This window comes from Panthera leo, chromosome C1, assembly GCF_018350215.1.
Source record: "Panthera leo isolate Ple1 chromosome C1, P.leo_Ple1_pat1.1, whole genome shotgun sequence".
NCBI classification, from domain to species: Eukaryota; Metazoa; Chordata; class Mammalia; order Carnivora; family Felidae; genus Panthera; species Panthera leo.
The window spans coordinates 149672288-149816466 of NC_056686.1; the positions used below are offsets into that span (position 1 = coordinate 149672288).

The 144179-nt window shown below is 36.7% G+C and overlaps 1 protein-coding gene and 1 pseudogene across 9 annotated transcripts; one reads left to right on the forward strand and one right to left on the reverse strand.

The window, feature by feature from the left end:
- The first annotated feature begins 919 nt into the window (after positions 1-919).
- Positions 920-101095, forward strand: TANK (TRAF family member associated NFKB activator). Of its 9 annotated transcripts, none has more exons than XM_042948952.1 (9): positions 22305-22439; positions 29195-29951; positions 41806-41953; positions 67189-67297; positions 68311-68429; positions 90032-90108; positions 90551-90666; positions 96288-96868; positions 100309-101095. In XM_042948952.1, the coding sequence occupies exons 3-9, from the start codon at positions 41855-41857 to the stop codon at positions 100486-100488; spliced, it is 1281 nt and encodes a 426-aa protein (XP_042804886.1). In that variant the 5' UTR covers positions 22305-22439; positions 29195-29951; positions 41806-41854; the 3' UTR covers positions 100489-101095. The 9 variants fall into 9 exon arrangements, with proteins under 9 accessions (XP_042804888.1, XP_042804886.1, XP_042804883.1 ...); XM_042948953.1 differs by lacking the exon at positions 22305-22439 and having other exon boundaries at positions 28013-29305; positions 29719-29951; XM_042948954.1 differs by lacking the exons at positions 22305-22439; positions 29195-29951 and adding an exon at positions 920-1121.
- LOC122227863 lies at positions 77913-80107 on the reverse strand (annotated as a pseudogene).
- Positions 101096-144179: the final 43084 nt, after the last annotated feature.

The following is a 144179-nucleotide window of genomic DNA, read 5'->3' on the forward strand; positions in this document are numbered from 1 at the left end:
TCATTTTCCCGCTCAATAACTTGCTGTGCTGAGAGCATAGTACAGTAAAGAAAAAAAAAAAAAAAAAAAAGTGCACTTGGATTCAAAGCCTCAGATGCCTCTAACTTTCTTTGTGACTTTGAGGATTTACCCTCTCCTGTTTCCTCATCTGTAATAAAAAGGAAATGGAACATATGGTGTCTCAGGACATTTCCAGCTCTAAAATTTTATAACAAAGAAAAATGTCTGTGGTGCCTATGCTGCCTTCCATTTGCATGTAAAACTCGATGTTTTGCTCCAAGTGGCCTGAGAAGAATACATGCATTTGTGGAGCATTTCCCCAGTGTGCTAGAACATGCACTCATCCATATGAACAGGGCACCTCAGCTCCCAAGGAGAAAGCTGTCTTAAGAGCCTTTTTTGCTTCACCTTTTTCATTAGTCCCTGAGATGATGCTCTGGCATCCAGCATAAACTTTATTATTACCAGGCTTCATCCATGTGACCTCTGAAGGCCTTGAAGCAAAGACAACCACCTTCAAGTCTAGTCATTACCTGCTGTTTATAAATATGCCGCTTAGGTTGAAAAATGCCTTCTTAAAAGCCAAAAAAAAAAAAAAAAAAGCGCCATTTATCAAATGAACTTTAAAATTCTCTTGCATGAAAATGTGTTTCATACAAAAATATTTTTGTGTTTACAATTTCCGGATTTTTGTTAAAATGCCCTAACTATTCAAGAAAAAGTATCTTTGATTCAGAAGGAAGTCAGGGCTATAGTCATGGGTGGTTTACAGAACATTTTCTGGTAGTCTTTACTTCATTTCAATATCTTGCCACGATTGGCTGTTGAGAGCTACAAATAAGGAAGTCTTCAATTTAGGGGATTTCTCAGTGGAAGTTCCCAGTTCAACACAAGGGAGAGCTCAGGACAGTTTGGGCGGCATTGCTAGAGTCTGCAGATAAAGTTTCCAGACTCTGTAACTGCCTACGTCTTTCAAGAGCACTACTCTGTGAAGGAAGACTTCTAACTTGGAAAAGAGATAAGCCAAACTTGGGTTGTTCCTACCAATTCTCAACTAGCAAGGTGGACTGGATGTCTTAGACTGAAGCGTTGCAGATTTGTTCCGCTCTTGCTTCTGCAAAGTGAGTAATTTATGACATGATTCGATAATGCCTTGTATTCATTGTCATAACTGGAAATTTGGCCTTTAAAAAATAGGGCCCCTAGCTGAGACCAAAGAAAATTTTTGAAAATACTGTGCTCTTTTTACATTCCTCTCAACTCTTAAGAGCAAATGTATGTCTCTACTTGAAATAATTTTTTTTAAGTTTATATCTGGAATATAGACCTTCTCCAATGAGTTGTTTTTATAACATAATGTAAGACTTGAAAGATATGTATTTGGCATATGTTAAGGTATAATTAGCTTACTAGATTTAAAAGTAAAATAATACTGTATATATTTGTACTTCTGGGGAGCTAAATTCTTAAAGATCACTTCTGGCCTGATCCAGTGTGTCCATTCAAAAATTAACTCAAGTTTAGTATTTTTTCATCTCCTAAGAAACATATGCTAATGAATTTTTTTTTACAGTAAAATATTAACCTTATAGACAACTTTGCATTTCCTATCTTAAAACATTTAAGAGTTCACCATTACGGTAATCCAGGGTTATTTGATTACCAATTGGCTGTTATATTCGTTATCAAAAATGAATATTTAAGGATTGTGTACTATTTCTTTAAGTTTTTTCTTAAGGATAGTCCTAGGAAAAGTTGATAGTTTGGACAGATTAAACATCAGAAATCATTATTAGCATCAATAGCTGCCATTTATTGAATGTCTGCTAGAGAAAAAGTTACAGGATCTTCCAGCTAGTAAGTGGCAGACCCAGGGCTCAAACCTGAGCCCTGAGGTTCAGGGCTGAACCTGACTGAGGTTCCTGCAAGCAGCTAGTAGGGCCCTACGGCCAACATCCAATTATTTCCTTAAACACTTGTGACAGCGAAAGACATGGCCAAGTGGAAATTTTTAAATACATTCGTTAAATTCTGCCAAGAAAAGACAGTTCTAGCTGGAATTTCATGGAACTTAGGCACTAATTGAAGGAAAAGATCATCCTTACAATACAGAACCTTCCTGTCTGCACACATTATTTTTCTTTCCGTATATTAAGGCCTTGGGAAACATATAGGTTCTTTGTTTATTATCAAATGTATTCCAATATATTTTATCTTTTTTGTGTGTAGAGTTAGGGACGCTATTGGAGAGGGATGTTCTTTCTGCTGTATTTTCTAACTAATTACTGCTATTATTTAGGAGAGTTCTTTATTTCGTATTTTTATCTTGTATCCAGCTATTATATTGTTCTTCTATTTGTTCTAAATTAGTTAGGTAATTCATAGGAGATGCCTGTTTAGGAAAAATATAATTTTTTCTCCTCTTTTTTTTTTTTACTTCTCTCCAAAACTTCTAGAACAGTGTTTAATAACAGAGGAGATAACAGCTAACCATGTCTTGTTCTGATCTCAGTGGGAATTTCCCTAGTGGTTAACATTAAGAATGACGATGGCTGTTGGTTTGAGATAAATACATTTATCATGAAAACCAAGTAACTACCAAATCTACTTCTCATTCTATTTTAGTAAAGGTGTATCAGTACTTCATGTTAAACAAATTCAACGTAATTTTGGTATTATTATAGACAACTCTATAGTTTGTCTACTTTAAAGTATATAGTGCTCTGCTGTTACACAATACGGTAATTGCATTATTTAAAATTTCTATGTTATCAGGGCACCTGGGTGGCGCAGTCAGTCAAGCTTCTGATTCTTGATTTCAGCTCAGGTTGTGATCTCATGGTTCGTGAGTTCAAGCCCCACATCAGGCTCTGTGCTGACAGTGTGAATCCCTGCTTGAGATTCTCTCTCTCTCCCTCTCTCCCTGCCCCTCCCCTGCTTGCACTCTGTCTCTCAAAATGAATAAATAAACTTAAAAAAATATATTATAAAAAATCATGCCTCCATCATAAAGGTAGATTTATAATATAAAGCATATTTAGTTATTGCTTTAGTTAAAATAATAAATTAGTTGATCAAAATGAACCAAACCAAACCTACACATTTTCTCATTTTCTCTTTATCCACATGCTTAGATGCCTCTCCTCTATTATTTTGGCTTCACAATTTAGTTCGCAGCTCAAATTAACAGAAAAGAATGAAAACAATGTAGCATAGCCAAGGAACCCTATCCAGGCAGAGTAACCAGATACTCAAACAAAGCAGCTGTTCCTACAGCTTTGTGCAAAAAAGCTTTCTCCTTATTATGACTGTGCTAGTTGTAAGCCACAACTCTGTTATAACCAACAGTGGTGTGCAAAGTATGTGTCCAAATTAATTAATTTTATGACTGCTTTGGATTCTGTGTCTCCCTCTCTCTCTGTTTCTCCCCCACTCATGCTCTGTCTCTCTCAAAATAAATAAATGTTAAAAAAATCAAATTAATTTTATGCCAATTTATATTAAGAAAATGTATGCCAAAAGAGAATTATCTGGGGGCGCCTGGGTGGCTCAGTTGGTTAAGTGTCTGCTTTGGCTTAGGTCATGATCTCGTGGTTCATGGGCTCGAGCCCCACATAGGGCTCTATGTTAACAGCTCAGAGCTTGGAGACTGCTTTGAATTCTGTGTCTCCCTCTCTCTGCCCTTCCCCAACTCGTGCTCTGTTTCTCTCTCTTAAAAACTAAGCATAAAAAAATTTTTTAATAGAAATTAAAAAAAAAGAAATATCTGTAATTTACTGAGAACTTTTGCTTTCATTTTCACAAGTGAAATGAATCTGTATTTTTATTTTCTGATAAAAATACCAAAGTTTTCTATGTTCTAAAAAGGTTTAATGAGAGTTTTCTGTTCCTTGAAATATTTAAAGAGCAAATCTTCACACTGTTTATCTTTGGCACCCACTTTTGGATGTAGTTCTTTAAAAGCTTTCTGATATTTTCTATTGTTATTGATATTGTTGGATTTTATGCTGTTTTTTTCACGCAGTTTAGGTTGCTTATAAATGATCCTTGTCATCAAATTTTTCAAAGGTATTACCATACACAGTATTCTCGTACTTTTTTATAATCTCCATAATCATGTAGATAACCCTTTTTCATTACCAATTTTGTTTATTTATGATTTCAAAGGTTTTTTTTTTAATGTTTATTTAAGAGAGAGAATACATGGGCATGAGCGGGAGAGGGACAGAGAGGGAGACAGAGGATCCAAAGCAGGCTCCGAGCTGACAGCAGAGAGCCTGATGCATGGCTCAAACTCATAAACTGTGAGATCATTACTTAAGCCGAAGTCAGATGCTTAAATGACTGAGCCACCCAGGCCCCTCGTTATTTTAAGTTTTCAAAATAAGTTTGCAGTTTTGTTTCCTCTTTGATCCAAGAATTATTTAGGACAACGAAGTCTTTTTTCAGTTAATAGATTTTGTTTGTTTAGAACAGTTTTCGATTTAGAGAAATGTTGAGCAAACAAAGCAGTTTCCATACACCGCCCCATCACCCGGTGTCCCCTATTATTAACATCTTACATTAGTATGGTACATTAAGGAACCAGTAGTCTTACATTTTTCTTAACTCAATGCATAGTTTATTCAGATTTTCTTATTTTCTCCCTTTTTAAAAAATTGAGGTAAAAGCCACATAAAATTAAATTTTTTACAAAGTGAAAAATTCAGTGGCATTGACTACATTCACAAGGTTGTGCAACCAACCACTTCTATCCAGTGTTAAAACATTTTTATTACCCCAAAAGAAAACTCTGTTGTCCATTAAGCAGTGCTCTGCTTTTCTTGCTCCTCTCAACCTCTGGCAACCCATGTTCTGTCTCTATGGATGGACCTGTTCTGGATATTTCGTGTGAGTGAAATCATGTAACATGTGACTTTTTCTGACTGGCTTCTTTCATTTAACATGTTTTCAAGATTCATCCATGCTGTAGCATGTGTCAGTACTTCATTCCTTTTATGGCCAAGCAATATTCTATCATATGTATATACCTCAATTTGTTTATCCATTCGTGTATTGTTGAGTAGGATAGTAGGGCTACTTTCACTTTATGGCTATTGTAAATAGTGCTGCTATGACCATGCATTTACATGTATATGTTTGAGTACCTGTTTTCAATTCTTCCTGGGTATATACCAAGCAGTGAAATTGTGCGGTCATATGGTAACTCTCTTTAACTTTTTTTTTTTTTTTTAAGCAAACTTTCTTTCTTTTTTTAATTTTTTTTTCAACGTTTTTTATTTATTTTTGGGACAGAGAGAGACAGAGCATGAACGGGGGAGGGGCAGAGAGAGAGGGAGACACAGAATCGGAAACAGGCTCCAGGCTCCGAGCCATCAGCCCAGAGCCTGACGCGGGGCTCGAACTCACGGACCGCGAGATCGTGACCTGGCTGAAGTCGGACGCTTAACCGACTGCGCCACCCAGGCGCCCCATCTCTTTAACTTTTTAAGGAGCAACCAAACTCACTTATTAGCTCTAGTAGCTTTCTTGTGGATTCCTCAGGATATTTTCTGTATATAAAATAATGCCATCTGTAAATATAAATATTTTTACTTCTTTCTAATTTACGTGCCTTTTATTTCTTTTTCTCGTTTAATCCCTCTAGCTGAAACTTTCAGGACAATGTTGAATAGTAGTGGTGAAAGAAAACATCCTTGTCTTTTCCTGATCTCAGGGGGAAAACTTCTGGTCTTTCATCATTGAGTATGATGTTAGCTATGGGTTTTCATAAATTCTCTTTTTTGTGTTGTAGAAGTTCCCTTCTATTCCTAGTTTTCTAAGTGTTTTTTTTTTTTTATTCATGAAAGGATGTTAGTTTTGTTAAATGCCTTTTCTGCATCAGTAGAGAGCATCATGTGGGTGTTTTTCCTTTATTCGATAATGTAGTGTATTTCATTGATTTTTTTTTCTTTAACCGTCTTTGCATTCCAGGGAAAAATCACATTTTGTCATGATGCATAATCTATTTAATATGCTATTAAATTCAGTTTACTAGCATTTTGTGGAATCTTAAATCTTTATTCATAAATCATGTTGGTTTTTAGTTTTCTCTTTTTCTGGTGTTTTTGTCTGACTTTGATATCACAGTAATGCTGGCTTCATAAAATGAGTTGGGAAGCATTCCCTCCTCTTATATTTTTTTAAAGCATTTAAGAAAGATAGATGCTAATTCTTTTTAAAGTGTTTGATAGACTTCTCCAGTGAAGCCATCTGGTTCTGGACTTTTTTTTTGTTGGGAGGTTTTTGATTACTGATTCAATCTCTTTGTTATAGGTCTGTTCAGGTTTTCTGTTTCTTGTAGATTTAGTTTTCATTGTTTGTGTGTTTCTAGGAATTTCTACATTTCAGCTAGATCATCTTATTTGTTAACAGATAGTTGTTTATAGTATTGTCTTATAATCCTTGTTATTTCTATTTGGTTGGTAACAACGTCTCCACTTCCATATCTGATTTTAGTTACTTATTATTCTCTGAAAAAGTTTTGTCAATTTTGCGGTCTTTTCAAAGAACTGACTTAGCCTTCATTGATTCTTTTGTTTTTCTATTCTCTATTTCATTTATCTCTGCTCTAATCTTTATTCTTTCTTCCCTTCTGCTAGCTTTGGGTTCAGTTTGCTTCTTTTTCTAGTTCCTTGAAGTGTGAAGTTAGGTTATTGATTACAGATCTGTCTTCTCTTCTATTGTAGATGTTTACTACTATTAATTTCTCTCTGAGCACTGCTTTCACTCATTCCATAAGTTTTGGTATAGTACAATTTTGTTTTCATTAATCTCTAAGTAAATCTCATTTCCTTTGTGATTTCCTCTTTTGATTGGTTGTTTAAGAATGTGCTGCTTACTTTGCACATATTTGAATTTTCCAGTTTTCCTTCTGTTAATTGGCATCTAGCTTCATTTCGTTCTGGTTAGAAAAGATACTTTGTATGGCTTAATCTTTTTAAATATATTGAGGCTTTTGTGTGTGTGTGTGTGGCCTACCATTTGATTTATCCTGAAGAAGTTTCCATCGAGAGTAATGTGTCTTTTGCTGTTGTCGGGTAGAGTGATCTATATATGTCTGTTAAGTCTAGTTGATTTTTTTTTTTTTTTTAATATATGAAATTTACTGTCAAATTGGTTTCCATACAACACCCAGTGCTCATCCCAAAAGGTGCCCTCCTCAATACCCATCACCCACCCTGTCCTCCCTCCCATCCTGCCCTCCCTCCCACCCCCCATCAACCCTCAGTTTGTTCTCAGTTTTTTAACAGTCTCTAATGCTTTGGCTCTCTCCCACTCTAACCTCTTTTTTTTTTTTTTTTTTTTTTTCCTTCCCCTCCCCCATGGGTTTCTGTTATGTTTCTCAGGATCCACATAAGAGTGAAACCATATGGTATCTGTCTTTCTCTGTATGGCTTATTTCACTTAGCATCACACTCTCCAGTTCCATCCATGTTGCTACAAAAGGCCATATTTCATTTTTTCTCATTGCCACGTAGTATTCCATTGTGTATATAAACCACAGTTTCTTTATCCATTCATCAGTTGATGGACATTTAGGCTCTTTCCATAATTTGGCTATTGTTGAGAGTGCCGCTATAAACATTGGGGTACAGGTGCCCCTATGCATCAGTACTCCTGTATCCCTTGGATAAATTCCTAGCAGTGCTATTGCTGGGTCATAGGGTAGGTCTATTTTTAATTTTCTGAGGAACCTCCACACTGCTTTCCAGAGCGGCTGCACCAATTTGCATTCCCACCAACAGTGCAAGAGGGTTCCTGTTTCTCCACATCCTCTCCAGCATCTATAGTCTCCTGATTTCTTCATTTTGGCCACTCTGACTGGCGTGAGGTGGTATCTGAGTGTGGTTTTGATTTGTATTTCCCTGATAAGGAGCGACGTTGAACATCTTTTCATGTGCCTGTTGGCCATCCGGATGTCTTCTTTAGAGAAGTGTCTATTCATGTTTTCTGCCCATTTCTTCACTGGGTTATTTGTTTTTCGGGTGTGGAGTTTGATGAGCTCTTTATAGATTTTGGATACTAGCCCTTTGTCCGATGTGTCATTTGCAAATATCTTTTCCCATTCCGTTGGTTGCCTTTTAGTTTTGTTGGTTGTTTCCTTTGCTGTGCAGAAGCTTTTTATCTTCATAAGGTCCCAGTAATTCACTTTTGCTTTTAATTCCCTTGCCTTTGGGGATGTGCCGAGTAAGAGATTGCTACGGCTGAGGTCAGAGAGGTCTTTTCCTGCTTTCTCCTCTAAGGTTTTGATGGTTTCCTGTCTCACATTCAGGTCCTTTATCCATTTTGAGTTTATTTTTGTGAATGGTGTGAGAAAGTGGTCTAGTTTCAACCTTCTGCATGTTGCTGTCCAGTTCTCCCAGCACCATTTGTTAAAGAGACTGTCTTTTTTCCATTGGATGTTCTTTCCTGCTTTGTCAAAGATGAGTTGGCCATACGTTTGTGGGTCTAGTTCTGGGGTTTCTATTCTATTCCATTGGTCTATGTGTCTGTTTTTATGCCAATACCATGCTGTCTTGATGATGACAGCTTTGTAGTAGAGGCTAAAGTCTGGGATTGTGATGCCTCCTGCTTTGGTCTTCTTCTTCAAAATTACTTTGGCTATTCGGGGCCTTTTGTGGTTCCATATGAATTTTAGGATTGCTTGTTCTAGTTTCGAGAAGAATGCTGGTGCAATTTTGATTGGGATTGCATTGAATGTGTAGATAGCTTTGGGTAGTATTGACATTTTGACAATATTTATTCTTCCAATCCATGAGCAGGGAATGTCTTTCCATTTCTTTATATCTTCTTCAATTACCTGCATAAGCTTTCTATAGTTTTCAGCATACAGATCTTTTACATCTTTGGTTAGATTTATCCCTAGGTATTTTATGCTTCTTGGTGCAATTGTGAATGGGATCAGTTTCTTCATTTGTCTTTCTGTTGCTTCATTGTTAGTGTATAAGAATGCAACTGATTTCTGCACATTGATTTTGTATCCTGCAACTTTGCTGAATTCATGTATCAGTTCTAGCAGACTTTTGGTGGAGTCTATCGGATTTTCCATGTATAATATCATGTCATCTGCAAAAAGCGAAAGCTTGACTTCATCTTTGCCAATTTGGATGCCTTTGATTTCCTTTTGTTGTCTGATTGCTGATGCTAGAACTTCCAGCACTATATTAAACAGCAGCGGTGACAGTGGGCATCCCTGTCGTGTTCCTGATCTCAGGGAAAAAGCTCTCAGTTTTTCCCCGTTGAGGATGATGTTAGCTGTGGGCTTTTCATAAATGGCCTTTATGATCTTTAAGTATGTTCCTTCTATCCCGACTTTCTCAAGGGTTTTTATTAAGAAAGGGTGCTGGATTTTGTCAAAGGCCTTTTCTGCATCGATTGACAGGATCATATGGTTCTTGTCTTTTTTTTTGTTAATGTGATGTATCACGTTGATCGATTTGCGAATGTTGAACCAGCCCTGCATCCCAGGAATGAATCCCACTTGATCATGGTGAATAATTCTTTTTATATGCTGTTGAATTCGATTTGCTAGTATCTTATTAAGAATTTTTGCATCCATATTCATCAGGGATATTGGCCTGTAGTTCTCTTTTTTTACTGGGTCTCTGTCTGGTTTAGGAATCAAAGTAATACTGGCTTCATAGAATGAGTCTGGAAGTTTTCCTTCCCTTTCTATTTCTTGGAATAGCTTGAGAAGGATAGGTATTATCTCTGCTTTAAATGTCTGGTAGAACTCCCCTGGGAAGCCATCTGGTCCTGGACTCTTATTTGTTGGGAGATTTTTGATAACCGATTCAATTTCTTCGCTGGTTATGGGTCTGTTCAAGCTTTCTATTTCCTCCTGATTGAGTTTTGGAAGAGTGTGGGTATTTAGAAATTTGTCCATTTCTTCCAGGTTGTCCAATTTGCTGGCATATAATTTTTCATAGTATTCCCTGATAATTGTTTGTATCTCTGAGGGATTGGTTGTAATCATTCCATTTTCATTCATGATTTTATCTATTTGGGTCATCTCCCTTTTCTTTTTGAGAAGCCTGGCTAGAGGTTTGTCAATTTTGTTTATTTTTTCAAAAAACCAACTCTTGGTTTCGTTGATCTGCTCTACAGTTTTTTTAGATTCTATATTGTTTATTTCTGCTCTGATCTTTATGATTTCTCTTCTTCTGCTGGGTTTAGGCTGCCTTTGCTGTTCTGCTTCTATTTCCTTTAGGTGTGCTGTTAGATTTTGTATTTGGGATTTTTCTTGTTTCTTGAGATAGGCCTGGATTGCAATGTATTTTCCTCTCAGGACTGCCTTCGCTGCATCCCAAAGCGTTTGGATTGTTGTATTTTCATTTTCGTTTGTTTCCATATATGTTTTAATTTCTTCTCTAATTGCCTGGTTGACCCACTCATTCGTTAGTAGGGTGTTCTTTAATCTCCATGCTTTTGGAGGTTTTCCAGACTTTTTCCTGTGGTTGATTTCAAGCTTCATAGCATTGTGGTCTGAAAGTATGCATGGTATAATTTCAATTCTTGTAAACTTATGAAGGGCTGTTTTGTGACCCAGTATATGATCTATCTTGGAGAATGTTCCATGTGCACTCGAGAAGAAAGTATATTCTGTTGCTTTGGGATGCAGAGTTCTAAATATATCTGTCAAGTCCATCTGATCCAATGTATCATTCAGGGCCCTTGTTTCTTTATTGACTGTGTGCCTAGATGATCTATCCATTTCTGTAAGTGGGGTGTTAAAGTCCCCTGCAATGACCACATTCTTATCAATAAGGTTGCTTATGTTTATGAGTAATTGTTTTATATATCTGGGGGCTCGGGTATTTGGTGCATAGACATTTATAATAGTTAGCTCTTCCTGGTGGATAGACCCTGTGATTATTATATAATGCCCTTCTTCATCTCTTGTTACAGCCTTTAATTTAAAGTCTCGTTTGTCTGATATAAGTATGGCTACTCCAGCTTTCTTTTGGCTTCCAGGAGCATGATAAATAGTTCTCCATCCCCTCACTCTCAATCTAAAGGTGTCCTCAGATCTAAAATGAGTCTCTTGTAGACAGCAAATAGATGGGTCTTGTTTTTTTATCCATTCTGATACCCTATGTCTTTTAGTTGGCGCATTTAATCCATTTACATTCAGTGTTATTATAGAAAGATATGGGTTTAGAGTCATTGTGATGTCTGTATGTTTTATGCTTGTAGTGATGTCTCTGGTACTTTGTCTCACAGGATCCCCCTTAGGATCTCTTGTAGGGCTGGTTTCGTGGTGACAAATTCCTTCAGTTTTTGTTTGTTTGGGAAGACCTTTATCTCTCCTTCTATTCTAAATGACAGACTTGCTGGATAAAGGATTCTCGGCTGCATATTTTTTCTGTTTAGCACACTGTAGATATCGTGCCAAGCCTTTCTGGCCTGCCAAGTTTCAAAGGAGAGATCAGTCACGAGTCTTATAGGTCTCCCTTTATATGTGAGGGCACGTTTATCCCTTGCTGCTTTCAGAATTTTCTCTTTATCCTTGTATTTTGCCAGTTTCACTATGATATGTCGTGCAGAAGATCGATTCAAGTTACGTCTGAAGGGAGTTCTCTGTGCCTCTTGGATTTCAATGCCTTTTTCCTTCCCCAGTTCAGGGAAGTTCTCAGCTATAATTTGTTCAAGTACCCCTTCAGCACCCTTCCCTCTCTCTTCCTCCTCTGGGATCCCAATTATGCGTATATTATTTCTTTTTAGTGTATCACTTAGTTCTCTAATTTTCCCCTCATACTCCTGGATTTTTTTATCTCTCTTTCTCTCAGCTTCCTCTTTTTCCATAACTTTATCTTCTAGTTCACCTATTCTCTCCTCTGCCTCTTCAAGCCGAGCCATCGTGGATTCCATTTTGTTTTGCAATTCGTTTAAAGCGTTTTTCAACTCCTCGTGACTGTTCCTTAGTCCCTCGATCTTTGTGGCAAGAGATTCTCTGCTGTCCTGTATACTGTTTTCAAGCCCAGCGATTAATTTTATGACTATTATTCTAAATTCACTTTCTGTTATATTATTTAAATCCTTTTTGATCAGTTCATTAGCTGTTGTTATTTCCTGGAGATTCTTCTGAGGGGAATTCTTCCGTTTGGTCATTTTGGAGAGTCCCTGGCGTGATGAGGACCTGCAGTGCACTTCCCCTGTGCTGTGGTGTATAACTGGAGTTAGTGGGCGGGGCCGCAGTCCGACCCGATGTCTGCCCCCAGCCCACTGCTGGGGCCACAGTCAGACTGGTGTGTGCCTTCTCTTCCCCTCTCCTAGGGGCGGGATTCACTGTGAGGTGGCGTGTCCCGTCTGGGCTACTTGCACACTGCCAGGCTTGTGTTGCTGGGGATCTGGCGTATTAGCTGGGGTGGGTAGGCAAGGTGCACGGGGGCTGGAGGGGCAGGCTTAGCTCACTTCTCCTTAGGTGATCCGCTTCAGGAGGAGCCCTGTGGCAGCGGGAGGGAGTCAGATCCGCTGCCGGAGGTTTGGCTCCGCAGAAGCACAGAGTTGGGTGTTTGCGCGGAGCGAGCAAGTTCCCTGGCAGGAACTGGTTCCCTTTGGGATTTTGGCTGGGGGATGGGCGGGGGAGATGGCGCTGGCGCCTTTGTTCCCCGCCAAGCTGAGCTCTGCCGTCCGGGGTCTCAGCAGCTCTCCCTCCCTTTGTCCTCCAGCCTTCCCGCTTTCCGAGCAGAGCTGTTAACTTATGACCTCCCAGACGCTAAGTCGCGCTTGCTGTCGGAACACAGTCTGTCCGGCCCCTCCGCTTTTGCCAGCCAGACTCGGGGGCTCTGCTTGGCCGGCGAGCCGCCCCTCCGCCCCGGCTCCCTCCCGCCAGTCCGTGGAGCGCGCACCGCCTCGCCGCCCTTCCTACCCTCTTCCGTGGGCCTCTAGTCTGCGCTTGGCTCCAGAGACTCCGTTCTGCTAATCCTCTGGCGGTTTTCTGGGTTCTTTAGGCAGGTGTAGGTGGAATCTAAGCGATCGGCAGGACGCGCTGTGAGCCCCGCGTCCTCCTACGCCGCCATCTTCCGGAACCCTCAAGTCTAGTTGATTAATACTATTATTCAAGTTCTCTCTTTTTTCATCTTCTGTTTTCTACCCATCATTAAAAGTGGTAAAATAAAAAAAAGCGGTAAGTAGTAAAGTCTCCAACTGTTATTGTAGTACTGTCTGTTTCTCCCTTCAATTCTATCAATATTTGCTTCATACATTTGGGGGATCTATTGTTTGGTGTGTATATGTGCATAATTGCTGTATCTTTTTGATTAACGGCCCTTTTGTCAGTGTATAATGTCCTTCTTTGTCTCTTGTAACAGTTTTTGATTTGAAAGCCATTTTGTCTGATGTTAATATAACCACCCCCATCTTTCTTTTGGTTACTGTTTGCATGGAAAATCTTTTTTCCATCATTTTACTTTCAACTTATGTCTTTGGATCTAAAGTAAGTCTCTGGTAGGAACCATATCATTTGATCATGTTACATTATCCATTCTGCTAAGTTTTGCCTTTGGATTAGAAAGGTTAATTCATTCATATGTAAAGAAATCACTGATAAGGAAGAACTTATTTCTGCCATTTTGCTATTTGATTTCTGTATGCTTTATACCATTTTTCTGTTCCTCACTTCTTACGTTAATGTCTTCTTTTGTGTTTAATCGGTTCTTGGCTTTGTACCACCTTATTCCTTCTCATTTTATTTTATGTATTTTTTTCAATGTTGTCTTAGTGCTTACCATAAGGATTACAATTAGCAACTTAATTTGTAACTATCCAATTTGAATTAATACCAACTTAACTTCAATAATATACAAAAGCTTTACTCCTATACAGCTTAGCTTCTCTCTTATGTTGTTGTAATAACAGATTTTTATCTTTATACACTATGTACACATTAATATAGATTTATGATTTTTAAAAGCATTCGTCTTTTTTAAATCATGTAGGAAATAAAAAGAGGAGTTATAATCATGCTGGCTTTCATATTCACCAATGTAATTGCCTCTGTCAAAGTTTATTTTTTGTAATGCTTTGAATTATTGTCTAGTAGCCTTTTATCTGAGCCTTCAAGACTCCCTTTATCTACTAGCACTGAACTCCTTCAGCTTTTGATTATCTCAGAACATCTTAAATTTTCCTTCATTTTTGAAGAATAGTTTTTCTAGATAGAGAATTCTTGGTTGACATCTATTTTTTTTTAGCACTTTAAATATGTCATCCCACTGCCTTCTGAATTCCATGATTTCAAAGTGAAATTGGCTGTTAATCTTACTGAGGCTCCCTTGTGCATAATGAGTCACTTCTGTCTTACTATTTTCAAGATTCTTTCATCTGTGGCTCTCAATGGTTTGCTTATAATATGCTTTGGTATAGATCTCTTTGAGTTTATCCTTCTGGAGTTCACTGAGTATAACATTCAGAGTTTGACAAAGAGAAAGGGAGGCGAACCATTAGGAGGCTAGTATGATACATTAGAATTGATGGTGTCTTGAACAGAGAGTGGCAATAGAGACAGAAAATGGCTATGAAGACAGTGTTTAACAATGAGGACAGAAAGTATATGCATGCAAGAAATGTTGCAGAGGAGTACTCATATGAGTTACCTTATTGGGGGACTGATTAAATGTCAGGAAGTAAGAGTTTTATATCTGTGTTATATGGGCAATGTTTGCTTTTCATTCTTCCTCTCTTAATGTGAAAAAATAACCATAAAAATTTGAATTCTACTTATAGCTACTTACCTTCACATTAAAAAAGAACTTAAAACAATATATGTTCAATTATTATTGTTAAAAGGACATCCTATTTATTATTTCTTATTCCTACATGTAGAAGATAAGAAAATTAATAAATTAGAACATTTTACTTCCTGCCACTTCTCTTCCACCCACTTGAGTTTTTGTTTCTATAAACAAGAATTTTAGAATACATTCTTATTAAGCTATTTATTTATACTTGCACCTTATGTCTTCAAAGTTACTTTTAATAGCCTCATTATATTTGCTACAGATTTTTACTCAATCCAATAATTATTTCCAATATTTAGAAATATTTCTTTTATCTCAGAATTTTACCTTTCCTTCTTTTGAAAAGTTTGATTCCCTTCTTGACCAACACAAGTGTATCTTCAACTATTTCAGGAAATGGGTGGTATATTTGTGAGCCTTGAAGTATCAAAGAATATCTTTGTTTTCATTTCCTATGTGAATGACAACTTGGGTGGGTATAGACTTTGAAAGTTAAACCTTTCCCATGCAATTATAGATGTTATTCTGTTCAGCTTCTGAAGCTTAATGTTGAGGATAGTCTATTTTTTTCTATTTTTCTTTCTTTGCAAGTAATTTATTTTTTTTCTTCCTGTATTCTTGGTGAATTTTTGCCATACTTTAGATATAAGAAAACTTCCCTCACCTCTCAAGCCTGAACTCAAGCCTCTCCAGTGTGTTTTCAAAGTACCCTATACTTAACCCGTATTGTAATATTGTAATACCACATTGTGGAGCAATTGCCTGCTTCTTCTATGTGTGTTACCCACAACAGACAGGAAGTTCTTTTAAAGTAGGACTGTGTCTTAGTCATCTTTGTAGCCCCAACTTTTAGCACATAGCGAGCACTCACAAAATATTTGCTGAATAAATAAATAAATTGATAGATCATTTAATATCAAAATTTTATCAGGATATGTCCAAGTGTTTGGTCTCATTCCATTAATTATGTTTCAAAACTTAGAGTCCTTTTCATCTCCAATTGCTTTGGACACATCTTCTGATGTATCTATAGTTGGTATTTCTGTTCCATTTACTCTGATCTTTTCTCCAGGAAGAAGGTAGAGAACTATCTTTCCACTATTTCATCTCATGGTTTTCTTCTGTTTGACCTTTCCATTGACATTTGAGAGAGTTTTTCAAGCTTTTACTCTAATCATTGATTAATATTCTGTAGTATTGATTCCATCCTTGATTATGTTCAAATAATATCTGAATTTTGCCATTGCATGTTTCTATAACCTTAACTTATCCAACTTTGTTGTTATTTCTCCCTGCCTCTTAGCTAGGTCCTTCCTTTTCTTCATCTAATATCCTGTCTAATATGACATCTCTTTTTTCATAGAAAATGCAAAGCAGATTTTTTCCATTTACTTATGCTTCTGGTACACCATTTTCCAAAGTGTTCATTTTCTTTGCATTTTGAGAACTCTATTTTCTTCCTTTATACAGCATAATCTTTCAAAATGGATGCTTTGTCTTGTATTTTCTCATTCCCAGCATTCTATAGCCCTTACTAACCAGATGTATGGATTTTCCTTGGTTCTTCTCATTATCTGCTCGATTTCTATTAGTTCCTCAGTACAGATACAGAGCTGAGATACAAGTAGACATGCACAGGTCACAGCTACACTTTTGCCTGAAGCTGACATTTATCAATTTTGTCACTATAGGTATTTACCTGAGCCAAAATCCCTTACCCTTATTGCCTAGTTATTTCACTATGAAGAGGAGAATTCCTGGTTAATCAGCAGCAATCACTGGTCTTTTCCTTGATAGGAACCATAGATTAAAAATCGAAGTCTCGGGGCGCCTGGGTGGCTCAGTCGGTTAAGCGTCCGACTTCAGCTCAGGTCACGATCTCACGGTCCGTGAGTTCGAGCCCCGCGTCAGGCTCTGGGCTGATGGCTCAGAGCCTGGAGCCTGCTTCCGATTCTGTGTCTCCTTCTCTCTCTGCCCCTCACCCGTTCATGCTCTGTCTCTCTCTGTCTCAAAAATAAATGAACGTTAAAAAAAAAAAATCAAAAAAAAATCGAAGTCTCAGAGAGAGCCCAACACACAGCTCTGTCTGCTCATCCCTTTTCATTATTGGCTTCACATACCCTTAAATATGGAACATTTGTCCACTCTCATTGGGATCATGTTGGTATACTCCAAACCACAGCTCCAAAATGGACAACAGAGAGAAGTATTATTGGGTGATATTTGGGCAAAGAATTGTCAAATACTATGTGCAGGTCCCACATAGTAGCGGGGTTATTGCTTAATTGACTAGTAGGTGCCATGAGGCAGATAGTTTTATTACTATTCTTCAGGCCAATTATAACCATTACTATTCTTTATCTTCAAGCAACAAAGGTTATGTCCATTTCAATCCCATGGGTCTTGCAAATGATTGGAAATCCTGTCACATTTTGTTACTAGGATGCTTGTCAACAGGGTTACAGTTTCTCTTTTGACATCTTTTTCTGACTTAGAAAAAGGCACCCCTTTGGGGTATACTCAAGCCCAAGGGGGCAAGGTTTGGCAAGTGACCACCTCTGTCAGCTGGGTGCTCTGTACAGGGGAGAGCCTGCTCAGCCATCCATACATGCTGGATCTGGCCACCAGTTCTTCCTTTCAAAACTATTATGAGTTTTCATATTTCTCTAATTTTTCTTTAGTAATTTAATTTAGAGTCTAAGGCACAAACAGCTAGTCCAGGTGTCATCCTAAATCAGAAGTCAACCAGATTCTATTAATAGTGATATTTCACATCAAAGATTTGGCTGAGATCATTGATGCATACCTGGCATTCCAAGTTGTAGTAGGTGTTTATACTGGCAGCTTTCCTTTTCCCTAGATTTATATTCAGAACTCTCAATAAAATATTAAGCAGTTTGAAAATAGAACCTAAAATATATTCAATGAGTATGCAGTTCCCATTTTCTTTTTTTTTTATTTTATTTACTTATTTTTGAGAGAGAGAGAGAGAGAGAGAGAGCAGGAGAGGGGCAGAGAGAGAGGGAGACAGAGGGCAGAGAGTGGGACTCAAACTCATGAACCATGACATCATGACCTGAGCTGATATCAAGAGTCAGGTCCTTACCCTGCTGAGCCACCCAGGTGCCCCCCTTTTTTTCAGTTCTCATTTTCATCCCACTCCACCTCAAAGTCCTGCTTGCTAACCTAAGGTATATAAATATAATATGAATAAAGGAAAATTGTAGGGAAATTATGTCAACCTTTTAAAGGATTAATCCTCAAATAAATGTCTCAACTCAAGTCTTAACCTCAGTAAAACATACTGTATGTCAATTCTAAAAAATTAATCATCATTATAGAAAAAGGAAAATGTTTGAAACTGTTTTAGCATGAAATTCCTCTATCTATCCCAGCATGCATGCATGTTTCACACACTGGAGAAATATGTAGCCATTTCTCTTTATGACTACAATATCATGGAATTGAAAAGAGAAGAAAAAGTATATTTAAGAAATGTGTATGTTTAATTTTTTCTTCCTTATTCAAATTTTTTAGCATCTCCACGTTCAAAATGCTTATGCATTCTAGGTGTATTATTACATTCCACGATTTCAATTAGAAGTCACCAAGCAGCTCTTTCAATTTACTAAAAAGTTGGATGAGTTGGACTTCATTAAAATTAAAAATTTCTGCTCTGCAAAAGATAATGTGAAGAGAATAAAAACACAAGCCACAGACTAGGAGAAAATGTTTGCAAAAGATACAGCTGATAAAGGACTGTTAGACAAAATACACAAAGAACTCTTTAAGTTCAACAACAAGAAAACTAAAAACCCAAATTTTATTTTATTTTATTTTACTTTTATTTTTTCAATATATGAAATTTATTGTCAAATTGGTTTCCATACAACACCCAGTGCTCATCCCAAAAGGTGCCCTCCTCAATACCCATCACCCACCCTCCCCTCCCTCCCACCCCCCCCATCAACCCTCAGTTTGTTCTCAGTTTTTAAGAGTCTCTTATGCTTTGGCTCTCTCCCACTCTAACCTCTTTTTTTTTTTCCTTCCCCTCCCCCATGGGTTTCTGTTAAGTTTCTCATGATCCACATAAGAGTGAAAACATATGGTATCTGTCTTTCTCTGTATGGCTTATAAAAACCCAAATTTTAAATGGGTCAAAGACCCTAACAGATATCTCACCAGAGAAGATGTATGTATGGATGGCAAATAAGCATTTGAAAAGATGCTCCACATCATATGTCATCAAGGAAGTGAAAATTAAAACACAGTGAGATATACTACATGCTTGTTAGAATGGCTGAAATCCAGAACACTGACAACACAAAATGCTGACAGGGATGTGGAGCAACAGGAACTCTCATTCATTGCTGGCGGGCATACATTGCTGGTGGTCCAGTCACTTTGGAACATAGTTTGATAGCTTCCAACAAAACTAAACATACTAAGGGTGCCTGGGTGGCTCAGTTGGTCAAGCGTCCTACTCTTGGTTTCAGCTGAGGTCATGATCTCATGGCTCTTGAGACCGAGCCACTGGTTGGGCTCTGTGCTGACAGCATGGAGTCTGCTTGGGATTCTCTCTCTCCCTCTCTCTCTGCCCCCCCCCCCCATAAGTAAGTAAACATTTTTTAAAAAACATACTAAAAATATATATGATCCAGCAATTCCACTCCTTTGTATTTACCTAAAGGCGTTGAAAACTTATGTCCACACAAAAACCTGCACACTTATGTTACAGCAGCTTTATTTGTAATCACCAAAAATTGAAAGCAACCAAGATGTCCTTCAGTAGGTTATTGGATAAACAAACTGGCACGCCCAAGCAATGTAATACTATTCAGTGCTAAAAAGAAATAAACTGCCAAGCCATGAAAAGACATGGAAGAAACTGAAATGTTTATTACTAAGTGAAAGGAGTCCATCTGAAAAGGATGGACTTTTTTATTCCAACCATATGACATTATAGAAAAGGCAAAACTATGGAGACAGTAAAAAGATTAGTGGTTGCCTGGGACTGGGGGTGGAATGGATGAATAGGTGGAGCACAGAGGATTTTTAGGGCAGTGAAACTACTCTACTATAGTATGATACTATTATGATGGATACATGCCATTATCTATCTGTCCAAACTCATAGAATGTACAACATGAAGACTGACCCCTAAAATAAACTATGGACTTTGGATGATAATATTACGTTGATGTAGATTCATCAGTTGTGACAAATGTACCACTTGGTGGGAGATGTTGATAATGGAAGAGGCTTATGCATATATTGTACTTTCCACTCAATTTTGCTATAAACCCAAAACTGCCATAAAAAATAAATTCTTTAAAAAAACAGTGTTTTACTGTCATGTTTAACTCAATTACTACTTACTACAGAAACTTTTCAACTGATCACAATGTTATATACAAGATGTTTCTGTTTGTTTAAATGTTTTTTGCAATATATTTTGGCTTTGACTTTTAAAAGTAAGCTCAATATTTAAAAATGCACTGCAACTTGGCAGGCTTTTAAACCCTTGGACTTGCAGGCTTAAGGAAAGTAATGCAAATAACCATGGCTCAGAAGTGTAAGAAGAAAGTGAGGCAACCAGAACCTGATCCTCCTGCTCTAACAAAGAAAAACTACAATCCCAGGGAGCAAGATGCTGAGTTCCCATGAGAAGATACCACCTTCTAAGTTATATGGGACCATGTGACCAGAAAAAAGGGAGCTCAAGAATTCCAGGGCTGGGCTTGAATCTTCAGAATGAAGAAAGAATCACTGACTGAAGACCTGTTCAGGCATGGCTTGGCCAAGATCCCTAGGACAAGAAAGTTCTCAATTGCAGAAGATTTTGCCAAGTCTATGGATAGAGAACATATGTTCTAGAGCAGGCTGTACCTGATAACAGCCTATAGTATTCACAGTCATTTTATTTATTTATTTATTTATTTGTTTGTTTTTAATTTTTATTTATTTATTTTGAGAGAGAGAGAAAGAGTGTGAGCGGGGGGGGGGGGGGGTAGAGAGAGAGAGAGAGAGAGAGAGAATCTCAAGCAGGCTTTACATTGTCAGCACAGAGCCCAATGCAGGGCCCTATCCCACGACCCTGGGATCATGACCTGAGCTGAAATCTAGAGTAAGATGCTCATCCCACCGAGCCACTCCTGCTCATTTTAATCCTGTCTATCAAACTGTTATTTCAATGTCCTTAGTATGCTTGTGCTTGGTGATGAGGTCTTTTTCAAACAGCATCAACCCATGTAAGATATGTACAAAAGCAGTGAGAGTTCTAAAAATATTTTTAGGGACACCTGGATGGCTCAGTGGATTAAGCACCCAACTTTGGCTCAGGTCATGATCTTTCAGTTCGTGGGTTCGAGCCCTGTGTCGGGCTGTGTACTGATAGGAGCCTGGAGCCTGCTTCAGATTCTGTTGTCTCCCTCTCTCTCTGCCCCTCCCCGGCTCATGCTCTGTCTCTGTCTATCTCTCTGTCTCAAAAATAAATATTTATATAATAAAAATATTTTTTAAATTAAATAAATAAATAGGTAATTAATATAGAAGCTTCTGAGAGTGCTATATGCATTCAGTCAGATGCAATTATGCTCCAGTCAATGTGGAAAGTCCTAGACTTCAATGCTGTCAGGAAGCTTCCACATATGCAGTAGTTTCATGCAAAGAATCCCAGGGAAAACCTTGATGGTGGCAAGAAGCCAGCCTGACATGAAGCTGGCAGGACAGTATCTTTAATTTGCAGAACATTCTAAAATTTACCATGTGCTTTTGCTTACATTATTGGATTGACCATTCATCCAGTGAAGTAAGTTATCACTGTCTCCATTTGTCAGATGAGAAATTAAGGTTCATTAGGTTAAGCAACTTGCCTGAACCAGTAGGTATCAGAGCTAAAACTGGGAGTTCCAACATTTCTAGATGTAATGTCTAAAATTTCTATCTTGGAGATTATTCAGGCATGCCGAGGAAATGGAATAATGGGGAAGTCTTAATTCATGAGAATTTTCTATGAAGTTCTGCTTGTATTTACCAACTATCCAACTTTAGCAAGTGTATTTAGTGAAAGGTGTTACAGTTGGGAAAAAGCCAAATGGGTGTGTGTGTGTGTGTGTGTGTGTGTGTGTGTGTGTAGTGCTTCTCAGTGTGGACCTTAACCACCTTAATCACATTCACATGAGGATTCGACAAAAATGCAGGTTCCAGGCTTCCGCCCACAACCCAGTTTGCTCTGAACTATAAGATCTCTAGGGGTGAATTGATAAATCTACGTCTTTAACAAGTCTGTCAGATGATTCTTGTGTATGCTAACCCACTTACAGGGTGATGTTAAACCTGGTTATTTTCTCTTTAGGAAAAATTCTAACCAAGGCCGGCAGGTGACCTTTAACCTTGACATTGATGGTTTTTGGCTGCCGTCCTTTTTCCTTTCCCGGGTGAGACGGGACGGGGCGGGGCTTGGACGGGCGGGGCTTGGACGGGCGGGGCGAGTGTGGGTGGGGCGAGAGGGGTCTGGTTTGGCCTGGCCGGGTGGAGGGTGAAGGGTTAAAAGCTCCGCGCGCAGGCGCTGCCCTCTGAACAGGAACGGAAAGCAACTTCCGGTCGATTCACTCGGCCGGGCGCCGCGGATCCCGGGCGCGGAATCCCTGAACTGTGAGTAAGAAACTTCGCGAGCGAGTTCGTCTTTCGGAACCCGTCGAACACAATGGCGGGGAACTTGTGTGTGTGAGCGAGGGCGGTGCGCTGGTAGTACTGGTGCCGCAGTGAAAGAAGCCGAAGAGCTGCGGAGACAACCACCTCTCAAGAGTGGAGAGGGACGTTGTGCGAGAGAAACCACCCGGGTGTACGTCCCAGAGCGGACCCGGGAGGGGTTTTCCGGGCCCGCGACGTCAGCGCTGCAACGCTGTCCCCGCCGTGACGCTCCGTGGGGAGGGATCCTGCCCAACTCCGCGTCCAGCGCTCGCGCCGACTTGACCTATTCGCCGGGAGACAGGGGAGGCAGGGCTTGCGATGTCTGGGTGAGCAGTGGGTCCCGGCACGAGTTTCCCAGACTCCCTTCGGGGCAAGGGTTGTCTTCCGGAAGCAGTATTATCGTGGTTATTCTTTCGAAAACTTTTAAATAGGTCTTTCTGTTCTTCCCAAGGTTGTTGCATAATTCCGCTCTCTGCTTTCCTGTGGGGTGTCATCATAGCCGTGTCAATGAGAAGTGGGGTAACTTCCCCGAGGGTGACGGAGAGAATGGGTGGGCGAGGCGGAAAAAGCAAAAGCATACCCTACCCGCAGTGGGAACCAGGCGTTACTTAGGGTCTGCACTCTCGTGTGAACAGAAACAACGAGTTACAGGTGTAAAAAGCTGTGCTTGTCAAGCGAAGAACGTAGGGGGAAGATACTCAAACCAAGGAGTGGGTGTGTCCCTTGTTATACTGTAACAAGCAAAAGTAGAGCTGCCTTGCTATGTAAGGTGTCATTTATCTCACCGATGCTTTTGACAAGTTATCCTAAGGGAAAAAGGGTAGTAACAGAAGTGAAGTGATATGAAAATGTAGGAAAATAAAATGATCTTCTTGCTTACCATGGTTGGAATACACATTTCAAATGTAGCAGAGAAGCAAGTACTGTATTCTGTTGAAAAATTATATTCTCATCATTTGGAAGGGGTGGAAAACCCCAAAATGATACAACCGTGTATAAAGCCAACAATTTATAAAGAAAATGAAACGTTCTCAGGCCTTTCTCCAGTCGTAGGTACTCCAAGACCGTCTACATCTCTCTTACATGCACAAAACATGTTATTTCGTTCTCTTGTGAAAGTGAGATTGTATAAACATACTATTCTGTTTTCTGAGTTTTCAGACCAAAAAATATATGGTGCAAGTCTTGCCATGCATAGCTCTATTTTATCTTAATGTCAGCATGGTATTCCTCTATCAGCATGTACCATAACATAGTTAACCATCTCTTAATGTGGCTTGTCCCTATATTTTGCCCATTATTATTCAAAATTATTTATCTGTACTTGATTAGAGTACAGATATATTAATCCTTAATGAAATATATGGCAGATATTTTCAAGAACTGTCAGTCTTTTGGTTTAAAATGCCCAGGTTTTGTTTTTGTTTTTTATCACTTAAGGCAGTTCCTACTCAAAAATTATTAAAATATTTTCCTATATTGCCTGTTAATTATTTTATAGTTTTTTATGCTCTACTCTTTAAAACATCTGAAAATTATTTTTGTACATTATATAAGATAGGGATTTAGCCATTTTTTTCTGAACTCATTTGTTAAAATCAATTCTTCCTGACTAGAAATACTACCTTAGTATAATAAATTTACATGGGTCTTTTATTATTATTATTATTATTATTATTATTCTGTCGCTTTGTTCTATTTGTCTCTCCCTATACAAAAACCAATCTCTTTGATTCTGGCATTTTTAAAGTAATTCCTACAGCAAGTCCTTCTTCATTTATCTTTTTCAAATTTTCTTGAATATTATTGCACTCATTTTGACATAAAATTTAAAGTAAACTGTTTATGTTTCATTAAAATAATCCTTTGGTCTGTTTTAGCTATTATATTCACTAATACTTTGTGGCTGGTATGTAGATGAGTGATTATACATCTGGCCGATTTTCTAAATTTATTAGTTTTAATAAATTGTCCCCCTTGAATTTTCTAGGAAAACAATCATTTAAACATAGTCTTATCTTTCTTTATACTTTTTTTCTTTCTTTGGTTTAATGAATTGCTAGTTTCTCCAGCCTAGTGATATGTAATCCAGCCTAGTGATATGTAATAACAGTGATTCTGGCCATCCTTTTCTTATTTCTTAGTTTTTGGATACTTTTACCATGTCATCATTAAATATGGCATTTACTATTAATTTCCAATAAGTTCTGTTTATCAAGGAAGTGTCTTTAATATTTCTAGCTTACTAGGATTTTTCGAAAGAGTGGATTTTGGACCAAGGTGTGTGTGTGTGTGTGTGTGTGTGTGTGTGTGTGTGTGTGTGTGTTTACATTGGCTAGCATATTGCGAGCAATTTTGAATAATAGATGTTGAGTGTTCATTTGGTCTGTATATTTCTTGTTGTTAAGATGATGCCTTCTCATTACTACTTAACTAAACATTTTTATCAGGAGTGAAAGTTGAGTTTTGTCATATGGCTTTTAGGCATCTGTTGTGACCTATTGTGTGCTTTTCTTTGACCTATTAGGATGATGGGTTATTTTAGTTGATTTCCAGTTTGTGAACCAACCTTACAGTTGATCATGGTGTAATATTTAAGCATATAGGTTCCTTTTTGGTAACATTTTTACTTAAAATCAGTAATTGGGTGTCATCTATAGTCCTCTTCTTCTGTATTATCTTTGCTAGAGTTTGATATCAGGGTTATGATGGTTTCCTAAAAAGAACTGAGAAGAGTTCCTTCTTTCTCTGCTCTAGTTTAAAGAGCATAAGAGCTCTCTATTCTTTGAAGATCTGAAAGAATTAACTCATGAAACCATCTTGGCCTGAAAGTACTATTGTTCTTAAAATAGCAACATCCACAGAAAAAGGCTCAGAACTTAAAAAAGCTAACAATCAGAAACTCCTCAGAGTAAATCCAAATAAATTAAAGAGTCTAAAATACCCGTATGTTGAGAACAAAGAAGAATTCTGTGTTTATCCTAGTCCTTTCTCTCCCCCACCTCTTTTTTTTTTTTTTCATGGTCAGAGAAAATGCTGTAGGTAGGCTGAGGCTGATAATAAAAGGTATTGCTGTCCTTTCCTCTATTCCAGTTATACTATAAAGAAAGTAAAGGGTGTTGCTTCTACATGGGCAAGTTCTTCTATGCCTTGAAGGAAACCAGGAGTGACACTCAACTGGGAAAGCATCAGTTTCACTTTGTTGTCATTAGCTTCCCAATTTTGTTGGGAAATTTCTTTCTTCAGAGGTAATAACCAAGCTTACATGCTACTGTAGCCAAATCCCATAAGAGGGTTTCAAAATGAGTTGGTGAAAAAAATATACAAGCTCATCATGCCTGTACTTATTTAATATGAAGTGAAAATTATTAACACAGTCCAGATACGTGTGTGACACGTGCACACACATAGAACAGGGATGGCTTTTAACAAGTACAAACCACCAAAGGCCACCTTTTTTCTAGACTAATAGTTTACTGTTTATATGTGGATAATAGTGTATTTTGTACTCTTTGGTAGAGTTATTACTTTTTTTTTTTTTTAAGTAGGCTTCACGCCCAGTGCAGAATCCAACGCGAGGCTTGAACTCCTGCCCCTATAATTAAGACCTGAGCTCAGATCAAGAGTCTGACACTCAACCAACTGAGCCACCAGGCGCCCCGAGTTATTACCTTTTATAAATGATTATTCCAGACGCTTTCTGATCACTGTCAAGAATATGACCTTAGGCGGGTAATGTCATATAACAGTATACATCTGTAAACTGTGGAGGACTTTAAGACACTCATAAGTGCTGTTTACAGAGAGATGCAGTCATTATCTGAATGCTTGCATATTTGAGTATTTTAACTGACTTTGTATCAATCTAGAAAAAAATAATTATTGACATGATTTGGGAGTGTGCCTTATAACAACGAAAGACTTTGCATGCTTTTTAAAATTGTGCTCATTATCTAAAAGTAAATGGTAAATAAAAATAGATAGCCTGTGATATAAAACTTCACTATTCTAACTGTTCTGATGTGATGCATTAACTGATTAGCTGTTAACTACTGTTTGGTTTTTTGTTTTCTAACACTTTATAAACATCTGTATTACTGTTTAATTTCACCTAGTTTGTGTTTCATTATATCAAGACAAGTTTGGGTTTCTGGTTCCTGTAGGATTTATGTTGTGGCTGCCATTCCCTTTTACTCCTGTCCCCCCCCCACCCCCCCACCCCCCCAATCCCCCAATCTTCTATGCTTGCTGCTGTGGTTTTCAGTCATGGGTAGAGGGAAAGAGGAGGCTATTATCTAGAATAGGTAACAAAAATCTCTTTATAGTCTGGGACCAAGATTCTGAGTCATCTTCAAAAAAGGCTAGCAGAGAATGTAAAATGAACTGCCTTGTGGGTGGATGGCTAATTAGTTTACAGTCTTTTGAACTAGGTGCAATATTTGACACTGTTCAAAAAAATTGAGAAGGACTGGAACTAGGTTCTTTGAAACTGAAAACAAGCCTTTGAGACCTGTGTAATACATATGTCATAGTTTTTCAATCCCCAGTCGTAAAAAACATTTTTTTAAATTATGGTAAGATACATATTACATGAAATTACCATCATAACTATTTTTAAGTACAGTTTGGTAGGGTTTAATGCATTTGCATTGTTGTGCAACCAAGAAAAACATTTAAGGGACTTACTCTTTTAAGAAAAAGAGTCTGGGAAGTAAATAATGATAATCATTTATCTCACAAGGGAGATGTCCTGTATAGTAACTTGATAGTAACCTGAGTTTTCTTCCTTTTACGCAGGGATACTCTCTTTGATAGTAATTATCAATACTAAATTATGAGAGTAAACTGAGCAGTGGTAATCTGAAGTTGCTTTCACTTACTACCAACAGTTTTGCTTTGCAAAAAAAAAAAAAAAAAGTGTTGAAAGTAGGTTGTGAACACAAGGTCTATCTTTTCAAGTCATTTCAGTAAGGCACTAACTGGGAATTGAGTGGACTAAGAAAAATAATGTAAGTTCCATTTTGATTGTTACTCAAGAAGTTGAAGTTATAAGAATCTTTGAAACATTTGCGTAGAATGAGTTATAAACATTATTCTCTGGAACAGCAGAACAAACACAACTAGGTAATTTGCTAGGGAGAGTGACTTGTTAAAAAGACAGAAATCAGGGACTCAGATCTGTTTAAGAAAATATTTCAAATTGCTTGAATAAAATCAACTATTGTGGGATATTTAAATGCATTTACTGGGGCGCCTGGGTGGCTCAGTCGGTTGAGCTTCCGACTTCGGCTCAGGTCACGATCTCACGGTTCGTGGGTTCGAGCCCCGCGTCGGGCTCTGTGATGACAGCTCAGAGCCTGGAGCTTGTTTCAGATTCTGTGTCTCCCTCTCTCTCTGACCCTCCCCTGCTCATGCTCTGTCTCTGTCTCAAAAATAAATAAACATTAAAAAAAAATTTAAAAAAAAATAAATAAATAAATAAAAAAAATAAAAAAAAAAAAAAATAAATGCATTTACTGTTCATGGCCGTTTGTTATGTAGCATTTACTATAATATAATTTCATGATTTCATATATTTGCTGTCTCTAAACTAGAAATGTCTTTCCATTGATATTGATGTTTCTTGGTTTTTAGAATCCTTATCTCCTTTTTGATTAACGTTTAAATCTCACAGATCCTAGGACATTTCATATTTGCTCCTCTTTCCCACACAGTCTTCTTTCTCTTGTAGTTCCCCCATCCAAGAATATTCTGCAGAGCACTGCTTTATATGACTTAAGAAAACAGATTTTTAATATTAAACAGTCATTTTAAACTGCATAAACTTCACCCCCACCCACCATTTCCAGATTTTAACATGGCCCTAATGCAGGAGAGGATACCCCTTAGGAAGCTGAGCAAGCTAACTGAGCAGTGCCATGTTTCTGTTCACATCGGGGTAGAATACCACATGTCATGTCCGGTTTTCTTTTGGTGTTACACTGATTGTACACTTCAACTCAAAAAATTTGATAAACAGTCTGAGAGAAAGAAGTACTACTGGAGGAAAAAAGGAAGTAAGGCAAAGCTGAAATACATGGGTGTGGTCTTTGGCTGTGAAATCTTTCAACTCTTAAAAGATAGCACAAAAAGTTTCACCAAGTTTTAACATCCAGCAAAATGGAAACCTGGTCTGGGGAGCTTTTGGTTTGATGAGTAGGGAGTTGTCTTACCTTGTTTATCGTGATGCATTTAGCTAACCACCAGCTTATGGAAAAAATACAAAATCTAAATTCTAACACTGCTGACTCAATGATATTTAAGTTTCTATTATTTCAGCTGCCTGACTGTAACACACTAACAGTTGAGGTACAGCGTGTTATGGGTATATTGGAAAGTGAGACTACAAATGCAAACTGTCATTTTGGGAAATTGGCTGCTTATGTTAGGGAACTATCTTAAAAGTGGGAAATGATTATAACTAAATGTTAGGAGTGACAGTTCTCATCCATTTCCCTTCTTCAAGTAGGGAAAACACACATACTCTTGCATGTCTTTAAAATTTTACCCTAACTATGTAAGACAGAGGATGTCCTTTTATTTAAGGGTATGTACTCCCGTTATTGACTCGTACTTTTGTTTCTGATACTAATTGTGGGTAAGGAGGCTAATACAGAACTAAAATACAGAAAAGACAGGGTGTATCTCTCACTAATTTATTTATCTCTTTTGCTAAGGTGGCAACTTTTCTGACATAGAATGTGAAATCTTATTACTATTCGTACCTCAGAGGGTTGGAAAAGCAGGCGACTTTCTTTTCTAGGACAGAGTGGAAGAGGTAACTCAAGGTGATTTCCTCCCCCTGTCCCGAAACTGCATTGGATTTGAAGTGCCCTCTTACCACAAGTGTGAACCCTGGCAGAACACTTACATAGAAGTAGAATAGTCTCAGCAGTGGGGGAAACCCAGCAGAGGGGCCTTTCCCACCTTCCAAATCACCCATATTGTCTCTACTACTCCACAAAAAATAGACCTTATTAAAGCATTATAAATCATTCTGGGTGGAGGTGGTGGGAATCTGATACCTATAAGCCGGTGATTCTTTTCAAACTTGAAATCCCAAAATATATAACTAATCAAAGTTAAGTTATTCTGGTTGAGCTGGGCAGTTGGTGGTGGAATGTTGTTTGGTTCACATATGCCCAGCCTCAGTAGAGCTCTGGAAGCACTACCACTTCGATTACTATTTTATTTTCTTCAGGATTGGTTAACTGTCACTTGGAGAATAATATTGGTTACCAGAGACAGCAAGCTTAAGATATTTTATCTGTGAAGTAAGAAAAGTTCACTTAAAAAGAAGGTGGGTAGGAGGAATTAGAGTAACAAGAAGAATCAACATCCTGATAGAGGAGTCCCACAAAGGAATACAGAAAGAATGAAATTGGCCAAAAAATATTTGAAGAAAATTCCCAGAACTGAAGGATGAACTTCCAGGTGAGTTAAATATAAGATCAGGAATCAAAATGGCTCTAGACTTCAACAAAAACAAATGGAAGCTAGAAGAGAGCATAGCAAAGCTTTCAAAATTCTGTGGAAAAATTGCTTCCAACCTAGAATTTTTAACCTGGCAAACTATCAGTTAAATCTGAGGGTAGAGTAAAGGTATTTTCAGTGATGCAAGGTCTCAAAAAATTTTCTTTGCCAACACTTTCTCAGGAAGCTGCTGGAGGGTTTAGTCCACCAAATGGGATGAGTAAAACAAGAAAGATGAAAATTTGGGATACTGAAAATGAGGGATTCAACTAGAGAGAGAGAGATGAACAAAGGGAATCCTCAAAATCAAGGTGAAAGAAGGTCTTGAGATGAAGGTTTACCTTCAGGCATAGAGATCAACAAATCTAGACTGAAGTCAAACAGCTCAAGGGGAGTTCCTCTAAGAAGATGAAAATGGTAGAGTAACTGAAGTGTCTGAATGGATTGTATTAGTATGATGGGAAATAAAGTAAATAAAGTTTTTTCAGGGAAAGGTGTTTCAGGGAAGGGAAAGGAGTCATAGTATGGCTTACCAGTGAATAACATTGCATAGTTATAAGAAAGTAAAAGCTGAATGTTTATCTAACTATCCTCTTTTTAGAAGATATAACTATTTTGGGAGAATGGGGAGAGTATAAAGTTGCAGGTCAGGGCCAGGGAGTGGGGGGTTAAAAAGAGCTGAATCCTTACTTTGCATAGTGGGAAGAAAAGTAAAACTGAAAAATCAATAGTAGCAACATTAGCATGTTTGGAGATACAGAGATAAATACCAGAAAGAACCAAAAGAACTGAAAATTGTTGCCAAGGTGAAGCAGGAAATGGGGAGGGGAAAGAAGAGAGCAAGGGACTTAATGTTTTTCTTAAGCCTTGTGAAGCTCTTTGACTCATTAAAATATAGATATGTATCTCTGTGGTTAAAAATAAAAACTAAATTAGAATAAAATGAGCTAGAGATTGGACTTTCATATTGGAGCGACCTGGAGTTATCTGGGTCTTCCATTTTCTAATTCTTTGACCTTAGTCAACTTACATAAATTTGAAGCTCAGTATCCTTATGTAGAAAGGGAAGGCAGTTTGTGATCCTGCAAAAGAAAAATTCAAATAAGGTACTTTATATAAAGCACCTGAGGCAAGTAATATTACCTCAATAGGTATCAATCCTTACCCCCATCCCTGATGTTCTCTGTGAGGAAATACCTCCTTCATTGTTGGAATTGTTGTCATTCAAACAGAAATCTAAAATTGTCTTTTTGGTCCATGGCTGTGTGCCTTTTTGGAATTAAGTCATGTCATTGAGATCTGTGTCCTTTCTCAACTATCTGTAGATAGTTTGAGAATTTAGATAGAATTGAAATGATTAGGGTATTGGTAGGGGGAGCATCGAGTGGAAAGGGCCATTGCTGCTTGGTGGGAGAAGACTTGGTCCCACTCAGATTTCTCTCTCAACATGAACCTCAGTGCAAATGCTATCAATGGAGTCTCTTCCATTAATACTGTTTCCAAGAGGAAACACTCGTCATATAAACTGATGAGTTGTGGAATTTTCACAGAACCAAGATTAACATTAGAGTGCTATTGCTGTGGGCCATCTGCCAAAGTATCAAAATACCTTTTTTCTTTCTTTCTTTTAAAGAACATCTTCTAAGCAACTGCTATTTTTGTTTCCAAATTCTATATGCTTCTTCTGAAACAGTTCAAAAAGCAGATCATTGTGGAACACAAAGACGCCTTATCAAAAGTCTGTTTCCCTGCCATGGTGCATATTTGTACACTGTTATACAGAATACAGGGCTTTCCCAGTTATGAATTGACCCCCTATGGCAATGATCCTAAATTTGTCTTACATCCGCTTTTCCCCCTCTCCCCCGCCCCCCAAATTATCCAAGAGGTCTTAGACAGTGTTTACTGATCTGTTGTTTTTTTTTAAACCGCCCTGGATGATTCTGTTAACCCATGTCCTACAGTATGTTCTACCCCAAACATCCTAAACTGGGGCAGATGAGGGAACTGAGGTCCACAGAAAGGTTAAATGACTTGTTTACTCTTACCTGTCAACTAGTTTGTACTCTGTACTCCTAAATCTGATTTTATCTTTGGTTGACTAGGCTTTTTGATTTTGATCTATAATGTTCAAATTGTCTTAATAAAGAAATTAATATATTTTACACAAGATGTTGTCTCAGTTAAAAATTAACTTTGGAATCTGCATCTTATAGCATCTTTTTTTTTCCAGATACAAAAAGAAGTGAAAGTGAAAAAAGTGAAAATTTTTAATAAGCTCTTGTTTCCTCACAGTAGGATAGCACAGCAAGTGTTATTTGGTCTGAATATTCACATTTGAGAAAAACTGGCCTTGAGGAGAGTGGAGACTTGGGTAATTTGGGCACAAATGCCGGTTTGAGAAGTTGGTTTGTCAGGATATCCAGGGATTTTGGGGGTTTTGTCTTCAGGAGTATCCAACAGTTGGAGTGAGAGAGTGTGTTGCATGGTATTGTATCTGATTTTAAACTTTTATCATATTATACATTTAAAGTCACACCCTAAACGTCTTGGGAATGACTGGAAATAGAGATCTGGAAATCTCTGAAACCTTATTTATTTTCCCATTGGAGTTCTCACAATTACTTCTAATAAAACAAGTTGTGACTTGCAAACATTTGCTCAGCAGCCTTTAGGTGTTCCTCAGGGAAATTAAAAACAAGGTTATGAAGAGCTGAGGAGTCCTGTGCCCATGGTTAAGAGCACAGAGGACAGCTTTGTAATTATGTAAGCTTTTGCCTTTTTCCATTTATCATTGGTAATATTCTCAACACTAAATGACTGCTCAGCAATTTAAACTGTGATTTAAGAGAAAACAGGCCTTTTTGTGAAAAGGTCCCCTGTCTCCTGAAGTTTCACTATCTTCATAGAAGAGCTCTTTCCTTTCATAGTGGTTTTATTTTGTTCTGATACAGTAAATGACTCAGAGATGCTGGAGGGGTCCCTAATCTGTTAACTCATGAGATTTTAGCTACTTCTTTTTCAAAAACAACTTTGCCTTTTATGAATCTTGTGCAGCCTGTGACATCTCTTATATTATTGTGGTCTGTGTAGGGGGACTTTTTTAAGATTACTGAAAATATTTTTTTTCCCCGACTCTTCTGGTTAGCACCAGAAGATAGGTACAAACCATCCTACTCTTGTGAAAGATCATTAGTAATGCTACTTTATTGTCACAGATTTGGCAGAGTAGAAGGGAGGAGACTTAAAAAAAGATCACGCAATCAGACAGAATTATTTTTCCTGTTACTCAGCAGCATGTAAGGGTTAACAGACCCTTTAGATAACATTCCTACCTATTTGCCTTTGTATAAGATAACAGACTTCTGCTAAAATGCCTTACTATTTTATGCATTCCCTAGTTTATTTACCTTCTGACATGACCTTGTCCAGATAATAAGTGGTCCTATCTTTTTTGCTTTATATTTGGAAGGAAAAGAGTGTACATTTTGTGACATGAAATGATACAATAATGGGTATTGCTTCTTTCTCTTTCCATTATTTTCTTTACAAAAATGTAGGGTTTTGTTTGTTGGTTTGTTTGTTTTTGGTAAAAAGATTTGGGCTTGGTTGACTGTCAAAGGACTTACCAGTATCAGAGGACTTTCAAAAGTCCTGGTATTTTGAAAAATATCGCTGGTGAACCATCTTCAACAAAGTCACCTGGGTTGCTTTGCTTATTGAAATGCATATTCCCATCCCAGGCCAGCTGATTTAGAATTGCAGGGACCTGAAAGCTGCATTCGTGTGTATTGTGGACGTCCATTTGGCCAACAAATCCTGTTGATTCTGACTTTGAAATGTCTCTTGAATCCATTCATTTTTCATTTCCCCTGCTCTAGTTCAAGCCCATCTTTCACCCAGAATACAGCAGTAGCTTCCTATAGATATCCTCACTTTGTCTCCAGGTTTGTATTCCACAGTGTATCCAGTTTACCTTTCTAAAATGTGTTCATCTCCTGCTTGAAAATCCTCCATTACTTCTTTTTTTTATAAAATTTTTTTCTAATGTATATTTATTTTTGAGAGAGAGAGCATGACTAGGGGAAGGGCAGAGAGAGAGGGAGACAGAGAATCCACAGCAGGCTCCGTGCTGTCAGTAGAGAGCTGAATGCAGGGCTTGAACTCGTGAACTGTGAGATCATGACCGGAGTCAAAGTTGGACACTCGACCAGCTGAGCCACCCAGGCACCCTAGTCCTCCATTACTTCTTAATGTCAGCAGGTTAAAACCTAAATTTCTCATAGTAACATTCAGGGTCCACTGCAATCCGGCCATAACTGAGTCTGCTGCATATAGTTAATGCAGTTAGCACACTCTATAACTCTAGGGGGTTCCAATTATGGTCTGCATGAATCCCCTAGGGCTTTTACAGTGCAGCACAATCATACCTGGTAGCCTTGACTTCTGTCTTAACACCCTCACCTCTCCTTCCTCTCTGTACACATCCTAGACTTCATAAATAAAATACCTACAGTCCCTAAATGCACTATACTAGTGGCTTCTCAATTCCTCTGCTCTTTCAGAGTGAATATTCTTTCCTCCCTCTCAATTCTCCACTAGTTGAAATCCTCATGTGTCAGATCCTGTGTGAAGCTTTCCACAATCCCTCTCATTTTAATTGTTCTTCCTCTTGAGCTGTTATCCTGCTTACACCTTTTATTTAGCAGTTCTTTTTTCTTCTTTTGAGGTAAAACTTACATGCAATAAATCTTCAGTGAACTGTTGGGTGAATTCCCACAAATGTTTCCACCTGTGCTTCCCAGACCCCTATCAAGATATGATATGATCATACCTTTTTACACATTTATAATTGGCCTGCTAGTGTGGTTAATCATTTTCATGCATGCCTGCCTTACTAAATTACAAGCTCTAATTAGAGAAAAAGGCAAAGACGATGACTTTGTCTCTTTCCCATGGAAAAAAGGAACATGTACGATGCATTCAGCACTGAACTAGTGTTGACTGTTGTACCAGTTAACATACAGCTCACCTCCTCTCTTAAGGGACCCTCAAAGACAGTGGCTTAAATAAGACAGAAATTTTATTTCTTCCACATACTACAATTTAAAGTATAAGATGTCCAGGGCTGATCTAGCAGCTCCACGGTATCAAGGACATAGACATCTTCATTCTTGTTGTTCCAGCCTTATGAAGTGTTGTCCTCACCATGGTGTTCTAGGTGACTAACCACAACATCCCATCCAGTTGGGGAAGGGAAAAAAAAAAGTGAGGAGAAGAGCTCCTTTTGGAAGTTGCACTTACTTGCCAATGACCATAACATAGTCACATGACCATACCAGCTATAAGTCAGGAATACTAGAGAAGAGAACAGATGTTGAGGAACAGATAATATACATACTTCATATTTAATCTGCACAATAACACTACAAACTGTCATAAGAAAACTAATACACAAAGAAGCTAAGTAAATGGCTAGAAAATTGCAGATCTGGGATCTGAATCCAGAACCTTTACTTTTCTTCCTTCTATCCAGTACAATGTTAGGAGGGCATACTTAAATGTTATTAAGTAAATAAAAGTAGTCTTTACAGTGTTATTTCACATTTTTTATATCACATACTTTCACAGTATCATATCATTTCTTTACTTCCGGGACACCCTATGTAACTTAACTCCATGCTTCTTGCCATCCTAAAATTAAATGCCATATCAGCTGGTTTGTAACCAAGGCCTAGTTTATAATAAAAATTAAAACAAAATGAATACTTCTTTTAAATCTATATCATATGAGGAAAAATATATCACTGTACTTGCCAAGCAATCGCTTCTGTACTCTTTTTTTTTGCTTGGAAATGCTATATAATCATAAAGTTGAAGGAGATTAAATCGTTTACCTCCTTCATTTTAAAAGCAAGGAAAATTGAGGTCCAGTGAAGGTACAAGACTTGCCTTTTATTTCGTTCCCACTGTTACTTCTTTTTAAGTATCATGGGAAGAGCACTAGCCTAATCAACCCTTTCTGTAAGTAACCATCATTGTTACACTGAAGAATTATCTCAGGTTTGCAGAGTTGTATGATCAGAAAAATCAAGCTGAACAATGCACAAAGAAATGCTTGTTATCCTAGCCTTTTTTAGTGAAGAATAAATATTACCTAACACTAAAAACCTCTTTATAGCCCTTGGGAACCCACTTTAGAAAGGATGACTGCTGTTTGATAATCAAATAAAAGGAATGGGTGAGGTCATTCCTATCCATAATTCAAAACCCTATGCAAATGTTACCGACCTCTCAAAGCCTTTCCTAAACCTCAAAAATAGATGTGACCACTTTCCTCTCCAAATTTTGTGGCCTTTAGATACCTCAGGGAGTGTGTGTGTGTGCGCGCGTGCGTGCGTGTGCACATACACTTTAAGTTACAGCTAATGTCGTCATGAGGATAGGTTTTGTGTATGTTTTGTTCTCACTGTGTCAGTGGTGCCCAGTACAGGCTTTGCTCCTCCTTGGCAATGTTTCATCAAATGAACATATCCACCATGGCACCCTGGGAGAATACTTTGCAGTTGCCTTTAATAAACAGTTCTTGAACTAAGAGTTTCAAATCTTTATTCCCAGTTCGCACACTTACAGCTTTGTAGCTCTAGGCAAGTCTTTTAATGTCTCTGAGCTCTTAATCAGTCAAATGGCAATGTGAATAATAGGAAATAAAGAATTGGTGGAAAAACTTTGTAAAAGGAACACAACTCTAATGTGGTACTCTCTGAAGCCCCTTGCTAATAAGTAAACTTTTTTTTTTAATTGAATTGAATAGTAATGGGATATATTTTATTAAGATCTAAGTTTGACCCTAGCAGTTGGCAAACTTTTGTTGGAGCTTGGAAACTTTTCCAAGGAAAGATAAAATTATCTCCCTTACGTAGGCTACCTCTTTATTATTGAACAGTTTCATTATTGAACCAAGGGATTCATGAAAGAGGAAGCAGCCTGCTGCCCAGGGATTTTCTTGGTGCCTCCTCCTAGTGGGCACACACTGGACCCAGGAGGCAGAACAGGAACTTGCTGTCCTTCATTTTCCTTCTCACAGGAACCACCCAGGGGAAAAAAGGAACTAATGCCAGAGGGGCAGATGTGGGTGGGTAGGGACTATCCTAGCTTCAGGGGATTGCCCTGAGTGGGTAGGGGTGCTTTGCCTTCTCCTTGCCCAGATGCATTCTAGGGCATCAGTAACTTAATCTTTTCCTGATAGAATGGAGGGGAGCCAGCAAACCAGACCATGGATGGCTTTCCTAAAAATACACTTAAGAGAGAAAAACCATAACTGTAAGAATGTTTCCAAGGCAGAGGTTGCTCTAGCTTGGATCTCCTGGGTTTAGGTGATGAGATTTGCGTTTGAGCATGTTTACTATAAATAAAACCATTTCCCTGGAGCCTGGCAAGTTTTGCAGAAGGCATACCAAAATGTAATTGAAATGTGACTGCCTCTTAAATTGTGAAATTAATTTTACACTTAACAAATGCTTTAAAAAAATTGAGGAACAAGTGGCTTTAAAGTTCAGGGTGTTAATATTTGAAATCTGTCCAATTTAATTAGTTGGGTCCCAGCAACTTTTTCTGTGGTCAGTGTCACTGATCTAACACCCAATTCTCTTCTTGGTTGTGAGATAGAAATTAAATGTATCATTTATTTAGTTGTATTGACCTGAATTGTATCTCTCCACCACACATTCTTATTTCAGGAAATAGGATGCATCCATGTGGAATTTACTCAGTAACTCTTCTTAGTGACATTTGTGTGATCTAATTCAAGGACCTGAAGTAAAGCCTCCACACTATTTACTTGCATATGATGCAGCTATTTTTAGTACTGCATTTACATTTTTAAAAACAAGAATGCACCTTCTTGATGGAGCAGACCTGCAGTTTTAGACTCACAGACTCAAGAACTGTAGAACAAATAAGTTTCTTCGACATCAAGTCCAAACATCTTTTTTTGTATTGGAGAGAAATAAACTTGGGTTCAGAAAGATTTAAGGGCTCCTGGGTGGCTCAGTCGGTTAAGCAACCAACTCTTGATTTCAGCTCAGGTCATGATCTCGCTCACAGTTTGTGAGTTCAAGCCCTATAAATTTTAGGGCTATGTGCTGACAGCATAGGACCTGCTTAAGATTCTCTCTCTCCCTCTGTCTGCCCCTCCTCCATTTGTGTGCATGCTCTCTCTCTCTCTCTCACTCTCAAAATAAATAAAACCTAAAAAAAAAAAAAATAAAAGATTCAGTTGCCCTGAACTCAGGTCACAGACTTATTCAATGATAGAACAAAATAAGAAACTAGATGGATTCCCAATTCAAGGCTCCTGTTTGTCTCAGATTTTAAAATATAAATGTGTTGTATGTTGACAATTTGTTATGATATGCAGGTTTTTAAGACAGTGATAGGTAACTTAGTCACTTAGTTACTTAAAACCTCTAATTTCTGCATTAGCATATTACAGTATATTATAGTCTCTATAGCTGCCTATTCTTGTTTTCTTTCGCTTCTTGTATACTTATTTTTATCTTGCTTGTATTTTTATAAGCTGCCTTAAATCCTTCTTTGAATGATATGGTGTCCAAACTACTCAAAGTGATACTTTGTGTGTTAATATTATTTATTTTTCTGTAGTGTCTATGGCATGTCAGAGATCCTGGCAGTGTTAGTTATCCTAACGGTATTTTGTCCTTTATATCTATCAGAGGTGGCAGTAGAAACAAACTTCCTGAGTGGAATGCCAAAAAAAATTACCATTCTTTTATTTTTTCAGAAAACAGTAACACTCTGATTCCCATAACAAAACCCTCAAAATTGTTTTTATTAAACCTGAAAATGACTTAGTGTATTTAGTATCTTAAAATGAAAAGACCATCTGATAGGATTGAAATATTACCTAGGTATTTAAAAGAGCATTGTGATTTATGGTCAACTAATTTTGATAAGAATGCCAAGGCCATTCATTAGGAAAAGAATAGCCTTTAGTGCCAGGGCAGCTGGATAGCCACATGCCAAAGAAAGAGTTTGGACCCCTACCTCATGCCATATACAGATAAACTCTGTGTGGATCAAAGATCCAAATATAAGGCTAAAAGTATAAAATTCTTGTAGGGAAACATAGATGAAAATCTGCATGGCCTTGTATTAGGCAACAGTTTTTTAGATATGACATGAAAAAAAGCAAGCAGCAAAATGAAAAATAGATAAATCAGACATCATCAAAATTAAAATCAAGGAGTAGAAAGACAATCTACAGAATGGGAGAAAAATTTGTAAATTATATATATCTGATAAATCTCTAGTTTCCAGAATATATAAAGAACTCTTACAACTCAGCAATGTGAAGGGCCACCTGGGTGACTCAGTCATTTTGAGCATCTGACTCTTGATTTCGGCTTGGGTCTTGGCCCTGGGGTCATGGGATCAAGCCCTATGTTGGGCTCCGTGCTGAGTGTGGAGACTGCTGGAGATTCTCTCCCTTCTCCCTCACCCCCTTCCCCCCACTTGCACTCTCTCAACAATATGAAGACAAATAACCGAATTAAAAAGTGGACAAAGGATTTGATAGATAGACATTTCTCTAAAGAAGATACACAAATGACCAGTATGCACTGGAAAGATGTTCAACATCATCAGGGAAATGCAAATCAAAATTGTTGAGGTACCACTTCACACCCACTAGGATGGGTGTCCATTTAAAAAATGAACAATAAGCGTTGGTGAAGATGTAGAGAAATTAGGGCTCTTATATATTACTAGTAGAAATAGAAATTTGTACACATTCTGTGGAAACAGCTTTGGCAGTTCCTTAAAAAGTTAAAGAGGATTATCATCTAACCTAGCAATTCTGCTCCTAGGTATGTAACCAAGAGAATTGAAAACGTATATTCACACAAGTATGCATACACAAATAGTAACTTTCTTCAGGATAATCAAGAAATGGAAAGAACTCAAATGTCCATTAACCAAGGAACATATTAACAAATGTGGTAAATTCATACAACGGAATATTAGACATCAAAAGCAGTGAAGTACTATTACGTCCTACAACATGGGTAAACCTCAGAAATTGTATGCCATGTGAAAAAAGCCAGACACAAAAGCCATATATTGCATGTTTCCATTTATATGAAATGTCCAAAATAGGCAAATCCATAGAGTCAGAAAGAAGATTAGTGATTGCTAGGGGATTGATGGGAGGGGGGAATTGGGATTAACTGCTAATATTACCTTCTTTGTGTAGTGATAAAAATATTCTGCAACTAGGGGCTCCTGAGTGGCTCAGGTGGTTGAGTGTCTGACTTTGACTCTGGTTGTGATCTTGTGGTTTGTGAGTTCGAGCCCTGCATCATGCTCACTGCTGTCAGCACAGAGCCTGCTTCAGATCCTCTGTCCCCCTCTCTCTGTGCCCCTTCCCTGTTGCACGCTTTCTCTCTCTCTCTCAAAAATAAACATTGTAAAAAAATGTTCTGGAATTAGGTAATGGTGATGATTGTACAACAAAAAGCCACAGAAGTGTATGCTTTAATGTGGTGGATTTTATGTTATATAAATTGTATTTTTAATTTAATTTTTTTAAGTTTATTTATTGAGAGAGAAAGAGCAGGCAGGCATGAGTGGTGCGGGGGTGGGGGTTGCAGAGAGAGAGGAAGAGAGAGAGAGAATACCAAGCAGGCTCCACACTGTCAGCACCAAGCTCGAAACAAGATTTGATCCCCCAAACCATGAGATCATGAACTGAACCGAAATCAAGAGTCGGAATCTTAACTGACTGAGCCACCCAGGCTCCCCTATGTGATTGTACTTTAATGTAAAATACTGAAAAAAAAATTATTTTTAAAACATTGTGTACCCAAAATAAAATGAAAGATGTTATGAAAGCTTAAAGTGTAAGATTAAGGATTTCCAATCATAAAGAAGTGAAATAATTTAATACCCTCAAGCCCCCTAGGACTGATAGAGAATTTTATCTATTCTCTGGCTTTCAGAGGATTAAGAGAAAAGTCCTGTGGTGTTGTTTTTTACAGCTGGACAGGAGGAATCCGAAGCATTATATGGTCCTCTGCTCAGAGCCAAGGAATGTGGTTAGAGATGTTATGCAAATTGAGATGATAAAACCAAATTACCTCCACTCAGTAGATCACCTGTAGTTCAAAAACAGCAGGGAGTTTGGAAAACTAATAGAGAGTGTGGGTAGGACTGAAGGGATGTGATTTTTTCTTTTTTAATGTACAATCCAACAGCAACTCTCCCTAGATTTTGTGCTAAAATAAGAGCATTTTCACACATTTTAATTGCTCTGCGATAACAGCAGTGTGAACTCCATCCACAAACATTTATTATCTATTTAACTTTGCTCTAATTTCAGTGTAGCAAGAATTCACCTTGTAAGTGGGAATAACTGTCCGTTTAGTAAAAAGAAATCCCTTCCCACGTTGTTAATCCTGTTGTGCATTTCTGTAATAAAGTATTAATAACAAATGGCCTTTTATATTTCTCCATTTTAAGGTTGCATTTATAGATTACTGTTTTCAAAGTAGCATCTTTGTGAGTTGGAACCCCACTTGCTCCTTGAACATTAGTAAAGAATATTAAAAATTGTAGAAGTTAAGGTTTCTTAACATTTCTAATCAGGATTTTAGATGAGACCCATATGCCTTTATAAACCTTTATAGTACTTGGTGCTATAATGTTCATGATAAACTGTATGGAACTGTTTTTAAGATGTGTCTTAAAAATAAGATTTGTGTAACTTCATAGCTATCTAAATTGTTTTATTTTCCAGACCTGTCATTTACTCCATCCTTTATAGTGATGCTACAGAACAGAAAGGAATGGATAAAAATATTGGCGAGCAACTCAATAAAGCTTATGAAGCCTTTCGACAGGCATGTATGGATAGAGATTCTGCAGTAAAAGAGCTACAGCAAAAGGTATATGGTTTTGGTTTTGAAAGTTATTTCTTCTGGTAAATGGAATTTGAGAATCTTTTGCAACTAAAAAATATTGTACTGTTTGAAACTTTCTTGAAGAACTATAAATAACTAAAACACAGAGATTTATATTAATGGATGGAATTTAAGATTGTTATTGTTTTTTTTTTAAAAAAAACATTGTGACCAGAGGGAAGAGTTCACAAAGAGTATTATCTTCCATGAATAATTTTTAATTTTCAGTTGCAAAAGAGGGTAAGTTGGAGGAAAGGTATACTTCCTAGGCATAAATTTACCTTAGTAGTTCCTCGGCACATGTCTGCTATTGGCCCATAATTAGGTCTCCACTGATCTGTAGCAAAATGAGAAAAATAAGAATGTAATGAACTTCTTGTAATGCTAAATTTATCCAATTCAAAATTCTGTCCTTTATTCTCATATTATGTTTCCATGTTTCCACACTATCAGAGTATAGGGCAGAATTGTATTAACACACACTTTTGTGGGGCACCTGGATGGTTCAGTCGGTTGAGCATCCATCTCTTGACTTCAGCTCAGGTCATGATCCCTTCCCAGAAGATCAAGCCCTGCATTGGGCTCCATGCTGAGGATGGAGCCTCCTTAAGATTCTCTCTCTTTCCCTCTGCCACTCCCCCCTGCTTGTGGGTTCTCTTCTCTTTTTCTATCTAAACAAAAAAACAAAAACAACAAAAAAATCCGCCCCCCACATTTGTGAGATGATAATGATAGAGTTTTTGTTTATTTATTTAATATCACTATTTAGTAGTGTCTTGGGGGTCCCCAATAGCATATATACATTCTGTGTTTCTAAAGGGACTCACAAGACTTAGCATACAGTAATGCTCACAGCCAAGATTTATTACAGTGTCATGATAAAGATACACAGCCAGATCATTAATATAAAAAAACCATCAGGCAGATTCTAGAAGGATCCATATGCAGGCCTCCTATGCTCTTTCCCACCTGTGAGGGGTCACACAGAGTGCACCCTGCCTCCAGTCAAAAATTTAGTCACACATGTACAGTGCTTCTACATAGGAACTCCATTTGAGACGCAAGAGTTAAGGGTTTTTATTAAGAACTAGTCCCATAGAACATCTACAAAGGCAAGGTAATTAAAAGCAAAAATGAACTATTGGGACCTCATGAAGATAAAAAGCTTCTGCACAGCAAAGGAAACAACCAACAAAACTAAAAGGCAACCAACAGAATGGGAAAAGATATTTGCAAATGACATATCGGACAAAGGGCTAGTATCCAAAATCTATAAAGAGCTCACCAAACTCCCCACCTGAAAAACAAATAATCCAGTGAAGGAATGGGCAGAAAACATGAATAGACACTTCTCTAAAGAAGACATCCAGATGGCCAACAGGCACATGAAAAGATGCTCAACGTCACTCCTCATCAGGGAAATACAAATCAAAACCACACTGAGATACCACCTCACGCTAGTCAGAGTGGCTAAAATGAACAAATCAGGAAACTATAGATGCTGGAGAGGATGTGGAGAAACGGGAACGCTCTTGCACTGTTGGTGGGAATGCAAACTGGTGCAGCCACTCTGGAAAACAGTGTGGAGGTTCCTCAAAAAATTAAAAATAGATCTACCCTATGACCCAGCAATAGCACTGCTAGGAATTTACCCAAGGGATACAGGAGTACTGATGCATAGGGGCACTTGTACCCCAATGTTTATAGCAGCACTCTCAACAATAGCCAAATTATGGAAAGAGCCGAAATGTCCACCAACTGATGAATGGATAAAGAAATTGTGGTTTACATACACAATGGAATACTACTTGGCAATGAGAAAGAATGAAATATGACCTTTTGTAGCAACGTGGATGGAACTGGAGAGTGTGATGCTAAGTGAAAGAAGTCATACAGAGAAAGACAGATACCATATGTTTTCACTCTTATGTGGATCCTGAGAACTTTAACAGAAGACCATGGGGGAGGGGAAGGGACAAAAAAAAGTTAGAGAGGGAGGGAGCCAAAACATAAGAGACTCATAAAAACTGAGAATAAACTGAGGGTTGATGAGGGGTGCGAGGGAGGGGAAAGTGGGTGATGGGCATTAAGGAGGGCACCTTTTGAGATGAGCACTGGGTGTTGTATGGAAACCAATTTGACAATAAATTTCATATTTAAAAAATAATAAAGGTAAAGACTCAAAAAAAAAAAAAAAGAACTAGTCCCATAGATACCCTATGTCAACCAAAATTTCAGACTCTCAGAAGGAAAGTGGGTCTTCATCATAAATTTCATAGTCTCTTGGTATAGTCTAAGTAAGCTGTCATAGCAGTCAACTTTATCACTTAGGAAATGTTCTCAAAGTTAGGCTCCCAGATGCCAGCCAAGGGCTAATCTTCATTAGTTTCAACAGGCAGTTGAAAGTGGGAGATCTTACATTGGTTCTCTCATTTAAGAAAAAAATATATTAGCTTTGAAATTCTGAAGTCTAAGAAATATGCTAGCCATGCTGTTCTTAGTTTCTTCCATAAATTTAGGAACTACACAATTCTCTTCATCCTACTTTAAACATCTATAAAACTAGCTGTTATACATATTTCCCTGCATTCCTCAGAAATCATTATTATTTGTGATTCTCCTGTTGGTTTATAAAAGAATACTTCCATTTGTATAGGCAGACTTATGGACTAAGTTCTTCCTTGGGGTGCACAGAGGAGAAACAGACGCATAACAATGACAGGGAGTTTTCTAAAATTATTGAAGTTTAGAATTTGGATTTTTCCTTTCTAGTTCAGGTATAAGGCATAATCACTTTTTAAAAAACAAAACAGAAAAAACAAAAACAAAATTCCCAACTTTTATTCTTCTTATTTTCCTATTAGGTTCATTAAGAAATTTCAACAATCCTATACTTGTTCTAGGAAAGTTAGGAAACACAGAATTACGGAAGAGCAGTATTGACATATTCTTAGGTTAAGGCAGAGACAGAAATTTCTCTAACTGCTCCTCTGCCTGCACTAGCCAATGGTAAGCAACTCTTATATTTACTCTTGTAATGGTAAGAAACTCTTGTAATTTAACCTTTTAACTGTCATGGAAGAAGCCTTTGTTCACGTCAGCAATTATTTCAAGGAGGGTAAAGGGAATTTTTTTTTTTAATATTTGTCAAGTACTCAAGAATAAAGAAAACATGTATACTATATATTCTTATGTACTAAACTCAAAATATCCTGATCTATTTTAAAATATTATTGTATGCCTGCCGTATACTAGGCCCTTGATGAGGTTCTGAGAATGCTGAAACAAAACATAGTTTATACCTTTAAGGAACTTTCCAATTAGAAGCTAAAAAGGAAGAGTAATAGTTCTTATCATAGGATGCTAAGTGCTAAAGTGGAAGTCTGTGGAGGATAACATAGGAGCACAGAGAAGAGGCACCTCAATCAGTCTGGGAGGATCAGGTGATAAGCCAACTCTCACACCCCTCACTTAGGCTGAGATTAGGAGTTGGGTAAATTAAGGAAGAAGAGTCCTGCAAGCAGGGGGAGCAGTGTATGTAATAAAAACACAAAAGGAAGGGAATATATGGTACGTTCCACATACAATAAGGTGATTCTATGGCTCCAACAAGAACAATAGAGCAGTACAGGAAAAGAAGCTGTGAAGGTAGATTAGGGGCCTATCATGAGGAATAGGACTAAGTAGTTCATACTACATTCTTAATCAAAATGTACTGAAGGATTAATATACATGCTTCAGAAAAGGCTTCCTGACATTAGGATATAGGATAGAGGACAATGTAGAATTCAGCTCAACAAACATATTGATGATAAACAGTGTTCTAAGAGCTAGGAATATAAAAATAAGTGGTAATCATCAAGGCACTTTATCAACTTTAATATATATACATACATATATGTTTCATGTATTATGTGTATGTAAAGGTATACATATATAAATGGTATGATAATATATAAGTATCCATTAATATGCATATGTTTTATATATATACAGTTGACCTTGAATAACGCAGGGGGTTAGGGGTGCTGACTACCATCCCCGCCACCCCCCCCCCGCGCTGTCAGAAATCTGCATGTAACTTTTGATTCTCCAAAAACATAACTACTGTTAGTCTACTGTTGACTGGAAACCTTACCAATAACATAAAACAATCGATTAACACATATTTTGTATGTTATATGTATTATATACTGTATTCTTTCAATAAAGTGAGCTAGAGAAAAAATGTTATTAAGAAAATTATAAGAGAAAATACATTTATATATAGTACTGTACTGTATTTATTGGGGGTAAAAATTGACATATAAGTGGACCTGTGCTGTTCAGGGGTCAACTGTACATATATTATACTTCAATGTAAAAAAGAAAAAAATGAATCATTTTAAGCAGTCAACATGCAGACTTAAGCATTAGGGATGAATTAGGGAAGCAGTCTAATGTTTATTTAGAAAACAGAATGGAAAGTAGGTGGCACCTGAATGCAGGCCACTTCTGAGTGTGATAACATAGATTCTAGATGATAACTAAGTATCTGGATAGAAGACTGGATTGATGGTGGTACTGATGACTGAAAGGAACAGTAGAGAAGATGCAGATTTACAGATGGGGAAATAAGATGTGTAATTAGGTTTTAGCTATCGAGTTTAGTTACCTGTGGGACACGCAGGTGAAATTGTATAATGGATGGTTACAAATATGGATTTAGAAGCTTAGGTAGAATTGTGAAGAAGAGATTATAGTTATAGATTAAAGAATAACAAATTTTATTATAGCGTTGAATAAAATAGCATTTCCAAGTTAGAGTGTATAGAGCAAAGGAGTATTTGAAGGGTAAGAGGGTGAGAGGGTGGAAATAAGACCAACCAGTTGGTCATTGGAGATTTAAAACTAAAGAATTGACTATGAAACAAGAGGAGAAACACCTATTCCTCAGAACTGGAAGGGATGAGAAAAAAAAAAAACAAAACAGGTTCACACGAAGATAAGTTTGCAGATAGGAGTTGGTGGTGGCAGGAAGTTAGCAGGGTTATCATGTATCACTTATATGTGGAATCTAAAAAAGTCAAACCTATTGAAAACAGTAAAATGGTGGTTACCAGGGATTAGGAGGTGGGCATAATATTGATGGTGTTTAAGGGTTTAAACTTGTAATGAGGTAATGATTAGTGAATAAGCCAAAGAGATCTAATGCACAGTATAATGAATATAGAAAATAATATCATACTATAATTATATAATGTGATAAATACTGCTACAGGGGCAGTCATATTACAATATGTAAATGTATCAAAGTAACACACTGTACACCTCAAACTTACACAGTGTTACATGTCAAATTTATTCAATAAAAGAAAAATAGGGTTATAATGTAAGAGTCTGTTTTTTTCTGTGAAATACATGGTGAGGTCATCTGAGTGAAGTGATTTTAGGATATTCTGAGAGTGGTAGTAAAGAACTGAAATAGCTTCAGTTAAAAAATGGGAGAAGAAATATGTTGCATCCAGCATTTACCATGAATTTTTGGTGGTATCAATCCATGTTTGTTGGTCATTTTTTTCAGCAGCTTTCTTCGTATAGAAGTGGAATGAGCAGATGGCCAAATCCAGGATTAGGAGATTGCAGAGTTAAGAGTAGAAGAATGTGGATAGTGGTGGCCAGAAAGTGGGTGCAAAAGCAATTGAAATTGTGTGCTTTGAGATACAAACTAACATCAAGAAGAAGTTAATCTAGCAGTCTAATAGACTAAAACAAAAAAAGAGGGTTTATGTCTGAAGTTTCCATGAAGTGAAAGAACAGATCCAGAAGGAGTAAAAGAATGTGAGAAGTGAAAGGATTGACTGTTCGCAATGAGTTTGAATTGATGTTTAGGATTTTCTGTTTTCATAATGAGTCATGAAAGTGGGTAGCCGGAGTGGGATTGAGAAATTTTAAGAAACTCAGATTAGAGCACTTCTCCTTAAAGTGGTGACAAGATTAGGAGCATTTAGAAAGACTGTGTGAGAGAAAGAGCTGAAATTCTTGAATGTGAGAGAATGACTAGTATGTTTTAAGATAAACAGTTTTGAGGAGAGACTGGTATTAATTGCATGCCTTGTGGGTGGCCTTTTGCTTAAGTTTAAAGGAATATGGCTCAAAAGTGGCAATGATGAGGCGAGATAGTGTTTATCTTCTTGTTCTCCCACTTCCTATTTCATTGCCCAACCCCTGTGGTTTGATAGGACATTAGACAGCTTCATATGAGGGGACTGCAGAGGTATTTGTATCCTCCAGAGACAACATAATAATTCCCATTTTAAAGTGAGGTGTGCCTAGGTTACTCAGTCGGTTAAGTGTCCAACTTTGACTCAGGTCATGATCTTTCAAGTTCATGAGTTTGAGCCCCACATCGGGCTCTGTGCTGACAGCCCAGAGCCTGGAGCCTGCTTCAGATTCTGTGTCTCCCTCTCTGTCTCTCTACCCCTCCCCTGCTCACACTCTGTCTCTCTCTGCTCAAAAAATAAATAAATAAATAAATAAACTTGAAAAAAAAAATAATTAAGTGAGATACCAGTCTTTTTGAAATTCAGTTGTTTTTAGCCATTACATTTCTCTATAGTATAACGAAATAGTTCTGACATTAAGTTTTATGCTTCGATCTCATTTGTTATGCTTTTTTAAGTTAACAATTTTCTAAAATAGTTTTGTGGGAAGACCTGTATACTTCCTCTTGACATTTCTTGGGATTTTATTTTATGGAATATTTATTGTTTTTTGAATTACAGACTCAAACATACCAAGTGTAAATCACTAATTTGTTCTCATCTAACTACTCCCAGAAATGAAATTGAACTTTGAAGTAAAACCAGCTAAATATTCCTCATTTAGAATCTTTAGTAATAAGATGATATGTACAAGTTCTCAAACTTAATAGTATGAAGATAAGAGCAAAGGTTCTGAATGCTGATTTTGGTAAAGGAAATTATTACTTGATTTGATCTGGATATTTTGAGTTCAAGTGTTAGAAGATTAGGCGAAGATGGTCAGCAGGCAATTGAAGTGTGCATCTTTGAAGTAAAGCATCAGTTGAAAACACAAATTTGGGAATCATCTTCACAGAGATATTTGGAGCAATAGGAGAAGGAGCTACAAATGGGGAAAAGAATCGGGTGAGAGAGAGAAGCAAGAGGACAGCCTTGCAGAAGTTGCCTGGCATTCTGATGTCAGAAGGGCCCCAAGGGATGTGCTGTCAGTGAGCCTAGCTGCCCTTCCTAACACTGTGCTTGAAGAATTGGTCTACTGAGTGACATCAGCAAGATGGCAAACTAGGAAGTTCTAGGCCTTGTTCTTCCATGAAAACATCAAATAAACAACTACAGATTGATTGAAATAATTTTATAGGAGTTCTGGAAATCAGTGATCATCAGCAACCAAGCAAACGCCTAGTCAAGGAAAAGCCATATTCAAAACTGCAGGAAATTTCATGGCATTTCTACTTGCCCTTGACCCACTACCTGCCCAGTGTGGTATGGTGCATTTGGGAGGAAATAGCCCAATTCCTGGTTCCCTCCCTCAGGAAGGAAGGAGAAGAGTGAAACTTGTTTGAAACATCATGACTTGTCTGTGGACTGTCCAAGGGAGTGTGTTCTGTCTCATCTGACTTGGAGCTCAGAGTTGGGAATGGTAGCATAAGTTTGGGTCTCAGGCTAGAAGTCATGGAAGGCAGTGGTGGGCAATTTAGCCTGTGGAAACTGCAGGGGGACTGCAATGGACAGCTGAGTGCAAGAGATTGAAGGAAGAAGACTATAATAGAACATCTAAGATCCTAAGAAGCTGGGGTAAGACCTTTTGAGAAGCTAAGATACTTCCAGCTAGCCAGGGAAAATCAGAAACAAACAGAAACCTACACCCACTGGCCCAAACAGGATACACACTCGGCAAATACCGAGGAAGACCATAAGGCTTTACCCTGAGCCAATCTCAAGGCTAAGGGGCCTGCTAATTAGTTTTTGTTTGTTTTCTTTTCTTTTCCTCTGACTTCTTTTTTATTATTATTACTAAATATAATTTACTGTCAAATTGGTTTCCATACAACACCCAGTGCTCAACAGGTGCCCTCCTCAATGCCCATCACCCACTGTCCCCTCTCCCCCAACCCCCATCAGCCCTCAGTTTGTTCTCAGTATTTAAGAGTCTCTTATGGTTTGCCTCCTTCCCTCTCTGTAACTTATTCCCCCCCACCACAGTCTTCTGTTAAGTTTCACAGGATCCACATATGAATGAAAACATATGGTATCTGTCTTTCTCTGCCTGATTTATTTCGCTTAGCATAATACTCTCCAGTTCCATCCACATTGCTACAAATGGCCAGATTTCATTCTTTCTCATTAGGGGCCTGCTAATTAGTGAAGGTCTTCCACACCAGGCTTTAGAGACTGGAAGAGTTTATTCACATGCCCCAGTTTTCAATAAATTACAAGGCCTATGAAGAAACAGGGAAATGTGGCCCTTTCAAAGAATAAAATAAATTTCCAGAAACAGTTGCTGATAAACATGCATCAGACTTACTAGACAAGGACTTTAAAACACTGTCATAAATATGCTCAGAGAGCATACAAAATAAACAAAGGAGGGATGCCTGTGTGACTCAGTTGTTAAATGTCTGACTTCAGCTCAGGTCATGATCTCATGGTTTGTGAGCTCAGGCCCTGCATCAGGCTCTTTGCTGACAGTTTGGAAACTGCTTGGGATTCTCTCTCTCCCCGTCTCTCTGCCCCTCGCCCACTCGTGCTCTGTCTCACTCTGTCTCTAAAAAATAAATAAATGTTTAAAAAAAAAAATCAGTGAACTCCAAGACAGGCCATTTGAAATAATGGAGTCTGAAGAGCAAAAAGAAAAAAGTAACAAAAGTGAGCAGAGCCTAAGAGACTTAGGGGACATTATCAAGTGGGGCAATATACACATTATAGAAGAAGGTGAAGAGAGACAAATTATTTTTTAAAAATAGAAAAAAAATAGGTTATTTAAAGAAATATTAAATGATGACTTCCCAAATTTGGGGAACAACATAGATATACATATCCAAGAAGCTCAACAAATTCTATGTAGGATAAATTCAGAGTTCCCCATGTCAAACTCCATTATAACCAACTGTCAACAAAAACAATCTAGAAAGCAGCAAGAGAAAAGGAACTAACTCATTATATACAAGGGAGTCCAAATAAGACTGTCAGTGGATTTCTCAGCAGAAGTCTTACAGGCTAGAAGGCAATGGGATGACATATTTAAAGTGCTGTAAGGGGCGCCTGGGTGGCTCAGTCAGTTAAGCATCTGACTTCAGCTCAGGTCATGATCTCGCGGTTTGTGAGTTCAAGCCCTGCATCGGGCTCTGTGCTGACGGCTTAGAGCCTGGAGCCTGCTTTGGATTCTGTGTCTCCTCCTGTCTCTGCCTTTCACCTGCTCATGCTCTGTCTCTCTCTGTCTCTCAATAATAAATAAACGTTAAAAAAATTAAAAAAAAAAAATAAAGTGCTGTAAGAAGAAAACCTGTTAACAAGAATTCTGTGTATCTGGTAAAACTACCTGACCTAGAAGACCTGACCACTAGACCTGACCTAGAAGAAATGCTGAAGAATTGAAATGCCTTCAAGTTGAAAGGAAAGGATGCTGCATAGTAACTTGAAGCCATATGAAAATGGGTTTTCTGTAAAAGGAAATGTACAGACAAATATAAAAACTAGCATTATTGTAATTTTAGATTGTAACTCCCCTTTTTATTTTCTGCAGGATTTAAAAGACAAATGTATAAAAATTACTTTAAATCTTTATTAATGGGTGAACAATATATAAAGATGTAATTTGTGATATCAGTAACAAAGTAGGGAGATAGAGCTATAAAGTTGGAGGGTTTGTTGTATGCAGTTGAAGTTAGTTTGGTATCAACTTAAGATACTGTCATAACTTCAGGATGTTGTATGTAGTCTCAGTGGTAACCACAAAGAAGATCTACAGAATATACACAAATGGAAAGGAGAAGACATCAAAATGTGTCACTACAAAAAACCAGCTAAACACAGAATAATGGAGGAAATGAAGAACAAAAAGCTGTAACATATACAGAAAACAAATAACAAAATGGCAAAACTAAGTACTTCCCTATTGGTAATTACTTTAAGTGTAAATGAATAAAACACCCTAATCAAAAAACATCGATTTCTAAAAACCATAAAATACCTAGGAATAAACATAACGAAAGAGGTGAAAAATCTCTACACTGAAAACTATAGAAAGCTTATGAAAGAAATTGAAGAAGATGCACAAAAATGGAAAAATATTCCATGCTCCTGGATTGGAAGAACAAACATTGTTAAAATGTTGATACTACCCAAAGCAATCTGCATATTCAATGCAACCCCTATCAAAATAACACCAGCATTCTTCACAGAACTAGAACAAACAATCCTATAATTTGTATGGAACCAGAAAAGACCCCGAATAGCTAAAGCCATCGTGAAAAAGAAAACTGAAGCTGGAGGCATCACACTCCTGGACTTCAAGACATACTACAAAGCTGTAATCATCAAGACAGTATGGTACTGGCACAAGAACAGACACTCAGATCAGTGGAACAGAGTAGAGAACATAAATGGACCCATAAAGGTATGGCCAACTAATCTTTTTTTTTTTTAATTTTTTTTTAACATTTATTTATTTTTGAGACAGAGACAGAGCATGAACAGGGGAGGGGCAGAGAGAGAGGGAGACACAGAATCTGAAACAGGCTCCAGGCTCTGAGCTGTCAACACAGAGCCCGACGCGGGGCTCGAACTCACGGACCGTGAGATCATGACCTGAGCCGAAGTCGGATGCTTAACCGACCAAGCCACCCAGGTGCCCCTGGCCAACTAATCTTTGACAAAGCAGGAAAGAGTATCCAGTGGAATAAAGACAGTCTCTTCAGCAAGTGGTGCTGGGAAAACCAGACAGCAACATGCAGAAGAATGAACCTGGACCACTTTCTTGCACCATACACCAAAAAAAAAACCCTCAAAATGGAAGAAGGACTTAAATGTAAGACAGGAAGCCATCAAACTCCTCAAGGAGAAAGCAGTTAAAAACCTCTTTGACCTCAGCTGCAGCAGCTTCTTACTCAACACCTCTCTGGAGGCAAGGGAAACAAAAGCAAAAATGAACTATTGAGGCCTCATCAGGGTAAAAAGCTTCTGCACCGCAAAGGAAACAATCAGCAAAACTAAAAGGCAACCAACAGAATGGGACAAGATATTTGCAAATGACATAGATAAAGGGTTAGTATCCAAAATCTATAAAGAACTTATCAAACTCAGCACCCTCCAAAAAAACAAATAATCCAGTGAAGAAATGGGAAAAAGACATGAATAGACACTTCTCCAAAGAAGACATCCAGATGGCAAGCAGACTCATGAAGAGATGCTCAACATCACTCATCATCAGGGAAATACAAATCAAAACTATAAGGAGGTACCACCTCACACCTGTCAGAATGGCTGACATTGACAACTCAGGCAGCAACAGATATTGGCAAGGATGCAGAGAAAGAAGATCTCTTTTGCACTGCTGGTGGGAATGCAAACTGGTGTAGCCCCTCTGGAAAACAGTATGGAGGTTCCTCAACAAATTAAAAATGGAACTACCCTACGACCCAGCAATTGTACTACTAAGTATTTATCCAAGAGACACAGGTATGCTGTTTCAAAGGGGCACATGCACCCCAATGTTTATAGCAGTGCTATCAACAATAACCAAAGTATGGAAAGAGCCCAAATGTCCATTGACGGATGAATGGATAAAGAAGATGCGGTATATGTGTACACACACACACACACACACACACACACACACACACACAATGGAGTATTATGCAGCAGTCAAAAAGAATGAAATCTTGCCATTTGCAACTACTTGGTTGGAACTGGAGGGTATTATGCTAAGTGAAATTAGTCAGAGAAAGACAAATATATGACCTTATCATATGAGGAATTTAAGATACAAAACAGATGAACATAAGGGTAGGGAAGCAAAAATAATAGAAAAACAGGGTGGGGGACAAAACATAAAAGATTCTTAAATATAGAGAACAAACAGGGTTGCTGGAGGGGATGTGGGAGGGGGGATGGTCTAAATGGGTAAGGGGCATTAAGGAATCTACTCCTAATATTGTTTCACCATATGCTAACTAACTTGGATGTAAATTAAATAATAAATGAATTTTTTTTAAAAATGGGTTAGCAGAATGGATTAAGAAATGGAATCCCACTGTGTTATCCTACACAGATAACACTGTGTGTTATCTACAAGACTCACTTTAGATTTAAGCACATACATAATAAGTTGAAAATGAAAGGATGAGAGAAGATTCTATGCAAGTAGTTACCAAAATAGAACAAGGGTGTCTGTATTGACATCAGACAAAACAGACTTTACATCAGAGATTTTTATAGAAGATAAAGAGGGGCATTTCATAATGGCAAAGTTATTAGTTTGTCTAGAAGATACAGTAATTATGCACTAATCATCAGAGCTCTAAAACATATGATACAAACATTGACAGTATTAAAAGAAGAAATTACAGCTCTACAGCAGCCATCAGAGACTTTAGTACTCTATTTTCAACACTTTCAGTAATGGGTAGAACAACCAGGTTAGAAGATTAATAAGGAAAATGAGGTCTTGAACAGCATTGTAGGCCAGTTGGAACATATACAGAATACCCTACTCAACAACAGTAGAATTCGTATTTTTTCTCAAGTTCATATGGAACAGTATCCAGGATAGCCCATATGTTGGGCCATTAAAAAAGACTCAATAAATACTAAAAGATTGGAATCATACAAAGCATCTTTTCTAATCACAATAGAATGAAACTAGAAGTCAACGACAGAAGGAAAACTGGGAAACTAAAAATATGTAGAAATTAAATAGCACAGTCTAAAACAGCTAGTGGGTCAAAGAAGAAATCACAAGGGAAATTAGAAAATATCTTGAGACCAATGAAAATGAAAACAACATACCAAAATTTATGGGACGCAGTGAAAGCTCTGCCAAGAGGAAGGTTTTTAACTGTAAATACTTATCTTAGAAGAGAGATCTCAAATCAATAACCTAACTTTACACCATAGGAAACTAGACAAGAAAGCACAAACTAAATCAAAAGCTAGCAGAAAGAAGAAAATAGTAGTGATTAATAGTAATTAAAAAGCTGCCAAGAATGCCTAGTACCCAGTGGCTTCATAGTGAATTCCGCCAAACATTCAAAGAGGAATTAACACCAGTCCTTCTCATATTCTTCCAAAAATTGAACAGGATGGAACATTTCCTAATGCACTCTATGAGGCCAGCATTACCCTCATACCAAAGCTATATACACAGACACTGCAAGAAGACTGCAGACAAATTTTCTTAAGAACATTGATATAAAAATCCTCAACAAAATACTAGGAAACCAACTTCAACAGCATATTAAAATGATTTTACACCTTGACCAAGTGAGATTTATTCTTGCAATGCAAGAAAGGTGCAGCATACAAAATCAGCGTAGTACATCACTTTAACAGAATGAAGGGGGGTTACCACATGATCATTTCAATTGATGCAGAAGAAGCAGTTGACAAAATTCAACATCCTTTTATGATAAAAACACTCAATAAACCAAGAATAGAAGGAAGTATTTCAACATAATAAAGGCCATTTATGAAAATCCCACAACTAACATAATAATCCATAGTAAAAGACTGAAGGCTTCTAAGATCAGGAATAAGACAAGGATATCCACTTTTGCCACTTTTGTTCAACATAGTACTGTTTCCAGTACTACCCAGAGCTATTAGACAAGAAAAACAATATCCAAATTGCAAAGGAAGAAGTAAAATTGTTTGTTTGCAGACAACTTAATCTTATATATAGAAAACTCTAAAGATTTCACCAAAACTGTTAGAACTAATGAATTCAGCAAAATTGTAGGATACAAAATCACACAAAAATTAATAACATTTCTATACATTGACATTAAACAGTGTGAAAAAATTAAGAAAGCTTCATTTGCAATATCATCAAAGTAAATAATATACTTTGGAATAAACTTAACCAAGTAGGTGACGGACTTTTACAAAACATTACTGGGAAAAATAGGACATCAACATATGGTGGAAAATTCCATGCTCATGGATTGGATTTACCTTTTACCATATACAAAAATGATCTCAAACCAGGACCTAAATGCAAGAGCTAATACTATAAAACTCTTAGAAGAAATCATAAGGGGAAAGCTTCATAACATTGAATTTGGAAGTGATTTCTTGGATATGACCCCAAAAGATCAGGCAACAAAAGGAAATTAGGTAACTTGAACTTCATCAAAATGGAAACTTTTGTGTATCAAAGGATACTATCAACAGAGTGAAAAGGCATCCCAAGGAAGGTGAGAGAACAGGCGTGCTTGGATGGCTCAGTCAGTTAAGCATCCAACTTTGGCTCTGGTCAAGATCCCACAGTTCATGGGTTCAGGCCCTGCATCAGGCTCTGTGCTGACAGCACAGAGCCTGGAGCCTGCTTCAGATTCTGTGTCTCCCTCGCTCTCTGCGCCTCCCCCACTAGCACTTGCTTGCTCGCTCTCTCAAAAAAAAAAAAAAAAAAAAAAAATACACATTAAAAAAATAAAGTATTTGCAAATTGTATATCTGATAAGGAGTTGATATCTAGAATATATAAAGAACTCCTACAACTGAACAACAACAACAACAAAATAATCTGAATAAAAAATAAGCAAGGATATGAATAGACATTCTCCAAAGAAATTATAAAATGACCTGTAAGCACATGAAGTGATCCTCAACATCATTAGCAGTTAGGGAAATGCAAATCAAAACCACAATGAGATACAACTTCATACCCAACTTCCTTCAAAGATGTGGAGAAGTTAGAATTCTTATACATTGCTGATGGGAATGTAAGATGGTGTAACCACTGTGGGAAATGTATAGTATTTCCTCAAAAAAATAAACATAGGATTACCATATGACCTAGTAGTTCCACCTCTGGCTATGTACCCCAAAGAATTGAAAGCAGGGACTCAAAAGAGATATTTGTACATCCTAACATCCTTGTTGATAGCAATCTTTGTAAGTCAGAAGGTGAAAGCAACCCAGATGTCCATGGATGGATGAATGGATAAACAAAATGCAATATATACATATAATGGAATTTATACAGCCTTTAAAAAGAAGGAAATTCTGACACATAGTATAACATGAATTAACCTTGAAGATATGCTAAGTGAAATAAGCTAGTCACAAAAGGACATGTTTATGTATGATTCTACTTACATGAGTTACCTAGTCAGATTATAGAGATAGAAAGTAGTAGGGTGATTCCTAGAAGCTGAGGGAAGGGAATGGGGAATTAGTGTTTAAAAGATACAGAGTTTCAGTTGAGGAAGATGAAAAAGTTCTGGAAATAGTTTGTGGTGATGATTACACCACATTGTGAGTGTTACTTAATGTCACAGAACTGTACACTGAAAAATAGTTAAAATGGCAAATTGTACATATATATTTTACCACAACTTTAAAAAATCTGTTGCAAAAAAAGAAAAGAATTGGTGTGGCCTAGATTCTCTTACTAGATACGTTTTATTGCTATGCTATTCATCTATACAAACTCATCAGCCTTTCACCACTTAATTGTCCATACTCCAAGCCAGTTTTTCTCATAGTGTTTCTGTGAAGAAGTACACTTTAAGGCTCTTCTCGGGGCCTAGGTGGCTCCACTGGTTGAGCATCTGACTCTTGAGTTTGGCCCAGATCATGATCGCAAAGTCGTGGGATCAAGCCCCACATCAGGCTCCATGCTGAGTGTGGACTCTGCTTAAGATTCTCTCTCTCCCTCTCCCCTGCTCATGCACATGCGCTCTCTCTCCCTCTCTGTCTCTTACATTAAAAAATAATAAAATTTTAAAGACTCCTCTTTAAGAAGTCAGTGTGCTACATCCATTTAAGAGCATTCGGTCAAAAAAAAAAAAGCATTCGGTCAAGCAAAGACATCCAACTATTACAAATTAATGAAGGAAACAAAGACAAATAAGGGCAAGTAAGTGATTTTTAAAATATTGCTGGCTGAAATTACAAAAGCAGCACATGCTTATTGAAAAAAATGGAAGTAATTCAGGATATACAGAACGTAAAGTGATTGTCTTTTCCCTTACTCTCCAAGGGTAAGCATTGTTAGTAATGTGATATATATTCTTTCCGAACATGTGAATCATATTTTTTTAAATGGAATGGTGCTGATCTGTAAAAGGTTAAATTTTTTCAAAAATGTCTTTATCTTCACCATCATCATCACTAAGATTTATCAAAGCTATGTTTACCAGAGTGCTTTATACAGTCATCTAATTTAATCATTATACAAATCTGGTGAGGAAGTATTATTTTCATTTTTTCAGATGAGGAAAAGAAAGTGCAGAGAGGTGAAGTAGCTTGCCCACAACCACACATCTAATGAGTAATAAAGGTGGTAGAACTGTGATTTGACCATAAATTTTACAAGTATCAAATAACTTTGTATGTAAATCCTCCTAGCTCTGCAAAGTAAGCATTGTTAGCCCATTTTCAAATGAAGAAATTGAGACTCAGAAATAAGTTAATTTTTTTATGCAAAGTGGCAGAATGTGTACTGAAACTAGGTTTATCTAAATCCAGAGGCCACATTTATTTTACTAACCTAGCAAATCACAGCCCATTCCAGGTACTCAAAGTGTTCTTCCCATTACTATGAATAATCTAATTTGGCTTCCTATTTTCTTGGATAAATCCTTACTTTGTGTTTAATACATCTCTTATGAAAAGAAGCTGGGGAGTATAAGGCTTACTGTTCGTATTTCTTTCATTCATTCTACAATTTATGATGTGCCAGGTACATAATAAATGCTAGGGATTACAAGATAAATAAAACAGATCATACACTTAAAGGGTTCACAATCTGATATTGCTTCTTCTGTTTGTTGCCTTGTATAAGCATTCATATGTACCCATGCTAAGAGGTCTTCTGATTTTTTCCAAAGTAGAGTGATGTTTTAATCATAGTAGCCCCTAACATGGGCAACTTTTAATATGTTTACAGAATAAGAGAAGAAACTATTAAATAGAACAGTGGTAGAGTTGGCTTGGTCCTTGAATCAGTTACTGTACAGGGTAACTAATTCAAGAGACCAGGAAGTACTGTGTTTAAATAAGATAAAAGTTTGTCCTCTCGTGCAACAGTCCAGAGTAGCCAGGGATAGTGGGGCAGCTCTACCATCCTTAAAATACGGTTTCCCCCTCTGGAATCACAGCGGCCATTCTACTTGTTAACATTTCCCTGCCAGTGAGAACAGAAAGAAACAGTGAAAAGCAGACAGCTTTCTTTTAATAATGTGGTCCAAAATTTGTACAGGTCACTTCTGTTCACATCCTGTTAGCCAGAACTTAGTCATATGGTCATATGGCTAGTAAATGTATTCTCTAGCTGGATGACCATGTGCACAGGTAAAAGTCTATATTACTAAAAGAAAAACCGAGAACGTATATGAGGGAATAACTAGCAGTCTTTGCCACACATTTTGACTAACTAGGCTAAGGTTTCAAATATCACAAGAGTCTATAATGTGGACTTAAATATTTAATCGACTGTATTACTTATACCAAGTTGCTTCTGATCCATTTCTGCCACCGTTCTGTGGAAGAAACCAAATATATTTAATAAAGACTTAAGTACCCTCTATTGCTTATTTGACCATCTTTCCAAGAGAAGTATCAGTAATAAGTAATTTAAAAATCTGAAAATTTTAAAACTGATTGCCATTTAAAAATCAGATTACAGTATTCATAAATGATTAAGTTTCAGAAAACTTCCTAGAGCGGGTCTCCTGCTTTCCCCAAGATCTTTGCATTATGTAAAAAGAAAATATAAATCTCCTTTGTTGAAAGAGAAATGTGGAAAAAAATGTATTTGTCTTTTCTTGCCTGTTCTTGGTTAAAAGTGAAAAATCAACAATGTCTTATGTGGGAAGGTAAAAATCTCCTTAATTATAAGATAGTTCAGGTGCTTACAAACGAAATTTCCTTTCTTTGTACTGCTAAGAAAGGTGAAGGATACAGAATACTTAAAACCATCCTGTTTGCTAAGTAAAGATCCTCACTCACTAACCAGTCAGTCAATGATGAAGGCCTCAAATAAGACTAAATTTGTGCACTTTTTGTCATAAATTATAGAGCCAAACATTTTTCCAACAACAATGTTAAACCATTAAGGACTGTGTTGTCAGATTGCTTTATTCTAGAGCTAGTCTTGACCCATCTGAAATGTAAAGTGTCAGGCTTATGTTACCTGTAAAAGCTGGTAGACTATGTTTACTAAAGCATAATGTGCCTTTATTATAGGTAGTACTTTATTTAAAAATCCTTTCTTTTCACTTAAGATGTGAATGGCCTCATTGTTTACCACCCTTCTTTTTTTCCTTTCTTTGTTCCCCAAAATCTCTGTGTAAAGTGTCAGTGGAAATGGAGCAATTTACTCTTCTTTCTTTCTACAGAAGCTACTGGTATTAGAATAAAGGTGCTTCTGCTGTTTCTGACTGAAGTTTTATTTCCTCTATTGTACATTGTCAGTACGTTGCCATAGACTCATTTTCTACCTATCAAAATTTAAAATATTTGTATCCTTTGTTCCAGGTTTTTATTTCCAGAAATACGTTCTGTCAAAACTTTTAGACAGGCATGCTAAGGTAGAAGTTCAAGAAGTTATGTTAATAATTAGGAATGTTTAAATTATGATACCCATTCAAAGATATTGTGAGCACCTACTCAGTATATTGTGTCAGGAACTATTCTAAGTACTGGGTCCACCATGATAAGCATACACGCTGTCTGCTTCGTGGAATGGTGGCACATCTAGTAAAGAATAGACTAGTCAAATAATCTCATAAATGTGAATTTTCGTGGTGCCTGGGTGGCTCAGTTGGCTAAGCAGCCGACTTCAGTCAGGTCATGATACTGCGGTTTGTGGGTTCGAGCCCTGCCTCGGGGTCTGTGCCAACAGCTCAGAGCCTGGAGCCTGCATCACATTCTGTGTCTCCCTCTCTCTCTCTCTGCCCTCCCCCTTCTCTCTCTCTCTCTCTCTCAAAAATAACTAAACATTTAAAAAATTATTTTTAAATAAATGTGAAATTTCAAACTCTGGTAAGTATTAGGAAGAAAAGTAAACTGTTGTTAGAACATCTGTTAGGGAGTTGACCTAATCTAGGAGATCAGAGAAGATAATATTTATGAAGTGATTTTTGAAAGTATAAGAGAAAAGTGCAATAAGAATCAGGGACAAAACTATGTAGGCTCTTTAGAGGCCATGTTGAGGATTTTTGATTCTTTATTTTGAAAACATTAGGAAACCATTTAAGACATTTATGAGGGAAGGGTGAGAGAACCCAGTGGGTGTTATGATTATATTTGCATTTTGCAAAATACATAATGGCTGCAGTTTAGATAGTGGATTGGCTGCTACACTTAGGGAGAGCAGTAAGGCTATTGCAGTAGTCTATTAAGGATGTGATGGCTTGAATGGTGATGGCTACATTGAAGATAAAAAAGTGGACAAATTTGAGAGATATTCAGTGGTGCCCTGTACTGAAAGAAGGAATGCAAAGGACCTGATTTTCCCAGGGGCTGGGGTGGTAGGAGGGAGAAGGAGATGTTGGAGGGAAAAGATCGTCAATTTTGAATATGTAAAATTTAAAATGCTTTCCCGGCAGCACTTGGCGACATAGATCTAGAAGAGAGACCTAGAAATCCCAGAGAAGTCTGGGCTAGAAGGAGATATTTGAGAGTCTGGAGTATAACCTGCCACTTGGGATGATATTGCTTAAGGGGAGCCTATATAGCAAAAAGAGGACCTTGCTAGAATATACTAGCACAATATACTAGAATATACCTTGCTAAATATACTCACGTGATCTGCCATGGTGGTTATTTAGGGTCTTGGGCTTTGGTGGTCAGGCAAAACCTGGATTAAAATCCCAGCTCCACTGCCTACTAAGAAACTTTGGCCAGGTTTTTTTGTACCTCTTTGTGCTTCAGTTTTCTCACCTGTAAAATGTAGGAAATAACTGCCTCAGAAGATTAGTCAGTTTAACAGCTAAAATGAAATAAAGGTCTCTGAATTTGGTGCATAGTAAGTATTCGGTGAAATGATCATATGATGATCGTGTATTGTTGAAAATTTTGATTGTGGAACAGTTCACAGTTTTTAAGAAGTAGAATACATATACATGTGCACGGAAGTTCCCAAAGGATATAGACCAAAGCATCAGTAGTTACCTCTGAGGAGGAATGAAAGGCATAGTAAAGGGAAAGACTTACTCTTTACCTTGTACATGTGGGGTTTTGTGGTGGTAGTGATAGTAGACATTTTGTTTTGTGCATTTTCTCAACAAATGTGCCACTTTTGTAATTTTTAACAGCCATTAATGGTTCCGTAATCATTTTTGACTATTTTTTCTCTTTGTAAACTTTGAACAACCAGGGCTCTTAGTTTTTTGCTTGACAGAATGTTTTTGATTCAATGGAGGTACCATACTGCTTTCTCAAAAAGAAACTTCTGAATCCTGGGTTACAATGAACTAGAAAGACTGAGAAAACTGGCTTAGAGCATGGGGAAGTTGTGTGGTAAGTCTGGTGACAAATTGTCCATGTTCAGGGGTAATAGAGCTACATGCTATGGTAACAGGTATTATATAGATACCTTGCTCATTATTAAAAGAAAGGAACTAACATTTGCAAAGAGCTTAGTATGTACCACATAATTTATACATGTCATTTCCTTCAGTCCTTCAAGTAAATACCATTTTCATTTCAGGAAGAGAGAAACCAAACCTCAAAAAGGCTAATAAGTAATCAGAACCAAAACACAAGATTGCAAAATAAAAATAGCTTGTCATAGTTTACCATTTGGCATGCTGAGAAATTGGTGGCAGCACTGAGTAGTAGATATTCACATTGATAATTTGGTCTGTCAAATTGCAGGTCTAGGTAAGACTTGATGCCAGGAGGATGGGGGAGGGCAGGGTTTATAACCTAGTTATAATAAGAAAATATAGCAGAGAATGGTTGAAGAATAGGCTGTATAAATCAGGATCTCTGAGTTGCTAATCCTATACAATCTTTTTTTTTTTTTAACTTGAAGTTGATGTTTAGTTTACCCAGAGTTTCAAGATAAAACAGTTTGTGTTCAAAGTGCTGTGTATTGAGACAGTTATTATTTAATTGTCTTCCTTCAAGAACTGTGGAGCTTCTGTATTGAGAACATTTGTGGTAGCGTTCTACAAAGCTTTTGTTCTCTTTGTTAATCTTGGAACAGTCTGAAAGATTTTTACATTGAGATTCTTTTTTGTTTTAATCCATTCAATTTATTAAATTCCTCTTCTTCTTATACCTGGAGGAAAACAGTGGTATTTTTCAGAATATTGAGATTAGTTTTTAAGGATGAAAAGAGATAATGTTTGACCTTTAGCAAGTATCATCAATGACGTAAGGGTACTTGAACTTTTTTCCCTCATCTAGGAAATAAGTGCTTTGAAAAATATTTTAAAAATGAGAATTTTCAGTGTCAGCAATAGGGAAAAAACAATTTATAGAACTCTTTTAATATTTATAAAACACATGAAAACTTGAGCAGCTGTATATCCAAAATTATAGAGAATATGCTGCCTTAGCTTTAAAGGTAGATTGAAATTTCCCTGGATAAAGGGACAGTTCTAAAGATAATCTTTTTGCTTTGTTTATGATAATCAAGGAAGGCATGTATGGACAACCATTTTTAATAAATTTAAAATGTATACCATACTTGATCAGCATTGTTTTCAGCTTTGCTTTTGAACACTAAGAAAGAATACAGAGTGCATTATGGCACAAATACCTAAGTACCTGTTTACCTCTTCAGATACTGGTAGACCACTTGTTTTGCTAGTCTTTGGAATTGGAAGGAGTGTCAAATACACAGAAGCCAGAGTCATCTTGGCCAGATGGTGTTTGATACAGATGGATGGTTAGTTGTCATGCAGATCTCCTAGTTGGTAACTTGTTGCTGCCATCTGACTCAAAGAATCATTCACACACACTGGCTGTCAAAAGCATCTTCTCTTCTGTCTGTTTTAGCTGTCATGTCTGTGCTCTGTACAGACGTGTTGACAAGACATTGCTGTTGTACATTTTCAATGTGGTTGTTAGTGATTTTTCTGTTTTGTGGGATCTTTGATCGGGCTGGAATGTACTTGGTTTGTAATTGTGTTGTTTTTTAAAAAATACTGTGACAGTGCAACAATTATCTGACCTTTTAAAAGGACTTTTCAGGTTATAAGTTTATTCAGATCTGTTCAGTGAACAAAAAGCATTTAATAAAAAGGAAAGAAACCTTCCTGTTTCAGTTTCCAAATATAACAAATAAACTGAATTCTACTGGTTATTTCTGAATTTGAATCAGTATCTTCTTGTGGACTCTCCATCTTGTAGCCTTGTGGTCAAAATCTTTATACTATTTTCTGAGTATGTATTTTCTTTTCTTGAAATGGTACCTTTTTTTCTGATGGTAAAAGCTTCCCTTTTTCTCCCCCCGCCCCCCCCCAAAAAAAAGAGAAAGAAAAGATCTTCAGACATTGCCTATCTTTTGCACCCATTTTCTCAAACTTAATTTCCTTTTCTCTTATTCACCTAGTGACCTGTCTCCTATTTTTCCTGTTTCCCTTATAAAGTATAAGCAAAGCCTTTCTCCATTCTTTCAGGTAACTTCTTAAGTTATTTCTGAAGTCTATTTCTCTGATAATTAACAACTTAATTAACAACTTAAAGTCTATTTATTCAACTAATACTTAGCATCTCAAAATGTGCCACTCTGCTATACTCTAGAGATACCAGAAGAAAATAGTCTCTGCTCTTGAAGAGGTCATAGTCTAAAGTGAAATCAGAAGTATAGATAATGAGACTAGAATACTATAATTGCTTTAAGTATGTGGAAAAAGCAGTAAGAGAACAAGGGCCATTGCTCTTCTTTTCCCCTGCTGTATTTCCAGAATATCAGTTTTTAATTTATTACAGAATTTGCTTGAGTTTATAAAGTACTTTATTAAGTGGTTTAAGAAATAGTTCAAAACTTTAACTTGAAAAAGTTGTTGATTTTTCCCATCCAGTGACTACATTTTCAGCATTATTCGTTTATTATAATATTTTATATGCAGGTATGCTAAAGTATGTTTTTAAGCCAGAGATAAAAGATGAATATTACCTGGCAGAACCTTCTGACTTGGTTCCAAAAGAAAATACGAGTCCTTTGGTTTTCCATGCAGGTGGGGAAAAAATATATAGTAGAAAGAGAATAGGCTGAAGTTTGAATCACTTACACACTCATTCTGGGCCTATCTCTAACTTGCTAAGTTTTTTATACTGGTTACTTAGCGTCTGGATAATAGAATATTTTTACCTATCAAAACATCGTGATGAAAGAATGGGCAATTATTGGTTAGTATTTATGAAGAGCTTTGAGTTCTTTGGAAAAAGCCGTAAATACACAGAATTAGATAGTGAGGAAGTAACATCAGCATGTTTGCTGATTCCTCAGCCTGGTAGCTCTGTGCAGCCCAGGTAAATTTAGGTATTACAGAATTTGCTATAGACATTTAAATCCTCCTTTCAGTCAGCCAACCACTCTTTCTAGGGACTTGGGCATAAATTTATCTAGGAAAGAGATGTCTTGTCCTGAGAGGCATGGCCCTAGACTGGATTTTGGTATTTAAGGTTTAGTTCTGAGACTCATAATCGTAGGATATGTGATCCATATGGATTAACAAGATACATTCTTCTATTTGCAATAATAAAGTTTGGATTCCTTTTTTTTTTTTTAACTTGGATTCTTTATTTCCATTATTTTTTTTTTCAACAAGCATGTACTAAATATCTCCTATGTATAAGTTACTTTGCAAAGTTTAATGGGAGTATCAAGTCCTATAACACTACCCTCAGGCAACATGCAAAGAAAATGAACCACCTAAGTTACTTATCAGCTCTGTCAGTTACTCTTCTTTGAAGTGTATTACTTATAAAATTTCACCTTTTGTTTGGCAAAATGTGGTATTTTGCTTTAATTTCCTAAGCTAATATATTTTGGGAATCTAGGAACCGCTATATAATTTATAAAAAACTTTAAGCTTACTGGTCTCTGAAAAGAATAATTTCATTAATTTTGAACTCTGAATTAAAAAAAACTCAAAATCTAATACTTAGTATGTACTGAAGGACATTCCAAGATTATTAGGACCTTCTTTTATATTCAGGGAATTTACAATTTAGTCATTTATTGTTGCACCAGTGATAAAAATTGATAAAGAATTCTCTGTTATTTGTTGGTGATAATTTTTTAAGACTTTGTACTAATTTGGTAATTGTAATGTAGCATTTTCAAATTTGCTTGAAGGTTTGTTAACATCTATATTCTCTAATGCAAACTGCTGTCTTTTTTCATTGCGTAATTTTCACAGCCACTGCAATAAAATAGCAAGATGAATGGATTAAAAATATAAGGGAAATTATGATATTTAAGATATCCAGTAAGGATTAAGCACATATTCTCTTGCTTCTTAAAACTTAATCTGAGAAAATAAGTTTTTGGTCAGTATAATTTTGTAATTTGTACTCATTCCTTTAATTTTCATAGGGTTTTAGTCAGAGCTACTTTCTTTGTGATTTTATACCCTAAGTATAAATTCAAAAGTGTTTTTACTTAAGAGACGTGAAATGTTAACATTTTTTAAGTTACAGGTATTTTTATACAGTGGCATAGAATGATAGAATGAATCCATTTTGTCATTCATGCTTTTTTCGTTGCTGCCATTAAGAACTGAATCCTAAATTACAATTTTTATCCTAACTGAAAGACCAAGAGTTGAACTATTAACTGAAATTTCTCTAATTAAAGTGACTTTTTAAATTTTACAGTGTTTTAAGTCAGTGATGTTTATAATGATTATTACTGTATCGTTGGATCCAGTTTTTGGCTCACAAATAACATGCTCACTACCTGGGAAATGGCAATAGGGCAAACCATATCTATATGTAATTCTTAATGGACAGTAGATGTATGTACACACATCTGTCAGTAAATACAAGGCTGAATGGTTTTTATGTCCACAGACTGAGAACTATGAGCAGAGAATACGTGAGCAACAGGAACAGCTGTCACTTCAACAAACTATTATTGACAAGCTGAAATCACAGTTACTTCTTGTGAATTCCAGTCAAGGTATCTTCATATTTATTTTTTACGTATTTCTTAAACCTCTTGAAGAACAGAAAGATGGAAATCAAGTGTTTCTATTTTATTTCTCCATTGTTTCTCAGTAGTTCTGATATTTTAATGATTGCGGTGCAGTTACATGTTTTCATTTATGAAATGAGTACTTGCCAGGGTGTGGGAAAATGAACATTCTTGTAGAACTCTGTGTTGATAAAACTTCTTAGAGGGCAATTTGCCAGTAAGTAGTGAAAGCTTTCTTAAATGTCTGTGCCTTTTAAACAAAAAATTCAAGTCCTAACCATATGCCATAAGAAAATGTGTGTTCAAATACTCAAAGATACATATGTAAGGATGCTTATCACAGTATAACTTCTAATAATGAAACATTAGATATAATGAAATGTTCAACAGTTAAATTATAGTCTTTCATATAATCATCAGCTGTGTAGAAAAAGCGATGATAATAGATGTTAACTTACTAACATGAGACATGTTCATTATATATAGGAAAGAACAAAGCAACAAAAAAGATTCTTGTATGAATTTATATGTATTGGAAAAGAAAAACTGTGATAAAATATAAACTAAAATTTTGACAGGAATAATTCACAGGTCATAAAGGTTGTGAGCAGCTTTTATTTATTTATTTATTTTTGGTATGTCTGCATTTTCTAATTTTCCTATAATAAGTATGGAGTAGTTATGCAAATGATTGTCTTAAACAAGAAGTGCATACCTGAAAATCCTGCTTGTTGATGGTAGGCCTCAAAGAGCTTCTAGTTTTCTAGATTCTACATAGTTTTTATACCACTGATTTGGGGAGTGTAGGAGTTTTGTGGGAATGGAAAAAATCTAAATGGGCAAATTTAAGTTGTCAAGGTAATTTTTATCTTAAGAATTTCTGAAACTCATAGTTTAAAATTTCTTTAAAATTAGGGTTTCTGATTTGTTTTTATTTTTTCAGCTGGTACCAAAAACAGGGATATCCTACTTATATCCAAGAGGTTTTTGTCTTGCAGATAACAGTTTTGGCTATGTTCCTCTGCTTGAAGACAGTGAAGCAAGAAAGAATAATTTGACTCTTGATCAGCCACATGATAAAGTAAAATCAGGAATACCAAGAGAAAAAGAATTAAAGGTAGACTGCACTGCTGGTTTATTCCCTAAAGAAAATAAGAAGTGATGGGATGCCTGGGTGGCTCAGTCTGTTGAGCGCCCAACTTTGGCGCGGGTCATGATCTCGTGGTTCGTGGGTTCAGACCCCACATCGGGCTCTGTGCTGACAGCTCAGAGCTGGGAGCCTGCTTTCATTATTAGATTTTATGTCTCCTTCTCTCTCTGCCCCTCTCCCACTTGTGCTTGGTCTCTCTCTCTCTCTGTCAAAAATAAACATTGAAAAAAAAATTTTTTTAAGAAAATAAGAAATGAGAAATTGGATTCCACAGACTTACTGAATTATTCAGTCAGTATTCTATCGAATTTGGGTGGGCGAGAGCAAGGGAGAAGGTGGAGGAGATTTTTTTCACTCCTACCATTGCTTCAAAAAGCAACATTCAAATGCTGACACATAACACATGTTCTTCTTTGTTTTGTTCTCCTGCGGTAGATCCACCACTGGAATTCTAAACAAATTGTAGATGTACACAAACGAATGACTTACATATTTCAAATAGAAGCACTATTTCCAGGTAAAATAAAGGCTTAGGGTTCATGTTTCCTAGTATCCTCTTTTCTATATCACAAAGAAATAAAACATTTAACTAAGGTAGGTAGTAAGGCACAGATGATTCTGGATTAGAAAATAACATTCTAGTTTGTTCTTCAATTTCCTGTGCTTAATTTTTTAAAAAATCTACCTAACCAGTTCGGCAAAAGTCTTCACTGAAACAATATAAGAAGGAACGTTCCATATCTCTGCAAGGAGACATGTATAAGGATGTTGGTTAGAAACAAATTAAACATCCATCAGTGGCAGAACAGTACACCTTTACAGGAAACACTTTAGAAAAATTAAAATTTTTCTAAAATTTTGTTCTAAAAACCAAACATTTATATATTCGTATGCCTAGATTTCAGAAACAGTATTGAACAAAAAGTGGAAATTACAAAATGATAAAATGGGAATGACTTATGTAAATTTTTTCAGATATAAAATATTATGACACTGTTTCTAAAAACACAAGTATGTAGTAAAAGTATAAAAACATGGACAAGAACGTTCCACAACTTTCTTGGAAAAATGATCACCTCCATAGTTGGGGAGAGAAGAGTCTCTGATTCTGGGAAGGGAATAAAATGAAAGATCAGTTGTATCTATAACTTTTCTTTTTTTAAAGAAAACTACTGAAGTGAAATGTTAACACTTGTTAAGTCAAGGTACTAGATACATAGATGTGTATTATTTTCCATGTTTTTATGAATCCTTGAAATGTGTGTTTAAAAAGGAATTTTTTAATGAGTTAGGTTTTAGAAGGATGAAATAGCTTTTCAATAAAATAAGATTTCCTAACTAATGAGGACTCTTAACATCCACAAGACCAATTAAGTCAAGAATGCTATATTTATTTCTTTTCTTCTAAATATGGTAGAAGATTTTAGCTTTGTGTGCCAAGGTTATTCATTTATCGATCCCATAACTAAGACTGTTGTAATTTGTTTTTATTTAACATGAAATATGAGAAACCCAGTTTAAATACTTTTCTATATATAAAAATTTATAAAATTTATATAATTTATAAAATTATATAAAATATATATATAAAAAATAGAATGAGAAGTTCTCTAATGTATCTCCCCTTTCATTTTTTTAAAAATCAATCTTTTTTTTTATTTGAATCATTCAGCTCTCTTCACCCTCACTCCAATTTCCATTTATCTAAAAATGCTGATAAACACAAGAAACTCTGGCACTGGAATATGTTTCAGTTTATTTTGCAAAAGACAAAATTCAGAAACAGTGATTCTGACTTCTGAAATACAATTTTATGATTGGGTCTATTATAGTGCATTATAAAATAATTGAATTACTGTGAAATGGCAGCACATAAACTTAGTGCTTAAGTAAACAGTATTTACATTCCATTTTCATGTTTTGGGGACTTCTTTCTTTTACTTAAAAAAATTTTTTTTAGTATTTATTTTTGAGAGAGAGAGACAGTGTGAGCAGGGAAGGGGCAGAGAGAAAGGGAGACACAGCATCTGAAGCAGGCTCCAGGCTCTGAGCTGCCAGCACAGAGCCTTGTGCAGGGCTTGAACTCAGGAACTACAAGATCATGACCTGAGCCGAAGTTGGTTGCTTAACCAACTGAGCCACCCAGGTGCCCCTTGTTTTGAAGACTTTGAAATGTGATTATTTACCATCAATTTTTAATCAAAATTCCTACATATATTCCAGTTATAACATTTCTTTGAAGATAATAAAATATCTCTAGTTCAAAATATACAGAAGGCATTTTTGAAAATATTAATCTTGGTTAGAACAAACAGGATGGTGTAAAAGGCTCTTAGGTATGTTAGTAATTTCATTTATTTTATATTTGGGTAATTTGTCATTGTTTATGAAAGGTTTAGGGTTTATTTTTCAGTCAGTAAGTGTTCAGTGGGAACCTTCCTCTGAATTATTTTTTGAATTACATTCGTTTTATTTTTATAAGATGTCTTTTGTCTATAAAATATATACTATCTGGATATCTGGCTTACATTAAGTGTAAGTAATAGAAATTATGTCAGAGATGGCTTATTTCCAAAGAATTAATAATGTTGCACAATTGTAACTTTATTTGTAAACAGACAATAGAGGAAAAAATAAAGTGAGAAATATAAATCTAGTGAGTTCTCTTAATGATCTTTACTAATAGGGGAAACATTTATGTGACAGCTACATATTTAATACTTGGAATAGCTCATCAACTCAGTCTTCTTATACTGTAACTATTTAATAAAAATAAAATTAACTCTTATATTTCCGGTTTCTCATCATTATCTAGAGTCAAAGTGCTAAATGAGCACTAAATATGCAACAGATTAAAAGGAAGAAATATATTCCAAAAGAAGGAAGGAATTGGATTTATTGAATATTTGAGAGCTGGCTGTATATTGTAAAAAAAAATAGGCCTTATTTAGAAAAATACTGGCCAATTAAGCAGTTGAAACTCAATTCAGTTTTAGTTAATACAAGTGAAATCCTTTCCTAAAGAATTTTGATTTTGGATGTATCAGGGTTTTTCCAAAATGAAAAATTGCATATTGGTTGTCAGTTGCAGCTTTGTAAAAGTGTGCATGTACGTGTAGAAACTGAAAGGCAGCATGTACAAATGGCTAAGAGAATGGTACAATTCACTTTTTTTCTGTTTCCAATATAATTTTATGTAATTAGTCTTTTTAAAAACTAAACAATTTCTAGAAATCACGTTCCCAATCAGTTGGCCTAGCCTCTGTAAAGAATAAGCTAATAGAAATGCTTTGAACCAATAACACAAGGAAGCTACTGCTAACCGCTCACAGTCCTTTCCTCCTTCTGTTTGGTGAGTTGTTTGAGGATTTGTTTTCTTTTGACTATTTATTTTGTTCAGGATTTGGTTAGGATATTTGACAGCAACAAATGACATTATGGCATTATGGCAAATGATGTGGCTTTCTTGTTGCTCTCTTCTCTTGGATCTCTTACTTTCTTACTTTAAGGAAATAATGCCATAATGCCAGGCTGCCCTGGAAAATGAAACAAAAAGCAGAGGAAAAGGGTATTTGAGGGGAAAAAAGCCCTTTTAGAAAATTTTATTTGAGAAACATGAAATTTGTAGATCGGCCTCTGTTCATGGTACTCCTCCACAAAGAACATGCAAGAATTCTTCGACTTCTAAAAGGACATAAGGAAGTCACGACAGCAGAGCTTGTATAATTGGGTGACCCTTAATACTCTGCTTTAGTTTAGAGACATTAGAGAAAAAGTACTCAGTTTAGTGGAAAACCTGAATTTCACTTCTCATATACCACCATAGTTTGCACAGTCTTTCTTGAGGAGATACGGTTTTGGCAAAGGGGTCATTGCGTTATCTATCATACAACAAAGTACCCTGAATTTTATGCCCAAACTTAACAACTTAAAACAACAAATATTTATTATTTCAGTTTCTGTGGGTCAGAAATTTGGAAGTGACTTAGCTGGGTAGTTCTGGTTCAAGATCTTATTTGACTGAAGTTAGGATGTGGGCAAGGGCTTCAGTCATCTGAAGGCTTGGCGTGGTTGGAGGATCCACATCCAAGATGGCTCACTCAAATGACTGTTGGCAGGAGACATCTCCATGGCCTTTTCTCACAACCTGGCCAATAATTTCCTCAAAGTAAGAGAGTAAGAGATCCAAGAGAAGAGAGCAACAAGAAAGCCACAGTGCTTTACATGACCTAGTTTCTAAAAATCACATACCTTTACTTCCACTTTATTCTGCTCATTAGAAATAAGTCACAAAGTGCTTCAGAGGCAAGGAAATACGCTCCTCTTCTTGAAAGGAGGAGTACCAGAGATTTTGTACATGTATTTTAAAAGCATCACGGGATGGTAGATTGTGACATACAGAGAGGGTACCATAGATCAGGTTGTGGTGTGTAGTATTTGATTTATGTGATAAATACTAATGAAAAGTCAAGGACCTTGGCAGAATTTAATAGTAAATTCAGCTTCCTGAATCCTATCAGTGTTAATCTCAGAAGAAACAAATATCATAGCTTCTCATCTTAACAATTTGAAAAATTCTGGGGCGCCTGAGTGGCTCAGTCGGTTAAGCGTCCGACTTTGGCTCAGGTCATGATCTCGCGGTTTGTGGATTCGAGCCCCACATCAGGCTCTGTGCTGACAGCTCAGAGCCTGGAGCCTGCTTCAGATTCAGTGTCTCATCCTCTCTCTGCCCCTCCCATGCTCATGCTCTGTCTCTCTTTGTCTCTCAATAATAAATAAATGTTAAAAAAAATTAAAAAAAAAAACAATTTCAAAAATTCTGACGTGAATGTAGACTTTCCAGAGAACAGCTGAGCAGTGTTTTAGAGAACCAAGAAACTATTGCCTGTTGTTACGTTTTCTTTTTTTATAACCAGTTTTGAAAATTGAAAATATTTATATGTAGAAAATCAACACAAAAATGCACACACTTATTCTTGACAAAACTATCTCTTGTTTATAGAACACCATTGTCAGACACAGTAGCATATGTCATGAGAGCAGTTATTTAAATAACAAATTGTGTTTCTTAATGTAGATATAAAGTGGCATTGTTTAATTCACTTTTTTAAAAACTAGGATTGTAATATCCTGGATCATTTTTAAGATCTTGGAAATAAGAGATTTTTATAATACTGCTTCTGAGAACCACTTCAGTTGCCAAACTGAATACTGTTCTAGGTGTCCAGGGTTTGACAAAAATTGTTTGCCCTCATCTTTCTATCCTACAGTATTTTTTTTGGAAGTTACACAAGAGTCTAGATAGAATGTTGGGATGCAAGAAAATGTATAGGGAGTGATGATATTGAATACATAGAAGAATTTGGTGATACTGGTAAATTTTCTTCGCTCACTCGTCCAGTGACTGAACTGCTATGTACCTGACACTGCCAGCCACTGGAAGAACAAAGAAATATTGTCGATGCTGGCTTAAAGTTTTGATTTAATAACCAAAATCAACGTTACTGAATATTGTAAGGTCATTTCAGAGTCTAGGATCCAGGATACAAAGTGTAATACGAGTTTATTTGAACTTCTGTTTTTTAACATAGAGATCATGTGTCCAAAGAGCTGATTTTCTGCTTTGTTTCTGATTTTATGTATGTATTTCTCATTTGTTCTTTATACGTCTTTTTTCATCTGAGTTACATGCTTTAAGCAAAAGTGTAAAAATACAAAGAATGCAGTTATTACGGAAAGATGCCAGTTAGACAGTTGGCCCATCCCTCATGTCGCCATTCTTGTGATTAGATCGGTAGATAGACGGTAGCATCAAGGAGCAGCAAAGATTTTGTGGGTTTTGAAGAGTAAAACAGTGATGTAGCCGTGGAGCTGCCATCAGTGCTAACATTAAGGAAATAAGATGTGCTGTACCTGGTAATTCTAGTGAATATAGAGGCTCTGACATGTTTGAAGAAAGCTGATGTCTAAAAATTCACTTGTCAATCACTTAGACAAGAAGTATTTGTTGAACTCCTATTTGCCTAGTCTTGCTAGTCATTGACAGGAGTACAAAAAAAGAATGAGACATGATCCGTCTCTAACTTTAAGGAGCCATGTAGTCTGATTGGAGAAACAAAGATTTGGACCCCAAAGCAATTAGCAAACATTGTAAGTCAATGTGAAGTCTTAATTATATGATAAAATGAAATGCTAATTATAATTTTATGGTACAGATAAAACATATAGGACCTTAATTTAAAAATAAAATTCCCAGTGAGCTAAAAGGTAGGCTTGAGCAGGGGATCAACATTTAGTTCAAGGAGAGAAAAGAAAACATATTCTTATGTGCCTATGTTTTGGTACTGTGTGCATAGGTATGAAAACCTAATTTTCTGCAAGATTTTAATGGGAAAAGAATAATTTCTAGATACGAGCTCAGATTATTCAAGACCACTTTGGAGAACATTATGTAAACTGAACCTGGGTGCCTGGGTGGCTTAGTCAGTAAAGTGTGTAACTTTTGATCTTAGGGTCATGAGTTCATGCCCCACACTGGGTGCAGGATTACATACATACATACATGCATACATACATAACTGAAAGGTAAAACTGACGATTTTGAAAGATCAATTTCATTTACTATAAGCTTTTTTTTTTTTAAGTTTATTTATTTATTTTGAGAGAGAGCACACTCAAAGAGAGGAGGGACAGAGAGAGACAGGGAGACAGAGAATCCCAAGCAGGTCCCATGCTGTCAGCGCAGAGTCCAACATGGGGCTCGAATTCACAAACTGTGAGATCATGACCTGAGCCCAAATCAAGAGTCAGACACTTACCTGACTATAGTAGGTGCCCCTACTATAACCCTTTTAAAATGACATAATCATGGCTTCAGAAGACAGAATGCTCCCTACTATTTTGTTACCTTATTCTATGGATGGTCCTTGAGAGGCATTGGTGTGTTCCTCCAGTTGTTATGCATGACAGTTTCAACAGTGTATGAACTTTAATGCTGCTTTACTTTCTGAACTTTTGTAACTTATAAAACTGGCCTCACAAGTCTAGGTCTTAGATGGTATCCCCATCCTTGCAGTGTTCATTTGTCATATACTATGGATTTCAGATGCAGCTCCCACTTAGGGATCTATATCTGAGTTTAGGCCCCCTATAGTTTCTCCCTTTTTTTTTTAATGTTTATTTATTTTGAGAGAGAGTGCACACACAAGCTTGCACAAGTGCGGGGGAGGGACAAAAGAGGGAGAGAATCCCAAGCAGGCTCCATGCTGTCAGCGCAGAGATGCAAGGCTTGATCTCACAAACCCGTGAGATCGTGACCTGAGCTGAGATCAGGAGTCAGATGCTTAATCAACTGAGCCACCCAGGTGCCCCAGCTTCTCCTTTTTTCTATTGCAGGTCTTTTCAACTATGTTTGTTGGCCAACTTGCCATATATTGTCCAAGTACCTGGTTTTATAAGCATTATAAAAGCTTTATAATAGACTGTCGTATTATGAATACCTTGCCACACGTTTCTGTCAATGCATATAGCAGTTTTTGTGAAAGTGTAGCTGATAAAGCCTTTCATCTGTAATTTTGAATACTGCTCTAACAACAAAACCATAATATGAAACCAGTTAAGTTTTGCACGAAGAGTTCTTACAATAGAACTTGCATACTGTTTCCCCCTTCCTTTAGCAGTTTACTATCTTCAACCATTAATAATTTGTGTTTTTTTAATCCAGAAGGTATATAGGAACCTTTTCAGCTTTTTCTTCTCTTATTTGTTCATGTGGATGTAGTTCTATTCAAATATCTTATTTTACTTTACAGATATTTGTTACATAAGCAGACACTACTATATTTAGAAATGTTTATTTTAGTCCATTAAAAACTGTAAAACCAATCTGTATCATGTACCAAACTGATTTAAAATATACATATTTATTGGGAAAAAATAGACTGTCATATACAGGTATATGATAAATATTTTTTCATCATTTGAATGAAAGTTAGAAATTAGACCATTAGTCAAGATATGTAACCATCAAGTGATTTCTGTGGGAAAAGTCAAATTTGGTTACATTGTCTAAACACTACCTTTTCTAAGAGAGGAACTTGAAATAAATTCACTTAATGTTCATTACTCAACTTTGTTAAAAAAATGACTATATTTTAATGCTCAAGCTTCTCTTTTTATCATCTTTTATTAGATAAAAATAGGGATGTACCCTCTATACAATGGCACATGCCAGCCTAAGCTGAGGCTTATGTAGTATTGGAGAAATGTATGTGAGCACCTCTTCTCAGTCACAGCAAATGTCCTATTTCCCCTAAGTTGTTTCTAGAGACTGGATTGAATATACCTTCTTTCAAAGTATTACATTTCTGTATTACTCCTCTTTGGAGACCGGCTTTTGTTTATAGATTATCTGGTAGAATAATAATTAGAAGGCAGAAAAATCCTCTTGAGTCAGCTCATTCATCAAAGTTCAGAGTTTTTTCCCAAAGTGTTATAATAAATATATCACAGATTTTAAGAAACAAAAAAAATATATATTAATATCCCAAACATTTCACTATTTTGAATATTTCAATATATTGAAACTTCTGTTGCAGTTTTGATTGTTTCCAAATCTGAGTTATTAATCCATCCTAACCCTTTCCTGTTCTGGGTCTCTTTTTTAATTCAATACATCATTTTAGAGTTTTTGTTTTTATAATACTGGAAATAATTTTTAAGGGGAGAAAAAAATGAGAAGTGGCATATCACTTCTTAAATTCTCTTCCCAGGCTTCTAAGCAGATTTGATTATTTCTGGTATGGTTTTTCTCCCCTCATTTCCCCCTATTAGGCTCTTCCTCGCATTTCCCATTTTTCTTTTCTCTACTCTTCTCCAGAGCCCACAAAACAAGAGTTAGTATATTCTGTTCAGCCCTGATTTCTCTTGACCCAGGCATGAAAGTCTATTCTCTCAGCCTCAGTAGGTTAGGACTAGCCCCCCAAAACAATCTAGTTTCTCTCATATTATTATCTGTCATCCTAATTTCAAAATCCGTTTTGAAGACATTTGTTTTCCAACATTATAAAATGCTTCTGCATTGGACCTGGTGTGATTTGTTGTGTTTTTTTATTGTTTTGGTTTTTTTGGTTGAATTATCTGAAGAAAATCTAGCTTCATATAGATACGTAGTTAGGAAAGAGAATAATATTTTAATAACCTTTTTAGAAATTGTGGCTGTTCTCCTTTGATACTATACCAAAATTCAGTAAGTAGTAGTTTAAGTGTCAATTGCAATATAAAAGCTGAAACAAATGAACTTTTCTTTTTTTTTTTTTTAAATGTTTATTTATTTTTGAGACAGAGAGAGAGTGCAAGTGGGGGAGGGGCAGAGAGAGAGGGAGACACAGAATCTGAAACAGGCTCCAGGCTCTGAGCGGTCAGCACAGAGCCCGACGTGGGGCTCGAACCCACGGACTGTGAGATCATGACCTGACCCAAAGTCGGACGCTCAACCGACTGAGCCACCCAGGCGCCCCAAACTTTTCTACTGCATTAAAAGCCAGAGGTTTATCTTGTCTATCTTTAGATCTGTCTTTTACCTATATGATTTTGTAGCATCATAAATCGGTCATTTGAAAAATACTGGTTCACTGTGCTATGCAGATCTTGCAAATGTTGACTTATGATATTTAAAAATCACATTTAACATCATCACTTATCTCATCATAAAAGTCTTTTTAAGTATTGGGCAATTGTCAAGCTTACTATAAGGGGTACACAGTTCCCAAGATTTTCATTTTCACTTTCTAAAATTTTTTTTCATGGACAACAAATCTTGTCAGTTTTCTATAAAGTGAGAGGCTAACTTCATTTGCTTTTGAGAATGTCTGAATAACCATAGCATGCATGTCAGTCATTCTTTCAAGTGAAAATGGTGTTCCATTAAAAAAGTGACTAGTTCAGCTTGCAACTCTCAAACAGTTGAACCAGTGCTTTTCCCCAAGACAACCCTTGTAGTTTGGTATGAGATAGAAGTCCTTTGTGTGTATTTGCTATTTTGTCTCACACAGTATTTAAAAGCTATTAACTTAGAATCAAAATTTAATAAAATTAATAATTTTTACTATCTCATCAAGGAGACATTTCAGGACCCCAAGGATTTTTTTTTTTTTTTTTTACTGAGTATGTGGCATTAAAGAGAACGGTAACTCCAGTTTTGTGTCATGGCCTTGATATGTTCAGGCACTAGCAGTTTTACTCACCATTGCTTTTGCATCATCAGTATAAATATCAAAAGAGTAAAAAAAACAAATAACATCTAATAGTACTGTGATAATAGTTGACGCCATATATGTCAGGGTCAGGGATTTGATTTTACGCTACCCACAAGCTAGTAAGTTAGCCAGTTACTGCTTCAGAGATGCTGTAATAAGACACAAGGCTCTTGAATCAGAAAAAAATCTTTGTTATACACAGCACATAAGCAGCAAGAGCATTATTATTTGTGTTGGTCCCTCCAGGAAAGAGGGAAGGGTAATGTGGTAAGACCCAGATGGATGCCTACATATGTAATGGGTTGCATTAAAAGTAAGGAACACTGAGCTTGAGAGATGGGTCATTTTACAGCAAGCAGTAAGTAGCATGCTCATTGTCCAAGAGAGACATTAGCTTTCATGTTTGCCCTCTGCAAACACAGTCCTCAGAAATATCCCAGGTAAAGAACAATCAGAGCCTTATATTCTTGGCATACACAGCAAAAATGTAGGGACACTCAGGGCCCAGGTAGATTTCTTTCCCAAAGGTAGATCCCTTGAAAGAATCTCAGGACTTCCAGGGATCCTAGACCTTATTTTGAGAACCACTGTTTTACTAGATTATAATTTTCTGTTAGAAAAATATTGCCTTTTTCTCAGTAAGTTACTTACTTTTCCTTCTATTGAAAAAACGTCATACTTTAAGAATACTCTTAACATCCCCTCAGGAACCCTTATTTATGTATGGAAGTCATACTGCTTGTTCATCATTTTCACATTTATTAGGTAACTAATTGTTTTACATCTTTATACTTTATTTTGTTGTTGTTGTTACATAAAGTACCCATTTATTATAGGCTAACAATGTTTCAAATGGTGGAGCTTCTACCGGTCTTCCAACTCCTTAGTCTTTTGATGGCTGACTTTCCTGTAATGGCAGAAGTGATGTTGGTCCAAACACCACCAGCTACCGTTTTTATGTAAGAACCACAGTGCCAGATCCCCACAGCTCATCTTTTCATCTTGGTTTTGCCACAGAAGGAGCACGTGTATTTGGCATGCTGGTTTATTTCAGTCTAATTCACCATTTTCCCAAGGGAGGCACCATAACGTGTCCCATATTTACCGGTGATTCCGACCTTGGTGTGTTTAGCTATGTCACTGCAAACTAGGTCTGAGCCCAGAGAGCTACATCTTTATACATTAAGTCATGATATCTGTAAACTGCTCCCAGTTACTTAGCTATACCTAATATATTAAGTCTGGAGCAAACTGAATTTTGACTCTCATCTGTTAAAAGATAGTGTGGTACCTGGTACATTTCCTGAAGTGTTCCACAGAACCCCAGACCTGTAAAGTGCTGCATACTGTGTACTCTTTCTGATGAATTTTAAAGACATAAGAATGCATTATAGGATCTGAAATCAGCAGTAAGAAAACCACTTCACTTCATTTAACCGCAGAATCTCTAGCTAGCATTTTTCCCAATATTGTATTTTAACAACTTCTTACCAGATTTGTAGTCCCCTTTGAGGTATTTCTAGAATTTGGTGGGGGAGAGGCAGGGAAGGCTCACCCAATTTTTCATTTGTACCTAATATGTTATACTCTCTGAACTCTGCTGCTTACTTGCTATGTTATGAAACCTGACGTTTTCTCTGAAAAAAATTTTTTTCTATCAAAGATGGGTGTCTTTTATTTTCTCTCTCCCATTTTGTCAGCAGTGGTGTGATTTTTGTATTCCAACTCAGTTTTCCTCTGAGTAATTCCATAACGGCCATATTGGATGGGTTTACTCAGTTTTTCTATCCCTAATTGCTCTTCACTATTTAACATTAAGGACAGTGTGTTTCCCTACACATTGCATCCACATAATGTTGCTCACTGACTTGTCCATATTCCCCAGAAGTGTCATTTGAAATTAACTTATGCTGGATGGCCAAATAGCCATGATAACTCTTGCTTTCCTTCTTGCTGTAGCTGTTTAAACATTCTTTCCTCCTCTTTTTCCATGCTGCAGCCTTGGAGTCCCAAGTCCTACCCCTAGCTCTTGCTTCGCCTCTTGTCCTAAGGACAAAGTGGTAATAACTTTTTTTCAAAAGCTGAATCTAAAACTCTCTCCTTCCTACTTTTTTGATAAATGTCTATTCTTTTTTGACATAAGAAAGATAATAGATCTTGGCATTTTATTGCCCTTTGTCAGACCTACAGTTTTGTTTTGGATTTTGCTATGTCAGGAAAGCCTTACCTCACTTTCTTTAAGATTTTATCTTGCCCTAAGATTTTTGATGCTAAGGAGAACAGCCTTATATTAAAAAAAAAAAAAGAAAAAGAAAAAGAAAAATGAAGATTAGAAATAGGAACTATATTTGAGGAAAAGATAATTAGGTTAGGTTTTAAAACTCTGTCTACAGTAGATAACAGAACAAGTGAAAATCCATTGGCTCAAAAGAGATGAGAGTGGTTATCAAGAGAGAGGGTAGGCCTGAAAATACAGACTGTAGGAAATGAATACTCAATAGAATTGACATGAGAATGAATGATAAGAAAAGTATATAATGAGAGAAGAACAGTGTACCCATGTCTGAACCCTAGAGAATGCCCACATTTATGGCCTAGGAAGAGAAGCCAATGAAAATATCAAACTTTAAGTAGAAAACCTAAATAGCATGTTATACTGGTAGCCAAAAAATGTTTCAAGGAGGAGGATATGGTCAGTAGTGTGAAATACTGTCAAATGAGCAGTGAACAAAATGAGAGTTTTAAGAGAAGCCATTGGATTAGTGATGAAGACATCTCTGGAAAACCATGGTAAATCTCAGAAGAATGAAGGGATTAAAAACAAACAAACCCTGAGTTTGCTAGTTGGAGCTTCTGTTATAGAAGAATGAGTAGTTAACCATCCCTCTACAAATAACAGTATTAACTCTAGCAACATATACAAGAACAACTCCCTGAGAAACTGGACACTGAACTTTGCATATTTTAGAGAGGAGTCAAAATGTGGAGCAAGTAATCAGTTCAGAGTAAATTCCCAGTTTTCTATAGTTTTGTCCTGAGAATGGCCATAGTTGCAGTGACTGAAATTCCAATAGAAAGCCCACCATCCTTCAGGCTGGAAGAATCAGGAAAGAGAATGAGTTCAGAAGAAGCATAGCCACCAGGGAGAGGGAAGGAGCCCCAAAGAGGAGAGAGCCAGAGAAGGAAAGAGAACCGTAAGCTCTGTGTTTAGATTCAGCTCAAGTTTCTGGCTGTTCCCAGAGCCCATGGATGTGCTGGGCAAATAAAGCAGTTTGCAGCTAAAGCTTAAAAAGGACTGATCTGAAATCTGAACTACCCTTCTTGAAAGGAGTGACAGTTTGGAATCTAAGCCTAACCAAGTGCCTGCAAAAACAAAATCATCACCACTTTTGGCACCATGTAGCATAATGTCTCCACAACGTATTCAGTGTTCAGGGTACAGTCCAAAATTACTCAACATGTGGAGAGTCAGTAAAACGTGACCCAGTTTCAAGGGAACACACCAACTCTGAGTAGATCTAGATAGTGAAATTATCAGGCAAGGGTTTTAAATCAGCTACTAAAACTATGCCTAGTCCTCTACTGGGAGATGAGAAGTCAGGAAGAGAGTTCAGGTTTTGAGAGGATAGAATTAACAAGAAGATACCTCATTGTCATTCTTTGTCAAATGGCTAACTTCTGATAGTAAGTTTGAGAAATATTTGAACTGTGAAGTTTTGGTTAAGAAAAACTATTGCCAGATTACTTCTGTCAGCAAGTGAACTGGTTTGACAGAACTTGGGTAAATCTATCTGGGTTATTTTTAAATGTAAATTTCTATTTGGACATTCTTGAGCACACACACACACACACACACACACACACACACACACACACACAAAAGCCATACCAAAGGTTTTTTCCTAGGCAAAATTTAAACATCAAAACTTGGCTTATCACTACTCAGTGAAAAATGTATTTGTTGTATGACAAGTTTTAGAAGCTTAAAATTAGTTTGCATTGGTACAGTGTGTAAATGTCACCATTCTATATCTACCTCACCATGCTAGATACCCACTACTGAACTTCTCTGGCAGCCAAGTCCTCTCTCAACTGGAGAAGTTAAGATCATACAGTGATAAGGGTTCCAACTACAGCTACCCCACGTACCGAACTGTAGGCAAATCATTTACCTCTCCAAAGCCTTATTTGCTACAGCAAACTTTAAAATTAAAGTACCTAATTTACAAGATTATGTGGATTAAGTTAAATAATTAATATATACAAGTTGCTTAAGTAACAGCTACTTTCATGAAGGTATTTTCTGTTTACCATGACAATGCTGTAACATTAAATTTGTGGCTAATGAAGAGGGTTTTCCCAAATCAGTTTGTTTTAAATGTAGTGTTTGGAGAAGGGGTGAGGGGAATGGGTTATCTTATTTTTTTTTAATTGGTCATTTAAGGTATTCATTTTCTATTTTTCATAAAAAGGCATCCCCACAATTCAATATTTCTTCCTATTAAGAAAATAAATTCAGGGGCGCCTAGGTGGCTCAGTCGGTTGAGCGGCCGGCTTCAGCTCAGGTCATGATCTCGCGGTCCGTGAGTTCGAGCCCCGCGTCAGGCTCTGTGCTGACAGCTCAAAGCCTGGAGCCTGTTTCGGATTCTGTGTGTCCTTCTCTCTGACCCTCCCCTGTTCATGCTCTGTCTCTCCCTGTCTCAAAAATAAATAAAACGTTAAAAAAATTTAAAAAAAGAAAAATTCAGGGGTGCCTGGGTGACTCAGTTAGTTAAACATCTGACTCTTGATTTCAGCTCAGGTCGAGATCTCACGGTTCGTGGGATCGAGCCCTGCGTCGGGCTCTCCAAGAAATTCAGAAAGATGTGTGCAGAAGGAACCTAATACACAGTGAAGACTCCAAAGGCAGATGATAGGAAAGTATTAATCTCACTCTGCTTCAAATTAACATAATAGAATTGAAACCATAGTCATTGTGTTACTACTAGTAAAGGATTTTAACTTTTTTAAAAGAATACTGTAGAATTGATAGTGATTTGGGGGTATTTATATTAAACCAGAATCCTATAAAGATCTTGGAAGTAATTGGGGTATTTAACTTCATGCTTATATTGTTTATTTTCTTGCTGCTTCCTTCAGAACTCTGGAATGGATCCCATTTTGCCTTGAAATTGTTCCTGCACTGGCAGTGGGTTTACCTGGCATACTCTGCCATGCCAAGCAGATGAGACTCATAGGATTTGTGTTCCTCTTGCTTTGCTAGATTTTCAATAATATTAATGAGGGTGAGAGAACCATAGATTTCACAAGGCTGCAAATACTCATAAATACAATTTTCTTGTATTTTTTGTTTACCTTTTACTCTGCTTTTGTACTCTCATCAGATCTCTTTTTTTGTAATTTTTTGTTCGTGTTTCCACCTTAATCTCTTTTGTCTTAGCCCTATTCTCACTTTCTCCCTATTTAGACCATATTCAGTGCTTGACTTTACCATAATATCTTTGTCTAAATATATCTAAAACTGGTAAGAAAATACTCAACCTTAGTTTCTCCTTTCATTTCATTCTTACTTTCAGTAACCTAAGTGATAAGTAAATTATTTTCAGTTTCTTTTTACGCTGTTCATTTATTTCTCCTTTTTCTGTAGAAAACTTTATCAAGCTAGTATTTATAACTATTCCACAGTTTATGTTTCCTTTACTAATCCATCCTATCTCACCTTGGCTCATTTCTTGAATTATATTGTTCCAAGTAAGAGCGTAGTTCTCTTTTCTGTTTTAAAAGCATAATTCTATTGGGGCACCTGGGTGGCTGAGTAGGTTAAGCATGCGACTTCAGCTCAGGTCATGATCTCACAGTTCGTGATTTCGAGCCCGGCGTGGGGCTCTGTGCTGAGAGCTTGGGGCCTGCTTCAAATTTTGTGTCTCCCTCTCTTTGCTACCCCCCTGCTCACACTCTGTCTCTCCCTCTCAAAAAAAAAAAAAAAAAAGTGTGTGTGTGTATGTGTGTATATATATATATATATATATATATATATATAACATTTTTAAGTTAAAAAAATAAATAAAGTAAAATAAAAGAATAATTCTATTAAGCCTCATCCAGAAACAAAACCCAATAGTGGCTACATACAGTTGCTTGAGCCACCTAAAAATAAATATTCCTTCTGCATCTTAACTAAATTTTAGAGGACATCTTTGATAGGAACACTGGAATAGAATGATAGTCATTGCTGTAGTTCAAATATGTATCATTGCAAACTTACCACCTTTATTCAATATTAGCCTTTTAAAGTTTAAATTCCGTATGAGAAAGTATACATTGTATTAATGAATTTAGTATTATCTTTAAAAGTTTCATAACAATTTAATTCTGCTGACTTCAGTTGCTTAAAATTTTTAAGAAAAAAAAATGATTTTGAGTCTAAATTTTATTGCATTTTCCCCCAGCTTTATGGAGGTATAATTGACAAATAAAAATTGCATAGGGGCGTCTGGGTGGCTCAGTCAGTTAAGCATGCAATTTCAGTTCAGGTCATGATCTCACGGTTCATGGGTCTGAGCCCACATTGGACTCTGTGCTGACAGCTTGGAGCCTAGAGCCTGGTTCAGATTCTGTGTCTACCTCTTTCTCTGCCCCTCCCTCGCTCACACTCCATCTCTCTCTCTGTCTCTCTCTCTCTCTCTCAAAAATAAGTAAACATTTAAAAATTTTTCATTGTATATGTTTTTAGTATATATGGTGCTTTGATACATATATACATTATGAAATGATTACCATAGTCAAGCCAACATATCCATCATTTTACATGGTTATCTTTTTTCCATTGTGATGAATACATATAAGATTTATTTTATTAGCAAGTTTCAAGTGTACAATGTAATAGTATTAACTATAATCATCATGCTATATATTAGATCTTCAGAACTTATCCTACATAACTGAAACTTTCTACTCTTTGACCAACATCCCCCCCATTTCCCCCACCCTGAAACCCTGGCAACCACCATTCTACTTCCCACTTTAATGATTTTGGCTTCTTTAGATTCCGTATATAAGTGAGATCGTGCAAATTTGTCTTTCTGTGCCTGCCTTATGTCATGCAGCGTGATGTCCTCCAGATTCATCCATGTTTTCTCAAATGACCTGATTTCCTTCCTTTTTTAAGGTTGATCTATTCATTATGTATGTGTGTGGATATAGATATAGATATAGATATAGATATAGATATAGATATAGATATAGATAGATATATAGTTAGGGACACTGACTCCCCACATAGTTGAAAATCCACATCTAACTTTTGGCTTCCCCAAATCATAGCTACTAATAGCCTACTATTGACCAGAAGCCTTACTGTTATCAGTTGACTAACACATATTTTGCATATGTATTATATACTGTATTCTTATAATAAAATAAGCTAGACAAAAGAAAATATTAAGAAAATCGTAAGGAAAATACATTTACAGTACTGCCCTGTATTTGTTGAAAAAATCTGCGTAGAAGTGGGCCTGCACAGTTCAAACTGATATGGTTCAAGACTCAACTGTACTATATATATATGTATGTATACACACACACATACACACACACTACATTTTCTTTAGCATTCATCCATTTACAGACACTTAGGTTAAATCCATATTTTGGTTATTGTGAGTCACTTCTTTATTTTTCAAATCAGTTTATAAAAGGAATAAAATACTTTCACTTTTGTGCTAAATATTTTATAAAGGCAAGAATTGGGGAAAGCGTACATTTCTTTCTTTAAGATGCTGATATCTGCCAGATCCCAGACCAACACAAAAATGTTTTCCATTATCTGTGCATTAAGAATAAACCTGGTTTTTGACTAACAAAAATATTAGCCACTTTTTCTTTTTCCTTCTTAAGTCTCATTGCATATTCAGCTGGCCCTGGAGCATATATTTTTAATATGATACCCATCTATGAGAAACTTAAATTGATTTACACTAAAACAAAATTCTCCCAATTCACATAAGAGGCAATTTAAGGAATCATTTCACAACATCTTTCAACTGTTTCAAATGGGTTTATCGTAATGATTTAGTTGAATGACTTCTCCAGCGCCATAGTGGAAGTGTAAATGAAAAGTACGACGTGTAAAGCTCTTATTTCAGTATTCATTCCACAACTTCGGCATTTCCAAACTAGTACTTGGAACAGTTTATAATGTTAAGTATTTTAAGTTTTAGTACCTCAAAATAAACTCATTTGTTGAATGATTTAACGTTTAAAATCTCCTAAAATATAATGTTCAAAGTTCCCTTGCTTTCTTATTTGAAGTCGCAGTAACTTCAGTTTCCTGCAGTGCAGGGTCCGCCTGGATAATATTTGAGAATAGAAAGAAAACTACAAGTTACCTCCTTTAATGTTTGTTTACTCTCTGGGATGTTCAACAAACTGCATAGTCTTTATTAAGTAAATTAACTTGGCATTGAAAAGCAAGTCTTGAGTTTCTGGGAGAAATGTTGGAGCTGCCATTGACTACACTAATTCTACATCCTTTGAGGTATAAATGATTGTTTTCAGAAAGTTGTGTCAGATAGCTACAATGGAAAATAGCATTGACATGCTACACCCATTCTAGATAAAACCGTGCTTCACAGTGTCGGAGAACTGTTTGCCAATTTTGTTGTTTGTTTGCAGAGCTAACATGTTAAAAGGCCCCTTTTAAAATTTTTTCTTAGGATGCTGGAAACCTAAAATTTTCATTTGAACTATATCAAGAGATTTATTTGGTGTGAATGATAGAAGATGCAGTGTATTGCGTAGTACAATCGTAGTAGTTTTCTTCAATAATAGTAACAAAGATAACAGTAAGCAGGGCTGTATTCCTAATCCCAAAGAAGCTGAAGACCTTAAGTTTACATGCTTTGTGGAAATTTCTTAATAAGAGAGTCCTCCCTTTACCCCCTACCAATACACCTGAGGAGTCTTTTCTGGATAAATTAATTCACCCACACCAGTTATCAAATCTAAACAACAAACAAGTAGGTTGTCACAGGTTATTTACCAAACCATACACAAGTTTATCATTCTTTTCCTGTCTTTTCCTTCACCTTTTTCTCATCTCCACCCCCACCCCCTCAATTTTTAAGGTTTCTTTTTAACATAAGAAGCAATCATTCCAAGTACTGATTCCAAAATCAGTACTTTGGAACTGGAATAGTCTTCACTACTTTATGTAAATATCTTCATTTTTAGGTTTAAAATTAGAGTACAGTTAATCCTTGAACAACACAAGTTTGAACTGATTGGGTCCACTTATATGTGGATTTTTCCCCATAAATACAGTACACTACTGTAAATGTAATTTTCTCTTCCTCGTGATTCTTGTAATAACATTTTCTTTTCTCTAGCTAACTTTATTGTAAGAATACAGTATGTAATATATATATAACATACAAAATATGTGTTAACTATTTATGTTATTGTAAGGCTTCTGGTCAATAGTAGGCTATTAGTAATTAAGTTTTGGAGGAGTCAGAAGTTATACATGGGTTTTGTACATGGGGGTTGGCACTTCTAACCCCATAGTTCAAGGGTCAACTGTGCTTCTTTTTGGTTCTTTCTGGCTTGTGATAAAATAATTTTGTTTCATATTCAGGATTTCTAGTAGTAAATTTTAAAAGATTAGTCATTTTATTTAATCACATATTATGATTTGTTTAACATTAAATTGCCAAGTGTTTCTATTCTCTTAATATTACCTCTTCTCTGATTTTGTTGATACAGATTTAATATAATATCTTTATTTTATTTTATTTTTTTAAGTAAACTCTACACCCAACATGGGGCTTGAACTCATGATCCCCACGATCAAGAGTCTACATGCTCTACTGACTGAGCCAGCCAGGCACCCCTTAATATAGTATCTTTTAAAAGTTTGCTTTCCTACTTATAGCATCCTGAATGATTGGCTATCTTTAAAATGTCGCCTCTCTTCCTAGTACACACTAAAATCCACTGAGTGTTTTTTAATTGCACATAACACTAAAGAAAAACCTTGTCTACTGCTTTTAAAAACAAACTGTGAATGTGAAAATGTCTTCTGATGTGATTGCTTTGTAAGCTCAGTAAAACACTTTTCATCCAGAAGAAGACCTGGCCTAAGTGCTTGCCAGACAAAAAGTATGCAGCAGCAAATGATCTTTTTGTTACCTCAGTCTGACAACATAATATATAAAATCACAAATTGTTTGGGTTGCTGAGATTTCATTTTACTAATTAAAGGAATACTCTATTTTAGAAATGTTAAGCCAACACTGGTATTTAGAAAAAGCTGGAGAAGTGGAGCAATAAACTGAAATAAATTGGAGAAGATACTAATTTAAAAAAACAAACTGGAATCAAGTCTTTTTCTTAAAGAACAAATGAGACTCCTAAGAAACTGAAGGAACTTTTCGAAAAGCAAGATTAAAAGAGTTATACTCAGATGACAAGAAACAATGAAGTAAAATCATCCACTTTAATAATGGCTACAATGACCTTAAATCTTAAAAAGTCACTAAATATAAATGACCACTGGTTTCATTTGAACTTAAACAAGACCTATGCAGGTTTGGTAGAATTATAATTTATGATTGTATAATATTAAGACTTCTTCAAATCTTTGTATTTGTCAATTTGTGACTTTAGAACATACACAGAGTTTTCTAGGTATTATTAAAGATTTTTAAAAAATCTAAACCATACAGTGGATGTATTACATGTTTTTTAATGTTGACTTTTAAATGTCAGAATGAATGTAATACCAGAATAAGCCACAGGGTGGGAGTGAAAGGCAAGAACTTAGCTTCAGAAAGTAGCTTAAATACATCATTGCACTATCTGTAAAATGCTTGTTAAATGCTAAGGTGCTGTAGCCTGGTTTTCTTTCTTCCTCTCTACACAGCTGCATTCCTCAGCAAAGAATCTATAAGAAAATACAAAGACATTAACTTAAACCTATAGACCAATAATGGAAAAGAAGTAAATACACACACATACACAGATTTTTTTTTTTTCCTGGTTTCTGGTCATATCAGGTGCTTCTTAAATTGTCAGTACTGGAAATAGTAATTACAGAAGTTACCTGAAATACTTCTTGTCTCCATCCAATTCTTCTGCCTCAGTTTTCCTTTTTCCCTGATGATTCTTATTTAAAGAAAAGAAAGATATGTATCTGTAAGCTACGTACATATATGTTTCAATGACGGAGGTGAATTTTCCATTGTATTTTCTGTTAACCTATTCTCATTTGAGTTTAGAAGCAATTTAAATTGGTGATTATTTTGTATCTTTAAGGTAAGAAGACAAGAGGTTTCTTCTCCTAGAAAAGAAACTTCACCAAGGAGTCTTGGCATTCCTTTATTCCATGAAAGGTATTAATATTTCAATAGACCAAGTATTATGGCCATATTATGTTATATGGACAGATCTTAACGTAAACATTATCGAAATGAGGAACATTTCATTTTCTTCTATTTAAGATGTTTACTGAGAACAAAATTCCATGTATTGAAATTTCTAATGTGAGAATGAGACAGCCAGCAAAAGTGTGATTTATAAATAAGTAGATATGCTAGTCTGTGCTACATCTATGTATTAGAACTTTTAACTTACTGCTTACTTTGTGCCTTTGTGCCTGGCTCTCCAAACATTAGAGTAGTTCTCTGGGACATTTTCTAGGATTTTAAAATAATTTTTTTCAACTTTAACCTTTCAGTAATTATTTTGTGGTACGTAAAATGGTGCTATGTAAATTTAATGACAATAGAAAATATTTAAAGATAAAGCTTCATATTTTAAAATATTCATTTCTAGGGCTTATATAGAGAAGACTTTCCAGGATCTAAAAGAAGAATTTCACAGAATATGCATGCTAGCAAAAGCACAAAAAGACCACTTAAGCAAACTTAATGTACCAGCCACTGCAACTGGTAAGGTTTGATTTAACACACAGTACTATTAACTTGATTGATTTAAATGTATTTCTTTTTGATCGTAAAAATATTTCTAAATGCTTGTTAAGTGCTAAGGATCTGCAATTTGTGCCTCCTACCACTTATAATGGGTAAGTGCTGTTAAAGTTCTGTACTGTATTACATTATCTAATGATTGGCTTTTTTCTCTCTTTATTGTGTGTGGGGCTATGTAGAGTGACTTGAGTGATGTAATTACTAATCATCTTAATGAGAAGTCCCACCTTGCAAAGGGTACAAAATAAATATAGGAAATATCTCTCAAAGTTTTCAGTTGCTATTTGGGGGGGTTAATTAAACATTAACTCATGTATTAGTAAGCAGCCTTGAAGCTGCACTACCATATATAAGCTAAGTAAAATTAGAACATCAGGTTTGTTTTTAACTTCTGCTTGAAAGTTCATTGGACACTATGGATTTTTATAATTTGGTTCAAGAAATAAACATTTCACATTTCGTGAGGCTAGCCTGTTGGAGATACAAAGTACAAATTTAGTATAAAATATGACTTGAAAGGAACATCTGTTTTTACACATGTGTTGCCGTGTGTTTTTTAAAGCCTGTACCCTTTCCTAAAACCCCAGACCAGGGTTTGCTTCAGCCGTTGCATATGAATAGCAAAACACCAGAGATTGAATCTGGCTACCAAGCACTTCCATAACAAAAGGAAGGTAAACTGATCATTTAAAATGATAAATTCTCCTTTACCCTTGTGATTTGAGATATTCTGCATATGGTTCCCTAGAGATGTGATTTACAGTTTTCACTCTGAAAGATGTTGCGGCAGTGCTAATGCCCCTTTAATTAAAGATCACTTTCCATCTCTTCCATCTCTTATATCTAGACTATTTAAAAATCATTTTATAGTGTAAATTCACTTTTTGCATACTACTCCTGTTTTATCTTCAGAAAAGGTACACAATATGGTGGAGAAACAAAACAGTCTTTGTAGACAGACATAATTTATTTCTTCCCCTTTTCCCCCTCCAGCTACCCAGAAAGAATGCTAATTCTTTCACCTGAATTTTTGTCATTTTCATGAGAAATTGATCTTTTGTGTAGGCTAAAGACACTAAGTACCTCTGAAGTAAAAGAATTATTTTTATTTAAAATCTACTAGCTAAAGAGATGTAGTACATAGAACTCATAAACATGATTTTTTTTTAACATCAGCATCTTATCAAAACATTGTAATGGTGATATATTCATCGTTATACAGAGAACCTACCCCATTATCAGTGGCTTAATACTTTGACCATTTTTAAATTGTGCAGGTCTAAATCTGAGTATGTATCTGTCAACTAGGACACTGAGTGTTTAGCTTCATTTTCTTCCCCACTAAAACCGCTTCCTAATGTTATTCTTATGTTTTATAGTAAATGTGTCACAAATAATAAGTACAGCATATTCTTGAAATGTTTTAGATCTGTTGTGCCATAGACTGCAGTGAAGTTTTGCTGGGTCTAGACAAAACTCAAAATATTAAATATTATTCTGGTAGTAGTTCTAGATCAAAAAGGGAAAGAAAGAAAAATGTTTTGGGAAAAGATGCCTGTTCAGGCCTTTTAAGGATGAACATTACATTGAATAAAAATATAAGGAAAATATTTTAAATGTGGTTTGTATAATACATCTGGAAAGAGCGTATTTAGCAGTATTGTCCCCATGTTATTTTTTTTGTTAAAATTTGACTTTTACCTTTAGATAAACATATAATTCATGAAAAATTGCTGAGTTAGTAGAATTGTACATTTCCTTTTTCTTTTTTCTTCTCATCCACTTATGGCAGTAGCCTTGAGAAGGGATAAAGATAAAATGTATGTTTAAGCAAATGTGGCTTCATAAAAAGTGCTATTTGGTCCATAAAGGAAAGTCCTATTTCAGGGAAGATGAAGAGAGTAGAATATAGGATCGCAACTTACAAACAACCATCAGATCTTTTTCTTTTGTCAATATACGAGGTAATTAGACTAAGAAGTAATCTAAATGGACAGCCTGTACTTGAAATTTAGAAACCTAAAAATGTTTCTCATTGTGTTTTTTGTGTCCTTGCAAAAATAAGTGTTCTGAAAATAAACAAAATAGAAAGGCAATTTGCTCCACCTGATCATGTTTCTCAGTATAGTGTCAGGATCACAAGTGCTTTTATGCACCTCATTTAAATCTTTTTTTTTTTTTATGTTTATTTATTTTTGGGAGACAGACAGGGTTGGGGGAGGGGCAGAGAGACAGGGAGACACAGAATCTGAAGCAGGCTCCAGGCTCTGAGCTGTCCGCACACAGCCTGATGCAGGGTTCAAACCCACGAAGCACAGGATCATGACCTGGGCTGAAGTTGGACGCTCAATTGATTGAGTCACCCAGGCACCCCAAATCTTTTTTTTTTTTTTTGATAGTAACTCATCGCTTGAACAGATTAATTCCAAAAATTATTTGAATGTGGCTGAGGTATGCCTGCTAGCTATAAAAAAGAAAATATTTGCTTTATTATAGCTGTTTTGAGTTTCCCAGGTTTTGTTTACAAGGGAGATAGGTCATCTATTGGAAAAGAAAATCATTTCGGGGACTCTTCTCTGTGTGTGTGTGTGTGTGTGTGTGTGTGTATACATGTGTGTACATACATATACACACACATACAGTATGTTTGTCTTCTGTGTCTTCTATGTGTATGTGTGTATATGTACAGCATACAGTATGTTTAATTTAACATAATGGTTCAGAGCACAGGATCTAGAATTAGGTTGCCTGGGTTCCAATGCCAGATGTACCACTCATTCATTAGCTGTGTAGCCTTGGAAGTAACTGCTCCATGTCTCAGTTTCTTCGCATGTAAAGTGGGGATAATCTAATGCCTACCACATGATTATTTTGAGTATGAAATGAATTAAGACGCATAAAATGATTATAGTAGTGCATGACACATAGAAGTGCTATTGATGTTAATAGTTGTCATTAGCAGCAGCAGCAGATTCTTCATCATTCTCCCTGTTCTCCTTGTGAAGATCATTTTGATAAGCATTTCCTCCTCAGGTGTTATAAAATGTAGTTACCTCAGCAATTGATTTTCCTGATTTGTTACCTGCAGTTAGTAAATGTAATCTGCAAAGAAAGTACCGTTGCCTAGAATTCCTGCTACTGTTAAGTCTACTATCAGGAAAAACGACTACTTGAGAGTTAAAGGACTTTGAGAAACCTGCAAGGACAAAGAAATTCTACCAGACAATTGAGCTCGGTCTTTGTTACTGTACTACTTCTAGTCACAGACAGATTATCTAGTGAATGTGGATTATTACACTGGGCTGTCTTGTGAACAGAATACAAATGCATTCAGAATACATTTATTGAGGGCATACTATGTGTCAGGCACTGGGCAGGGTACTGGGGTTAAGTGGGAAACAAAGCATGGTTTAAGACCTTAAAAAATGTACGTCATTGGGAGAAAGAACAAATACAGTGCAACATGTGTAAGCCTCGGGACACCTGTGAGTCATGCCTAACCCGGTCTTGGGGAGCTAGATAGAACTATCCAGAGAAATTAGTCTACATTAAGGAATGAAGGACAAGTAAGACTTTGGTAAAGAGTACCTGGAGAGGACATTTCAGGCAGCCTGCACAGCTTGTGCAAAGGCCCAAAGACAGGAGAGCCTGGCTGTTTTGGAGAACTGTGCAAAGTCCATTATAGCTGGAATAAGAAGTGCAACAGTTGGGAAAGATGAGAGTATGGACAGGTGACCAGGGACCAGTCATGAACAGTTTTATATGACTTTTCTGAGGGATGAGGCTTTGGAGAGCCATGAAAAGGTTCTATGAGGAAGGTAACATGATCAGATTTGTGCTTTAGAAAAGAAATAGGGAGCAATGTAGAGAATGGATTGGCTATGAGCTAAGTTTAAAGGGCAGAGAAGCAGTTCAAAGGCTGTTGTAATAATCCAACAAGATAAGGTGGTGTGTACTAAAGAGAGGCAAACTTGAGGTAAGTTGTAAACTTGAGGATTTGGTTGCAATATACTGCAGTTGTGTCCAAACAGAAAATACCTTGTGTTGGAATGTGCTGTGGCAAAAGATAGGAAGGTGTCATGAGACTGCAAGGACCAGAAGGAAAGGAACTGACGTTTGTTAAGTGCCTACTAACTTTGACAGACACTACACAAGGTGTTCTGTGTACCCCGTCTGCTTAAATCGGCATCCTTGGGCAAGTCTCCTTTTGTGAAGATAAAACTTCTCTGATGACTACCTTTTTAAAGTGCTGATTTTTTTTTTAATCTCTACCTTCTGTCCGCTTAATGAAAATCACACATTACCAATCTCCAACCTACTGTCTTCTTAGGTAAGATTGTGGAGCATAATTTAGTGTTTTCTAATGTCTCAGGATTATCAGCATAGAGAATGCTTTGATCATTGTGTTTTTGCATTGAGAAATGTAGCCCTTATTGGCCCTACACCAGACTGTAGTGTTTTGTGAGTTCTTATATCTGCTATTTTGTTTTTCTCGTCTCCTCTCATGCTTTCAGCTCTTGTTGATATCTATATCTGTCTTCAGCAACTCCTATCCCTACCTTTTAATTTGCTGCTTCTAACCAGCTCTGAGCTAAGGGAAATATCATCAAGCTTGTTAGAATAAATCTAAAATGAGAGTAAGAGCAAAATACATATATCTGTGGGCCTTTTGGCTCTAATTCTGACTCCTCAGAAGCTCTGTTTACTTACTTTCTAGCTTTTGCCTGTGTCCTAGAGAGCTGAATTTGTTCTGGAGCTGAATTTGTTGGATGAGCAGCTTCCAGATAAATGAGCTGCAGAGGCCATGGTATCTACCTGATATCCACCTGCTATCTTCATAGGCCTTTTATATATGTGTGTGTGTGTGTGTGTGTGTGTGTGTGTGTGTGTATGTATGTATGTGTATATATATACACATGAGATATATATATATATATATATATATATATATATATATATATATATATATAACGGGAGAATTATATATTCATATACAGTTTTCTGAACATGCATCCCAAAATTTCATCCTTCTTTTGCCTTTACTGTCTTCTTTCTCTCCAACCCCCACCACTACCACTCCCTCACATGAATTATTGGGAATACCCAAGGGCTAGACTGATTGCTGATATATTTTGTGACACAGTGATATTAGGGCTAATAAATGGCCAAATTCATGTAGATTCTTAACCTGTATAGTGTTATATATGCCTAGTAAGGAATTTTCTTTTTAACAACTTATTTGTCTAAGCAAGCTCACAGTTGTAGCTTCCATTACTGACAAAATGTTTAAATGTATACACTACAAGCAAATGTTTTTTAAGCATAGAGCAGTGTAACTGTGAACAAGATGCAAAGCTTACAGCAAAAGACCTAGGAAAAGACAAAGTAGTTTCACTGCAACTAATAAGCTACGTTCCAGTTCACCCACTGGAGACTGCTAATATTCCATGGAAAGTGGTAGCAAAGGTAAAAAGTACCAGTTGTCTTCAGTTGCTATAAAAAGGAATTGTAAAAATAATATTCATCATTTTTAAGAATGATTGGAATGCAACCATTTTCCTTTTGTGTTCTTTTCCCTGCAGAAACACAGTGCTCTCTTCCTGTACAGTGTACGGATACAACAGATAAACAAGAAGAGCTGTTTAAGCCTCAGGCTAAAGATGATATAAATAGAGGTGCACCATGCATCACATCTGTCACACCGAGAGGACTGGCCCGAGATGAGGAAGATACCTCTTTCGAATCACTTTCTAAATTCAATGTCAAGTTTCCACCTATGGACAATGACTCTACTTTCTTACATAGCACTCCAGAAAGACCCAACATCCTTGGTCCTGCCACATCTGAGGCAGTGTGCCAGGATAAATTTAATATGGAGTTCAGAGACAACCCGGGAAACTTTGTTAAAACAGAAGAAACTTTATTTGAAATTCAGGGAATTGACCCCATAGCATCAGCTATACAAAACCTTAAAACAACTGACAAAACAAAACCCTCCAATCTTGTAAACACTTGTATCAGGACAACTCTGGATAGAGCTACGTGTTTACCACCTGGAAACCATAATGCATTATATGTAAATACATTACCACTTCAGGAACCATCCGATGCACCTTTTCCTTCACTTGATTCCCCGGGAAAAGCTATCCGAGGACCACAGCAGGTAACTGTTTTGCATTAAAAAATATATTATGCATGAACACATATTTTACTATACATGCACAGATATGCATCTCTTTTAGGTTATCAGATAATTCCTTTTAAACTAATGACTGGTTAAAGTTAAGACTTAAAAAAAAATCCAAGTCCTATAATAAATGACATGAAATTATAGAAGATACTCGTCTTCTATAGTACAGCTCTATTATAAAGTACCTTAAAATTTAGGGAACATTTTAAAAAAATACATGTCAGCCTAATCCATAGCTAGTATGTGTCACTTTCTTAGTCCCTTATTCAAAGCTTTTTACTCAGCATCAGTGTTACAATAGCATTCTTTGTTAAATTTCATACTGGGAAACAAATGGCATTTTTTAAATTAAAAAGTTTGTGTATATCATACTCATCTTTAAAAGAATGCTTTTCATAAGTAAATAATTGCATTGCATATTTTTATATATGAAAATAAGTGAACTGTCTTTCGTCTAATACTCTTACATTCTCAGTTATACAGTACGCAGATCTGTAGGGTTTGGTTTCTAATCTGGCAATGAATATGCAGCCTAATACATTTTTTAAATGGCCTCTGCATATGTATGATTTTAATCAAACACTTCGATATTTTTAAAGCTTGCAGCCCCCCAGTCCACTACTACCCTCCCATTTATTCAGGTTCTATCAGAGAATGGTGCTTTTATTTAAAAAAAAAAAAAAATTAATGCCTGAAGGCAAATGAAAAATATATCATTGTTACAATAAGCAAAAGCTTGTGAAAATACTGACTGGTGTAAATATCTATATAATTTGCAAACATTTTTTTAATTTCTTTTTGCCTTGAGATACTTATTTTTAAAAAATCCAACACCTTGATGGATACCTTTGGCTTTATAAGTGCTGTATAGGTTACAGACTTACATCAGCATACAAAGGAGGCAGTAGTCAAGCTGTGGCATATTTTAGTAGTGGGGGAAAACTAGGCATCTCTGACAATCAGCTTTAATTATAAACTCACTTATGTTCTACATTGTGCCTTATTTCACATCATAGTCTCAGTTATAGTTACTACTAAATGAAGCAAATTAAACAATTTCATTTATTACAAGTAGAATTCCTGTGGAGCTGTGAAGTGCATCAGTTCTAATGCTTGTTACTTTTTTCTCCATTATATCTCCTGCTTGTTCTTTTACTAGTTAGTCTGTGTGCATTCATGTTTCAGTAGATGGCACCCTGCATTGTGCATTTGCTTTCTATGCTACAGCAAGGGAAACAGCTGGTATGTGATTACAACTTGATGGAAAAGTATTCAGCTTAAAAAATGCAGGAGAATTGGTGTTGAGCTGTCACAAGACATGGGGCATAAGGTTAGATAATTGATATTTTGGCAGAAAAGGCAAAGAAATTAGTTTGTTTGAAGGCCACGTTGCAGTTTAGGATTGAAAGAATATTTCTTAATTTTTAAAAACATTTTGCTGTTTGATTTGTATTAATAAAGCTAGTATGATAAATACAAAATTCTTGAATTGTTGGTAATGACAAAGAGAAGTGAAAATTTGGGGTTTCATGTTTCCGATTTTTATGCTGTATCGATTACCGCTACTTAACACCTTTTTCAACATTCAGCTATCATAACAAAGCCTCAAATTAAAATCTATCTGCTGATTTTTGCTCTGTGTGATTTTATTTTCTTCATAGTTTTGCTGAGTCAGTGAGTGGGGTCCCAACTGAATTCTCTGAAAAGATCCAATCTGAACTAATAACTCCTAATAGAGAAGGATAAGGATGGACTTTGAAGATAAACTGGCAGTTGAAGATTGGCTCACCAAATTTAGAAGCTAAATTGCTTCTAAATCTATTTCTTACTGTTTTATAGATCTTAATAAGAATCATCTTTATTTATAAATAATCTTTTCTTTATATCCATATCAGTTTCCCATTAAAGAGATGCATATTAATCACTTGTACTTTTTGTTTAAACTGCAAACAGTAAAATTTAGATCTGGCTGACTCTAACTTATTTTGGCTTATATACTCACATTTATTACCACTGCTCTTGAATCATACCTTTTCTGAAGAAAATTATCTTACCCCAGATTTTAAAATAAACATGTTAAATATTACTATTTTTTGTGATAAAATTGTCACTTCTCTAAAAAGCAATTGAGTCAATGTTATCATAAACCCTCTGTTCTGATATTTGAACGTATCTCGGTCTAGACAGACTTTGTATATTTACACCAACTGTACGCAGCTGTCCAGTAAAATGTTTATAAGACAGTGACGTCGTGAAACTTAAATGCTTCAATTAGTAATACACTGTTTATTGTAAATGATTGGTTAACTAGAATGAAAGAGATTGGTTAAGGGAATGAAAACTTAACACTGTATCAGGTGTTGGACTAATAAAAACATATTAGTAATAAGAGCCCAAAAAGGTCTCTTTAAATTGACTTTTTAAGTGATTTTCCTCAAAGTATCAGAAATTAACTGTGTCAAGGTAATTTACCTATGTCAAGGTATACCAGAAAGCAAATTTTAAAAATAATTTGGTATGCAGTTCAGGAAAAGAAGATAGTCCAATCAAAAAATATTTATTGAGCAACTACTATTGAACTAAATGCTTTTTCTGCCCTGTTAGATATTTTTTTAGAAAGAATAAATGCAGTATTTTCACGTATTTATGTGCTGCTTATAATGGAGGTAGTTCTGTTGAATTGTGATTTTCCATAATTATTTAATTGGGCAACTGTTGACACTATTCAGTCACAAGAAAGGGGAAAGATGGCAGAACTACGCACTATATAGCAGGAGCAAAATAAGCCAAAAGAATGCATCCCATGTTAGATTTGGTTGAATGATTAAATATTTGAGGTTTCAAAAAAACAACTGATCAGTGGAATTTGTTTAGTACTTAAAAAATTTCGTTTCGAAAACCAGAGCAACTTATTCCTATGTGTTTTATTCATTGTATATTTCCTTATAAATAGTGAAATTTAAACTGCTCTTGATCAAACTGCATGTGTACACACATCATGTCTAGTGCACTTTGTATTAATCACAGCCGTATAACTTAAGGTTTCTGTTGTAAGACAGAAAAGATAGAATTCAATTTTTAAAAAGTCTTAATGATTGACTGTTGTGCCAAAACTACTGCTGTTATGATAACGAGTATTAAAATTTGCTGGTGGTAAAACTGGAAAAATTTTAAATATGTGAAGATAAAGTGCATGTATGTATTTTAAGTGACTTAATCAAAGTTTAGTTGGGCCCTTAATGAAAGGAAAATTGAGTTAGGTCTTCATGCTAACTCTGTAGAAAGGTAATTTGCTTTCATAAAGGAATTTTGTACTTATGCACAAAACCCACTCAAAAAATTTGAATTTGAAATTTATTCTAAGTTGATTTTACCTACAAATAACAGAAGATATTTTTGTTTGTTTCCCATAGCCCGTTTGGAAGCCCTTTCCTAATCAAGACAGTGATATATCATCGGTACTAAGTGGCACAGGCTCAGAACTGCATATACCTCGAGTATGTGAATTCTGTCAAGCAGTTTTCCCACCATCCATTACATCCAGGGGGGATTTCCTCCGGCATCTTAATTCACACTTTAATGGGGAGACTTAAGATGCATTTGAAAACAGCTCCGTGTAATGATTCTATGTGATCATCAGGTTCTATGTGATGATCTTGGGTTTGTAATACTATAAATACTTGATTGAAAACTTAGTTCAAGATCGTTCATTGAAAAATAGCTATGTCACAGCTATTTGAATTTTTTCCTAAACTTATATTGTAACTTTCTTTTATTAACTTTCATGGATCATTCTGTATAAAACTGTAATTCATTGCATTCATGTTTACAGTGTTTATTACCTTAATTTATGTTTGTTTCAAATGTCTAAGCTTATTGCTTGGATTTCTAGTTAAATTTATTAAATTTGGTGATGTCAAATGTTTATAGGATGTTTCACTTAAAAATTAGATTATTTATGCTATCGCTGATTTTTTTTTTAATAAACCTGTAATACAGAACAGCAGACAACATAAATGTCTAAATAAATACCAAAACCTAAGATTTGTTACCCAGTGATAAAATCACTGGTAGGATTATTCAAACACTTCAGATTGTTTTTTCTTTTAATAATATACATGGTTTTAAATTTTACTATGTGTATAGCTACATGATGAAATGAGTTAAATATTTAAAGTTACTTATGTCATGATCATTAAATATGTTCTCTGTTCCTGAGTTAAAAAAAAAAAAAGGAATAAATCACATTTGGGGGAAGTTTAAAACATTCATGTTTTCTAATGATAGAAGGGTGATATCAGATCTGGTGACATTTAATTACAAGTAGTCGATCACTTTGAATTTAAAAATTATTTTCAAAGTAAACTTGCTAAAGAAACGTATTTGTATTTATTGGGAGCAAATCTAAAACCCTGTAGGAACTATCCACATTTATTGATTTGTATTAGAAATGTTTACATTGTTGTTGAGAAATTTGTTATTCATTGTCAGCAGCCTGACTGATGGCCACTGGAAGACATTTGCGAGAAAGGCTACCAAATCAGAATGCTGCAAAATTTTGTTTAAAATGAGACTTCCCTTTCATTTTTCTTCCCTATGCTGCTTGTTTTTTAGGTTTCCCTTTGCCCTCCAATTTTTAAAATGAGGCATGGCTTCCGTTTTATAAAGTGAACACTGATTTGCAACTCTCAAAACAGAAATTTAAGCCTTCTTTGGAGGAAGTGTTTTTAAAAATTGGAAGGTTTTAGGATGGGGGAATTTGAGAGGCCTCTGTGCTGCAGTGAGGAGCCTTAACTGGTAGAAGCATGAGAATGGTGCCTCGACTGCTCAGGGTGCCAAGCACGTCAGGTTGACATCTTCCTCACCAAGGTGACATAGCGATTATTAGGTATTCACTGTGAAGGTTTCTGAGACGTGTACATCTTTCCTCCACTGCCACTGGGGCTGAATGGAAATACCTAGACAATTACCCATGTCTCCTCCCTACCTCCCACCCACCCAGCCTCCCCTCTCACTCACTTCTCTCTCTCTCTCTCTCCCTGTCTCTCTCTCTCTCTCTCTCTCTCTCTCTCTCACACACACACACACACCCACACACGCGCGCGCGCGCGCACGCACACACGCACACACACAATTAAAAATAAAAACTTCTCAGCCTGTACCAGCCAGAATATACCACTGTACCTATCTCGTAAACGGGGATTCTTTTTCCTTCTTTTCTAGAAGAGAAAGAGCCCCTCTCACACAGTTGACATCTACTAGCCTGCTGACAGCCAAAGGAAATTATAGCCCACAAAGTGACTCGAATTAAAGTGTTATCACAGACTCTTCCCCAGTCCTCCCTTTTCCCACCTCCACCACCGTTAGTAAGAGCGGGAAACTCTCCTTTGCTTTTGGGTTCCAGGGCTCCAACTTCCGAGGGACAAAGGCCCTCTTGGGCCACAGGAAATGCAGCCTGGGGAGCAAGCTCCAGCCCCGCGCCGCAGAGGTGGCGCTGACTGCAGCTTTCAAGGTGGAATGGGCACCCGCCAGGTCTCTCCCTCTGTCTCTTATTACGGAGTCGTGCAGGGGCCGCATCTTGGCATCTGCTAAGCGTGGCCGGGTAAGAACAGCTCCCAGGTAAAAAAGCTGCACACGCGAAACGCTGAGTCTGAAAAAACCACCCCCGCCGAGACGAGGCAGTTGTGAGCGGGATGCCTGAGAAGTGGGAGGTGAATGTCCTCGGGAGGGCCCCCCCCCCCCCCCCCGGTGCAGCTTTCCCCGGAGGCTGAGGCTGCTGCCAGCGGGGACATCTGCTTTCTTACACTCCAGCCTGGCTCACCCCGCCCCCTCAGCCCGGGTTGCGTGGTTATTTTACCAACACGGAGGGAGGGAGAGCTCGAGGAGGTAGAAAAGGGGTGGATGGGAGCTCAGGAGATGTTCTTCCCACTCCCCCACGTCCCCTCCTTTTTTTTCACATCTTTTAACCTTCAAGGTAAAGACTTTATAAATATGAAACGGATAAACGCGTCCGCTGGCTCCCAGGCCCGCCTTCTGCTCGCGGGGCTCTCGGGTGCGGGGCCTTGTCCTCTCCATCCTGCACCCTCCCCGGAGCCGGGCCGGTTTGGGCGGTTGGGCCGGGCGCAGGGGCCGGCCTGGTGCGCTCCGCCTGTGGCGCCTTCTCTCCCGGGCTGCTGCCTCGACAGCTGCTTGTAGCTACAGTAATTAGACTGTCAGTGCTTGTTAGAGGAGAGCGGGGAGAACACGCTTCTGACAGCAGATTCCGAGACTCCCCAGTTTGTTAATTTCTAAGAGATCTTTAAAGCATTAATTGAGGTCTCCCCAAGTCTCCCCTCCCGTCCCTCTCCCCAACTCCTCCCTTCCCCAAAATATCTTCAGGAGAAGAGAATTCTCTCCCCGTGGAAGCAGTGATTCCCGCAAAGCTGCAGGGCCGCCCGCGACACTCGCACAGACACCCTGTTTTACATATACGCATATATGCGCACACGTATACGCGTGAGGTGAACTCCACGGGGGCCTGGTCCAAATAGGAACCAGGATTGCATTTAAAATAATAATAAATAAATAAATAAATAAATAAATAAATAAATAAATAAATGGGGGTGGGGAGGGAAGCAGAAGTCGGGAAGAAAAGAGAAAAGCAGCAGGCTGATTACGAGGTGTCAAAACTGCCAGGAGCAAGAAGGTGATAGCAATCAGGGGTGAGAAGAGTGCGGCATTCGTGCGGGGCAACTAATTATCCGTCTCATTTGAGAAGAGCAGCATTTGAGGCAGCAGCGTTCGCCTGCTGAACGGTGACAGATTGGCGCGGAGGAGAGGGGAGGTGTTAAAACAATGGAGCCGGGCGCGCGAGCGCTGCTGCATGCTAATCAGCCCTCCCTCCGCCTGCCTGCCGCGCTCCCTCCTTCCTCCCAGCCTCCCTCCTCCGCGCTCCCTCCTCCCGCCTGCGGCGCTCCCTCCTTTCCAGCGGGCCCGCCGCCGCCGCCGCCGCCGCCGCCACCCGCTTCCTGCTCCCTCGCTTTCCCGCGCGTCCTTCCCGCCGCTGGCAAGTGGAACTCAGCCACAACTATCGCGTCCCTCGCGGGCCGGGAGCCCCCTCGCAGCCCGCCGCGGGCATCCTCCGCTGGGCCCGGCCGCAAGCTCGCCGAGGGCCAGAGCCACCCGGCGCCAGAGAGCCCAGGACCGGCCCGCGCCCAGCGCCCACCCCTGGGCGCCTCCTGGGGGTGGGGCAAGCGCCCGCGCTCTCGCACCCACCTCTTGGAGAAGAGGCCGAGGAGCCTGCACTCTCCTGCCCGCCTTGCTTTCGGCTGGTGGACTGAACGCGTTGGGCAGCGAGTGGGAACCCAAGCGAATTCATGAAGGGCAAGGGCCAGGAGGGGCAGACAGGAGTGGGAAGAGAGTTGAGATCAGAAAGGCAAAGACGGCCCCGGGACAACCTGCAGATCTGATAACCGGCCCTAGGGCAGCCGCCACCCCCAAAGGCCTCCGGCGGCCCGCAGCCTGCCCCGGGGCAGCCGCGCAGCGAGCGAGGTCACACCCTAGCGAAGGCTCCCTCATTGTGCCCCGCAGACCTCCCCCCCCCCCCCCGCCCGCCCCAGCACCTTCCACGCCCCACCAAGCCAAAGCAGCGCTCACGACTTAATAATCAGAGTGAGGAGGACAAATAAAGGACTTTGGCATTAGTTGCGTTTCCAAGGCCTGACCTCCTGACCCCAAGACTAGACCGGATCCCCAGAGACACACCATTACACTGTTGCTGGTGAGAGAAAGCCATTAAAAAAACGGCCACCCCACCCTCTGCAGCATAGCCTGGGAGGCAAGAGGGGGCCGGGCATTTCCGGAAGGACAGGTCTCTGCTTGGTTACTCCTCTCAGTACTATGACCTGAGTGAACCACCAGAACCAGAGTCCGCTGGAAAAGGTCTATACCTGTTGAGGCAGGCAGGCCTGGGACCTGAGGTTTTGCATCAATTTCCTCCTACTTTTTGAGTTTAAAAGCTGATTGTTGAGCTTGAAGCTTTTGCTTAAAATACACTTTTAACCATACCCAACACTTTTATATTTGCATATGTATTAAAACATTGAAACACTGACTGACGTACTCGTGCCTTGAGAGGGTTAACCGAAACATAGCTTCAGAGAACTGGTAGGAATTTGGACTGAATGAAAATGCAATTCCTTCCAACGAGTTCCGTGCTATTTAGCTAAGCAGGTGTCTAAATTAACATCATAAAACTTCCTTCCCCCCAAACATAGATGGAAAAGGAAAGCCCCTGAAAGATAATCCAGCCATTATAATTTTTTTTCTGCTGACCTTTACCATTGCATTAATTTACACACAACTGTTCATTTAAAAAAGATCAATTTAAAACGTGAAGGTTTGATAAAGCTGTCATTTATACATAAGAGTTTCATTTATATTAACCTCTCTACCTTTATCTGTTTGTAATGTTTCATAATAAAAGTACAATAGGAAAAAATAAAATAAAAATGACTTGAGTAAATTTTGCGATTTTATACCATCATTGATCTAGTCATATGAAAACCTACACAAACACAGAGTGAATCATTTTTCCTTTTAGAAGATGCCCAGGCATACCAATACAATAGGTGAGTGCAAAATTGTTGGGATCTACTAAAATAATAATGTTTAAAAGTTTTAAAATTGAGAATTTTTTAAAGGCGTTACATCAATAATTTTGTATATAAATAATGGGGTTTTTTGTTGTTTTTTGTTTGGTTTTGGGGTTTTGGGGTTTTTTGTTTTTTGGTTTGGTTTTGTATGTGTGTGTGGTTTCTACTCCTTGGAAAACCACTAAGCAGCACTCTCTGCACTTAATGCGACACAGACTTTTCAGTGCTAAAGTACTATCTGGTATTTGGAAACTCCCTAGCATCTGAATCTATTAAAATATCTCACAGAAAAAAAATTAACCTTACGTTTATTAATGTAAATTTGGAGGTTCAGATGCTTCATCAGCATAAAAATTAATCAATTCATTATCTATTCATCAGTCTTTTCTTCGTTAACCAACTCTATAGAACCAAAACCTCTCTCCCTGAAGTGGTAAACCAATAGAGTTCAAACATACATTTAGTTCAGTTCCGTGTTGCATTATTTATTTCTAGTATCTAATATCTAATCAAATTCTTTACCTTCCAATATCTTGGTTGGGATGACTTTAATGCAATTTCTTCTCAGTCTACAGACTTCACAAATTTGCATGGTTGTTCTAATGGTGTATTTACAGATAAGTTTTTATTTGCACATAAGGACAAAAAGGTGAAGTGAAATTTGGTCCCAACGGAAACCTGTTAGGTTCCCTGAACATATGGCTCATTGGGCTGTTACTTCCTTTTTGAGATCATTTCCAAGATTTTTTAATATATACATCAATTTGACACCAGTTATAAAGAAAATATATTGGCTTTGGAGATGCCTCCACCTGGGGCATATCTCTCCTTAACAAACCATCTAGTCAAGTGGGCCTCTGAATGTACAGGTTTCCAGTGTCCAAGAACAGGGTACAATTTGAAACCAGTCAGAACTGATAGTTAATTTACACTGTCTTTGAAATTAGGTAGTTCTTTGGATTCTTAGAATGCCACAATGATTTGATTAATACAGTTTAGGGGAGACTGCTTAAAACCCTTTTTACAGAGGCTGCGCATTTGGAATCTACAGTACCACAACGATTCCTCTCAGTAGATACAAGTGATGTAAGTTTCATTTATTGAAAGTGTGTGGTGCCAGCTTAAGACTTAAGGGGAAAATCACAGCACTTTGAAAAAGATGTAAATGTTCAATTGGTAAAAAAAAAAAAAAAAAAAAAAAGGGTGGGGGGGACCGTGCTAAAACATGTGCCTATTTCCATTATGCTTAATTTACTATTCAAAACAAGTTTTTCCTAATAAGCTCTATTGTTTCTTTCTGTTTTGTAAAATTTAATATGTGTGAGACAAAAACCAGATTCAGAATGTGAATGAAGTCTGTTTAGCGAAAGCGTGCTGGAGCTTACGGTACAAGGAGGGCCTCAAATTAAAAGACCTATCACTTTATAACCCTGATACGATGTAAGGAGGTGAGTTCCTTGGGTCTTTTCAAGAATCAGTTACAACTAGATTGCTAACTTCCTCCAGCCTCAGAGCTCTTCATGGGTGAAGAGCACTTCATACTTAAAATGCAGCAAATGCTAGAATATTCACGATAGTGATGCCATGTATATTTAGTAAATAATTTTAGCTTTCTCTTTACTGCAGTCTTCTTTTTGAGGTCTCAATCCCCAAATAGGACTCAACCATAAGTTCTAGAACATGTTATGCCCTTGTCCTGGGTATATAGGATTAAGTGGCTCACACGTCTCCAGACTTTTTCCACCTGTTTCTGGTATATCTTGATGTTGAACTGGTCTCCCTTGTTTGAAGATCCCCTGGGAATCTGGAATGCCTGGATAACCTGAAGTGTGCCCATGCTTCCTTTGTTGTTTAGAGCTATAGCATGAATAAATTCTTTAAATATCTTACTTATATCTTTTGGAAGCAGTGTACCAAAGATAAGTTACCACTTACTAATTAATTCAAGGAATAATTGTTTTCGAAATAACAAAATCTTAAAGATTGCCTAATCCAACTTTCTTTTTGTTTGGATGAAAAACAAAAACAAAAAACAAACCAAAAAGAAAAATGCAGCTAAAGAGAATGAATGAGTTCTTCAAACCCACTCAAATAGTTAGAACCTAACTCAAGCTCTCCTGTCTTTCAATCCACTATTTTTTCCATTATAATCCTTTACCTCAAAACAGGTATACTTTTTCACTGACTTTGTACTTGGCTTCATAGAAAGCTTTAATCATTCTATCAGAAGTCTTTTATACACAAAGAGACTAACCATTATATTAAACCACAGGGACAGTGGGGAGCCTGACATTAACCTGACCAGGGGTGGGATGTATTATTTAGGGATTATCCATTAATCACCCCCCTAACACAGGCCTCAGAACATTTCTACTGGGAGGAAGAAGCACCTCCGTGCACTGAGTGTCAAGAATTTCTCTTGCCTTGCTCCAGGCAGCAAGTGTTGGGATGTGTTTTTATAGCTTGAGACACAAACTAAGGTAGGAGAAAAGGTTAAAAAGATTTGTACCTCTAAAGCTTGGAGTTAAACCTCACTGTAACACCCACACCACTACACTACCTTTAATCATCTAAATTCTAAACCAAAGGCTATAGTTTGTATGGTAAAGGGAAAAAAGTGAACCAGAGGCACCTGGGTAGTTCAGTGGGTTAAGTGTCTGACTTCGGCTCAGGTCATGATCTTATGGTTTATGGGTTCAAGCCCTGCATCAGGTTCTGCACCGACAGTGCAGAGCCTGTCTGAGATTCTCTCTCTCTCCCTCTCTCTGCCCCTCCCTGACTTTCATGCCTGCTCGCTCTCTCTCTCTCTCTCTCTCTCAAAATAAATAAACTTAAAAAAAAAAAAAAAGTAAACCAGTATGAACTGGAAGTGAGCATATATATTTTCTAAAACTATCAAACTGGAACTAAAACATTCTCTAAACCAAACAAATGTTCCATTGGTTCAAGAGTTTGCCTTCACTTGTCTCAAGATGGCCCTGAGGCTCGTGAGGAGGTCTTGGCATTATATTATCTTCCCTTACATGTTGGTGAATCAGCTCTGAAAACAGCTCTCATTAGACAAATAGTTTCTCCCTTCGCAGTTGTTAAAGGGGCATCCTGTGTGGGTGTATTCAGACAACTTCAAGCAATTGGCTTAAAAGGAAGGCACGCTCCCTGGGAATCCAAAGTATCAGTGAGGGTGATAAAGCTCCCTTGAAAAAGCTCTCACTAACCAGAACTGAGGGAGAAACTCAAGCAGCAGGCTTCTACCGTTCAGCTTTTGGTTTCACACACACACACACACACACACACACACACACACACACACACACACATTCCAATATGCAAAGACTCACTGTTTAGTTTCTCCTGAGGTTTTACCACTGGCATTCTGAAAGTCTTTTCTTTCAGCGTCTGTATGGCCTGGATGAGATCTGTTTTATTGGTTTAGACCACTTGATAAATTTCAAAGCAGATTTTGCTCTTCCCTTCCACCTTTAACGTTTTCAAGTCCCAACTTTGTCTCTTTCAAAGTAAAATAAATACCAACGAGTAGTGTGGCTCTATAGTAAGAGATTAGAAAATGTATATAAACCTGACATGGGAACACCACTGTAACTGACACTCTACCTTCAGACATGCTATGGTTACCCTGTACTGGCCTGGAAAGGACCCAATCTCAATGAAGGAACCCTGGCCCATTTTCTGTTCAAGTCAATAACACTGCCACTTCCTCTAAAATATAAGAACATTTCCAAGTGTTTTCATCATTTCTTCTTCCTCCACCCTACAATGTGCTTGGAAAAGTATCCTGTGAAAGTAACTCATTTCCTCTGAAAGGCAAAGTCCTATTGAAAAGTCCGGAATATTCTGATTAATATATACATCAGAGAATGAGCCTTGCTTCTTGTATGGTTTCTTCCAAAAAAAAAAAAAAAAGGCGGGGGGGGGGGGGGTGGTGGTTCAGTTAGTATTGCCAGACTTGGCAAACAAAAATACAGGATGCCCAATTAAATTTCAGATAAACAACAAATAATTTTTTACTGAAAGTATGCCCTATGCAATATCTGGGAATCCTATTTTTAATATTTCATTGAATATAAAGATGTGAAATCAGGTCTTACTTAACAGATTTTCCTCTAGTTTTTTTTTTTTGTTTGTTTTGTTTTGTTGTGGTTTGGGTTGGTTTTTTTTTTTTTTTTTTTTTTTTTTTTTGCTTTTTGCGGATTTGGAGGTGGGTGATTAGGTTTGAGGCAATTACCCCTTTTTTGTGATTGGAATGGTCTTCCTTTCTCACTCCTCAAGGAAAATCTCAGTGCCTCTTAAATCTCTCTCAGCATTTGTTGTACATACTTCTCCCCTCGTTTTCGATTATAGTGTTTTGTGTTGTGTTTAAATGTGTTTATACAGCCTCCCCCATGATCCTGTGAGCTTCTCCAAGAGAGAGAATCCGTGTCAGGTAGCTTCCTCCCTCCCAGAGGCCGCAGGCGCCTTTCTAGCCTCTCCCTCCAGGTGGGTCAGGTGGGTCCGGAGGCACAGTGGAGGGCTCCACTCTCGCCGCTGACCCAGAGCCGGAAGCTCTGGGCCAGGGCCCTCGTCGGAGCGGACCGAAAGGGAAAGGAGAGAGCCAGGAGGGCTTTTCGATCCCTGAAGCCCAGCACTGCGAAGGGTGGAGGGCCTAGGCAGGCCCTTCCCCGAGGCCTGCACTGGAGGCCTGCATAGCCGCGAGGGCCCGCGAGGCCTGGAGGCCCGTCGCCGGGCCCGCGGTCGGGGAGGCCGGGGAGCGGCGCGGGGGGCCGGCCGCTGCGGGCCCGGGGTCGGGGCGGCCGGGGAGCCCGGCTCCCGGGCGGGACGCGCCCAGGCCCTTCCCCGCCCGGCCGCGCCGCTCGGCGCCTCGCTCCAGCCGGGCGGTTCTTCCCCTCATTTGTTGCATTGTTTGCATTAATATGAATATCTTGTTCTGTTTGTTTTGTCTCCTGGGAGCCAATAAAGCTGTGAGTTTTTTCTTTACACCAAATGCAGCTCTACGGGCGATCAATCAATGGGTAGTCTTCAGATAATCTGTGAGAGTGAGAAATCTAATAAAGCTAGCGACTAAAAAAGGAAAACAATCTATTTTCCTCTTAGGTGAACTACGTCAGGATGGGTGTGTTCCACTTCTGCTGCTTGAGGTGGGTTTACCTCTTGTTCTTGTTTTGTTTTGTTGCTGTTTTTTAAGCAAATGGATAAAAATGTCAAGGCGGGAGGGGAACGTGTGGAGAAGAGGGGTGCTTAGGGGCCTCATAACGTTTTTCTCATGATTGGTGGGTTCTTGCAAGAAGAGGAAGGAAGGGACTTTCTAATGTCCCAGAAAAGCTGCGAGAGGTGTAGGATTCTATGAAGACGCACTTTGGCGACGAGGGCCTTCCTCAGTGTTCCAAGCAGACAGGAAGTGTAAATCAATAACGAAGTAAAGGACTCATAATAAATCAAGGCATGATTAGTGGCCCTCGCCCCCGTCACGTGTTCCCTCCTGCTAGACCCGAAGCTCCCCAAATGCATTTTGGGAAGTGCCCTCAGCCGCCCTGAGCACCGCAGTAAAGACGAGGAAGATCTTCTGCTTCGGCGGCTGCAGTTCGCTTCCCAGCACAATGCAACCTAAATCATTTATAAACAGATCAAAATAACAATCTGAATTATCTAACATTAACAGCTGAACTGAAGAGCCCAAGATTACGTGATGAATTGTTAAATTGCAGTAGCATTGTTTTGGATTGCTAATTAAAAAAAATAAGCAAACCCCATGACTCTAGATATGACAACTGAAAATACCCACAAATTATTTAATAAATGAAGCGTCTAACAACTTTAACACTTCCTGGTCGCCTTGTTAATAAATGTAATTTGAGGTAGATTTTAAAAATCTTCAATCTAAACAGTGAATTCATTACGCGCCATTCAGATCTCTGGATGCCTATGGACTTCTTGGAATTAGGTGTTAAATAGACAAAAGTGAACCAAACTGCCTTTAAAAGCACAGCATGACCATGTAATTCTTTTTCCAGTTTGTGGTAAAAAATGATGAAACTTCTTTCCAAGTAGCTATCACCCAGATTTAGTGTGAAAAGTAGTGTAATTGTAATTCACGCCATCAGGGTCTATGGCTGATAGACGATCAGCTGTTCTGTAGTGGGGAGAGGCTTTCTTTTCAAATAGGAAAGCTGCCAAGTGCTCTGCGATACCTCCAGCAAGCTTATCGGATTGAGTTCAGAGCCAAAACAGCAGCTGCACACATATGCAAATTGGCAATTAATAGTATAACATTCTGTAAAAAAAAAAAAAAAATGTTTAAAAAAATTTTAAAGAAAATAGAAAGAAGCTACCTGAACATTAACCTCCACTGTAACTGGGACTTCTAGGATGAATGACTAAGGATTAATTACCCTCTGGAGAGGACTTGCTCTTTATTACCTTCTCTCCTGCAGATCAAGTCTTTGTTGTCTTGCTGAGTTTTGTCTGTTTCATGGAACACAGCAATGGACTCTACAGGAAGAAGTTTAAAAATAACTAAAAAGCCCTTATAGTTTGATTCCAGAAAAGGGGGAAAATTAAGTCCTCTCCATTGATCATTCTTTCTTATACACAGAGATCACAAAGCAAGAGCTCTAGCATGCTCGGGGCAAAAACATTTTGTTCTGGATGTCATCATCTCCTTCCACTACAGCTTGCAGTAGGAACAAGCTTCACATCCTGGGGGTGCTGCCTGTCTCTGTCTTGATTTCTGTCTGTCTCTTCCTCCCATTGACAGGAATGTCGTTTGTAGGCTTCAAGCAGCAATAGCAGAAATCTAGCAAGATTTATGATTTACGTTGCCCAGCGTGTATAAACACAACGCGCTCAAATGATGAAAGAAAAAAAATCATATGAATTTGTTAAATGTCTTGACATCCTGGCCCCACCCCAGTTCTCACACACACGAGTACACTGTTTTCTCTGATAAGGTCATGTAATAGCTATGGCTGGAATTAGGTGGACAACCTGAGGCCCTAAGAAGGGCCTGGCATTTTCACAGCAGGCCTTCACCAATGCTTGGAGTCTTCCTCTCCCTCTAGCCTAGGGGGGTGGGGTGATTAGCAAATGTTTCAGATAATCTGTGAATTCTTAATAGTCGTATCTCCATGGTTGAAGAGCTGCCTACTTCTGGGATGTGGCAGGTTTCAGAAACCTTGGTGTTGGGGGTTTTACAGATATTTCCAAGTTCCAGGAGTTTGAAATTTGGGTGAGGATCCTGATTGCCTTCAATCTGTGAAAGTGAAAGAGGTTTTATTTTGCTTTGTTTTTCTGGATGTTTTGGGGTGAGATTGTATTGGTCCATAGACCATCGATACAGAGTTGTGACCGTTACCTCTGCCTTTTTCTCCTTTTATCACCAACGCTTCTGACGTTATTACTTTCAGTTTTATTGCAAATCAAGTGTGCCTTTATTTTAAAAATACTCTTTTTCCTACACCCATAGGGAAACCGCTGTTATAATCTGAGATAAATTTGGGATTAACATCCCACTTGAAAGCAGTACTTTCATTGCCAACATGGGCTTTGAAGCTTGAAGATCAAAATTTTAATAGAAAATTCACCCACATACAATTTAAATGTATTTGTTCATATTTCTTGGAAAAGAAAATTTTTGATAGCTATCTATTAAGCATCCAATCCCATGTTGAGTTCAAAAAATTTTGAGCTCCTAATAAGGACAAAATTTTTTTCCATTAGTGATTGACTCTGGACCAGTAGATTGTACTTTCTAAATATTTATGATTAACTGAACTTTTTTTTTGTCTGATTCCAGTAAGGGTATCCTATGTGTTGAAGATTTGAGGTACAGGAGAAAAACTGTCAAGCCTGTATTCTGTTCATAAGCAAGGTATTATTTTTCTTGACTTGTGATCCAATTTGAATGCATTGTTAGGCTTTTCTGTTTTCTTATGACTGAATGAAAAGTGATTTAAAATGACATAGTGAGTCAACTGAAAAGTTGCTTTTGAATAAAACAGAAAAATGGGAACGCCAACTTTCTTTCCTTCTCTATAACTTCATTAACATGGTTGTATAGACATTTGCATGCAAAATGTAGTTAACAAAAATTACACAGAAGTAAATTTAGTCCTTTAGTGCCTACCTCTATGGTAAAATCAGACCATTTGGCATAGTTTGAAGTCTTCCAAGAAGCCTGGTTTCCACCTGGAAAATAAATTACTAAATTTGAATGTGTTACTTATACTATGGTGAGTTGTCTATCTGTTAACATTTTATTTTAGTGCATATACTAGAAGTTCTATTTAGGTTTTTTCTAAAATTGTCATCTGTCAAGGTAGAGAATTATAATAATATAATTATATCCAAGGAAGGTGTTCTGACTTTAGATTATTTTGATGCTGTTATAAATATGATGCATTTTTCAAAATTCAGAAAGTCACAAGTTTATATGTTTCATTGTCAGATTTTGAGATTAACTTAGATTAGCTATAACACTTATAACATAGTTTATTTTCTTGGCATTTATTGATGCATAGATAATGTTTACATAGGGGTTCGTTGTAACACATATACACTATTGGAATATTTAGCTGTACTTACTTTGGTCCATCTTTAAATGGAAGTTCATTTAAAAAATTCGTCTCAAAAATTTCTAATATAGCATATTTATCAAATCATTGTTTTAGTCTCAATTCAGGATATCCTACTGTTTTAAGTCATAAACAGTTTGTGGTGTTGTAAGAACCGTTTTCATTCATGAAAGATTCTGTGTCATATGACACAAAGTATCATAATGAGGTGATTGGTGAGATGTCATGGACAGTGAAGACAACACTGGATTAATATATCTAGAGAGAAACTATGTTTTGGAATGCTGTCGGCTTCCACAGTGGGAGCAGGTGAAGATGTGGGACCATGGCTCAGTAAAAACTCATTACCACAGCTAGCGATCAGGGGAAACAATGTGTCTTATTAAAATGTGTTTGTAGGGTTTTCTTCATCTGAAAGGGGAGCACATTAATCTCCTAAAGGAGGCAATATTTCTTTCTGAAGTGTATATTTTCTGAGTTGAGTAAATAGCCAGAACACGGGTATACTCTCAAGACCAAAGACTTCACGATTCAGGCCAGTGTACCCAAATATGTCTAAATCCTCTACCACTTTCATCATAATTATAATTCTTATGTTTGTCAATTTTAAAATTCTGAAGTGCTTTGTGAATCCAAGTGAAAATATAATAGATACCATCTTCTGTGGGATTGAAATGAAGAAAAACTTTATTCATGTAAAGATGCTATATTTGAGCCGTATGACATTAATATATTTTATCTTAGCGCAGGGCATTTGTTTTGGAGAAGTTTTTGGGAGGACTCAGGACAGCTTCTATATATTAAACTGAATGAGGGGACTTTACTTAAAATGGTACAAGAGTAATAATTTTAGAAAATCATGCCTCTAGGACATTTACTTGCCCATTGGTTTAATAGTCTAAGCAGTGATGGTGATTGTGATGGTCATTATTAACTTTATTCACTGATGAGGAAAATGAGGCTAAGTTTAAGTCACAGAGCTGGTAACGGATGAGCCCCTAGGGCTGTGGGACTCTAGCCCTTGCTCTTATGCAAGGTACTAACATTCTGGTGTCTGAAGGATAGACACATGGGAGGTTAGGATACCACCTCTCTCCTCTTAAAATTCCATTTTTGCTTTTCGAAATCCAAAAGACTCAATGATGTAGTCCAAAAATTTAGCAGTGTAATTGAGGTCCATTTGATTAGGAAGACTCTATATGACTAGAAACAGGATTGCTTTGGCACAGGCATAAAGACTCAGGCGATCTACACATCCATCTTCAAATTTAGCAATTCGAAGCAGTTAGCTACACGGACAGTTTTGTATGCATTGCTAAATGCAGACACAAAAACTGCATTTGCAAAAAGAGGAAACCCAGTTAAACTAGGTTGCAAATTTGGCCCTAATTTAGCGTAGCATTTGTGATACATATAGGTTAGAGTGACATTTATATAATGGTGTGAAATATGAGAAACTTCCAATGCTAGACACAAAGACTTTTTAAAATTGCTTTTGCCTACTTTGGTTAGTTTAAGAAACAGGAGGAAGAATTTGGTTTTTCAAGTGATGGGAAGCCTTTAAGGATGTTGGAACACTGTTCAGTCCCCTGGGGTTCTGCCTGCTGTACAATTTTAAATGTCTTTTAGCTAAAAAATTGGCCAACAAGGGAAACATAGAGATGAAATCTCTTTTTCCTTATCTGGGAAGTGAGAAGCATAGGTGGCTAACATAATCCAATTGTGACTGTCAAATGAATGGTCAGCTTTGGGGGTCAGACAGCCATAATCATTCCCCCTATCTAACAGGACTATTTAACTGGAGTCGCTACTTGTAAACTAGAATTTACTTCAGAGGTTTTGTCCTTATGCTCAGTTGTAGATATAGGCTTCAGCTTAAGAAATATAGCCAGAAATGAGACTAGATATATACACAATGTTTTATAGAAGTGCTGCAGTCATGGTACCTGAAACTGTTTCCATTTCTCCAGGGAAGACCACTGGAGGGCAGTATTTTCTCCTTTGGGAATAGCACCTGGTTTCAGATGGAAACCGCACAGATAAATTAAAAAGGCATCTGGCTCATGGAAAAAGAGTTGCACTTCTCATTCAGGCTGTGCTTGGAGCTTACCCCTCTATGTCATTCAGGTTGCTGCTTATCATACTGCTGGCCGAATTAGTCAGACCTAAAATCAGATCCTAAAATAATACTATGTGTAATATTTGCTACTTGGGAGTCTTTTAAAGGTCTGTATTAATTAACCATTTGAGGAGTGTGCAAAGTGTGTTCTATGAATTTAAATAGTAAATGAAAGGATACATGAGCAAGAATGGGTAGTTTTAACTAGCTGCTTTGTGCTTCACAATTTTAATATTAAGTTTACATTAATTTTTTTTCTTTTCAAATGTTATTTTTGAGAGAGAATGTGTGGGTGCACGCAGGGGAGGGGCATAGAGAATGGAAGACAGAGAACCCCAAGCCTTCTCTGTGCTCTGAGTGCAGAACCCCAGTCAGAGCCCAATGCAGGGCTCCAACTCATAAACCATGAGATCATGACTCGAGGTGAAATCCAGCAGGGCCCCTAATTTTATTTTATTTTTTTTTTATTTTTTTTTTTTTTAAATTTTTTTTTTTAACGTTTATTTATTTTTGAGACAGAGAGAGAGCATGAACGGGGGAGGGTCAGAGAGAGAGGGAGACACAGAATCGGAAGCAGGCTCCAGGCTCTGAGCCATCAGCCCAGAGCCCGACGCGGGGCTCGAACTCACGGACCATGAGATCGTGACCTGAGCTGAAGTCGGAGGCTTAACCGACTGAGCCACCCAGGCGCCCCCCCTAATTTTATTTTTAACACAATATGTATACATACATTTATCACCAAATCAACAAATTAGCATATTCCAGAAAGAAGAAATGAATTTTCCCTAGAGTTTATTTTGCCATATTCTGTGGTATGATTTGTTCCCTAGGGATAGTATATGGAAAAATATTTACAAATTTTTTATTAAAAAAATGATCTGGGGGCCCCTGGGTGGCTCCATCGGTTAAGGCTTTGACTTCGGCTCAGGTCATGATCTCATGGTTTGTGAGTTTAAGCCCTGCTTGGGTCTGTGCTGACAGCTCAGAGCCTATAGCCTGCTTCAGATTCTGTCTCTCTCTCTCTCTCTCTCTCTCTCTCTCTCTGCCCCTCCCCCACTTGTGCACGTGCTCTCTCTCTCTGTCTCTCAAAAATAAATTTTAAAAAAATGTAAAAAAAAAATATCTGTTGCTGAGTATCAAATTTTAAAATTATGCTTTTTTGTGTTCCCATTAATTAAAAAATGAGGTTAGATTACATAACAAAATTTAGGGAGAAGCCATTTAATCTTTTTTTAAAGGCATATAATGCTAATTGAATTCTTTTAATTATGATAGTTGTTTGTTTCACTTAAAAATAAAAACATAACGTATATAAACTGTGATTTTGTCTAACAAAGATCACGATTTTTTGCAAAATCAACCTCTAATGTTATTCTCATGATTTACTTGATATATTTTTTCAATAAAATGCCAACAAGCTGACCTGGGCTTATGCTTAAACAAAGTGACCCAAAGCAACAAGTCACTTGAGAAAAAACATAAATTTCAATGTCTGCATCATAAACATTTGTTTAAAGTATTTTATTTTTATAACATTATTGCTGATTATAAAGCTAATAAATGTTCTTTAAAATTATGGAAATAATATATAATAATATATTATATATATTATATATAATACATAATAATTAAATAAATAATAATATAATAAATATCACCCATAGTCCAACCAGTTAGAGATAGTCACTGTTAATATTTTTTTTGGTATTTTTTTTAATATTTATTTATTTTCAGAGGGAGAGAGCACGTGCAGGGGAGTAGCAGAAGGAGAGGGAGAGAGAAAACCCCAAGCAGTCTCTGTGCTATTAGCACAGATCCCCACATGGGGCTGGATTCCACAACCATGAGATCATGACCTGAGTTGAAATCAAGAGTTGGGCACTTAACCAACTGAGCCGCCCAGGCACCCAGTCACTGTTAATGTTTTAATGTATATTGTTACAGCACATTTTTCTGTGTACTAATACACATTAAAAATAATTAGAAGGGTGCCTGGGTGGGTCAGTTGGTTGAGCATCTGACTTCAGCTCAGTCATGATCTCACAGTTTGTGAGTTCGAGCCCCACATAGGGCTCTTTGCTGTCGGTTCGGAACCCTCTTTGGATCCTTGGTCTCCCTCTCTCTGCCCCTCCCCTGCTCACACACTCTCTCTCTCTCTCAAAAATAAAAAAACACTTAAAAAAATAATTAGAATACATGGCATCTTATTTGTGAGCTACCCTTTTCATTTAGAATATATCACAAATATTTCCTCATGTCATTAAATGTTTGTCATCAACATTATTTTGGATGACTATATAGTACAACATAGTTTAACAAATCCTTTAACACTATCTGGTGGTTTCTAATTTTCCTACATTATAAACAACACTAAGATGAACATCTCTGTAGACAAAATTTGCATACACCTATAATGATATCGTCCATACAAATTCCCAAAAGAGGAATTTCAGCTCAGAAAATTTCTGTATAAGCTTTAATACGTAAGGACAAAGTGTCTTTCAAAATGGAAGGATATGAAGGTGTTCATTTGTCCATTCTACACCAACACTAAATGTTACCAGGTTTTAATCTACTCTGATGTTTAAAAAACAATTCTGTTCTTCTAGTTGTTATTTTGGCTCAAAAATTTTAATGTATTTCATATGTTTATTTGCCACTTATGTTGTTTCAGAGCGGCTTCCTTTTTTCTCTACATCATCCATTTTTTCTATTGAGATGTTTTTATTTTTTAATTAATTTATGACATTTTTTTATATAATAGTGATAGTAACACTGTGCCATACAGTATAGAGTATTTTTCCAAGGTAATATGATATTTTATCTTGACTTTCTCATTTTTTAAAATTTTTTTTAAGTGAACTCTACACGTAACATGGGGCTCAAACTCATGACCCAGAGATCAAGAGTCACATGCTCCACCGACTGAGCCGGCCAGGCATGCCAACATTTTCATTTTTAAATGACCAGTTTCTCAAATGTTTTCATTAAAACTTCTACCCCTGCTTATACATTTAAAATATACTTTTTATGAAGATCAGATATTCACTTATATTTCCTCCTACATATTTGACAACTTTGGTTTATTTTTATTTTTTGTTTTCATTTCATGCATTTAATGTTTTAAGCAATCTGCAGTTTATTTCAGCTTATCATGTGAGGCGAGGATTTGATCTTTTCTTTCCAGTTGTTCAGCAATTGTCCCTGAATATTTATTGAATGCTATACTTCTTTCCTATTGATGTAAAAAGACTTTTGAATCAAGCCGAAAGAATTTACATTCCAGAGTTCACTCCTGTGATTAACTTCTGCCCCTCTGATTTCTCTATTCTTCCACCTTAATCACAATATATTAATTAGACATTCTTACATCCGATGTTGCAAATCTCTGTTTAGTAGTTTTTTCCCCCCAAAGTCATCTTTGTCATTCTTGAGTACTTATTCTTTGTATGTTTCAGAATTACTTTATCAAGTTAAAAAATTCACTTGAGAACATATGTTTTGCTGTGGAAAAATGCCCAAGATATATTAAGTGGAAAAATCAAGTCGTAGAACAGTACGTATGATATTATCTCTCCTATAATTAAAAAAGTCAGAAAAAAAGCTAGAAGTGTGTGTGCATGCCCCTGTATATGTGAGCATGTGCCTTATAGACACATGAAAACTTACTGAAGGAATAAAGAAGAAAAATTGTTAACAACAGTTACCTTTGGAGAGTGGGAATGGACATTGTGGGGAAGAGGGACTTCTCCTTTTTGCTATAAAGTGCCTTTTAGGCAGATTGGATTTAAAAACTCACCTGAAATTCTGAACAGAATTGGATTCAATTTATAAATGAATCGGGACACCTTTATATAATACTGTAATTTTCCCGTATGGGAACAGTTTATAAAAATTTTTGTGTTCCTAATAAAGATTTTTAATTGTTCTCAGATGGGTCTTACACAAGCTGTGCAGTTTTTTATACCTAGATTTTAATTATCTACAAATATGTGAATTATATATCTATATCTATATATTGATATACAGAAATATAAAGGCATACAACATCATAAATATATATATTGCATTACTGCTATTGTTTGTAAAGTTAATTTGTCTCATTGAAGACTATTTCCTAGTTGTTTTTTCTTTTCCTTTAAAAAATTGATTTTTTAGTTTTCTTGACTTTAACTTCAAAAATAATCCTAAAATAATTGGTCAGCTCAAGTTGGTCAATTTAAGTTCAGGCTAGAATTATTGGCTTATGTAGAAAAATACTCTAATTTTACCCAATGTAATTGTTTTTATTTATATGCTTCTTTTTGGAATCATGTAAATATGCCTTAAGAAAGTAGCAATTATGAGGAATATTCTGAAATATAAATGACTGTAGAAGACAATACCTGTCATTTTTTGAAAAGAAATGCAAAGGAGTAATGAACAAAAATAATTATTAGTATAGACAGGATTTCCATGAATAATTTATGAGGACCTAGACAAGGAAGAAATAATAGATATGACCTATTTTGAATCCTGTGGACTTGTTTCCATATTTGTAGAAGATACTGCTATTTTAAATGTTCTTTTCCAAAAGGAAAGTGTTTTATTGCTCTTATTCCTGACTATAAATATGTAATATTCTCATTGTAAAAAGCATTCAAATATTATAGAAAAAAAAGGACTTCCTTATATGAAGTTCAACCACAACCCTATCATTCAGAAAAAAAAAAAATACTGTTAATAGTATTTTGCCTATTCTTCAAGAATTAATTCTTTTGTTATTTATTTATTTATTTATTTAGTTTATTTATTTATTTTGAGAGAGAGTATGAGCAGGGGAGAGGTAGAGAGAGGGTGAGGGACAGAATCTCAAGGAGGCCCAATGCGGGGCTTGATCTAATAACTGTGAGATAATGACGTGAGCCGAAATCCAACTGAACTACCCAAATGCCCCTGTATTTCACATATTTATAAAATGAGACCATACTATGCATACTGTTTAATGGCTTTCTTTTTCTTTTAGTGTGTAATCAGTACTGTCTTTTAATTTTCATAAATGCAGATCTTCATAATTCTTAATGGCTACCATTAAAATTTTTATTTTATTTTATGATGTTCCACAATTTGATCAGCCTTCCAAGTTCTTTTAGGTACTTTCCAGTATTTTACAATGAATATTCTAAAACATCTTTTCACATTTGACACATAATTTCCTTAAGAAATGCAAATGCTGGAGCAACAAGTTTGAATAATTTTAAGACTTTGTATACATACAACCAAACTGGCCCCCCAAAACTCCATAGTGACTTTTCTCTCAAACCTTTCCAGTATTGAGCGTTGACATTATTTCTTAAATCTGTAATCTGACAGGTGACAAATGGTATTTCACTGTTTTTTTAATTTCCAGAACTTGATTACCAAGGTTTTTTGTGTTTTTGCATGTTTATGGTCTATTGTTATTTCCATATTTGTGAGTTAGCTATTCTATCCTTTCCAGTTTTTCTTCTGGATTATATATCTTGTTGTTATTGACCTGAAAATGGCTCTTTAAGGATTAAGAATGTTAATCCTTTGTTTGTTATATCCATATATTGCAGTGTATCTTTGGTCTTCTTACCTTGTTTGTGTCATTTACCATACAAATTTTTATGTGATCAGATTTGCAAATTATCACTTAATTTAATATCTTTGGCATCATTCTTAGACATTCTCTATGACAAGATTACTAAGAAAAGATTCTCATATGTTTTATGCTAACTATATTTATGTTTTCTTATTTTGCATTTATATCTTTAACTTATCTAGATTTTCTTTTCTAACACAAAATAGAGATCTAACCATATTTTTTCCACACCATTAATGTTACCACACCATTTTTGAGCAATCCATAATTTTCCCTAAATTCTTAGATATGTTGTAATCTAGTTCCGGATTTTATTTTTATCTTCTATTTCATTTATCTGTATTAGCATGATCTGTATTAGTGAGATTCTGAGAATATTGTTCAGGGTTTACGGCAATAGTGCTGTGTAACAAAGACTCCCCCAAATCTCAATGGATTACAGCAACAAACCTTTTTTATTCTTTTTCTTTCTCATGGGTATCTGGGTCAACTGTGACATTGCTGGGTTCTGCTAGATATAAATGGACTTAACTCCAGGCTCCAGGTCAGGCTTATGAATGTTCCACAGGCCTCTTTTGTTTTCAGTAACAATAGCTCCTTAAAACATACTCTTCTTACAATAAGTGGCAGGAATTCAAGAGGGCTGGCAAAATTTTGGCCATACTTCCTAAATCTCAACTCAGCACATTCTCTTTTCCATCCACATTCCGTTGCTCTGGCCATGCCCTAGGTGAATGGCAAAGGAAAGTATATCGCCTTGCCAGGAAAAGCATGTTAAAACGATGAAAACTTATAAACAAATAATATGATCTACCTCACCGAACCAGTTATATTTTTAAAGCCTCAGGTTTTTAATGATTAAATATAATTGTAAAGATTCAATAATATAAATAATAAATGTAAAACACCTGGCATCTAGTAATTCAATAAATGTGTATCTGCTTCCTTATCATATACGACAGATTTACAACCTACTTTAATATGTGAAAGGGCAGATTAGCTCCTACCCCATCACTCTTTCTTCACATCATTTTTCTAACTATACTGTTTTTTTCCAGGTAAATAAACAAACTTTTGATTCCATCACATATGTTCATCTCATTAATAGCTGAAAAAAAAATCTCAGTCATGCTACTTTTAGAATGATGAGCAAGTTGTTTCAAGGCCTTACCAAAAAGGGATTGAGGGATTACTTGTAAGACCCATGATAATCAATGTTTTTTTCTGTGTATTCAAAAAAGTCAAAACAATACTGCACTAGTTTTCAAATGATATTAATTGAGGTGCTTGGTATCTTGAAAAAAATATACTATAATTCAATTTAGGATAATAATCATATTTTTTAAAACTATGCTCAAAAGAAATAAATACAAGGCACATTCATAATTATTCAGTGCAATATAGGATCGTAATCAGTGTCAGGGCAAAAGGACAGAAGAAAAAGACTTTAAGATCTACAAAGTACAATCTACAAAGTACAAATAGTCAATGATATGGGAGAACACAAACATAATTTTTATGATTTCCTAAATATTATTAAACAGACAAGGGACAATTTCTCCTCTGTATCATACATATGTTAATTTGCTTGAAAACCACTCCCAGTTTAGGATCACATTTTTAAAGGATGTGAAGAAATTGATGTGAGTTCAAAGAACAGGAAAATAGCTAAAGAGATCTAATTTAGGTCCTCATTTGGGGGAAAGCTAAAGGAATTTGTATTATTTAGTTGTAAAAGGATAGGGTGTGACTTGACTAGTATTCAAATGTAGAATTTATTTTCAGAGAAAAGATACTGAGCAAGAGACCTCTGTGTCTAAATAAGAACAGAAATTTTCATTAAAACAGTTTGATGTGACTTTTTTTTGTTTTTTTTAAAGATTTTATTTCTAAGTAACCTCTAAACCCAACATGGGGCTTGAACTTGAGATCAAGAGTCTCATGCTCCACTGACTGAGCCAGCCAGGCACCCCTGATGTGACGTTTATAAGGAAGCATTGATTGTTAGGTCACGGAAACACTAGAGATAAGTAAACATAGAAATCAAATTTCTATATGTAGAAAGAGAATTTTTTTTTAACTAAGAGAATAGACAATTATCAGTTGGCTAAAACTGTCATTTGAAGGTCAGTGACAGACCAGATGAACCCTTCCAACAGTGTTAGCCTATGAGTTTGTCTCAAGATGTGTAACACATTAATCTGTATTATTCATTAATAAATTAACTCAAATATTTATTGTGTAGTTTAATCATAGCAATATATTGACATATTTATATGCATTTTGAACATGAAACAAAATAGCATAGTTGCCTAATTGACTCTTATTTCTTCCTAATAAATAGTAACAGATATATTAGAAATGGATTTGGTTAGTTATACTCTGTGGATCATTTTAGGCTATTATTCACATGCATCCAACAAAATGTTGCCAAAACTATACCCATTTATTCTTGATTATAACAGAAGTTCAGAGTTTAAACTGTATTTTTAAGTGATACTTTAAGGCTTAATTTTAGAGTTGGATATTTCAGGTTGTCCTCCAAAGACCCAGGTTTTAGAACTAAAATGCCCTTTTAAATGTTATTTGTTAGTGCTGTAAACTGATTTCTCAAAGAGGGCATCTTTAATGCATTTAAAAAGGGGTCTGTAACATAAAAACCAAGAAATTCTCAGTAAAAGGGCAATTGGGAGGAGCTGAGACATCCTTTGCTTTCAGTCTTATGAGGCACTGGCTGTTTCTTGTGTGTGTGTGTGTGTGTGTGTGTGTGTGTGTGTGTGTGTGTGTGATGAGAATTTTTAAGAAAGAGTAAATGTCAGCTTTCAAAAATATAATGCAAACCTGTCAATTAATTTAGATCTAGTCACAAGAAATGTGTTTTGGTAGAAAGCAAGAATGAGGTACGGTGATTTTGTTTTTATTTAATCACCTGCCAATGGTTCTGAGAAATGTGTGTGTGTGTGTGTGTGTGTGTGTGTGTGTGTGTGTGTGTATGTGGAAAACACATTAGTTTATTCCCAGATCTCAGCTCAGTGGAGGAAACTTTGTGTAAGAAAGCAGTGCATTTGCATATTATAAATAGGTCAGTTAATTCTGCCCAATTTTTTTATAAATATTCTTTTTGAACTGCTAATATGATTAGCCCTGATTGCCTTTTGAACCAAGTGAAGGCCTATTCTCACTTTTTGATGCCTTACTCATCATTATGTGGTTAAATAGCCTTTGTTGCTTGAAAGCTTCCCGCGGGTTCCACTTTTTTAAATTGCATTATTCCAACTATTGATAGTTTCATATCTGTATTATCAATAGACTGTCAAAGCGTATTGATGTCTGCATTAGTTTTGAAAATCCTTTAATGTTTTCTTTGCATTGGGTCTAGAGAGACCAAACCATTTGGAGAAGAGTGTGATCAAAAGTGATAGCCCTGCTCTCTTGGTGATGGAATCACCAATGCATGCACTTATATGCACAGGTTGCAAATTAAATAGATAGGATGTCTACTTCAGTTTCAAAAATCAATTTATTTTTATTTATTTTTATAACTTTTTAAATGTTTATTTATTTTTGAGAGAGAGAGAGTGAGCAGGGGAGGGGCAGAGAGAGAGGGAGACACAGAATCTGAAACAGGCTCCAAGCTCTGAGCTGTCAGCACAGAGCCCGACACGGGGCTTGAACTCACGAACCACGAGATCATGACCTGAGCTGAAGTCAGACACTTACCCGACTGAGCCACCCAGGTGCCCCTAAAATCAATTTAGTTTTATATTATTTTGTCTTTTATTCATTTATTCCTTTTTTTGTAAAACAAAAGGAAAATTGCATCTTAAGACTCTGCCATCAGGACTATGATCTTAAGGATGAGAATAGTGTTTATTCTGCCTTGTAGCTGACTGACTGTCCCACCACCAAACAACACCTAAGGCATGACCACACTCCATACTGTTTCTCAGTTGGGTGGTATCCAAACTGGCCCTTTGGTAGGTTCTTTGAACTTGGACACAACTTTGCTGTTTTTAAAGCTACAGTTTAAAAGTAGTTAGCTGGCATTTTCATTCCTTGTAGTTGGCAGTTTGGTAGTGTTCATCAAAATTTAATACATACACATTTGGCCCAGTGATTCCAGTTTTTAAACCTATCCCATAAAGTACTCAAACATACAGAGGTTGGTATACAAAGTCACTCACTGCATTATTGCTTTCAACAGAAATATTTGAAAGTAATTAAATGCTCATCATTGGCAGATAGTTAAATAAATTGAGGTATATCAATACTATACAGCAGTTTTGACAGAAGGAGGTAGGTCTATGCATTAGTACATGGAAAGATCTCCAAGATGTATTGTTGAGAGTTTAAAAAAAAAAAAAACTCTCCAAATAATTTATGTGATGTAAATGAATGAGAACATGTTCTAAAATGATAGGCACAACACTTTTGTTTTTATTTATTTATTTATTTTTAATGTTCATTTTTTTTTAAATTTATTTTTGAGAGAGAGAGAGAGACAGAGCACAAGCTCGGGAGGAGCAGAGAGAGAGGGAGACACAGAATCCAAAGCAGGCTCCAGGCTCTGAGCTGTCAGCACAGAGCCTGATGCGGGGCTCGAACTCACAAACTGTGAGATCATGACCTGAGCCGAAGCCAGGCGCTCAACTGACTGAGCCACCCAGGCGCCCCAGAACACTTTTAATATTATTTACCTTTAGAATACAGAGGTACACTGATAAAATCATGTGTTTGAAGGTTCTGACATGGGCTTTTATACTCTAATGTATTGGTATTGTGTTTTAATTTTTAACAACAGCATACGTTTATGAATGAGATAATTAAATAAACCTGTGAGTTTTTTAAACAATACTATTTTATGCAGAGAAACTTTTCCCTGGTAAATAATTGTTAAAGTATAAGTTTAAACATTTATAATTATTCTCCACATCTCCGTCTTTTCTGCCGTTCCTCTCTTCACACACTCTACCCATTACAAAGCTACAAAAAGCCAAAACCTCTTTAAAAACAGAAAAAAGGAAATAAAGATGTGCCTAGATAATGCCTCATTTAGATTATATCCATCTCTTTGTTCAGTGGCAAAAAACCAAATTTCTATTTAACCTGGTGAATACCATTCATACACATGGTATTAACAGCACGAGAACCTGGCATGTTGGTCCCTCTTGGCAAATTTCCAGGGAGATTCAGCTGATCATTTCTACCAAAAGTTAAAGACAGAACAGTTCTTAAATACTTTTGAATGAGTAGATACATCCTGTTAGCATTTTATCTGATTGTCTTATATTGAATAATATCAGACTGAGATACATCCTGTTAGCATTTTATCTGATTGTCTTATACTGAATAATATCAGACTGGTGTTAATGTTTTTCTTTAAGTACAGGTTACATTGCTTTAATCCTACTAGGTATTAATATTTATTAATGTATGTTCTGTTGTGATAATGTGTGTTCTATTGCCTAGTTGTCTGCCTCACACATGACATTGTTGATTGTTGAGACTAAGTCTTGTCTATGCCTTTGTAAACCAAAGAGGGGTGCCTGGCTGGCTCAGTCAGTAGAACGTGTGACTTTTGATCTTGGGGTCCTGAGTTTGAGCCCCATGTTGGGGGTAGAGTTTAATTTAAAAAAAAGTTTTTTAGGGGCACTTGGGTGGCTCAGTCAGCTGACTATCTGACTCTTTATTTGGCTCAGGTTATGATCCCAGGGTCATGGGATCGAGGACCAAGTCAAGGCCTGCATCTGGCTCCATACTCAGCATGGAGCCTGCTTAAAATTCTTTCTTCCTTCTCTCTGTTTCTCTCTCTCCCTCTCCCTCTCTCTCTCCTTCACTCACACATGCTCTCGCTCTCTCTCTCAAATAGATAGATGGATAGATTAAAAAAATAAATAAAAAATAAATAAAAATAAGTGGAAAAGCACTACTTAGCTCTTGTCACTTCTTACTCTCTACTTTTACATATACTTGTATACAATCTAACATGTGGTTATAAAATTATTTCCTGTTCTGTGTTATCATATGAGAAATATTTTTATTTATTTATTTAGTGAGAGAGGGAGAGAGAGACAATCTTTTTTTTTCTTTAATTTTGTTTTTAACATTTATTTATTTTGGAGACAGAGAGACAGCGTGAACGGGGGAGGGTCAGAGAGAGAGGGAGACACAGAATCCGAAGCAGGCTCCAGACTCCGAGCTCCAAGCTCTCAGCACAGAGCCCGACACTGGGCTTGAACTCACAAACCGTGAGACCTGAGTCGAGGTCAGACACTCAACCGACTGAGCCACCCAGGCGCCCTGAGAGAGAGACAATCTTAAGCAGACTCCACACTCAGCATGGAGCCAAACATAGGGTTCAATGTCCATCCTGAGATCATGACCTGAGATTGTGACCTGAGCTGAAATCAAGAGTTGAACTTAACTGACTGAGGGACCTAAGTGCCTCAAGATATATTTTAAATAATGAATAGGGAGGAAAATGCTCGTGTATGAGAAGTTGCTTTCAAAAAAAGGTAAATTTTTTAAATGTTACAAATGTTTAAACTTACTTTCTCTATGTAAACTCTCACTTAGATTTCCCTACAGGTTTTGATGTCCATTTTTCAAAACTGAATATCTAAACCATGTCTTTCATTATTTTCTCTGAAGCCTAACTTAATCTGAACAGATGTCATTCTTGAAAAGAGGAAAAAAATTTTTTGAGTTTGTTTTGAGAGAGGTAGAGCACACATGTGAGTGAATGGGGGAGGGGCCGAGAGAGAAGGAGACAGAGAATCCTAGGCTGTCTCCACACTGTCAGCACAGAGCCCAACCTTGGTCTTGATCCCACAAACCATAAGAATGTGAACTGAGCTGAATGTGACCTGAATCAGATTCTTAACCTACTGAGCCACCCAGGTGCCCCCCAAAAGAGGAACATTTTTAAAGATTGAGGCCTGAGGTTGTCAATTGTCTCATTTAATGCCATTTTGAGCTAACTTATAACATAAGACGATTAAGAAGAAAATTTGGGCATCACCTGCCTCATTATCCTCCACAGAATCTGATCTGGTCAGTAGAACTAATGACAAAATAATCCGTTCCTAAAACATACTGGTACTTTCTAAGTGAAAAAGCATTAATCTAATAAGATGAAACAAAATCTAATGACAGTCAACTCTTTCTGCTCTTTTCAAATTCAGAAGTAGCCACCATTTTCCCCAAGAAAGGAAGATTTGTAACTAAACAAGTAGAAAACAAAACTAGTTTCATGTATTTTTCTATTATAGTGTTGCAAGGGAAAAAGAGGCAGGTAAAACTTTAAAGCAGGAAAATACAGCAAGAAATAATGTTTTTTGTTTGTTTTTAGTCATTTATATTGTTTTCTTTATTCTATAAATATGCTTCCCTCTTCCTTCTAAAAAGGTTGTATTTCTAAACAAAAAAAAAAAAAAAAAAAAAATGAGGTTAGAGAGGGAGGGAGCCAAAGCATAAGAGACTCTTAAAAACTGAGAACAAACTGAGGGTTGATGGGGGGTGGGAGGGAGGGGAGGGTGGGTGATGGGTACTGAGGAGGGCACCTGTTGGGAGAACTGGGTGTTGTATGGAAACCAACTTGACAATAAATTTTATATTTAAAAAAAATAATAAAAAAATAAAAGAGTTGTATTTCTAAAGTCAATGGAAAATAAAGACATTGTTGCATACCAAGTAATAGAAGATGCACTAATTCTTGGTCAAAATGTAGAAAATTTTGAGGTCTTAACAGTTGTTCAGGATTTTGGCCTCTCCTTACATTCTATTTTTTCATCCTTCACCACCTCCATTTTTAATCAGTACTACCATCATTACTAAGACCAGCAGATCTTAGTAATGATGTAGTGGGAGCTACAACTTTCATTTAAATATAGTTCAATTTTTAAATAGCTGATGGTCTAGGAGGAGAGATGAGAAAAGCTTGAAATGAGCTCACTTAAAATTAGCTAATATGGGTATTCAGTTACTCATGTTATGTATTTGTAGGTTTGCTTATTATATAATATTTATATGCATTCATTGAATATATTGTTGCCTGTGAATACAGTCACATGTAGGGGACAAAGTGGTTAATTGCTTATATTAATGAGAGAAGGCTTCTAAGAGAAAGGGACTCCACATATCTCAACATATGGAGGGCTGATAATTCCACATTTGTAATCAGCTTTAGGATTATAATGGACCAAAGGAGTGCCTGAACTTTTTACTCTAGAAATTGCAGTCCTGTCACAGGAATAATTGCTGTCTGTGGGACAAATAATATACATTTTTATTTATCTTATTATGCACAATTATTATTGGCCTCTCTGCCTGAAGATGAAAAACTTCATGTCTTTGAGATTTGTTTCATACTGAGTACTGATGAATTGGAAATAACTGAATATATGAAGAAAATGTTCTTCCTGTTTTCCATTTTTGTACATAGAACAACAAACACACACAGTTTGATGACCAATATTTATTTAGAACTATTTTTCACACAAATCTAAAGAATACACATTGAAAGAAATGTCTGTGTTGTCAGCAGGAATGGAAAATTTAAATTACTTTACTAGAAATATAAATAGTCCTCGTGGAAATTTCACTCAAAAGAGCCAAAAAGCAAGATAAGTGTATCCCATATACTGAAATCACCATTTATTTTTCTAACATCGATAATTTTAGTAAGATTATATTTTTTAAAAGTTAACAGACTGAAAGTATTGTATTTACCAGTATCTGCATGAAGGTGTAAATGAGACTATAAAACTAATTTTATCTATTTATTTGCTAGCCTATGTTTCAATAGGAATTGTGCTTTAATAAATCCGCTTCTAATGATCTTTTTCTTGACCTTGTTGGCATGAGTTGAGATACCATTTCTGAGATTTTTTTGTACTGAGTGAGGATACTTCCATAAAACTTCAAAATCCAAATACTCTTGAAGATCTCATCTAGCACAACTTCCATTAAAGATATATTTCCTACCTGTAACTAAAGGGCAAATATCAATTGTTGTTCAACAGCAAAATGGGGAGAGTATTCTGAGTTACTTCTCAAACTTGGTCCATTTCTCTTTAGAGTGCACCGAACAATTAAATAATTTTCCCCCTATTTTCTTGGTTAAATGGACTTTTAATGGTAAAACAAGCCACCTAAATGATTTTCCTTTGAAATGAGAAGTCAGACATTGGGTTATTTTACCCAACATTTTTTGACATTAACAACACATGGTTCTGTTCTGAACTAGACTGTTAACATGCCTTTCATGGTCTAACTTTGTAGGTTCTGAAGAACGAAACTTTCACTCCTTTCCCGGGAAGACAATTCTCCCGTATAGTCCCTCTAATTATTTAAGGTAGGTCCTCATTTCTTTAAAATAGCTGAGTTATTCAAGTTTGAAAAGCAGCGACTGCGTCAGCAGCCTGACTTAAACTGACAAAAGCAAGGAAATTCTGGATCCATAATTCACCTTCCACCCCTCGACCTCACAAACCGCCATATTAGCGTGATCACACCAAAATACCAGCTTGTGTTTACAGTTTCAGTCCTCCTGATGGCGGACGGGCGCGTGTACACGAGCTCTCGCTCTGTGTGCACTGAATAGGATCACGATCCGGAGAGCTGAAAATGTAAACACAAGCTGGTATTATGGTGTGACTGGCGGTCTGTGGTTCTTTGTTTGAATACTTTAAAAATGGGCACCCTGGCAAGAACAAAAGAGGCAGAAAGCAGAACTGCTCTTAAATGGCTTCTCTCATCTTTGTCCCCCTTCAGGTAGACCCAGAATAACTCACCCGCTTGATGGGCGTCCCTCGAAACAATTTGTTTTTGCTTAGTTGGCTACACTTCAACCCAACAGTTTTGTTTTCAAATGCAGGCCGTTAATACTTTGCCTTTGGTAAAATTAAATTATTTTCTGAGTGTTTGCAAGTACTGTCCTTCTCTAGTTATTATTTGAATCAAAATCGTCCACGTGGCAAATTCATTGCAATGTTTGATGTGTTTAAGCGAGAACCCGAATGCCTCACGTGGCCTTGTTTGATTATTTGCCAATTACCAATAGTTCCTTTACCTCAAATGAGGTTGGCATCAATATAACCCTATTAGACAACATATCTACCTGCTGTTCCTGCTTGTGCTATTTTAGTCATTGATTCTGAAATGCAGAGGTTGACCTCAAGAGAAATGTTAAAGGTAAAAAACCTAAAATTATAGGCTCTATGGTAGCATGACCTCTAGTTGCATAGTTGGATCTTTAGTTTTCTCTGAAGTCTTTGTCATTTTTTCATCTTAACACTAAATGCGTTCAGTTGTTGGCTCACCACTGTGAACTTTGCTTCCGAAATAGATTTACTTGTAGGATGAATACATGATTCTGTCATTTCAGGAAGAAAATTAAGACACATAAAGAAGGAAAGTTGAAAAAAAAATTATTTCCTAGAAAATGTCAGCCTACATAGCTCATGGTATGCTTGACTTCATGATAAGGTACATTGCCTTGTTTTTCAAAAACAGAATTTTCCCTTCAGAATTAGGTATATCATCACTACCAAAAATCAGTAACTAAAGGAACAGTGGGGTAGTTGGCATATCCCTTTTCTTAAATAGAAATTACAAATTGATTTTACACCTACTGAGGCAGCCATTCGCCAGTGTAAACTTACTTCTGACAACTGTTTCTCTTAGAATCCAATAAATAATTGAAAAACAAAAGTGGTTTTCTGTATACAATTGAAAAGCAGTTAATGTAAAGACATAAACACAAACAACTCATGGTTGTAGACAGTTTTGATGTAGACTGCAGTACTTAATAAAGGAATAGGAGGGGCTTTAGCTTGGGATTTTTAATGAAATGTCACTCAAATGGGAGCAAGTGATTTCAGAAGTGTTGTCAGTCACTTTAGACTGAAAAAAAATAACAAGAAACAGCTTTTAAGATATCAAATAATTTGCACTAAAATGCTGTACTGTAGCACCTCGCCTTTGAATAGGCCAATAATTTGCCTTGTTTGTTTAAAACATATCGGACTTGGTCACTTCACAAAACTGTGCAACTTGACTTACTTTTGCCGTCTTGTATCTCGATTATCTCTCTCCGTGTGAGATCCCTCACCAAGACAGCTTGCAAGCATTTCACAAATTGTAATAAAAGAACCACCTACATGTACGTCAATACCGACAGATCTGGATCATCTTATTTTCACCTGATATATGTTCAGGCTCAATTGAAAACTAAATTATGGAATGAATATTTACTGGAAGAGTGAGTTTGGCCTTATCTTACATACACGTTTTGAGAACAAGTGAATGAAGCTATTTTGGAGATTCAATATCTATGGTAATATGTTCAGCGATACAAATAGTTAATGTACAAAGAATTGACATTTTCACAGGTTTTATCCCCAATATCATATAAATTCATATCTTGTGTGCCATATTTCATATTCTGGAGGGAAAGCTTCCATGCTGCAGTATTTCATAGCTTTAAACTTTAGCTTTTAGTTTTAAAGATTTTTTTTTAAACTCTTCATTTCAAATATATGATTGTAATTTTACAGAAAGTTCAAAACATCTTTGAGCTTGCAAACATCCTTATTACTTCTCATAATTCACTTTGACTCATCCACTCATCTAATGCCATCACTTCTTATCTCCCTTATCCTGTTAGTATCTGTTGGCAGCAAATACAGATAAACAAATGTAGCCTTTTAGATTAGAAGAACTATGGCAAATTTACCTTCTGGAAACCAGCTAAGAAAAGTCAAGTGGGACTCAGGAAGCTGCAACAATGGCCCAATCCTACATTTTTAACAACAAGGGTGAAAAAAAAAAAAAAAAAAAAAACAGATGGCTAGAGGTGGATGGTAGTGGGGTGATTGCACAGTGTGAATGTCCTTAATCCCACTGAACTGTACACTTCAAATGGTTAAAATGGTAAATTTTATGTTACCTATTTTTTACCACGATAGAAAAGTAGAGGTTAAGATGAACTTGAGTGAGAAATTAGGGACTGACTCTAAGAATGTACTTGGCCCACAAAAAAGCAATTCTACACAGAAAGGATGCAGACACATCTGAGAGATGAAGCAGAAAAACTAAACTTTCTTCCCAGTTCGTTGGAGCACACACTTCCGAATTCTTTGCTCTTGGAGTTTATGCAAACACAGATTATCATGTAAAGTAGCCAAAAGGTAATATTAAAGCAAGACAAAGTTTATTACATATCTTTTAGTCTCTCCTCTATATTTTCCCAACTGGCTATCTTTTTTTCTGGGTTGTTATTTTTTTTAAAGCCCATGCACATGAGCATATAATTGTCTGCGTGACTATTTATAAAAATGAAAAGGAATAAAGTAAAAAGAAGTGAAAAATAACACTGCCTTAAATACTAATGAATTTTAAGTAGTTGGATTTTTAAAAAGTAAACTCTAAGTCATACTGTAGGGCCTACTTTCCTACTTTTTAATAGCTTTCTAAAAAAACTCAAACCTTGAAGTGCATGCAATTAGAAACATGCAACAGTGAGGCTAGGCTTAGTCACAGTACTATTTCAATGCAAGCTGCTTCTATTTTTGGTGTCCTACAGAGAAATAGAATTAGAATGTTCTAACCTCTGCTCATTCTGTAGGTGAGAGTATAAAGCTGACTGCTTTAAAAATTGGGGAGGGAGAGTCCTTTCTAGCTAATTTTTTTCTCATGTTTTATGTATTAGGTGATTATTTTACTATGATGTGGACAATTAGGGACAAACAATTAATTTTGTATACATAATTAACTCCCACCTCTCTTGGACAGACTGCCATGAAGGTGGCCTATCTAGGAGCACTAGGACATGGTTTCTGCCTCATATTCATAGTATCCTGCTGGTTTTGTGCTTTAGCCGAATGGTTTTTAAAGCTTCTCCACAATCTAAAACAGAGCAGTGTTACATAAATTTATAGAATCTTAGGGTTGGATGCATTTTAACTTCATCAAGTTCAAGCACCTATCTGATGCTTTAATCTCTTCAAGTACTTACACAGATTTAGAGTTAATAATTCTAGTGATGGTAATGCTTACTTCTGCTGGAGCATATATAATTGAGAACAGGAGAACTAATAAACTAGGAATAAATTACTATTTATGCATCTGCACAATATCTATAAGACTGAGGATTCAATGAAATAACCTATTTGGTCATGCCTAGCACAGTGTTAGAAATATAATACATACTAAACAATAGTCATATTTAAGTTCATTTATATCACACTCATTACATCACCTAGTTTTTTGGTACCTGCTTGTCTGTTATTATGTGAAGGTTAGAATTGTTGGAATGTCATCAATTTAATATTATGAAATAGAACCAGTTCACAATTTTTTAACTTGGAAAAAATAAAGATACTTCTATTATGTTCCAGATTCTTATAGTCTTCGGGTTATGGCTAACATAATAGAGTTATATGTCATGATAGAGTGACATCAATATTCACCTGTTATTTAATTTACCTTTCCACTAACTCACTATTGCTAAAATCTTGATCACAAATGATAAAAATCACCAGAAATCGTAGAATCTTATGATAGTCTCAGTAAATGTATGTCTTCACAGGTGCAAAGTTGCTTTTCTACTTCATTCAAACGTCTTGATTGACTAGATGTTGAGGAGTACACAAACCTACTAATTTCTACATCTAAAATACCCCACATGTCTACTTCTTAATTCTATATTCAGATATAACCCCCCCCCACACACACACACACACAACTTCCCTTTGGTAAAATCACATTCAACTAGGTATTATAATCTTTAAGCTATTTTTTAAAACATTCTTAAGGATTTCTAGTTCTGTGATTATGATGATTATTAAGGCAATCTGAATATAAGTAGTTTTGTTCAAGATACGTTAATTCAGATTATGAGTATGTGACCCAAAATGTCTTAATGTAATTAGCAGCTCTGGTTTACCTGAAAACTGCAGTTATCAGGAGCGTGGGGTTTACTATCAGCACATCTCTAATATTGATGTTATTTAAAGCCATACATTAAGAGTCATAAGCATCTGTAGTGACAGAAGAAGCATGCAGCAAAGTACTGAAAAACTGGAATAGAATTAATTGGTTTTGGTCTACCCACTTCAAATTAGAAAATAGCAACAGAAAAAAAAAAAAGATTAAACACTAAATGTATTCGTTAGGCAGGATCAGCAATCATGCTGCCCACACATGATCTGCAATTAATTTGTAAATAAGATTCATCACCTGGAGGATAATAAACTCTAGTTTTTATGGCCCAAAAGACTAGACAAGTAAAAACTACTAATGAATATACTGTATAAACACAGGGGCAAGAACATGCATTGGTTGAGCAAGTGAGGATAACAAGGAGACTATGTTTTGTTATTAAAGTAGACCAAAAGATACATGACACATATCTAGAGATTTTTCTGAAGTGTTAACACTGCTCAAAACAGGGTCACTTAAAAGGCGTGGAAAAGCGTTACTACAAGATAAGGAGGGCAAAAGTTGATTTTTAGAAAGAGCATTTTTTTAAAAAAAGTCAGGATCAGTATTTTAAAAACTGAGATAGTTATCTTAATTTTAATTAATTTCTTATAATTGCATATTAGAAAGTCTTAATAATAATCTGAAGTGATTTTAGTTTACCGTCTTTAAATGTGACTTGGGTAATGATGAGATGTCCCAAAACATTATCGAGAAAGTAAGTATTAAGTGGAATTTTCAGTGTTGCCCTACTTTGGAAGCAGATTTGATATGAAAACTAATTTCCTTCATGTAAGTTATGATTGTATAACACATTTTAATTTTGTTTTTGTTTTTGTGTTTTTGTGTTTTTTTTTTTAAAGATTCTATTTTGAAGTAATGTTTATATCCAACATGGGGCTCAAACTTACAATCCCAAGTTCAAGAGTCATGTGTTCTGACTGAGCCAGACAGTGCCCCCTACTTTATTATTTTCTTTAAGATTTTACACACCTTAATTTTGAATCCAAAATAAAACACTCAACTTTACATCCATTCAAGTGAGATTTCCTACTATAGTGTTAGTTAAGAACTCTGAGAAGTACAGAGAGATAAAACAATCAATAGGGATGTTTATTTAAAATACAGAGTCCTGGTCTCTACCTCATACCAATTGAAATACAGTCTCTGGAAGTGAGACCCTGGAATCTGTATGCAGTTGTAACAAAAATCTTTACTTGATTTTGAAACACGGTAAAGTTTCAGAATAGCTTTTTTTATTAATATCTATGTTTATCACATATTTCTTCAAATATTTCCTTTTATAAACAAAATTATTTTTCAATAGACATATGAAAATATTTTTGCATAGTGTAAAAAATAGACCTGAAATTTTTTATAATAAATAAGTTCTTAGACCAGGAGTCATCTTAATGGGATCAATAATATTATTAATACTAAAATTAAAAGGAGAAGGAAGTCAAAAGGATATGGTAAATAGCACTCAAAGTTTTGAATGCTCTAGCATTCAATTATTAATTATAAATTAATCAATAAACTAAAATAGGTCACTTATTAAGAAATAGAACGATCAGAGTGTCTCAGTACTCAAAACAGATGCCATAAAACATACTAAAGTCTATGTAATTCATCAATAGAATTTGTATTTGACCCGGTTCTAATAACTTTATTTATCTGGTTTATTTGATTATGGTACATTAGAGGTAGTTATATTTCAAAGCAAAGTTTGGGTAAAGAAAATATTTGCTGTTAGCAGTTACTTTTAAGAAGTAATATCTGGAAAAAAGAGAAAAAAATGTTTATTCAAAAACAAGCCCCCAAATACTAGACTATATACTAAAATACTGTAAAGCTTAATCTCAAAAAGCATAGTATCTGGGGCCCCTTAATGGACAGTCAAACACTAGAATAATCTGTATATGCTTATGTAGTACTGTAATTGATGTTTATGATGATCATTATCAATCATCAGGAAACAGGCTTATATGCTGTAGTTTAAGAAGGAAATGTATAGCTCCATTTAGAAAAGTCTTAATCCAGATTGCTTAGAATTAACAATTACTTAAATCTTAAAGAGATAAATTGTGCCTATCATGAAAATTCACTGGTAGGATTTACCTCAAAGGAAGACCAGGCTTTTTCCAAATAGTTTAACTTAAAAAAAATAAATAAATAAATAGGGAGCGTGTTACTTAGACATAGGCGCCATCTACTGGCAAAAAGCAATAGTTTCAGGGTAATTGTTTTATCAGTGAATTAGGACAACGAGGAACTGGCTATACCCAGAGGTTTTGTTAAAGTTTTAAAAATGCCAATTTTAAGTTGCACAGATTAAGACGAAAAATATTTATTAAATTTCAAAATAACTGAGACTAATGAACATCACAAAGTGAGGAAGAAGCTGGAAATGACGAAAGTCGTGTCAACAAATAGTGGAGATATGGGAAGTTTAAAAGGGAAAATCAATACAGATAGGGCTTAAGAAAAAACGTTATTAAGCATTGATCATAGATATATTATTAATTATATATATGGATTTCATAGGGAATTTTTTTTGTGGTTTTGTTTTTTGTTTTACATTCAGAGCCCTGTCTAAAACTATTAATGTGTGGTGGAATTCTCTCTTCTCTAATAAAGGTGGTTACAAGCAACATTATTATATATTCAAAAATTAGCCAGTTGTGAAGAAAACTGGGTTTTCTGATTAATTATAGTTAACCAACAAATATTTATGAAATAAGTACTCTTCATAACTCAACGAGTTCCAGGAAACGAATTCGATTGAAAAAACACATAGTTTCTGTTTATAATCTAACAAAATGCAGCTGATGTGACAACAGATTACCTACAACAGAAAATATTTGGTAGGGAAAATAATTTAAAAGTCATTCCAAACCTAAAACTACTGCCCAAAGCTCAAGAAAGACCATTCTGCTTATCCTGGTGCTTTGTGCCAGCCTAGGAGAAAACATCTTTCTTAAAAGTATATTGTGTGTGCTTCATAATTTGGTTTGACATATATTTCTATAATTTCTGACACTGCCACATTCAAATGTAAGTACAAAATCAACTTTTTCCAAAGCTAAATAAGAATTCTTTTTGAATCAGCCACCATTTTGGATTAGGAGGCAATAGGAGGCAGTCTTTGGATGGAGAGTAGATAGGGTTTGGAGATACATGGCTCTGGGGTCAAATCCCAGTTCTGTTCGTTTTTAATTTTGAGACTGCAAAGTATACAAACTCTCAGAGCTACATCATGATCATCTATAAAGAATTAATAATGTCAATTATATGAAACCATATGTGACATTGCCTGGCTATGGAAGGTATTTAGTTACTAACCCTTTGACCCTTTCATTAATATAGATAAGGAAGTCTCGTTGATAGTAAAAACTGAACAAGTACTGAAGGGAAATATTTTAAATGGGGCATGATTAGACAAGGGAGGATTTAAGATATTTTGAGAAGATCTTGAGCAGAGTGATAGGTATAAAATGACAAAGAGGAAACAAAAAGGCATATAAACTAGGAGTATAAAAATGGAAATTAACATGCTGTATTGATATAGAGATCAATGTGAAAAGTAAAAAGAAAGACTAGAGTCATGCAGGGAATTATCTTTTAAAGATTTATGTGAAGCAATAGGGAACCATAATATTTTCTTGCAAAACAGTGAAATACATCATTTAAGGAGCAGATTTACCACTTTATTTTGCTACTATATTGACTCGATCTAAATGCACAGCGATTTATTTGTGAGTCTTTCTAAGGAAGGAAAAAAAGTTAGAGAATCAGTTACTTCCATGTCTGTATGTGGTCAGAAACCTCGTATGTGGTCAGAAACCTCGAAGGAAAATCTTTGTGAAAAATTTCCTACAACAGGGGCCTCTGGGTGGCTCAGTCCGTTAAGCATCCGACTTTGGCTCAGGTCATGATCTCAAGGTTTGTGAGTTCCAGCCCTGAGTCGGGCTCTGTGCTGACAGCTCGGAGCCTGGAGCCTGCTTCTGATTCTGTGCCTTCCCCTCTCTCTGCCCCTCCCATACTCATGCTTTGTCTCCCTCTGTCTCTCAATAATAAATAAACGTTAAAAAAAATTAAGAAAAAAATTTCCTAAAACAGGTTTTTTGTTTTTCCCTTGGCACCCATAGTACTCAACATACAATCATGGCATTTTCCATCTCTTTCTTTTACATTATTTTTCCTTCTTTCTTTCTCCCTCCCTCCCTTCTTTCTTTTCTTTCTTTCTTTTTATCTTGATAGTTTAAAAAAAAAATCCAAGATAATTACATTTTAGTTTTGATGAACAGCTATGTTAAAATTCTTAGGGAAAAAATTAAAGAACTTCTTCAGCTTTACTTACTTCTGATATCTGGAAACAAATTATTTAATACACTAATCTTCCTAAACTATCAAAACCATGAATCCATCTATACCTTTATAAACTCTGCTGTTAAAAATTTCTATATCAAATATACATATCATCTTAAAATTCTTTAAGCCATTCTACTTGAATGGGACTTGCCTTAGAAAAATAACTTAAATAGAAGTTGGGGGCACCTGGGTGGCTCAGTTGGTTAAGTATCCAACTCTTGATTTTAGCTCAGGTCATGATCTCACAGTTCGTTGTGAGTTCAAGCCCCATATCAGGCTCTGCACTGACAGCTTAGAGCCTGCTTGGGATTCTTTGTCTCCCTTTCTCACTTCCCCTCCCCCGCTCATTCTCTCTCTCTCTCTCTCTCTCTCTTTCTCAAAATAAATAAACATTAAAAAAACATAAAAAGCTATTTTTATAATGTTTTATAAATTAATCTTTAATTATTAAAAACCACAGTAGCTCCTGTCAAGAAGTATTAGATTATAGTTTGTCCTCAGGAGAACATAGACATAATTGATCATACATAATCTTTCCCTACCTCTTGTAAACTAGGTCCATGGGTTCTCATGTTTGCAAACTTCACAATCCAGTTTTTAAATGAAATACATAATTAGCTAAATTATTTATACCCCAAAGCATACTGCTTCTTTTTCTTCTCTTCTCTTTTCTCTTTTCTTTGTTCTTTTCTTCTTTCTTTCTCTCTTTCTCTTTCTTTTTCTTTCTTTTGTTTTAAGTAATCCCTCCACCCAACATGGGGCTTAAACTCACATCCCAGAGATCAAGAGTCACATGCTCCACCAACTAGGCCAGCCAGGCACCCCCATGCAGAGTGTGCTTCTTAACCTCCATGTTGAAGTCCGTTGGTTTGAGTGCCACAATGAACTGTGAGATCTGCCAAAAGTAACATGTCATTAATAAAAAATAAAGCAGCAAAGTTGGCAAATCATTTTTTATAAGGCTATAGCGCACCCATATTTCTCTGTATAATGACATACCTCTCACTCATTTGAATTCATAGATAATTCTTTTAAATTTTCTTTCACCCCTCAGGTGCCCAGGGCTTCTCACCTCACCCCCCACCTCGAGGATATAGGATGAATTCACAGATTTTTCTTTCTTTTTTTTAAGTTCATTTATTTATTTGAGAGAGAGAGAGAGAGAGAGAAAGAGGGGGAGAGGGAGAGTGTGTGTGTGAGCAGGGGAGGGGAAGAAAGAGAGGAGAGAGAGAATCCCAAGTAGGCTCCATGCTGCCAATGCAGAGCCTGGCAGAGCTCGAACCCACAAACTGTAAGATCATGACCTGAGCCAAAACCAAGAGTTGGACGCTTAACCAACTGAGCCACCCAGACACCCCGTAGATTATTCTGTAAAGCAAAAGAAAGAGTACATTTCTGTTCCAATTCCCATGAATCTACATCCTTCAGGATAGAGCTGACATTGTTATAGCACAGATATAAACTATCCAAGCAGTATAAGAAATAAATTCCTGTCACTATCCATCCTTCATAGTTGTTTTGTACTTAACAGTTACTCATTCATTCATTCTACTATGAAAAATGTGCTAGATATTTGAGTTATAAAGACTGATAAGATTAGGTCCCTGTACTGAAGGAGCTCAAAATAACTAGGGTGAATAGTTTGCTTGGTATCCAAAATTGCAGGTTATGGTATTAATAGGAAGATGATTTTTAAGAGGAAATACATTGATTGTTTTTTTAATTTTGTTCAGTTATATGTAAATATATTCATTTCATGTTTTTATTTCCTTTTTTTAAGTTTATTTATTTTTGAGAAAAAGAGACAGAGAGACATGCAGGGGGTGGGTGGGGGCAGAGAGAAAGGGAGAGAGAGATTCCCAAGCAGGCTCCATGTTGTCAGCACAGAGCCCGACGAAGGGCTCGAACCCAGGAATCGTGAGATAATGACCTGAGCCAAAGTCAAGAGTCGGACACTTAACTGACTGAGCCACCCAGGTGCCCCATGTTTTTATTTCTCAAGTTTTAATTTTTCAGATTCACATGCATTAATCACAGAGAAGGTGCTCATGGCTCTTTTGGATGAATATCCCCAGGTGGTCCTCTGACACCAGTGCATTTTTCCTGATTCTTATAACTTTCAAGGTGATTGTCAAGATGTGGTTTGGCCATGAAATTTCTCCTTAGATACCATTTATTGAGTCATTGTTCTAGAGCATGAGGCTTTGCTGGATAGTTTTTGCTCTTCACCCTGCTCTGTGCTCTGCGAGACTAGCCCCTAAGGACTGCCTCATTTGGAAGCCAGTCTCATTTTGAGAATGTCTGAATTCCATTAAGGCCATAGTTCTTAGCCCATCCCCCACAGCTACAACTCCCCTTTCAGATTCTGGTAACTACTCCTTCCCCTTTCCCTTTCAAGTCTAGGAATAGTAATGGCTTCCTGTTGGCAGGTGCTTTGGTTGAGTTCCATTAAACTTGCTCACATGTCTTAAACGAGGTCCTCATTTATCTGTCTTTTGATGACATCTTTTGAATGTGTTTCTCTTTCTTGCTGGGATTCTGACTGATAGATGGCTTCTCATCAGAGTTTCAGCAAGAAGATTATAGAAAAAATATATAGACCAAGCAGGAGAGACAGGCAGAAGAGGCTAGCTAGCTTTATGTTGTGATAACAAGCACTAAAATCTTAGTGGTTTAAAACATAAAAGTTTACTTCTTTGTCAATCAAAGATCACTATAGTCGATGCAGTTCTCCAGGGCAGCAGTCATTCATGTGTCACTTGGCCATCAGATCTACTTTGATCTTCTGGCTCCAACTTCTTATCACAAGACATCTCCATTTGCTGCTGGAGGGGGAAAAAGAAACTGGAAGTTTGCATGGTGGCTTCTTACTACCTCAGCCCATATATCACTTCCTCTCACAATCTATTGACTGGAAATATATGGCCCTGGCCAACTCCTGAGGGCTAGGAAGTGTGGTCTTCTGTGAGCCGAGTAAGGAAAATGGACATAGAATATTATTGTGGCATAATAAAAAAATATATTTGGCCTTTGTCCCTTGTTCCTAGCACAAGGACCCTAAAACCCTTGGTAATTTTTTGAGTGCTAAGTGTGACTTTTGTTATTTTAAGTAAGCCCCCTTTGATCACGTCTGGGTTTTGCTAATGAGATAACTAACTAGGGACCCTAGATGGCCTCAGGATGGGGCTGGTCACCAGAAATACCAAGTGGTTAGAGGGTGGGAACTCTTGGCCCCACTTACTGACTTCCAGAGAGGGGAGGGGGGCTGAAGATGGAGCTCTGCTAAAAACAGTGAGACTCAGGGAGCTTCCAGATTGATGAACACATCAAGATGATGGGCGGCACACACCTGGGAAGGTGTGGAAGCTCTGTGCCCTCCCTATCCTATGTACTTCATCTGGCCATTCATTCGAATCCTTCATAATAAATTGTAATGGTAAACATAGTATCTTTTTGACTTCTGTAAGTCATTCTAGCAAATTACTAAACCTTGGAGTGGGGAGAAGAAGTTGTAGAAACCCTGGAACTTGTGGTCAAGTGGACAGAAGTTTAGGTACCTGGGGACCTGTTACTAGGAACTGATACTTGCATTGGGGGCAGCCTTATGAGACTGAGGCCGTGGAGTCCAACTCTTAGTGTCACGATAGGATTAAATTGTAGGACACCCAGATGGTATGAGAGAATCACAGAGTTAGAGAGTGGTGTTGGAAAAGACACCATGTATTTGGTGTCAGGGGAAGAACCCTTGAACCACAAAGAACTGTTTGTTCTGACTGATATGACTGATGAAACTTTACGATTAAGAGTTCTAGGTAATCTCATGCAAGTCTCGCTATTTCTCACCCTGCCAAGAACAGATGATGTGGTTCTGTCCCTAAATCCTCTGACATTTTAGGATTCCCTTTTTTCAGCAAGGTAGCTGCACATGAAGAAATTCAAAAGTCAGGGCCCTCTGAAAATATTGTTCACAGTGATGGGAAGTAGGGTG

Bases quoted from the DNA above. Each gene is read 5' to 3' on its own strand.
- TANK (XM_042948949.1), top strand. The intron at 67,298-68,310 runs GTATCTTCATAT...TTTGTCTTGCAG, and splicing joins TCTTGTGAATTCCAGTCAAG to ATAACAGTTTTGGCTATGTT. The intron at 68,430-90,031 runs GTAGACTGCACT...TGTATCTTTAAG, and splicing joins CAAGAGAAAAAGAATTAAAG to GTAAGAAGACAAGAGGTTTC.